The following is a 119,258-nucleotide window of genomic DNA, read 5'->3' on the forward strand; positions in this document are numbered from 1 at the left end:
GATAATCACAGTACAATCATCTAATAATAAATACACCCATTATGGTCCATGATTTAACAACATGACATAATTTCTGTTGTCACCTGAAAGTAATGGCTGGTAGTCCAGTTATATAACCAGTACAGAACAGCCATTTGGTAAGTAATGGAACAGTTTCCCATTTGTTAACATAATAATAATTAAATAATATACCAAATATTATAGTGCTGTATAATTAAGTTTTGAATTATGGATACAGATTATCATTTTTTAATTGAAATTGATGTGTTGCTCCCAATTTGAAATATGCCATTCTCTCTCATAGCGTGTGTATGTGCATGCATGCGAGAGCACACAAATATTTATTTTTTGGTCAGACCTTAACGTCTATAACAAATTAAAATATCAAGAGGAAACACCTTATTTCTTTTATCTTTGTTTAGCTTTCATCTTTAAAAGTTAATAAGAGCATTATAATTGTAATTAATCACATAATAAACTGTCAATTACTATGGCATTTACTTTTTAATGTTCAGTGGATATATTTACTTTTGTTTAGCTTTAATCTACAAAGAAAAGAAGACTATTACTGTAATTAATCAGATAATAATTGCTTTAACATTTATTTAATTTGTAATGTAGATACATGTATATATATTTCTTTACAACTATGGAGTTAAGTGGCGTACTCATTATGCGATTAGTCGTATAAACTTGTTGGCCCTACAAAAAATTGGACCGTCGTTCCAATGTAGATGTTCTTACAGTACAATTTAATCACATGTGACAAGTCGGTGTCACTAATCGCATAATGAGAACACCATTTCAACCATTTCTTTAATGCTTCTAGACATTTGGCTAGGATTTTGAATATAAATTGTACTATCACATGACTTCCAATGGTAAACAATACAGGTCATTCTAAAACTGATCACACGAGGGAGGTACTATATATATATATATATATCGTGTGATTATATATATACATGTATATATATAATGCGTGACAGGTCTGCCTCTCTTTTTTTATGGTTTAAATATTTATTATGTGGCTGGTGAATATATAAATAAATGTCTCCCTATTCCACACCATATGTTCAATTTTGGAAGGAAGGAAATGTTTTTATTTAACGATGCACTCAACACATTTTATTTACGGTTATATGGCGTCAGACATATGGTTAAGGACCACACAGATATTGAGGGAGGAAACCCGCTGTCGCCACTTCATGGGCTACTCTTTTCGATTAGCAGCAAGGGATCTTTTATATGCACCACCCCACAGACAGAATAGCACATACCACAGCCTTTGATATACCAGTTATGGTGCACTGGCTGGAACGAGAAATATGTTTATAACAGTGACATACTGAATACTGACAGAAGACTAAAGCTTTGTTCGATAGAGGCCTATTTACATACATCTACAAAGCTGCCTTTTGAAGATTAAAAGACAAGTTTTGAAACACACAAGCTGGAGAAGAATATTTTTCTCAACAAACACATTACATTAGTTAAGTAATTAAATATACACTGTCCACAATTCATATACCGGTAACTGTTATGAGCATACACACTGACTTTTCACTAAGTTATTATAATAATAAGTAATTAAAGTCCAACCCAAATTGTTAACAATAAATTACTCTCCCACCTTTAATTACCATTAGATTTCCCATAATTTTGTCCACACAAATCATGAAAAAACCATACGAGACTAACGATGTCACGGATATCGACTTTGTTGAGATCACATAGGGAAAAATGCATGTAGTTTTCTGCCATCTGCCATTTTGCTTGTTTATGGAATACTCTTCAAGAGGGGTGGAAGCCTCCAAAGTATGTGACATAATTAATCTGATGTCATGCTGAGTGCATTATACCTTAGTGCATGTCATGACGTTGTTAGATTACATCATATGGATCCACCCCTCTAAAATTCTTATAACTTTTATGAGCATACAAATTACTATTTTTTTAGATCACCTGGCAAGAAAATGTTTTTCATTGCTGTCTTGAACCATGGGCACAGTTTGGATGCTCATTAAAGTGAAAAGTAAAAAACAAACTCAATGGCACGACATATCTGAAGTCTAGACATGTGTAGTGATTTCACGAACGAACTTGCCTTTGATATTTCACTATTTCTGGGTGTCCTGCATTCATTCATTCATTCATTCACTCACTTTTCACTGTGGGTTCTGCATTCACTGCATTTATATACACCTGCATACACATGCACAATTACAAAGTTGCCTCACATTTATCAACAAAAACACTGAAAGGCCAGTATAACAAAATATATCTAAGTACGTTAAGACCAGTTTGTCATGGACTCTTAATTCTGAACTTTTCAAACAAAACATAGTACTGTATGACTAAGAACAGTACATAAACTAACACATATAAATAATTTTACAATTTAAGCACTTCGTTCTATCACATTTATTTCAACAATTGTTCCAGTTCCTATTTTCCAACTGGAAGCCAATTTTGCGAATATGTGTGTCAAAATGTAAATACCATGCTATATTAAGATAATGAAAGAAGAAACCTTCGTAAATAATATGGGGTACTTTTTTTCCCCTTTTTTAGATTAGGTTTTATTTTAACAATATAGGTTGTAGTTTTTTATAATTAAAAGATAACCCTGTTTTCTGATTTTCTTGACATACATCGATGGTTTTATTCATGCAAATATTGTTTCATTAGCATCATGTTAGCAGTGCCAATAAAGCATGGAATTTATACAGTAAAAACCACCAATACAGGGCTCATATTTTCTAAGCTATTTTAACACTATTGTTGTACACTATGGCGTGTGTAATGATGCATTAGTCTATGAGGGTATTTTAACACTATTGTTGTACACTATGGCGTGTGTAGTGATGCATTAGTCTATGAGGTTATTTTAACACTATTGTTGTACACTATGGCGTGTGTAGTGATGCATTAGTCTATGAGGGTATTTTAACACTATTGTTGTACACTATGGCGTGTGTAGTGATGCATTAGTCTATGAGGGTATTTTAACACTATTGTTGTACACTATGGCGTGTGTAGTGATGCATTAGTCTGAGGGTATTTTAACACTATTGTTGTACACTATGGCGTGTGTAGTGATGCATTAGTCTATGAGGGGTTTTCTAACACTATTGTTGTACACTATGGCGTGTGTAGTGATGCATTAGTCTATGAGGGTATTTTAACACTATTGTTGTACACTATGGCGTGTGTAGTGATGCATTAGTCTATGAGGGTTTTATCATATCATAGCACTAAGATGGCTTCAAATATAATTTAAATATACATGTGTATTCAGGCTTATTCTTACTATAAATTTGTTTTTTCTCTCGTTTTTTTGGGTTCAAATTATATAATTTTCAGTACGGTAACTAATAAATTAGATTACAAAAGCTAGATGGCCGAACCATTAGTGATCCAACATATATTTCATATTAATCTTTAATTTGTGTAGAAGGCCTAGCTCTTATCAATATGCTGCAGTAACTATGGCAGGAAATAGCACAAGACACGTGTTCACAACAGAAACAAAATAATACACCCTTTATTTACACACATTAACACTCCTCATTTACACAAACACCCCATATTTACATAAAACACACCACATTCAGACAAACCACCTTATATTTACATAGGATAAATCACACCACATTTACACAAATTGCCCCTTATTTACATAAATCACTCCACATTTACATAAAATACTCCACCCCACACGCACACACACACAAATCACCCCTTGTTTTCATAGGATAAACCCCCACATGTACACAAATCACCCAATATTTACATAAATCACACCACATTTAAGATATCCCACCATACACACATTTACACCAATCGTCCATCATACAATAGCTTAATGATAAAACTGATATCATCAGTTTTTCACACGCAAACAAGAGTACATTTTATTCATGACATTCAAAATTGTTAACCAAAACAAATCAAGTTGACTGGTTACCATGTAAATGAAACATGACACAGTAGTTCAAATGTACACAATAATAATAATATAAAACAAACAGAATAAATATCCGTAACAATCAACAACTGCACCAAATTTTAAACGGGGCTTTCACCCCACCGAGCAGACATTCTGTAAAAATCTCTCCTTGCATTAAATTGGGGTGGGGATATGAGGGCACATGAGACCTTTGAAGCCGAGGTCATTATGAGTAAACCTAACCATATTCTTATTTCTAAAACAAAATACTTTTCATTTTAATGATGAATTTTTATTTTCAAAAAAGAAGAAAAAAAAGAGTTGTATTAACTGGGTTTCAAATCAAGTGGATCAAATAAACTATTTAGATGTTTTGTGGATTCACTTTTGACAGAGTAAACCAATATGAATAGAAAATTAATCTTGTATTAAAAAAAACCCCAACCTAAATGAAAATACTTGATTTTCTTACAGAAAGTAAATTAATTTTAATGCAGTTTGTTAGTGCGATTAGAAAGACCTACTCACTTAAAAATTACTTAATGTAACCATAATAAAAACATGCATTAACTTTTTTTTTTAATGTATCATCCTTATTAGTTTAATTAGTAATCAAAGAGATGTTTTGTAAAGGGTAATAGAAAGGATTAAACAAAATTCACACATCTAAAAGACATTATAATTCTAACTTGACAAATAGAAGTTACATACCGCTAGCAAAACAAAAACATTCAGGGTTTTTTTTTAAAAAGGGGAAGAAGAAAAAAAAAGTCAAAATAAGTTCTTACATAAATTTGCTATTTATCACAATTTCATATTTGGCACTATAGTGAATTCTAGATAAAACTAAAACGTTATTGGTTATTTGTTAAAAATAATGGAGGAAGTACCAATCAGAATGCAGCAGACAATAAAAATTTACATACCAAATTGAGTGAACTGCTCTTCATTCAGCTAATATAAGGATTCCATGGAATTACAAAATGCATGCCCCGTTTGATAAACTTATATTGTTTTTTAAATCAATATAGTGTTTTCCCTAGCTTGTTTTAGCATGGTGCAGCACCATGCCTCAATAGTCTAGCACCATCTTGCCTTAATCAGCGCCATGCTGCCCTGAGATTAAACAAGCCTTTTTCAATAATTAATTCTAAAATTGCCTTGATGAAACACTACAATTTTTTTATTAATTAATTAATAAAAATATCTTGTTATATATTTTGCCATTCATTTATTAAAGCAAGAACATTAATTACATTTACGTTTATTTCAAATTTTTTCTTTCTCTTTAATGGAAAAAAAAGTGCCCTGAAAATGGTAAAAATGCCCCCAAAGTGTTGTCTACCATGCCTTGCCAAATTTCGAGGGAAAACACTACAATACTTACATTAATGAAAACTTTTGTTTCAGTAATTGTGAAATAACACTAGCACTATATGTTATCATATATATATATATATATATATATATATATATATATATATATATATATATATATATGTATATATATATATGTATATATATATGTATATATATATATGTATATATATATATATATTTATGACAGATATCAAGAAATGTCAATTAATTACAATTTATGCTGATTGCTAACGCATATATAGTGCATCCTGACAATCTTCTATCACAAGTACCACACTTGAACCATCTCACACACTAGTGATTTTCTTAATGACTGCCATCATTAATAACAAAGCCCTCCAGGACTCGCATAGGAAAATATTTATTTTCAATAATTATTCTGAAAACGATCAAAATTTACTAATATATGCCACTGCTAATTAACTAAATATTAAAAAATTTAAGCACTTTTCAGAACGTATAAGTTTGATGAAAATTACCATGAAGTGACTTATTCGTGCAAGTTATCCAATCAAATACTAATTAAAAGCCATTAGCTATTCTTAATAATCTTATTGAAAGATAAATGCTTGGTGTATTCGGACTTGGCGTTGGTATAAAGTGCTCCTACTGGCAGTATCCAGTGGGAATTTTCCTATTAGCTCAGTTGGCCCAGTGCTGGACACTCATATGGAGAGAGGGTCAGAGGTGTCAACCTCTCAATGTAGGTTGATTTATGTGACACCACTTTTCAGAAATTTGCTCAGTATTTTATGCTGCAAGTTTTTATGAGCCAAATAAATACTACTGTGTTTGGCTGATCTGTATCCATGGTCATTAGTTAAGTAGGTTACTGACAGGTTGGGTGAACCCCAGTGATCACAGAACGATATAAGTAAACTGACTACAAATGTGCTAGGAAGTGGTCAGCGCTACAGAGACTTGAACCGGCGGCGGAGCAGATGTTGTGATGACGCTGGGAAGAGTAACGACCACCATTGGCTTGACAACAGACGAACCGAGCACCTGACCTGGCTGTAGCAGCTGAGTCTGCAGCAGGGGCAGCTGTTTGATGATCTGTGAGCTGAACAAGTTGTTTATCTGCGTCTGCGACAGTCCTGACAGCACCGCCGGTGACATCACCGTCAGAGGCGCCATGTTGCCCAGCGTCATCATCTGCGGCATGCTGTTTGGAACAGTGATGTTCGTCGTGTTCACTAGAGGCGCGTTTGGCATGCTGTTCAGAGTAGACAGTATGTGTCCCACACCCGTTGTCCGTGGCAACGAAGCTGCCATGAGCGGATTTAACGTCAGCTGGCCGGCTGACAGCAGAGCTGGCGTGCCTATTAGCGGCTTCACCGTCTGCAGTCCTTGCATGGTCGATGAGCCAGGAGTCACGATGGCCGAAACGACCGGCGAATTCAAACAATTTTTCAGAGCTGTCAAATTTCCCACTGCGGAACTAGACGACGATGCTGATGTCGTCACTGCCGCAGTCGTGGTTGTAATTGTTGCCGCTAACGACACGGACAGCACGTGATTGGTGATGCCTGCCGTAAGGAAAATGGGTTGCGTCAGTGTTGTCTGCGTCAAACTCTGCGACACACTAGTCACATGGTTCACCATGTTGGCCGGAAGTTTATTGTTCGTCAAGCCGTGGACCATGCGACCCGATCCAGCCAGAGCCATTTCAGCCCCAAGATGCATCAGTGGCACGGGAGTCCGAACGGGCAGGAAGGACTTGAGTGGCTGTGTGCTCGACATCTGTATGGGCACGGGTAGGCTCACTGTCGCTTGGGCTGAGTGTATCTGCTTGGCCGGCATGGAGACCTGAAGTTGGACGCTGCCTACAGATAACTGAGTGGGAGGTCTTCCTGATCGTGTGGTGGTCGTAACAACTGAAGACAAAAAAAAAAAAAAAAAACATGCTTAAAGGTCAACTATAAAGCTACACCGTTCAAATGTATTTTAATGTATACTTTGTAATCCCAATAACGAGTAAAAGTGTTTCTACTTTTGTTTTCACTTAAGTTCCATAAAGCATCATAGAAATTACTTATGCTAAACATTCAATTTTTTTTTTTAAAACAAGGATGGCATCGTTATAGTCATACATGACGTCATTCACCATCATTTTCAGTATAGCACTTTATTACACATCTACAGTTGAAGAAAATCACTATTCAAAGAAGTTAACTCAGTGGTATTTTTTCCCTTTAGCCAAAAAGCAATTTGATGCACAATTATCTATAATTTTTTTATAAAATTAAAAGAACCTTTCAGGGCTAGCTGTTAAAGAACAAAACTACAATGACTAGCGGTATTTTACTTTATGAATATAAATGAAATATTGTTTTGAAAATGTTATGTAACTGTTGATAACCTACTGAACCCCTAGAAAATTAATCCTTCAATGTTTAGGTTACAATTTAATACTAATTTCAAAAGTATAAGTGAACATAATATTATATGCATTACAAAATTTAGTGGCAGTTACAATGGAATGGTTCTGGACTTTTACAGCCTCTTCCAAGCTACTGCAAATTCCATAATTACATATATCCTTGATCCACCCCCGAGATTTAGAATTAAACTTTTGTTCAAATCTCATTTGCTAAACTTGATACACCATAAAACCAAATACAATGGAAGAATATATCTACAACACCAGCAATTAACCACAGCAATCAGCAATGCTGTGAAAATTGCTATTGTGGTTTCAATTTTGTGCGGAATTTATTTTGCCATGTAATTTTTCTTAGTTAATTATTTATTTATTTGTCTTAGTTAATTATTTATTAAACTCCTCTCTTACACATTAACCCAAAACTGCTGTAAAAATGCCATGAAAGCTATTTTTCATCTCATATTTTTTGCTGATGCCATTTTCTTAATTGCAGAGTTAATATAACAAAAATAGAACTTTTTAAACATGTTCAACTCTGTATCAAATAGGAAAGCAGACCAAACACCCACCTGGCAACAATCAGTAACTATAATGACAGCAGTTTACACAAAGAAAAAATAACAAACAATGAAAACATAATCACCTGGATTCAAATTTCTGCCTGAGCAGAAGCGAAACGTTTGTTGTTGTCCAAGCTTTGGACAAACCGTTTCTACTCAGTTATTTTAAGATCCTGAGTGCAGATCCGGTGTGAGGTACATCCAGAACTTAAAAATCTGGCGTGTTCTCACACCTACCAATTCCAGAGTCAGCCATGCCCCAAAAACCGAAAAAATCCACAGCCAGATTTAACCATTAAGGTTCTGGGGCAAGTTGAGTTGAAAAAAAAAGAAAAAATGGCTTTCATCCCCTGGATCGGTAACAATATTCACCTTGTGTGAGAGCCTGTTGCTGCTGCAGACTCTGGCGCTTTTTCAGCGTCTGCTGCAGGAGCTGGGTCACGGGAGGTCGGGTCGTCGGAGGTCGAATCAGAGCAGCCTGGGGCATAGCTGCCTGTTGCAGAGCAGCAGACGGAACTGAATCATCTTTCATCACCTTCGTTAGTTTGACTGGAATGGAACCCAGCAGGGTCCTGGTGGTTGGGGCATTTACGGCGAGGTTACTCAGGATGGGCTTGTTGGTTGTGGGAATCCCCGTAACACCAAGCACTGTGGTTGCCGCCGCACTGGTGGTCAGCATGCCTTGGACGGGACGGCCACTGGGTGGCAGGTTCGTGGTGTAGGCAAATACTGGACCTGAGATCGTCCTTGAGTTTAAGATTGAGCTGAGCGTGCCCGATTTCAGCTGGTTCTCAATCGCTGGATTACTCGTCCGGCCACGAATCGGCACTGGATGTAACACGGAGGGTTGAATGGCAATCTGGTGGCCAGATGTTGACGATGCCAGAGTCTTGAGATGATTTGCTGAAAAAGCAAGCAGACGCATACTTTTTTAGTTGATAAAACCAGGGTCTCAGAAGCATCTGCAATTAAAAAAAACATCAGCTTGCAGTTTCTGGTATTGCAAAATTTGGCATTAAATTCCAAAAAATGTACTCAACAAACTCTACACTTGAATTCTGTCTAAAATTGCTAGGTGATGTTAGTGTGTGTGGGCGAATCAGGGCAAAATAATGTAGTCTTTTCCATCTAGCCAACAGGGATACTGCTAAATTACTGGTAAAAATGGCTCTTTTTGTTTCGAGGTAGCCCAACCCTAACCCCACTGACTTAATTTTCTGGTTGGCATGAATACAAACTGGAACAGTCCTCCGGGGAATGATACAATTTTTAAAACGTTTCCATAAGGCACTCACAATTGTGAAAATGTATTTATCACAAGAACCTGGATGTGCCTAAAACTAATACAATGAGGTTCTCCACAGGGATGTTCTGTAATGTAGAAGTGCTGTGTGCAAAATCATCGGAACACATATATACAACATTTTGTTTATTTTCAAGAATCATTGATGCCATATAACCGTATTAAAAATGTGTCGAGTGCATCATTAAATAAAATCATTCCTTCCATCCATTTTGAAGAATCAGGCCTTTGGATTTCAAAGAAATTATTGTTGGCAAATTTACAGAAATGAAAGTCTGTTACCCATCATCATGTAATATAATCCATCCTTACCACAATTCAATGAAAGCAGTTACTAATACACTCATGTCACCTTAGTCTGCGCGGCACAAAAGTCTGCGCATGTTAATGACGTTACATTACGTCTTGAAACAAGTGTCGGGGTATGTTTGTAAACAAACAAAAACGTTAATTTAATTCACAAAACAGTTGTTAAAACAACACATCTTGATTGTGAATATATGTATAAAACTAGTCGCTAGCACTTTTATTGAAAAAAACTCTGAATTAATGCACTAAAAGTATACTTTTGCCAGCCTCGATCAATGTGTTTTTCTATCATCTGTCAACACGTGTCTGTCAACGTTGTAATGATCAACTTTGCATATCAACTTACATAAATTTACATAGGAGCTTCAATACATACCATACCCTATTGTAATTTATGAATCCATAAATGAAATGATTGTTTTATTTTATCTGTTACCGTAAACATCCAAGCATACTTTGAATTTCCCTCTGAGTGACACAATGCAAAATGGCTGCACACAGACTTTGAAGATTGCACTTACAGCATTGCCTATTTTAGCTATAGTCTGTTTCACAATTATCATTGATTGTCCTATATGTCTAACACACACTATTTGTGCTCATTTACACAGTTAACAACAGACAATTTTTGTTGAATAATAATCAAATATTTTTACATTGGCTCTTTTTTATATTGTCATTTTGTGTTGTCCAAACTAAGGAGCATGGAACACCATTTATATTTATCTCATTTGCACAATCTAAATTTTCTGAAACAGACTATAACAGGAAGTGTTTGTTATTTAGAACTTATAAAAAGTCGGATCCATTGTTTGTTGCTGTTTTATGTAAACATCAGCGACAGAAGGGATCTTTTATATGCACCATCCCATAGACAGGGTAGTACATACCACGACCTTTGATATACCAGTCGTGGTGCACTGGCTGGAACGAAAAATAGCCTAAGGGTCCACCAATGAGGATCAATTCCAGACCAACGGCACATCGAGCAGGCGCTTTACCACTGGGCTACGAACCACCCTAGTTACCAATAGTTTCTGATATTCCCATGGCATGGAAAATCCTGAGGAATGCGTATACAGATGATGAAAAGAAGTGGATCTTCAAAACACACAAGTAATAAGACAGTGTTACTAACGTGACTCTCACCATCTTTCAACTGCATCTTTTTTGGAGATGGATTGAACTCATCATCAGTAAACTGCTCGTCGTCACTTAGAGCCTGACTACCACACTCTGAAATACACAACGCGTAATTAATCATTAGTAGTTTACACAACTCACCATCTAGAACTGTCATAACCACCAGTGATTTTGACCAATGGTGACACAAATCTGAATATTTATTAGCAGTTTCACATTAAATGAGTGAGTGAATCAATGAATCAATCAAGGAATCAATCAATGTTTAACGACATACATACCTATTCAATCTTACTATAGTGATAAAGACATTTTGAAACAGTGTGATAAAAAAAAATTTTTATCGTACATATGTGCGATCTGGACCGGAAATTTTAAATGGGGAATTCCCTTTTTATTTTTACTGCAGTTAACCTTTTAATTACTGATGTCATACATGATTTACAAATTATGTCACATTTGAAACATTACACAAGGCTGCCACAGAGTATGATTCCTAACGTTAAGTAAATCCATGAAAGGGGTTTTGATCATAGATTTAACAAAGTGTTGTTATGGCGTTAAATTAAAAAACATTTTTGTAAAACATAAAAGAAGGTATGTAATAAATACAGAACTTCACATACATTGTTTTCACTTCCTATTTATTGCACTCGTTTATTTTGCAAAAGAATATACCACGAGACCGCGTATCGGTCTCGTGGTATATATTCTTGCGCAAAATAAACGTGTGCAATAAATAGGAAGCGAAAACAACATATGTGAAGTTCTGTATATATGTAGAATAAAAAACAAACAACATTCTACCAGTATAACCACAGGTGTTTTGGGAGCTTTTTCACAATTTTATATCTTAATACTCTGGGGTTTTAAAAAAATAAATATATATGCATTTTCTAACAGACATGACAGCACATACCAAGACTTTTAATATATTAGTTGTGTAGCATGGATGGAATTGAAAATAGCCCAATGGGTCAAGTGAGTGGAATCTGTTAGAATGACATTTCAACACATCTAATGTGAACATGGTGAGCTACACTTTGTCAACTAAATTCAGACTTTCGAAAATAATTTTCCACTACCTTTAAAAAAAAAAAAAGAGAGGATTTTCAATGATATTGGGCCAATCATCCACATAATCTACTAATATTACAATTTTGTGTAAATTATCATTCTTTTATAATATTATGTTTTTATGTAAATTAGAATTCTCTTATTTTAAATGGGATTTTTTTTTTCATTGTCAAACAACTTTTCACAACTCAAATCTTCATGACATTTCAAGCCTAGGAAATGATCTCTACAAATTATACGACTGTCCAGGATTTTGACAATCCATATGAGCGCTGACCAATACAAACCTGGTATCAACACTTAGAACTGGCAGTGTTTATTTCCGAGTACAGGCGCAGATCCAGAATTTTGTGCAGGGGGATTCATATGCAACTAATTGAATGAAAATATTTAAGAGGGACACTCAATGCATTACAGGCATTACAAAATTGTTGTCCTGTTGTCCGGACCCCCTCGACCACCCTCTGGATCCTTGCCTGGAACATTTAGTCAAACGTAACCGGGCGCCTTACCTGAGGCGTTGGGACCGTGCGTCTAATTTGACCACCTGCTCCTCCTTGGTGTGGGAGGTCATCCATTGACATGACCGGGTTAAACGTAACCAGACGACTTACCCGAGGCAGTGGATGTTGAGTCTAATTTCACCTCCTTGATGTGGGAGGTCATCCACTGACTGGGTCATACTTAACCGGACGACTTACCTGAAGCAGTGGACGTTGAGTCGGACTTGACATCCTGCTCCTCCTCGATGTGGGAGGTCATCCACTGACCGATGTCCACGTCGAGATTCATCTTGGCCAGCTCCATCTTGAGCTGCTTGATGCGGTCGCGCAGTCGACTCTTCTCCTGGGCCAGGTGCTGCAGCTCGTGTTCATACTCCTTCTCCTTCCTCTTCAGGTTCTACACGGGTCATGGTAAAAGTTAACTTCATCATAAAGTTATCAACTATGACACGAGATGTAGTTTTAATATTAAAGGTTAACTTTATAACAGAACTATGAACTACGAGCTATACTTATACTCGCTTGATGCGCGGTTAGTCTAGGATCGATCCCTGTTGGCAGGCCCATTGGGCTATTTCTCGTTCCAGCCAGTGCACCACAACTGGTATATCAAAGGCCGTGGTATGTACTACCCTGTCTGTGGGATGGTGCATATAAAAGATCCCTTGCTGCTAACAGAAAAGAGTAGCCCATGAAGTGGCGACAGCGGGTTTCATCTCTCAATATCTGTGTGGTCCTTAACCAAAACCATATAACCGTAAATAAAATGTGTTGAGTACGTCGTTAAATAAAATATTTCTTTCTTTCTATACTTATAGGACATTAAACAAGCTCTAGTGGCATTCTTAAACAAAACAAACTTTAACTTGGCTTTCAAATATTTATACATGCTAAATGTTGGCACCTTAATATAGGAATTTGCCTGTTAGTCAATCCCAATACCACTGGACGACATAAATAAATACTGTTTAAACAAAGCTTCAAGTATACCTGGTAACAAATGCCATTTTAAATTACATTATGAACAAGACAATATGCCAATACACGAGGACATTGTGCTTAATAGTATGATGAAATTGTACCTGGGGGTCAGTGGGTGGAATATATAATTTACCATCTCTCTCCAGCCAGCTTCTGTTATCTAAAAGATAGCTGCCGGATGAATACATTATAAAAGTGAACTAGTTTATTAAGTCATATGCCTCATTGTAAGTCAAATTACTGCAGCCAAATTTAAAAATATAAAAAATAAACAAGTTAAAGCAATATGTGTCGCCTACCGGGCCCAACAAATTTTCATATTTTCTAAATTCAAGGGACATAACTGTGTGAAAAATTGGAAATTGCCATGAAAGTTAAACTTGATCTGTAACAATAGTAATACATGATAAAGCTAGACACAAAATTTCATCTCAGTATCTTAAGGCTTTCTAAAACCCCCAAAAACATCCAGAAAACTATATGTGGGACGGACAGACGGAAAGACGGAGATGAAACCTATAATCCCCTCCAGTTGAACTGGTAGGGAACTAATAAGTTTTTTTTTTTTGGTTAATGACACCGCTAGAACACATTGTTTGATTAATCATCGGCTATTGAATGTCAAACATTTCGTAATTCGCACACATACAGGTAGTCATCAGAAGAAACCTGCTACATTTTCTTATTGCAGCAAGGGATCTTTTATATGCACTTTCCTACAGACAGGAAAGCACATACCCATGGCCTTGGACCAGTTGTGGTGCACTGGTTGGAACGAGAAAAAAACCAATCAGCTGAATGGATCCACCAAGGTGGTTCGGTCCTGCGATGCAAGCACTCAAACGACTGAGCTAAATCCTGTCCCATAATACCAGATGCATTAGGCCCCTATATAGCAAGTCCAATACATATAACTTTGTAAGAAAAAAATTAAAATGCATAGGCTTGAAAGGGTTATTTCATAATTCATATTACATTGTAATATAAAAGATTATTAGTTTTGGCTCATTTTCATCATGAAAATGGTTTAAATATTTCACCAAATTATTCCAAATTTTGCAGCATCAGAACTCACAAGTTAATCATCAAAGTTGCTACCTTACTTTAATACTGCATGTGTTAAGTATTTTATTTCATTTTATATTCTTATTTATTTATTAAAAAGATCAGCTGAAAACCGTTCTTAAAAAATGAAAATGCTGAATGAATTTGTTTCATTTTATTGACATAAAAAAACACACATTAAACTACCAAAAAAAAAAAAAAAAAATAATAATAATAATAAAGACCACAAACACGATTTATTTTTCAAAATACCGTAACAGTACAGTCTATCATTTATATGTTTATAGCTACGTAATGTGTACGGTACTTTTCATTTTTATCTGATCACTGATGTGGAAAAGGGGTAAAAATTATCGTCACAATTTGTGCCAATAATATAGCTAGACAATTTTTTTTTACCAAACTCCAACGGCCTATTTAGGGGGCTGGGTTTGTTCACTCCCTCCCGCCAATAGTTATTAGTATACGGTCGTGATACTACATTGCCCCACAAAACAGTTCTGACCCGACATGACCCTAGTGCGTACATTCCTCTGACAACGGAATTATCGTAACCAATCAAAAATCACCATGTATCAGTTCACGCGGTCTTATGCTACTTAATATTCAGTAGCCTGACCTAAATTATATAGAAACGCCTTTGATTGCTTTAACCACGCCCACTACGTTTGGTATTGTGAGGAGAGTACTATTTTTAGAACATCTGCGTGAATGGTGTATGCGTGTTGACGTTTTATAGGGTTGAAATGGACACCAAGATTTGTTGCTAAAGCCTTTATATGGCTCTTACTACGATAAAATATGTAAAATGTTAACATTTTCAATAACAGAACTGTAAAATTTATTATCATAAATATGCCCCAATAAATACGACACGTCTATAGTCCATATATGGCAATGCATGTCAATTTCCGAGGTAGATGTTTCATATTAATTTTACTCCCGGTAGGCATATTATAAATCCACTATTACAACCATGTACTGCACGTGGGAAGCGTAGAACTTTTTATTGACATATCAATAATCAATGCATATTTTTAATACAAATTTGTAAAAAAAAAAAAAAAAAAAAATACAGTTAAGCTTAAATTTTTAATGGTTATTTGATTTATAGCTTTTTATATCGAAAAATACACTGTTAGTCTGATGGCTTGGGGTGTGGGGGTAATGTAAGAGACAAATGGCCTGGACTTGTTAGAGGCTACCGGGAACATATTTGCATGATTTTTTACAATTTATTTAATACAGCATAATTTCCAGCATTTGAGCACAATAACAAAGGAAAGTGTTCAGAAGGGGGCAGTACCCCACCCACGCAGCCCCCCTGTTCTGCAGGCTATGTGGTAGATGAAGGTTTCCTCTTTCACCATTTAGATCAACTGTCACAGAGACTGTATGCCAAAAAGAGCTCAGCTGTAGTTTAAAATGTACGAAACAAACATACCCTTTCTTTTGAATAGTAAAAATGTTTTTAAAACATTCATATTATGTATTTGATTTACACACACACACACACCAGCATTTTGCTTTATTTGACAATTTATGAAAGGGGTTTGTTTTGTTTATTTTAGATGCCTCTGACATCTAAAACATGGACAAAATTTAATGGCCCAATTTTAATTTTACAAAGCCTTTTCTTTCTTAAAAGCAGGCCTTTAAGCATTGTAAATATATGTAGTTACATATGTGTAAGACAAAAACAGGCTTTGTAAAATTTAGCTTACACACCAACGCTCATTACAAATGACACACCAACATTCATCATAAATGATTAATAGCATGCACAACTGTTTCGGGAAGTTACACCTGACTAATGTGGATAAACACCTTTGATAAATTCAACCTTTTTGTCTCCTAGAGCTGGGCGGTATACCGTATATACCGTTCGGTATCAGTATCATGTCAATACTGATTTACCCTACTGAGCAAATTTCAAAATACTGAAATTTCGGCATTGAAAATTTTTTCCCACCATTTAGTAAAGCACTAACAATATATCGGACGAATGCAAAATGTGTTGGGCATAAATCAAGACAAGAGCCTTTTGTTACTGTATGGAATGTAATTTTATTTAGATGAAATTAGCAGGCGAGCCTAACTCAGGCATGCATTTAAAGCCAAGTACATGTATACTGAAAATACAACTCGATATAGGTATTGATATTGTGTTAATACTGAATACCACACTGATACCGAGGTCAATCACCCTCAAAAATACCGATATCGATACTGAACATCAAATTTCACTATCACCCAGCTCTACTGTCCCCCACACCACCCTCCTCATGTTTAATGCAGTAGGATCAAATTACATTCTCTGGAGGCGGGACATAGTTTAGTGGTAAAACGTTTGCCGGATGTGCAGTCTGTCTAAGCTATTTCTCATTCCAGCCACCGGCATCGGTGGCAGGCCATCGGTCTACAGGCTGGTAGGTACTGGGTTCGGATCCCAGTCGAGGCATGGGATTTTTAATCCAGATACCGACTCCAAACCCTGAGTGAGTGCTCCGCAAGGCTCAATGGGTAGGTGTAAACCACTTGCACCGACCAGTGATCCATAACTGGTTCAACAAAGGCCATGGTTTGTGCTATCCTGCCTATGGGAAGCGCAAATAAAAGATCCCTTGCTGCTAATCGGAAGAGTAGCCCATGTAGTGGCGACAGCGGGTTTCCTCTCAAAATCTGTGTGGTCCGTAACCATATGTCTGACGACATATAACCGTAAATAAAATGTGTTGAGTGCGTCGTTAAAAATAAAACATTTCTTTCTTTCTTTCATTCATTCCAGCCAGTGCACCACAATTGGTATATCAAAGGTCATGGTATGTGCTATCCTTTCTGTGGGATGGTGCATATAAAAGATTTTTTGCATGTTGTAACAATTGTAACAACTTTTAATCATCATTATGGGAGGAATGTGAAAACTGCACGAACAATGATTTTTATTTTTGCCTGTTGCTCATGTAAGAAAATGGTTTTGTTTAGTTGTATCTTTTTTTGTGCCCATATCATTGGCTATTGGATGTCAAACATTTGGCAATTTTGACGTAGTCTCAGAAAGGAAACCTGCTACATTTTTCCCATTACGGTAGTAGCTAAGGATCTTTTATATGCACCATCCCACAGACAGGACAGCACATACTATGGCCTTTGATACACCAGTTGTGGTGCACTGGCTGGAATCGATCCTGTTCAAACACAATTTCTAATACCCATCAAAATATACTTATGACCTTCTAAGGTCATCAAATACACAATTATTTGACCTCCTAAGGTCACCCGATGATTACTATAGTGTTTACTCGATGATTACTATAGTGTTTACCTGAATGTATTTGAGCGATCCTCGGAGCACGCTTAAGTTTGACGTTTTCTTGTCTTCCATAAATGGTATCTGTTTCTTCAGAATATCAAAGCATTCCTTCAAGTGAGCTCTCCTGGGTAAAAAAAAATAATAATAATTAAAAAAATTGGAAGGGTTTGCACACAAAGTGGGTGTCCCAAAAAGGTTCAGTATTTATATATACCTATGCATGTATATGGGGGGAGGTGGGGAATATCACAGACACACTAGATATAAAATAGTTATTACAGTGTCCCTCCACCCTCGCCCCCCCCCCCAAAAAAGAAAAAGAAAAAGAAAAAAGGAAGATTAATTCTGGAACAATCCTAAGATGTCTTTTTCATTATCCAATCACAACTCTTTTTTTATATTTGCCTGTCACCTCATAACACAACTCCCAGTGTGGTTGCCCATCCCCCTCCCACCCCCCCAATATAAAATCCTGACCATGCCAATGGTCAACCTGCCTTTAAATCCACCTCTGTTCGTTAGAACCTCTGCCATCAAGTGGTCACAACATTAAGAATTCAGGTCGAAGACTGCAGATCAAACCATATAGGAGACAGACATCCACATCCATCCATTATTCTCAACATGTCGATATAAAAAAAACCTATTTTTAATTTTCTTCAGTCTCAGCCTATTCTCTGTGACATCCAACCTCATGTAGATCAAACCATATAGGAGATTGACATCCACATCCATCCATTGTTCTCAACATGTCGATATAAAAAAAACTATTTTCACCTTCCTTCAGTCTCAGCCTGTTCTCTGTGACATCCAACCTCATGTAGATCAAACCATATATGTGACCGACATCCACATTCATCTATTGTTCTCAACATATTGATATAAAAATTATTTAAAAAATATTTTCTTCAGTCTAAGCCTGTTCTCTGTGACATCCAACCTTCCTGAACATGTAAACTCCTTCACCAGATCACACACAACAGCTAAACGGTCTCAACTTCCTACTTCGGTGCAGTTAGTGCACAGTCTTGCTATCGCTAATGCCTGCACACCCCACAGCATTAACTAATGACTGCCAGCTTGTAGCATGGGATCCTAGTACAGACCCATTGACTAGGCTGGGGTCAGATAAACCTAAACACTGAACACAGAAGGCAAGACGGGCGGGACATAGCCCAGTGGTAAAGCGTTCGCTTGATGCACAGTCAGTGTGGGATCGATCCGGCAGGACCATGGAGTTTGCTGGAGTGTTTTCAAATTTTCAAATCATTTATTTTCTTCCAAGGAGCCATGGTATGTACTATCCTGTCTCTGGGATGATGAATATAAAAGATCCCTTGCTGCTAATGAAGTGGCGACAGCGGATTTTCTCTCTCAAAGTGTGTGTGGTCCTTAACCATAACCGTCAATAAAATGTGTTGAGTGCATCGTTAAAAAAAAACATTTCCTTCCTTCCTTCAGTTTAGAATCAATCCACAATACTCTATATCTGAGTTTATGAAAAATATTAAAATATAATAAAAAAGAAAAAGGAACCCATTAATTCATTAAAAAAAAGAAAAAGTTAATAGGTAGCATAAATATTTGTTTGATAATCTACACTATATATCAGTGTTACTTTAGTAGATCTAAAGTTAAAGTTTTTTGTTTAACACCACCACTAGAGCACACTGATATATCAATAATCAGCTATTGGATGTCAAACATTTGGCAATTCTGACAGTCTTAAAACAGAAAACCCCCGATACATTTTTCCAATAGTAGTAAATGATCTTTTATATGCACCACCTCAAATTAAGATGATACTTACAGCATTCCAGCATGAAAACCAACAATAGTTAAACCAATTTTGTTTTTTTATTAACCTATATATTATGTTCATGTTATGCAACAAGCCAGTTTGTTTATCGTACACAATCCAACAAAATCAACTAGTATAGATGATTTATCAAACTAATTTTGTTTACCTCCAGTTAAAAACATTTAGTTAGTGTCACCACTCACATGGAGTTATTAATAACCAGTCATTGGATGTCAAACATTTGGTAATTCTGACATACAAATCTTCAGAAAGAAATGTTTTATTTAACGACACACTCAATACAGTATTCAGAGAAAAACCTACATTTTTAATTAGCAGCAAGATATCTTTTACATGCATTTTCCTATAGACAGAACAGCACACACCACATCCTTTGATATACCAGGTTGAGATGAGGAAAATGTACAATGGCTCCACTGAGGTTTGATCCTATGACCCCAGGCAAGCGTTACACCGACAGCTAGATTCCATTCCTTACTCCAAACTGAATACACCAGTGCAGCTGCAATTACACTGCTTTTCCCAGCAGGATGTCCAAATACTCTTGTCCCACCAACAATCTGTGAAATGAGGTGGAAACCTTCCAGCCAACCATCTATGTCAAGATGACTTTGTTGCGACACTGTATACAATATATGTATGTAATGTGAAAAACCGACAGCTGAGCTAAATGCTAATTTAAAATTAAACTAATAAAGTTATTCAAGTAACAATGTACTGTTGTCAAGCACTATTTATAGGTCAGTTTTAACTGCTCAAAACAACAATAGTATTATATATATACTGTTATTAATATATTATCAATCTATTTTTAAAATACTCTTTTCAGTGGTTCATAAAAGTGTTGTTGTCATTTTTTTTCACCCTTTCTGTTTGGTCTATGCTTCTACTACACTGACATACTGAAAAGAAATGTAACGTCACTGTCATTTGTTTGTATTTATTATTTACATCCGTGTCAGTAGCACGTGACCGTCTGACTGGGCACGCCACTCAACAGCCACGCTGCAGCTGCCATGTTCTATTTTTATCTCACCGCATGTCTGTTTTGGAAAAAGAGTTGTTCAACATCAAATGCGCCGATACGTACCGGTTTTTCTCCAATTTGTTGTGAACTTCGCGTGTCCCGGCCCTGCAAAGACGAACAACACATCAGTTGATTGTTAACTTACGCAAAACGAAACTAAAACCAACCGATGTCTCGTTATTTAACGCGTCAGCAGCCATGTTCCAACACTACAATACAGGTCGCTCTCTACTTACCCGCCTGTTCGCCTTTTTTCTTTGCTGTCGTCACCATCTCTTTCTGGACTGTCCAAAGATGAGTCTCCGTTGTAATCGTCTGGGGCGGACTTGGCATAGCGATGGAAATCTCGAGACGAGTTGTCGCCTGGAATTTAATAATAATAATTTTAAAAAAAACAACTCTATTTTTACGTGTCAGTCTAGCCCAATTGAACCAGGAAATGCCCTCTTTTGTGTTATACTACATTACCCGTCACATGATTTTAGTATAAAATAATATATCTATATTTCGAATACATCGAAATAATTAGAATTTAAAAATATTTATAAGAAAATGTCATCCAAAACATGTGCATAACAACTTACCACGTGTTTTGGGTGGGGAACGCCACTTCGTTTCCTCGATGAACTGAGCAGCTTCTAGCAACGTCTCAAGACTCATCACTGCCCTAAGTCCGATTCTGTGCTTTTATTCACGTACTAGTATACATGTACGGCTGGTGTTCAAAGCATGTGACCAATAATCTCCAACAACAGCTCCTGGAGAAGATGGCGGGCGGCTTGATCAAAACACACAGCACTAGGGAAAATGACATTAGCACGTGGTTCGTGATTGACACTGTCAACAATTGACCAATCAGACAATTTCATTTTGACGTCATCTGTTCGCCATGCTGAAAATCACATGCTATGTTTTTGATAACTGGACGTTAAAACTAATAAAACACTTAATTCATTGAATAATTGTTTTAATGGAATTTTGCATTACACTAAAAATCACCCCATAACTTTAGCCATCAATGCAGAACCGAGTTTGATCTACTACGACGCGTTTGACATTAACAAGGGGGAGGGGATCAAAAGATACACAAAATCACGTGGTTGCGTATAATGCTGAAAACTATTTACTACATGCATATTCGAATTTTGACATGTAACGCCATATAGTTATACTCCAGTATGAAACAAATAAACAAAAACAAAAAACAACCCCCTACCCCCACCAAAAAACCCCAACAACCAATCAAACAAACACCCGCCATATAACAAACGAAATTAGTACAATGTAGTAGTACAGGCTCGTAGGAACGACTTTGGGGGTGGGTGGGGGGTGGGCACTGACGATCGGGCTGTAGTAGTAGTAGTAGTATTGCAGGGATTTTAGATTTTTAAAAACATACTATAGTAGTAGTAGGCCACTTCGAAGAAGTGAAGAAGCTAGAAAGATAAATACATGTACAAATAATTAGGTGTTGAATATTCAAATATTTATGTAACAAAGGTCTGTTTTAATGTAGCAACTGCCTGTTTAGATTATCCATTTCCGTAAATCCGAATTTATGTATTTCTAATCATACTAGTGTTCTAAAAATAATATGAACTACCTTTTATAAATGGTTAAATAATAATTCATAATTAAAAAGAAGAAGAAATTAAACGCTTCTTGCAGATTTTTAAAACAAGTTTACATGCTTTCCTCTAAACACCAGTATTGTTAAAATAATAATAATAAAAAGAAAGAAATACTTATAAGTATAAAGACTGAAAATCACTCATGTTTCATCCTTATGGTTTATATTAACTGTTTTAACATTTTTATTTTTAAAAATAATAACAATAATATTAACTAATTAGGTAATGTAGGTTGAATTTCCGTTGAAAATCGCATTGTTAATTTTCACGTGAATCATGCGAAAATTTATACAGGGACCCTTGTGACCGGGGCTCCCTATTTGTTGTTATTTTTACACCTTCAGTCATAGGTAGAACTTGAGACCATTAACAGAACATAAATTCATCCTAACAAATATCGTTTACACTCTCATATTTTTAATTAGTGTCAAAACAAGAAGATACTCTGGTTTGGATGGAAACCACGGGCAACGTATTTGTAAATTCTGTGATAGAGGAGATATTGTGCAGTTAAGTTTGCCCGCAATTCAGTAAATTTCGTTTTAAATACATTAAAAAAAATGTTACTATTGTAAACCATCGGTTTTCAAACTAATTCAGTTATTACGTAACCTACATATGAGAGTTATTACTGACATTTGTAAATTGTTATGTCGCTACAACAAAATGTCAGTCATTAGTATCCACCCTGAAAATAATGTATAGTTAGGCTATTGTTATTTAATGTTGTTTTGCAAATTGGTTTTATAATTTGTATATAGTTCACGATTTTGTTTAACATTTTATATAATATATTATGTTATTCATATGTGCCGTAACGCATACGGAAATATTTAGTAAATTGAATTGAACTGTGTATCAATTCATCGCGCGTGTGTAGGAATTTATGCAGATGAGTCTAGATTCGCGAGCGGAGTTTCATGGGGGATGGGGAGATTCGAAGCATGAACTTAAAATATATTTTACCAAACGCCCAGAAAATTAGCCAGAGCAGGGAAGGGGGTTTGATTATCATTGGACAAAGAGAAACAAAAGTTTTAAAATATGTAGCCTTGGTCTTTTTTCCATAGGTACACGCAGGGATTATTTGAGGGGCCCAAAACATGTTGGCATATAATTATTATACAGTATAGGTATGGTCAGTGAACATTTATGGGAGGGGTGGATTGATTGAGATCGAGGGCGCGAACCGTTTGATTTTTTAGGAAGTTAGTGGGTACAAAAAACCCCTAAAACCCCCCAAAACAACTATAATGTTCCAAAATGCATTAGTTTTAATGAATGAATGAATGAATGAATGTTTAACGACACCCCAGCACAAAAATACACATCGGCTACTGGGTGTCACAAATGTTAAGTATATGAAAATATTATTTATATATATAAAAACCACAGTGTAAGGAGCTGTGGGGGAAAAGTATAATACAATACATAAAATCAAGGTAAGTATATTTTAAAACTTTGTATAGAAGTCAAACAATCTGATTAAAATTAACTCTACTAGTGGAGCTAATTTTAATTAGACTGAGAAGTCAAAGTGTTTTAAAAACTGTACAATTAACTTTGGATGGAATTTAAAAGATTCCAAAACATTTCTGTTGCCAAATATATCATTTCTCGTCGGCTTGAGATGATCACACTCCACCAAAATGACACACTGACAATGTTCACATTGAGGAGGAGGGTCCTTCGTTAAAATAAATGAAAGCGTCAAATATGTATGGCCGATGCGGGCACGGCACAAGACTACTTCATCCTTCCTGCACTGCCTGTAGGACGATCGCCACTCTACCAGGACTGGCTTGACAGGATGAAGCTTGTTCGCAACCGCGCATTAATTTTAATTCTGCATTCTACAGAAAACATTAATCATTACAAATCCATCAAGGCAGATTATGGGGGGGGGGGTCCAGTTGCATGGACCCCCCCCGGCTAACCCCCCAACCCCACCACGTAGATCTAAATTGATGTCCACGTAAAAATTATACTTTTTAATTATAAACATTTACATATTGTTTCGGAACTCCCCCCCCCCCCTTACCTAAAGGATAATCCGCCCCTGTCCGTTCGTATGTAGGCCCTAAATGTGAATGCTGAATATATAGACACCACAGTCACGACCAAATTGTTGCATCAAATAAAATAATAACAATGAACGATCCAGTAAAATAATCGCAAATATGAATATTAATAACAAACAATAGAATTACTCATGTGTAAAATTTTACGAAAACTTGAACTAATTTTAAAAATGAACTAATTTTATAATTACTGTATTACATTTTTTAAATAAAGGAAGTCCTTAGTCTGGGGGGCCCTCTGGCGGGGGGGGGGGGGGGGCAACTGCCCCCTTATAAATCCGACACTGCCTATACTTTTCTAATATTCAAATGTCTAGGTCGCTGTGATTGAAACGAATGATAAATCGCAGACGTTTCGTGTAGATGTTTATTCTTAATCCCCGTTATAATGTAAACCCCCCAGAAATGTAGAAAAAGAAAGAAAGAAAGAAATGCTTTATTTTATGACACTTAACATCGAACATTTATGATTAACGCGTTATGACCACATATATAATTAGAAAGGAAACCCGTTGCTGACACTCAATGGGCTACTCGCAGACGTGGATCGATCCTAGAATGACAGCGCATCAGGCGAGCACTTTTCGACTGGGCTACATCCCGCAACCACCCTCATACCAGAAATTTATAGTTATGTTGTTACTGTACTCGATCACGATCGCGTCCGATCAGTTAGCCTAGGTGCGCTTGATGCGCGGTCGGTTTGGAATCGATCCCCGTCGGTGGGCCCATTGAGCTATTTCTCGTTCCAACCAGTGCACCACGACAGATATGTGCTATCCTGTCTGTAGGGTGGTGCATATATAAAAGCTTCCCTGCTACTAATGTAAAAATGTTGCGGGTTTCTTCTCTAAGACAATATGTAAAAATTACCAAACGTTTGACACCCAATAGCCGATGATTAACAAATCAATGTGTTCTAGTGCTGTCGTTAAATAAAACAAACAAACCGATCAGTTAAAGTCATACTGTCACCTTATTTCTCTAAAAATGGATACTAACTAAAAATTACATTAATTGTTGGAAACCAAATGTAGCTATTGCATTACCGTAACTGAACCATGATGGAGTGAAATCAATGTCAACCCTCTCGGCAATTTTAGTTTTTGAATTATAGACCATTGCCATAATTCAATTATTTTTTACAAAATATCATTAATAAATGGAGTATGGTGGTTATGAAGATGGTTGAATAAAGTACATTTAGGGACAAACCAAATTATTTTTGTTCAGGTAATTAAATAGGTCAGTGGTCTGTGACAATATGCCTTTAAGCTTATACGTTGTATTTTGTTTTTTTTAAATTATTACAGGCCCGTAGCCAGGATTTTTTTTTTTTTTTTTGGGGGGGGGGGTTCGTTTAGGCTTAGGGTGGGGGACCGGGGGCATATTGAAAAAAAAAAGCCACCGGTAGGGGGAGTTCGACCGACCCCCCCCCCCCCCCCCCCGACGGCTACGGGCCTGGGTTTTTTAAAAATTATTTTATTTTATTTTCGAAATTTTATGCTTTGTTTTAATTTCTTTCTTTTTTAGTTTATTATTTTATTTCTTATTTTATTTTAAAATTATTTTCATTTATTTATTTATTTATTTTCATTTTATTTGTGTGTGTGTGTGTGTGTGTGTGTGTGTGTGTGTGTACCGGCCTCGGTGGCGTCGTGGCAGGCCATCGGTCTACAGGCTGGTAGGTACTGGATTCGGATCCCAGTCGAGGCATGGAATTTTTAATCCAGATACCAACTCCAAACCCTGAGTGAGTGCTCCGCAAGGCTCAATGGGGTAGGTGTAAACCACTTGCACCGACCAGTGATCCATAACTGGTTCAACAAAGGCCATGATTTGTGTTATCCTGCCTGTGGGAAGCGCAAATAAAAAATCCCTTGCTGCCTGCCGTAAAAGGAGTAGCCTATGTGGCGACAGCGGGTTTCCTCTAAAAAAATCTGTGTGGTCCTTAACCATATGTCTGACGCCATATAACCGTAAATAAAATGTGTTGAGTGCGTCGTTAAATAAAACACTTCTTTCTTTCTTTCTTTGTGTGTGTGTGTGTGTCTGCGCGCGCGCGTATGTGACTGCAACCTCACCCCATTTATTTTGGGCTATGTTAAGTTACTCTCTGTTGTTGTTTTTTTATTTGATTAATATTACTATATTAATTGTTTATGTTATTTATTTAATCTATGATACTTCATGATTCTTGAATTTCTTCGGGGCGGGATGTAGCTCAGTGGTACAGCGCTCACCTGATGCGCGATCGATCTAGAATCAAGTTCCGTCAGTGGGCCCATTGGGCTATTTCACGTTCCAGTCAGTGCTCCACAACTGGTGTAACAAAGGACGTGGTATGTAGGCTACTATCCCTTGCTGCTAATCGAAAAGAGTATCCCATGAAGTGGCGACAGCGGGTTTCCTGTCTATATCTCTGTGGTCCTTAACCATGTCTGACGCCATATAATCGTAAATACAATGTGTTGTGTGCGTCGTTAAATAAAATATTTCCTTCCTTCATGATTCTTCATTCCACGCAACTGATAGCATTTTATCGTCTGTCAAATGAGCTCTACTTGTTATAATCATAACCAGTTGCAACCGTATAGCACATTAGAAATCTTGTAATGGCGTCTGCAATTTGCTGTCGTGTCGTGTTAATTTGTGATGGGTGATTAGCGATTGGGTTGTTGTCATTACCTTATCTGCTAAATAATAATGGTAAATAGGTGATTGAACAGCCAAGGTAGACAAAAAAACAGGTATAATTTTTTTTTTAATTTTGAACACTAGCCGCCAAACAGTCGAATTTGTGATACATTTTTAACATCTGCGGACTGGTGCATTGAAAACGAATGACACCTGTCATGTTAGAATGGTTCTAGTTAAGTTGGCTGAGTGTCCTCTATGCCCGTTGCACCAGGACAAGAGTTGGCATGAGTTCCTTATTTTCCCCATAACGATTTTAAAGAAATATTTGTTAGAATTAGTTTAAGGTTAGGGTTAGGGTTAGCGATAGTTATATAAAATATCTTTTAAAACAATTTGTTCTATAAAACCAACATAATCATGATAATGTTTATATTTCGTAATCCAGGCCTAACACTACGTCGTTTGTAGTAGTGGGGAAAATACGGAACTCTTTCCCTTTTTTTAATCAGTTTTGTTTTCCTAAAAATAAACATTAAATGTTTGCATTGGATAACAACTTAAGCTTTTCGTTATAAGTGTAATGAAGAATGTAGTTACCTATAAATGTATTAGACAACTATTGATATGTATTACAATAAATACTGATATTTGTGATGAAATTACATAGCTTAAAATATTCTTTCCTTTCATCAGTAAGATGGTAATGACTGTAATCTAAGTGCCAATATGAAACTTATCTCAAACCTACTGTTCATAATATTCTGGATCTTCATATGATGTTTTTATATTTGTTTTCAGATTTGAAAATCATGGCCTTTACAATACTGGATAACCTCAAGGGATTTGTGACAAGCCGTCCGCCTCTCATTATTTTTATGATATGTCTGGCATCATTTGCTGTTGTCCTTGTAATGTTTGCCTACATAGTCCAAGTAAATGACATACCAAAAAATGACATATCTGAGGTATGTTACTTTAAACTGTTATTGTTAAATTGTGCATTTTATCATTTATTAAAAAAAAAATTATTTTAAAAAAGATTGATATATTTGATGAAGTTTAAAAGTAGAGCTGGGCGATATTGAAATTTGAGGTTCGGTACCGATTTTGGTATTTTTTAGGTGATTTACCGATATCAAGTGGTTCTGAAAATACCGAATGGTATTTTCAGTATATTCGGCTTTAGATGTATACCTGAGTTGAGGCTCACCCGTTAATTTCATCTAAATAAAATTAAATTCCATACACAAGGCTCTAATCTGATTCAGGGTTTCATACAGAGGGGGGACTGGGGGATTTATCCCCCCCCCCCATGATTTTGACATGGGGGGATATCCACCCATCAATCTGCAGAGCAGTGGGGGGGTTTTAAGGTCATTTTTAGCTCTTAGCATAAAAAAAATGCTAGGTAGAGAGAATATGTTAATTAGCAAATGTTAATTATCTAGCTGTTTTGCATGTTTTTGGCTTGGGAACAGCAGCCAATAGGCGGATGAAAGTTTTTTAAAGGTCATTTTCTGCCAGAATGCGCCGCAGATTCATATAGAAGTATTTGTATAGAAGGTTAAAGGGACACACCCTAGTTACGGCTAGTTGTTAACCATTACGGCGTTGTTTTTCGCTATTAAACCCCTTTTTTTACAAATAAAATTGCACTTTACTTACCGTTTATTATTTAGAATATACATTTCCATTCACCTGAGGTGTTTTTTGGTAATCCTGGTTTTTGTAATACCACAAAATGCATTTTTCGTATTTCTTAAAAACTGACACACGTTTGAGAAAAAAACGTTGAGCAGACAAGGTCTAATCTATTTTTAGAGGGGATATTTCCATTTCAATGTCACAGACGTTGGTATACCACATGACCATTATCATTTTGGTTCGGTTTGTTTTCTCGTGCACGGTTCTCGAAATCAACATCCGATTTGTTGTTGTTCATTTGTGAGATTTTTCTTCACAGTTCGTGAACATTTTCAGTAACAATAAAGTTCAGACAAGTAAGTGTCTCAATACAAAACGTTACAAAGCCTTAAAACCAATAATTTTGCTAAGTCTTACGATATCTGGAGAGGGGATACAACCAGGACAGAACAGTTGGAACATGTCCAGGAGAGGTGAAAAGAACGCACCCCAAGTCTGTGCGCACTCTGTGAAATTTGTCGTGACGTAGGCATTGTTGTGCTTAGCGACATCTACCGGTGACATCAGAATACTAACTTTCAAAATTATTTCAAGCAGTTGGGACATGGGGATTCCCATGGTATTTATTGATATAAAACCTGCTTTTTCACTCCATTTGATAAAAACGTGTGTTACAGGTTTGTAGATTGACCAAATTATAATTTATTTTCGCTGGATGGAACTAGGGTGTGCGGCTTTATATTTGTGTACTAAATATTTATGAGATAAAAAGGAAACAAAAACATGATAATTGTATACAGCTGATTTTATTTCACAAGATAATGAACAGTAACGATAATTTGTGATTGTACGTGGAGAAACTGAAGGAGGCAGAGAAGTAAATCAACCAATGAGCATTAGGTTGTAAACGAATGTAGGACGCTGTTAATTCAGCTCATTTTGAAAAAAACCAAACCCAATGTGGTTTGCAATTGAGTAAGAAATTTGATTTTTGACAATAATTACACCTGCATATGTTGACAACAACTTTTTGCTTTTATGTTAATATAGTCGACAGTGTATTATTATTTACTTCTCTGCTACCTGAAATCATTGGCTATATATTATGGCTGCTGGTGCATGCGCAGTCAAATGATAAACAATGCCGATGAGAAGACATTTTTTAATGTATAAATTATCAGAATAAAAGTTATAAGATGGAATACATCATTTATTTTGTCCACATTTTTGACGATTTTCACGGTTAGTGCATTAGAATAGATCAGTTATGCCGACTGTTTTGGCTGCCTGATTGTGTTCCGATATGCCAGGAAATCGCATCTCTGGGCATCTAAAATCAAAAATTTTCTGGGGGAGGGCCAGACCCACCGCTTGCAACGCGCCTAAGCCACACAGTCAGGTCCCCCATCATTTTTTTTCTGGCGGAAACCCTGTGATTTATACCCAACTCAATTTGCGTTCGTCAGATATATTGTTATTGCTTTACTAATGGCAGGAAACAGTTTTCAATACCAAAATTTCAGTATTTAGAAATTTGCTCAGTACAGTAAATCGGTATTGATATGTTACCGATACTGAACAGTATAAATGGTATACCGCTGCCTAGTTCTAGTTTAAAGCACATTGTTAATTTTGAAATATAGTCAGGATAACACATACCACTGCCTTTGATATACCAGTTGTGGAGCACTGGCTGGAATGGGAACTAGCCCAATGGGCCCACCCAGACAAACCATGCATCAAGTGAGCGCTTTGCCACGGGGCTAGTCCCACTCCTATATGAAACAAAAATGTGACATATGTTCGTGTATAATGATGGTACATTTTTATCAGAACACTATACGAGTAGTTATTTATGCCCACAAGAAATAATGTTTGTATGATTAATGATATAAATTACAACACACACTGTTAGAAAATAGTTGTAGCATTTTTTTATTTTGGGAGCCATTCACAATTATCAACATTTTTAAACTCTGCAATGAATACTTTTTTTGACACTGTTCACTCACCTAAAATATACATTGCAAATTATAATTTTGCAAGGGATATTTTTTCAAATTTGTTTTAGAGCGTGGCGGTATACCATATATACCATTTGGTATCGGTGTCATGTTAATACCGATTTACCGTACCGAGCAAATCTCAAAATACAGTATACTGAAATTTCGGTATTGACAATATATCTAACAAAAACATTTTTAAACAGTGCAATGAGTACTTTTTTCGATACATTCCACTCACTTAAACTATACACTGCATTTGGCGAGCGTGCAAGTACTTTTTGCACCCCTGAATTAGCAGGTGAGACTTAGCTCTGGCATGCATTTAAAGCCGAGTATACCAAAAATACAGCTTGGTAATGGTATTGTATCAATACCGAATATCGTACTGATACCAATGTAAATCACCACCAAAATACCGATACCGAAATTGAAATTTCAATACCGCCCAGCTCTAATTTGTTTTTGTTTAAAAGAATATACTAACATTAACAGCCTCCCCTTAGTATATATGTTTTTATGCTTGTTAAAATATTAGTAATTGTTAATGACCCCCCCCCCCCCCCCCCCCCCCCCACACACACACACACACTACATTTGTTTGCTACTGCATTTGACCTGCATCAACAAGTGTACATGGTTCTTTTCATGCACACTCAGTATTGGAAATAATATACATCCTCTTTGCAATTTGTTAAAAACGTTTTCTCTCTTGTTTACAGAATTGGAATACTTTCCTAGATAGTTTTTCCAAAATTGACTTCTGTGTTAAGAGCAACTTGAGTGACTATGCGATTGAGTCTCCCACAACTCAGAGATTAGTGAAGGAAGCATTGTCACAGACTGTGACAACATCCACCCTGCAGCCTGATCCACTAGTGTACGTGTATGAATATTTTTAAAATACTGTTTTTAACCATGAACAACAGGCCTCTGAAAATTGAAATTTTGCCCAACCCATTTATGGGTTATGCTAAAATCAATTCAGGTAACCCATTTCCTTTGTGCGTAACCCATTACGTCCATAGAAATGATGTCCTAAATTTAAAGGACGAATGAAAAATAGGTTGGCAAAATTAGATTTGCAAGAACGGAGCAATTTTCAGAAACCTGAATATTTTGTGCACAAGTAATTAGTGCCATAAAGACTAAGAGATGTTCTTTCTCATTATTGAATACATACATTTGTGTCATGTCATGTCATAGGGTTTAACATGCACATTCAGAGCAAGCTGTTGTAGCGCACGCCTGTCGTGGGCGCAAGTGCTTGCGGAGCAAGCTCTTTCGTCCAAGACAGAAAGTGGGGGGGGGGGGGGGGGGGTGCAAGGGAGCACCAGCAGTCCGACCGGGATCGGTAGCAGTCGGGGGACATACATGTATACATATAGATTGCTATATTAAAATATTGCCATGTACATATATGGTTTTAAATATTTAAAATATATTACACTGTGCCGACCTCGACGTAAAAACAATTGAGGGCTGATTAATTGTTCCCCGAACTCAGATTATGGGGAGCCATTTTAGATAATACCATATTAATACCTTATAACTTCACATGCTGAGGAGCTAAAAATTATTCCCTTTGAACTAATCTCAGGAGTTACGGCAGGGGTGCACAAATGTGAAATTGTGATAGTTGCCCGGTGGGCAACCAGTACCTGAAGTTTGGTTGCCCAACATCATCTCTTGGTTGCCCACATATTTCATGAAACTGAAATTTAAAATGTTTTTATTATTATCATTACTTATCAGTTTAGTTTTATTTCTTTTTTAATATTATTTATCTACAGCTCATCTTCGCTTTTGTTTTGTTTAACGACACCACTGGAGCACGCTGATTAATTAATCATCGGCAACTGGATGTCAAACATTTAGTAACTCTGACTCGTAGTCATCAGAGGAAACCCGCTACATTTTTCCTAATGTAGCAAGGGATCTTTTATATGCACTTTCCCACAGACAGGAAGGCACATACCACAGCCTTTGTCCGGTTGTTCAGCTTGTAAAATACGTAGCCTAAGAATGCTGACTTCATGTTATGACAACTATCCATTTACGTCAAAAGGTTTTGATTAAAAAAAAATTACGGTCTTTTTAAAATGTAGATAACTTTTGAGATGTCACCTCACAGTCATCAAATTTATATAATATTTTATCTAACAAATATCATGATTATTTTAAACTAATTGTATTCAGTGTACGTTTAACTGCAATTTGTATAAATACTGCATGTTCCTTTCCCGCGCTCGCGAAATACATGAGTGCGAAATTAACAAAGACAACGGAAATAAACAAACGAAACAGCAGTTAAGTATTCATTAATGCGAACAACTATTTGGTGGTGGGGTTTTTTCTCACAAATTTACATCAAGATTTATTTGCGTGTAATTGTATTGTTTAATGTCTGCAACAATGTCTTTTGACACGTGCAAGTCTCGGCTGACTGTCAAGCGTGACCTATATGCACACTGAGAATAGCCAATAAATGTTTTCCAAACGTTCGCGAACTATGAGATTGGTTCCCAACGTGGAAATTGGGTTTAACGTGAAGTGCATAAACCAGTTTAGCGGACGTTTTTGTTTTGCTTGGTCTACCTGAACTCGGCCCTCGTCTACTTGTCTTTGGCCCTGAACTAGCATGTGTATTGAAACTGACACGCAATTTCGGTCCGTTTTTATTACTTTGGCTCAAAGACTTACAGAGTTAAAATAACACGCTACAGATTTTTCAGACTTTTCTTTCATACATGTTGCCGTTAAAATTAATAACTGTGATTATTAAAATAAGCAAACATTGTTATGCTGAATTCTTGATGACACCGCTTCTCGTTACCAGTCGCGAGATCCCTGTTAATATTTGGTATTATTATTATATGTTAGGTGTCGGATAGATTATGTAACCGATTGTTCACATCGGAAGATAGAAAATGGCTTAGCCAAATTTTTAGCTCAGAACTGGATGCTTGTTGGTGTAGTTTGTGGCCTTTCACATGTCTTGTGCCCTTTGCTAATAGCCACCATTCTGAAACGTATCTGTCTGCATTGAACTCGTCAAAATCATGCACGGTGGACGCTGAGTGGATGGCAGCGTTAGGGTGGATATTTATATTGCCTGTCAGTCAAGTTATCAGTTTCGATACTTTTGAATTGCCCGTGACTGTCTGAGTGTCAGGAAGTTTTGTTTTTCATTTTACTTGTTTTATGAGTTTCTTAGTTGCCCGTCGGGGCAACTGTTTGACAAAGAATGGTTGCCCGCAACATATTTTGGTTGTCCCGGGCGCGTGGACAACCAATTTGTGCACCCCTGTACGGGGGGAGAGAGTGATAGCTCCCCTTAAATGGTGACATCTGTACTCTTTAATTTTTTGAGAGGCTCTAGTGTGAATTTCAACAATAGAAATAAGCTGAATTCTTTCACCAGCCCATGAGACAATGTATCTAGAAATCTCCTTGACAGCCAATATTATCACTAGTCCAGATAATTAGTTTGTAATGTTCATGTGGAAGTGCCAATCTTTTGACTGCTCAAAATGAATCTGCTTTGTAATATTTTACTTTTACCATTGTGCTTCTCCTTTGAGTCCCAATCTTTCAGTTGCAAGAAAAACTATTTATTTGTATACTGTGATGTTTTGAAAACATTTGACATTAAATCTTAAATAATAAAAAAATTACATCTATAGGCTATAAATCAATATTATTAAAAAAAAAATTGGGAGTGCAGTTTTCCCCTCTTTGTCATTTTCAAGGGTACAAATATCCTACATGTGGGCAGTGTTTCTGTCAGAAAGAAATGTTTGGGTATGACACTATGGAATTGAATGCAACCACAGTCAACAAGTGGTATGGTGGGCCTCCCCCAGAATGAAAATGGGTTAGGGTTAAGAAAACCATACAATAATGATAAAGAGTCATTAATTTAACTTAAAATGTTTTTAATCTGCAAAAATATTTCAGTATGGCGATATACCCTTTTTTGCTGTCAGAAACCCTGGTGAGTCTAATATTAGGAAATTTTATGATTTTTGTTCATCTTGATTTTAAGGTTAATCTTTTTTATTTTTTTGCAGCAATGTGTCTGTGGCAATGATAGTTGTCCTGACTCCTACAGCTGAATTTCTCAATATTCCTCGTAACATCACACACATTTCCACCACCTTGACAGGAGAGCAGTTAGGCCTGGAAGGTTAGTATGATTGAAATCGAATGGGATATAGTGACAATGTTATTTCTTCCATGACTAATACAATTTCATTCCATTTCAATCAGTTTCCAGGGGTATTTTTTAATCACAACTTTATTTTTTCAATTAAGAAAATTGTATGGTTTTAAAAAACCCAAAACATTATTTCAGTACATATAAATTTGGTAGGAAAAACCAGACTAATCCAAATCAATTAGTAATCAAGGTTATTTGTCAATCCCATGTGGATTCAGATGAGTTGGATACCTATTTATAATAAAGATTGTTTGTCACAGGGTTCGCACGCATCCTGGAAAACCCTGGAAAGTGCTTAAATTCTATTTTCATCCTGGAAAGTGCTTAAAACCCCCTGGAAAGTCCTGGAATTTTACTATTTTTTATATATATTTTTTTCATTTAATAATAATTATTTGGAAAATATATTTATAAATGATCGCGTTTGACGTCTGGTTCCAAACTATATCCTTCATGCAACAGTAATTATAAGAGGTCGACTGCCATTGGTCAACTGTTAAAATGTATACACAGTAAGAAGGCGTGGACATAAATGAACACATGCAACTTGTGATTGGTTGAATCAATTATGTAACTGTAAGCAGTCTTGTTTCTGATGTTTGTGAGTTTGAAACTACTGTCAAAGATAAATAATTTAGTAGATAGCAGTAACCAGTGCCTTCCAACAAAACAAATACTCCTAAGGCTTATGTCTTAGATCTTGTTAGTATATTAATGATAACAGCTGGTAAAGATGTTGCTGAAATCCATTTCAATTTATATCGGTCAAATTAAGCTTAATATTTTAATAGTATTGAGGTAAAAATATATTTGAGGTTAGCATATAACATTGTCTATACTCAGTTTAGGCCTGCTTGTTTTGGGCATATATATTTTGAGCACAATTTTAGGCCTTTCGCCTTGACTTTGGTGCAATCAAAAAGTCTCATCTATATAAAGTTATATAATTCTGAATCATGACCAAAAATAAATTAATCTTGACCAAAAATAATTGAAACCCTCAAAAACATTTCCACAATGTGGTTAGATATGTATTATGGTTATGGAGTGTTTTGCTGTAAGATCCAGCATTGAGACACAGATGCATGCACACCCGCATACCCACAGTCAAAAAAAATCTGCACACTACAACATTTTTTTATTTATGTATTTTTACATCTTTAGCATCCATGTGATATATCTAGATTAGGTGTAGCTTATGATTGAGACATAACAACCACTGAATAAACAGTTTACTGGGGTGCCGTTAAAAAAATATTTTCCAGATAATATTATCAGACTCCTGGAAAAATGTAAAATGGTGCTTAAAAGTCCTGGAAAATGAAAATGTTTTTAAGTGTACGAACCCTGTAGTCAGTACTAAAACCTATTTGTCCCAAAACCATTAATATATACTGATTTTTGTTTTGTTTACAGGTGCTGCAGCTGAACTTGACCTCAATATGACCTTCATGCTATCTAACCACTGGAACACATCTCATTGCGACTTGAAAGGGTGGTGCAAGCCATTGAAAATAACAACTTGTATTAGTTTCCAGGCACCCTTATCAGTGTTTCCACGCACCAGGTACAACCATATTCTCCATTAGATGTTGTGGGCTTTTTTGTCACCCGTTGATTTTTGTACTGCTATTTGCTTGGAATGTTCGGGCAAAGTGCCATAGGTCATAGGTCAGGTTAAGCATCCATAAAAAGAGAAACTGATCCAAGTTTTCTTCAGTGTGATAAAACACAAGTAAACCTACTAGCTGTAAAATATGTGACCCACTCTGGCGAAATCATTCACATGTCGCAGTTGCCGAAAAAAATACACTACCTGGTGAAAATTGCGATTTTGACAGAAAACAGTACCTACATGTTTAAGTTATCATTTCAAACTACCCTTGTTAATTTAATAACATGTAAATACTTTTTATTACAATTTTATTCAGAGAGTCAAAACAATAGTCCAAATTAGGCTGTTCTTTGTTCATTTTCACCACTTTGAATCGCGGTAGCCGTTTGGTGAAAGCTTCATCTTTGGTATCAAACAGCACCAAAATAATTCCTCTACACCATCCTTTCAGTGACGTATTGGTATGACTTAGCTGTAAGCCAATAGGAATTAAAATTGACCATGCACAAACCAGTTTGTTACTAGGCAGACATCTTAAGTGATTGATATACAGCCTTTGATTGGAAGTGTGAATTTATGTAACATTCCAATCAGTTATTTTACTTTTTGATAATTTTAAAGTGAGTAAAAATGACGCTCTTCTTGCGAGAGCTTTCAGTGAGCTGAACAATCTAAATTTAAGTGGAGCCAATTCGGTTAATGAGTGGACGAATGTAATTTCCCATTATTCCTGGGATCACGATGACAGGGACGGAATTCGAAACCAAAATTTGTTCCTGAGTGACCCAGGATATAATTAGGAAATTGACGTTATTTATATCAAGTGAAAAAAAAAAAAGACCAAAAAAACAACACCACAACCTTCTATGAATTATCTCTGGAATCAGAATGTTAAAACCATCTAAAAGTTGTAATAATAATGGTTTCACTCTGTATATACTTCTTATTTTATTATATGTAGGTCACATATATAATAATGATGACTATATACATTTAGGCATTTGTACTTGGGGATTTATTTTTAGGATTCTGTCGAAATTGTAAATTGATGTAATACAGATATTTTGGGATTCCATCTCATAATCTTGCACTTTCAAACCAAAATCGGATATTATGGAAGCATTTTATTTGAAATTTCATGTGATTTATTTGCCTGGCATCATTTCAGGAGAGTGATCTTCAGCTCGCCTTGATCCTGATTATGGCGAAGACTGGAATTCTGTTTAAAGGGACACACCCTAGTTACATTTATTTGTTAACCATTACGGCGTTGTTTTTCGCTATTAAACCCCATTTTTCACAAATAAAATTGCACTTTACTTACATTTTATTATTTAGAATACACATTTCCATTCACCTGAAGTGCTTTTTGGTAATCCTGATGTTTGTAAAACAACGAAATGCATTTTATGCATTTTTTCACAAGACGTGTTGTCGAGAAAAAAACGTTAAGCAAGCGAGGTCCAATCTATTTTTAGAGGGGATATTTCCATTTCAATGTCACAGACGTTGGTATATCACGTGACCGTTATCATTTTGGTTCGGTTTGTTTTCTCGTGCACGGTTCGCGCAATCAACATCCGATTTGTTGTTGTTCATTTGTGAGATTTTTCTTCACAGTTCGTGAACATTTTCAGTAACAATAAAGTTCAGACAAGTAAGTATCTCAATACAAAACGTTACAAACCCTTAAAACCAATAATTTTGCTAACCTTACGATATCTGGAGAGGGGGTACAACCAGGACAGAACAGTTGGAACATGTCCAGGAGAGGTGAAACGAACGCACCCCAAGTCTGTGAAATTTGTCGTGACGTAGGCATTGTTGTGCTTCGAGCGACATCTACCGGTGACATCAGAATACTAACTTTCAAAATTATTTCAAGCAATTGGGACATGGGGATTCCCATGGTATTTATCGATAAAAAACCTGCTTTTTCACTCCATTTGATAAAAACGTGATCTAAGTGTGTTACAGGTTTGTAGATTAACCAAATTATAATTTATTTTCGCTGGATGGAACTAGGGTGTGCGGCTTTAATTCACAGCCTATATACATGATTTTTTTTTCTTCTTCATCTTAGGATGCCAACCACGTGCCAGGCAGTAAATGATTCAGGATCAGAGTATCATTTGAAGGTTGTTGGAAACACAGAACCGGGTTTTATGTGGTGTCATGACAAGCCTGTTTTTCATGTAGAACACTATAAGGATCCTGATCTGGCAGTCATGTTGTCAATGGTGAGGACTTGAATATTTCAGAATTCAGCAGTATTTACAGTTCTGATGAATTATATTTTAATTGCATATGGCTCTAGTTTCTGAAATGTGTACCTCTTTTGTTTTGCATATAATGCATTTGGAACTAACCAGAAATAGTTTGGATTTGTGAAATTTTATAATTTAAGCAATAAGTTGTATGACTGTTTTGCCAGTGATAACTTGAACAGACAACAATGATTACATGCTATTGATTAAACCAAAATGATAGTAAACAACAATAGTAAACAACAATAGCTAGTTCACTTGCACATAAACTGCAATTTTGTGTTAAATTTAAGTTGACTGTAGGCTACATAACATCAAAAGTATTATTTCAGCTGATCCTACAACTTACAACTTAAGCTTAATATTTTTTAGTGTCTGACATGACGACCTCACTGAAGTTTTGTGTCGCTAATGTATTAATGTTAATTAAGCACCACCTAGTTTAGACTCGAAGACCGCAAGTAATGATAGCCATATAATGGATATAAAACACTGACATTAATGTTCTGTGTATACAGAGGATATTGAAAACAATTTACAGCAAGTAGCACTGTCGTTACATCAATAATTAATTATAGGGAAAAAAGAAAAGAAACCCTAAATATCCATGAAAATATATGGCAATTAATTATGGATCTGAAATCACACTGATGTGCTTTCAGTAAGTGATGTATTCATGTAATCTCGGTAAATACCTAGTAGACACATAAAATATAAAAATTCTCAGTATCTCGTTTAAATAACATCAGCATCGAAAATTACTTGTAGGCATCGTTTTGGCTGCATATTCAATTCAGGCAGTGCTTAATTCATTTTCAGGTGTATAGGTCTCTTTGTTTGTATTTCTCTAAATTGGAAGATCGCTAATATGATTTACAGTAAGTTTAATGTTGATGGCCTGTTTGTTTTGCAGCATGACAAGTCTGTGATTAATCTGCATCTGCTCCATACCAGTTACTTCCTCTTCATGATGGTCATCACACTGTTCTGTTACGCCATCGTCAAGGGCAGGCCGACCAAATCAAAACTTACTCAGTACATTCCAGCAGAGAAGGTGAGTTTACATTTCGAAGAGTAAAAATGAGATATTGTTTATATATACTTTTGATAGACTGATAGAAATAGTTGGAACCATTAAGCTTAAGCCCCTTCAGATTTCAATCTAAGAAGTGCAAGGCAAAGGTATCCCAGTACACTAATATGGTTTTCAAAACAAAACTACATAAATGGTGTAAATTATTAAATTTCACAGGTGTAGGTGTGCAATATTTGTTTATTAATATATATTTTTTTAATGAAAAATAGTTGATGCACAAAGTTTTATATTGTATAGATTATGTGGTCATTAAATATTTATTTCCTTTTAACAGGTTCAAATGACTGCGTGAAGTCTACATGAATAAGATTCAAACTGTGGACTTACTTCAGTACTGGATCATGGTGCACTACTACATCTTGAAAGGCAAACATGTTGGAGAAAATAATGTAGTGCTTTGGTTCTGTGAGACAGTAAAATGACTTTAGCTATTCTAGAAACACATTTAGAACAATTTCATTGGTTTGATGTTTTAAGTTTTGGGATGCACCTTTGTTGAGCAGTGTGTCATATGTAAATAATTGAGGTGAAAATACTCCCACTTATTTATAAAATCAAATATTCCATCTATGTATTTGTAAACATTATTTCAGGTCATATTGCGCAGATGGGAAATTTTTTATGAATTTCATTCAGGTGTTCATACAAAATGAAATAAGTGCATACTGGTTTTTCCTCATTAAGATATGGGACAATCTGAAGGAGGCTTGTTTTCCCCCAGTGATATATATTTTATTTGGAGTTTTCAGTAATGCTGTGATGAAAATGCTGCCAGTATTCTTATAAGCAGCTGCTGCAGTGGTTGATGGAAATGAAATTGTGCTATTAAACATGCCAAGTAACAGGTTTAAACCATATAAAATAAAAATGGTAGTTTGCTGGTAGCAAAGTATGTAAAATTCCCTATTCTGCTTGGTCTGTCATTGTACTTATTAATAATTAGTTAACTGACAACATAAGACCCTCACTATCCATATGCCATTTACTGTTTTGTCAAAGCATTATTGGTTGGATATCTAAACACTGATCTCACTAGTTCCGTAGTGAAGTTTATCTAAACTTGTGCATGTAATTCCATTACATTTCACGATGGTGCTACTGGTTGAGATTTTTAATTATTACACACGTTGGCTAAAATACCCAGGGTTAAATTCGTTTTGATAATTGCACATTGCTTCCAATCATGAATCAGATATGACACGTTTTACCATCTACAGAGATTTACAGGAAAAGTTTAACGGCTTTAATAACAGAGCACAATAATTATTTTCTAATGCAATCAGTCGTATTATGTTCTGTTGTAAACATTTTGCTGTGAAAAGAACAGTCATGCCTTGACATCCTATTTTGTCATGTATTGCATACAGTTATGATGGCTTTTGGAATTGCTTTAGATAGTAGACTGATTTTTAAATTGGAAAACAGTTAAAAGTCACAATGGATGTTAAAGAGAATAACCCACTCACAATGACGAGTTATGTGTTATCTGTCCTTTGTGATTGGATATTGTAAAAGCATTATCAAAGGCTCAGGTTTACCACACTCACTCTGGATAGATAATCCATAATTCCTCATAGCTCATTAGTTATCCTCTAAATCTATCATATTATATATTCAATATTTTATCATATGTACTGGCTCGATGATTTATCAATCATTAAATGTACTGCCTCATTTATTTATGTCATTATTAGACGAAATGTTCCAATGTAAATATGTTATTGGTGTATACATGTACAGATATATATATATATATATATATATATATATATATATATATATATATATATATATACATACATACATGTTCATGTTCAAAGTAATTAATATGGGTATGAACTTTGTCTTTTTGAATGGGTTAATGTGATGGAATCCTGTAAACTCTGAAAGTATGGTTTTCGATAAAGATGTCCGGGTTAACAAATTTATGTGGTACCAAATTATACCTGAGGAGTTTTTTCCCTTGAATGGCAAACCAATTTTAAAAAAAAGAAGAAAAATGCAAATTTATAAAAAATGACAAAATATATTTGTATTGATGAAAAATAATGCTGCCATGTACATCTTAGGAAAACCTTTTTCAACATGTTGGCAGTCATTAATTTACTATTTCATAATCAGCTCAGCTTTCCCAAGTCATTTGAATTTGTAATTTATTTGTAGACATTTGCCCTGCATTTTAAAGGCTGTAGTTTTATATTTTCAATCTCGTGGGTTTAAAAAACCCAAGTTACGTTTTACGAGTGGTTGTTCCACTTAATTTTGTTAATTACATTATGAAGACAATGAAAATGTTAACAAAATGTCACCTATATAGATCTGTGAACCTAGTCACTCCGATGATGAAAGAAAACTGTAAAATATACCAATAAACTGTTCTCTGACATTTTAGCATATGTTAGTTGCCTTCAGATGTTGATTATTCATGGTTGAATGAACTCGGAGCAATTTATATTCATGTTTCAAATTAACTTATCTGTTATAAGAAATTACATCCAGTCAAATGAAGGAAACTGTCTTTATTTTTTTACTCTTTGTTTTGGATAATGACTATCTGGTTCCAGAAGTTGAATATCTGGATTATCTAACACATTTACAGAGATTTCTGGACAACTGTAGTCCCAGAGTATGTACGTCTCATTGTATATATTTTTTTAATTCATTTATTTCAAATAATCGACATAATTAATTTATACAACTGGGAATCATTCTAGTGTTTTAAAGCCGCACACCCTAGTTCCATCCAGCGAAAATAAATTATAATTTGGTTAATCTACAAACCTGTAACACACTTAGATCACGCTTTTATCAAATGGAGTGAAAAAGCAGGTTTTATATCAATAAATACCATGGGAATCCCCATGTCCCAATTGCTTGAAATAATTTTGAAAGTTAGTATTCTGATGTCACCGGTAGAAGCACAACAATGCCTACGTCACTACAAATTTCACAGACTTTGGGTGCGTTCGTTTCACCTCTCCTGGACATGTTCCAACTGTTCTGTCCTGGTTGTATCCCCTCTCCAGATATCGTAAGACTTAGCAAAATTATTGGTTTTAAGGCTTTGTAACGTTTTGTATTGAGACACTTACTTGTCTGAACTTTATTGTTACTGAAAATGTTCACGAACTGTGAAGAAAAATCTCACAAATGAACAACAACAAATATGATATTGATTGCGCGAACCGTGCACGAGAAAACAAACCGAACCAAAATGATAACGGTCACGTGATATACCAACGTCTGTGACATTAAAAATAGATTGGACCTCGCTTGCTCAACGGTTTTTCTCGACAACACGTTTTGTGAAAAAATGCATTTCGTGGTTTTACAAACATCAGGATTACCAAAAAGCACTTCAGGTGAATGGAAATGTGTATTCTAAATAATAAAATGTAAGTAAAGTGCAATTGTATTTGTGAAAAATGGGGTTTAATAGCGAAAAACAACGCCGTAATGGTTAACAAATAAACGTAACTAGGGTGTGTCCCTTTAACAATTAGTAATCTTTTAGTTTTTATGATTTTGTATTTTCTTTGGTAAAATTAAACATTAAAAAATTTAGTTGTGCAAGTTTCATCATTTGTGGTGAATCGGAGTGTGTAATCTTACAAGTCATTCTGTCATGGAGGTGGCCTGTCACTCGACCATTTAAAACATTTAGGAATAAATTTGACAGTAATGTGCTGTATAATATCAACTATAATCCTTCCCACAGGGAACGCCTTTTTTCATACTATGAAATTTACTACATGTTATTTGTTTCGGAGTCAATTGTTTTCTAAATTGCACCCAAAATTAGTATTTTTTGTTATTTCAGAAACACTTACTTTTTGTTTTATGTCAAACCAAACTGAAAATATTGACAAAAAATATGTTTGTAGGATGGGACGGACTATAGACACGAAATGGTGGTGTCTCATAGTAGATATTTTGAGACCTCTAGGTTGGAGTGGATATTAAGGTTTGATTTAAGACATACATGTATTGATAACAGTTTAAAGTGTCAAAATGTGTGTACATGCAAGTTTTTTTTGGTCATTGTTTTGAGAATGGAAACATCATATTAGGTCCTCTTTCAGTTCATAAAAAAGAATGACTAGGAATTTAGCAGATGTGCATAATTCTTTTTTAAACACAGATTATGCTTGTGAATGTTTACTTCAAGGCCTGATTTCTCACTTAATTCATAATTTAATATGGTTTGAGAGGTCTACTGAACTTTACATTGTGGTTTTAATCTTCTGTCAAAATAGGTTATGAACTGAATTTTATGTATGACATAGTTTCTGACATGATCGATGGTTCATTGTAGAGGTTACCATGGTGTAGCTCAAGGTGATTATATTTGAAATCATCAAATAGAAATCTGCTTAGAAACCAGCATCACAAAATATAAAAACATTGTGAAATGTTGAATTAATATTTGCTTAACGTACTCACACAGTTATGCAATGTGGTTATCTGCCACAGGCAAGCAGTTATATGTCATGAAAGTGGAATGTAATCAGTCTTGCAAATAGTGTGTGTGTGTGTGCGCGTGTGTGTGTGGCTGCATGCCATGTCATGCCAATGATTGCATTGGGGTTCTTTTTTTGTATATACTGTAGATACTTTAAAATTGTTGATATTTACCATGTACACTGGCTGTTTTTGCTAATGTTAATACATTTATGTATATTGGAAGGGTGCAGAATGAATTGCAGCAGTGTTTACTGGATGTACAATTCATTTACTTGGGTTGCAATGTATTTAGGTGAAACTAAGACATAAGTTGATGGCAAAATGTCTTGTATGGGGATTATTATGTCTCACAATATAACTTATATTCAGATTTCAGTAAGGTAGAACTCATATTAATTTTAATATAATGAGCACAACAAAATACTTTGTGAGTAATCTTGCAAACAAAAATATGCAAAATTGACTTTTCAAAACCTGCTAAAAAAGGAATAATTCAATAAACTAAAATATTTTGTACTATACAGGAGATTGTTGCCATCGGTACAGACTGTTGCCATCCTAATAAAAATGGCCATTGATAAGAGCAAAAATTGCTGTTTTATAAAGCATTAAATAACTTTTCTTTCCATCCTCAAGTTAATTATATTAACCCGACCTTGACCGTAGCAGTAGCCCAGGGTGTTTTGGCTACAGATTTCTCACTTGGGCTACCAGATGACTAACACGGTAGTCTGCCGGGCTACTAGATGTTTTTTGGCACATCCAGTTACTACTCCGTCAACAAGATGCTTAAACACCTAAAACAACATGTTTAAACAAAAATAAATTATTTTACTTTTTTCTCTTTTTAAAAATTTTTTTATTGAAATTATGGGGATAACAATTTTTACTGAGGGCTACCAGATTTCATAACCCCACCAGGTTAACACTGAAAAATATTACGGACAATGCTTGTTAACAGACAGTAGTTTCCTTGGGTTAAATGCTGTATTAGTTAAAGCTACCATCAATGTAGATCAACTAGGCATCCTACTTGTGGATCAGAAAATCAGGTTCAGAATTTTGTTGTAATATTTGTAAATGATGCACTGTTGACATTTCATACATACACATGTATTAAACTATTTGTTACCATTGATGGGAACTTTCACAAATAAAAGTTTAAAAAAAACCTAAAACTTTTTGTCATCTTTTAAATGCATGAAAAGACTACTAAAGAATGTGGACACTACAGATTCACAAATATTTTGTGTCAATATTCTCCTTAGAAACAAATCTTTTCAAGTAAGAATAGAACTAGAAAGGAATATTTATTTAATGACATGACTGTACATTACTTACTTAGATAACAAATCTTTTCAATCAAAATAGTCCTTCTGAAAGCAATTTGCTTCAGACTAGTCATTCTGAACAGCCAGTGGTGTATCGTGGGCTGCCAGACCCAGTGGCAAGGTAAGTATTGCACCCACTAACCAGTGGACCGTTGGCACACTCCACCAGTCCCTTCCACTAGTCCCGAAGTTTGTGCCCAACACAACCGTCCTCGTGGCCCTGCCCACTGAACAGCAACAAAGGTTCACTCACACCATAGTAACTTGTTTTCAATAAATTAGCGCTGAACAACTAATGGAATTTGTCCACCAAGATTAATCCTATGACATGGTAGTTGTGTGTGTGCGAGGGTCTGAAACTCCGACCAAGAGGCTAAAACAAAGTTTTAAATGCAATATTAGGCTATTCATATACCTAGGTGTACAATGTCCAGGGAAAATGTAGACAGAAGGGTCAGCTAGTCTTTCCCACATGGAATGTTTTTTTCATACTTTGGAATTTACTACAAGTTATTTCATTCCGACACTTTTCTAAATTGCACACAAAAATAGTAATTTTTTTTTATTTCTAAAACACTTACTATTCTTCTTACGTCAAACCAAACTGAAATTATTTACAAAAAAACAAAATTTTTGTAGATTAGGTTTAGGCCTATATTCCATATGTATGACCCACCACTAATGCTCAAACCAGAGCTGTGTACTATTGTTCCACAAAGTTATTGAGTTTGGAAAGAATATACTACATGTACATTGATAACTTTTTGAAATGCTGCAGTTAAGTCTATTTTGTAATTACCCAAGCAAACAAGAACTTTAGTTGATTATCTTGCTTTTATGCATCATTTTCCTGAAAGAGGGAGTACACAAGTTGAATACATGTGTTGTTTATCACTTTCTTGAGAAGTAAAGAAAAACACATCAGTCATTTTAAGTGTCATCATCACTGACTTGTTTAATACATTTTTTCTTTTTCTTTTTTTTCTTAGTTCTTTTATTAGCTATCACATCAGTATCATTATCATGGTTCTGTTGTCCAGGTTTGTTTAACAAGCCATTTGTTGTGCAAGTTTGCTTCGAATTGTCAATTTTGCTGTCTTGGAATATGAAGTCTTGAGTCACTGCGGATTCTGCCAACCTTTCATCTTCAGAACTGAAAACAACAACCCAGAATAAGAACTTTATAATTATTTAACTTTGCATTCATAAGCATGGGCGGAGGAAGGTGCCAAAAAGTGAGGAGACACACACACACATAAATATATTAAAAAACCCATCGCTGCTTCCACAAAGTGGGGGGCACATGCCCCCCCGTTTCCTACCACACTGATATGAATCATGGCTCAACGGTTGCTTTAAAGGCAAAAAAGACAACAAACCCCCCCCCCGCTAAATACATATATTGTAGTCATCCTTTTTTAAGCAACAATCTAATGGCTGTTTAACAAGTACATGTATCATGTACTATGAATTGAAGAATGAAAAAAGATGGTGTCATGATGACAAGTGGTCATTTCAATTAATTATCTACTGCAGTAAAACTATTTTGAGGCTTTTTAACTGTAGAAGTCATAAACCATATAGTAACACGATCTCTTGGTTTGTACAACTAGCAATTAGTATGTAGTTGGTCAAGTTTCTAGTTGATTTTGTTATACACTAGTTCACATGATATACAGTGAAACCTCTCAAGACCGGACTCTCTGTAAACAAGAATTCCCTCAAAACCAGACCTTTTATAGAGTCCCTCTTTAAAAACCAGTACAGAATGTAACCTCTCTAAACCAGATACCTCTTACTACTGGACATCTGTATTGGTCCCAAGATTGTTCGGTTTAGAGGGGTTTCACTGTAATTTGAAACCTGATGTAAAGACTTACATGTATAAGAAGAAGTTTGTTTTGTTTAACGACACCAATGGAGCACATTTATTAATTAATCACTGGCTATTGGATGTCATGTATAAATGCTTTTATCTACCCAACCATGTTAAAATAATCACTTCAACAAGCAATTATTGTATAATTAGCCAAATCTTTTGGATTTGTGAATAAAGGCATATCACTTAAAAAAACTGGTACAAAGAATTGTGTGCTTAGTTACCTATTGCTTGATGTGCTGTAAGTTCTCTTCTTTCGCACTGGTGTTGTGAAAGGCTGCTCACAATGTCTTAATGGGCAGGTGGAAGAGGAGAATAATTTTACACCTGAAGCATACAACAATAACACTATTATGCAATATTTATTCTATTAATAAATGAAGTGGATTGGCAAATAGGTTGTAAGCCTATATTTTAAAAAATCATAAATAAGATATAAATTAAAAAAAAAAAGCCCATAACTGATCATATTTCAAACTTCAGCTGAAAATTATGTCTATACTACAGAATGATTTCATCCAACCAAAATCCCAGAGGAATTAGAATAGAGGCACCAACTTAAGAATGTCGTGGGTAGACAGGGCTGGATTTAGACTTTGGGGGGGGGGGGGGGGGGGGGGGGGGGGGGGGGGGCACTTCAGGTTTGGAGGCCCCTCAACATAGAAATTAAATTACATGACAAATAAAAATAAAAAACCTAATTTTATAAGTATTAAATTTTTTTAAATAAAGAAGTCCTTAGTCTGGGGGGCCCCTCTGGTGGAGGGGGGGGGGGCAATTGCCCCCGTTTCCCCCTTATAAATCCAGCACTGTGGGTAGAACCCCAAACCATGTGTTACAGGACCTTTACAAAGGCCCACCTACAAACATCTGTGTAAAAGCCTGAATTGCTTATCAGCTTTAAAGACAACTTACCTTCTTCATTAGTATCACCATTCACTTGACATTGCGAAGTTTTTCTATCAGTAAGTTCCAGATGCCTGTATAAAAATGAACATCAGCCAGTTATTATGAAAAGCTAAGTCCAGAAAGTTTTGTTTTCAAACAAAACAATTATCTGAAGATCTCTGTGCCTCAGCTATTTGGAATATGTCTTTCTCTATGTAACACAAGTCAATTGTAGAAAACTGCAATGGTTTTATTTGTTTGTATATATTTTCTCTCAATACAATTAGGTATATCCGGTATCTACTTTGTATACTGACATTACAACACCAAAATAAAAGTACCGTACCTTAAACAGAACTAACAAAAAGTCCCATTTGGAAATCAGTGATTTACTATGGCAGAGAAACTGTTAAATAGCTAAGCAGTCATTAATGCCAAGGGTGTATAAAGAAGTGGTCTAAAGAAAAATTGGTTGCTTCAAGCGGATCTGTTACCCAGAAAAATGACTTGGAAGAACAGAAAAGCCACCTCTCACAACAGACGGTTGCCGAACCAAGAGGGTCACCAATACAGGTCTATGTACTATACTTAACACTAAGTGTAGTAGAAATAATAATTTTTAGTTTGAATGTGTATGTTGTATACATCGTAAAGAACACTGTTTACACAAACTTTCCTCTTTTTTTTTTACCCGACCAGTTTGAAATAAAATGAAACCTACTGATCCAGAATGTCTGTCAGTGTTTTAGCAACAAGTGATTGGAATTCATCAGTTTTTTCAAATTCATTATCACCACCAATATCTTCCTGCATGGGGTATCTGCAAATCAACAAAACTTGTATTAACACAATATTATGTATTTTTCTAAATTTTTAACAATTAGAAGCAAAGAGCTTCATCATAATCTTCAAAATACTACACTACAGAAAAGTGGCAAGCACCACAGTAAACTTTTGTGTCTGGTTCCTCAAGAGCCAATAATCCCATTCAAAAGATTTCTGTCCGAATACTGTATCCAACAGAGCAATGTTTAACCTCTTGGGCATACAAGGTTTGGGAGTAAGACATTGCTGCTGAAAAGGTACAGACAATCAGGCAAATATATTATCCATTTTTATAATAAAAAACGATAGCAAAATTAATCTACGAAGTCATTCGGAAAAAATAATATGAATATTAGAGTAAACTTGTTATGAATTTTTATTCATTCCCATACCAAAAAGTTCATATAAGCACCCGCCCACATTGCCCATCTCCCTGCAGGGAAATCAACTTGTTAGAATATGGTGCTGCTATTCTATCGGTTTATCTCTGGTTTTAAAATTAAAGTGTTTTTTTTCTTGGGGGAGGGGTGCAAGGGTCAAAGGAAATTAATAAAATAAACCAACCTTGATGATTGTTTTTTCATGCTCTTCTGCAGCGTCTCCATCAAGAAACTAATAAAACAAAAAGGAATGTTTAACAACTTTCTAACAGACAAGACTGTTGGATTACTTCCTGTTCTAACCACTGATACAGATGTATATCAAAGGCTGTGGTGTAGGCTTAATATGACAGCGATACACGAGTTCATGTCATTGCAACTGTACTTATTCCAATGAGCACTATCTGGTGCTAGTTTTCATTTAGTATAACTAGTATGGGAGTGGCAGTCCTCTTTATGGCAGTGTAAGGATAAAATCTCCAGTAAAGAATCTCCTTTGGAGTGATTGTCCTACAGCTGAGGCACTACATAGTTTCATGGAATCAACCAATATTTTGACTCCTCATTGTGCAGAGATAAGGCCATGATAATATATTATGGTTTTATCCTTTAGATTCATTACTGTTAGATGCATATGGATAGTAATGGTTATTGTGTTTGATAAATTCTTTATACTAATCAGAAGTTGCATATACAGAAACTAGACGGCTTCTTTTATTTTGTGGACAGGATTACATTCACATTTGGTTTTCTTTCTCGATTGTTTTCTCAATAAGTGTATAAATAAACATTTATCAAATAGCCATAGTTTAAAATGTGCTGAGGTGTCATTAAACGAATATGTATTTCCTTTCCTTTCCAAACTAAACAATTGTCAAACTTTAATTTTAAAAATGAAATTGCCAGTAATTGTTGGTGTTTTTTTTAACCCACAGTACATTATACAGATGGGACAAGTTTGATGTCTCAGTACTGGCTTCTATCTGTAAGAGTCCAATGTAAAGCTGCATCACCAACTTCTCTCACACTAATAACTGAACATTAATATCTGCTCTAGACAGCCAACCAAAGTCAGTGTGTTTGAAGTGACCTTAATACAAGCACAACAATATGTTAAAATGTTATTGAATTTACACCAACAGTGGAAAGTTGTACATCATGATCTGCCTGGGTAAATACACTTCATCAAACAAATTGCTAAATTTTTAAAGACATTTTTCACGACCTTTTTAAGGATTTCAGAGATTTGTTGTTATTTTTTTGTATCATCACATTACAATGTTACAGTGCAAACTGCCAATCTCTTCTTGTTACTCTAAATGGAGAAAAACAATTTCAACTCATTTTCACGTTGTACAACTAAACTAAAAGAACAGTATAAATAACATGAGTTTCACAACACATATAAAGCCTGATGTAAACACTCCATTTAAAGAAAAAAATGTTTTATTTAACGATGCACTCAACACATTTTATTTATGGTTATATGGCATCAGACATATGGTTAAGGACCACACAGATATTGAGAGGAAACCTGCTGTTGCAACTTCATGGGCTACTCTTTTCTATTAGCAGCAAGGGATCTTTTATATGCACCATCCAACAGACAGGGTGGTACATACCACAACCTTTGATATACCAGTCATGGTGCACTGGCTGGAACAAGAAATAGCCCAATGGTCCACCAACGGGGATAGATCCCACACAGACCGTGCATCGAGCGAGCGCTATACCACTGGGCTACGTCCCGCCCTACACTCCGTTTAAGTCAATAATTAGTGTGAGGTTATGGTCGAATTGTGATTCTAGTTTTATGGACAGTAAGGGTTCTCTTTCATCAGTTTTGGTAATGGTCCAAATGGGCAAAACTAATTAAACATACAGAATGTTTATGTTAGGTGAACCAAGGGTCACACTGGAAAGTAATTTGTTTTAGCCATTTTTCAGATATGCAGGGCATTTGTTTGAAAATTATAAAAAGTGGGAAATTTATATGTACTTGAGGCCCTCAACAAAATTTGGGCTCTAGGAAAAGGAAGGAAGGAAATGTTTTTATTTAATGATGCACTCAACACATTTTATGTATGGTTAGATGGCATCAGACATATGATTAAGGACCATACAAATAAAGAGGAAACCTGCTGTCGCCACTTCATGGGCTACTCTTTTCGATTAGCAGCAAAGGATCTTTTAAATGCACCATCCCACAAACAGGATAGTACATACCACAGCCTTTGTTACACCAGTTGTGGAGCACTGGCTGGAATGAGAAATAGCCCAATGGGGCCACCGACGAGAATCGATCCTAAACTGACAGTGCATCAAACTATGTAAAGCACTTTACCACTGGGCAATAAAAAAAATAAAAAATGTTCTGAATTAGTTTTTTCGAATGTTCTGCATGTATATCTTCTTCTTTACGTTCACTTGTTGACTACACGTCGAGGCCAGCAGTGACTATGAATGATACTGTTCTCTGTAGATCACTTCTTGTGCCATACAGCTTCTTCTGGAGAGTTGTTGTAGCTGTCCAGGTAGTCTCTTTCAGCTGCTGTAGGTTTATGCAGTCTTGGATGACATGTTTGGTCATCTGTTCTGCCGGGAACTTCTTATGCATATGCTGGTTCAGCCTGTCGTGTCCAGTCCTTAGTTGGAAAATGATGACCTGTTCCTGACGGGACAGCAGGTAATAATCATTGGTTTGTTTGGGAGTATAGCATCAGTCAGGAAGACGACATGGGGGTTGACCTCATTGCTCCAGTTATTATTCTGAGTGATTGGTTTTGAAACCTGTCTAGTTTTTGTTGATGTGACTTTGCTGCTGTTGTACTCAAGATGTGGTCTGATTGCTCCTGGGTAGACTCTTTTCAGTATGTTATAATCAGCACCCCACTTGGTGCTAGCTAGTTTTCTCATTATGGCAAGTTTTCTTCGAGCATTGGCCTCGGCTTTCTCCACTTGTGGTTTCCAGGTCTGTCTCTTTTCAAAAGTGATCCCCAGGTATGTCTGTTGGTCCTCATACTGGAGAGGCATATCATCATGTATATCTTATTAATGCAAATAAGAGAACTCATATTTTTGCCAATTAATATCTCCCCTGTCTCAAGACTGGCAGAAATAATTAACATTAGTGGGGTTGAATGACAATCTTCCACTTTTTCATTAATTACAGATTCAATAAAAAATTTAACAAACTGTGATGTCAGTTTTATGCATTTTTACTTTACTGTTTTGGGGTACAAAAGGTAATGGGCGAGAGGATACCACATGCATAGGAGATAAAACCTATAGCACCAAGTGTTCCTTAGGATGCGACAGCCCACTTTTAATGCTTAAAATTATACTCAACTGTGCTCAGTATTAGCTGCCTACTCATTGTATGCTTATTTCAAATGTCAAATCATTCTGGTACCAAACTGTTCTATCAGGGTTATGATGTCAAGGACTCTTTGGGAGCTTTCAAAATGCTTGATAGCCAACACTTAAGAGGCTGCATCACCAACCAAAATGATGGCTGATGCTATTTTATATTTTGAACCTGTACATACTTTTCCATCTTTTTGGAGAAACATTTACATATATTTCATCGTTTAGATTGAAGCAGTGAACATGACAACTGTGTGGGTAGTACGGAGTTTAACTCAATTGGCCTTGGTGGCCCTCCAACTTGCCACTGAATCCTATCATTTTTTTTTATTAAACTAATAGCAACACTTGTGGTGACTCTCAAAAATTAAAATATCAATATTAATAATAAACAATAATTTTGCCATGTATTATTTTCAAGTTAGACCCACTTTCCATCAACACAATTCTGCACATGTCCACGGGGAGAAATGTGCTTTACCATATCTGCATTTTCGCTAGTGGATTATGATACTAAATTTTAACCATTTGACATTGCAACGCAGAAAATTGCTCATCAATTGAATTTCTTTCAGTGCATGAAAGTCTGTGAAAACAAATCATGTATATGAAAAAGGTACAATGTAAATGCAACATACACTATAGGAAGGAAATGTTTTATTTATCAGACATATGGTTAAGGCCCACGTGAATATAGAGAAAACCTGCTGTCGACACTTTGTGGGCTACTCTTTTCGATTAGCAGCAAGGGATCTTTTATATGCACCATCCCACAGACAGGATTGTACATAACACAGCCTTTGTTACATCAGTTGTGGAGCATTAGCTAGAACCAGAAATAGCCCAATGAGGCCACCAACAGGGATCGATCCTAAACCGACTGCACATCATGCGAGCACTTTACCACCAGGCTACATCCTGCCCCGTACACTATAGATAATCTTGTGCGAAATCATAGAAAACAGGTCTTACTAGGTTGGACTAAAACATTTAGCTGAACTGCTTTGACTCCTTTGGTAGTGTTTATATCGCAATTCTAAAGATTTTTTTGTGTAAATTTTTAAAAACTTGATGTTCTAAAATGCAATATACTGCATTCCATAAGTCAAATTCATCATAGCAAATAAAATATTATATATTTTTTTACTTCATATATACATTTAGTAAAATATAATTAAAGCTAACATGTTTTGACAAACAAATATAAGTTTAAAAACATTTCAGGTCCAGCACATGGTCCTCTTTTAATAATTTTGTCAGCTGCTCTGATAAACGCATCTCCAGTGATCAACTATTCTTGCAATCTCTAGTATGTAAAAGACAGTAATGCGATCTGCACACTGAGCACCTGTGTCGATATACAAAATATTATACTGAGCAGTCTGGTCATACGTCACGTGACACTAATGAGTCAGAACTGAAAAAAGAAAAAGAAAAAGAAAGATGGTCTAAACTAAAGTTATAAAAATATACATTAGGATAGTCAAAATGTTTTGGAAAGACAAACATACTTATATTTACTAATGTTGACAATCTGCAACAGCCGCTTCGTTAAAGTGTGCGATATCTCCCTCCTCAATTAAACATAAGGACAAGGAAGTTTAATCGTCACAACACGAACTGCAGCCATTACATGATTGTTAGTTATTTTAAATTGCGAATTGTAATATATGTGAAATTTTTAAATAACTATATTCATAATACTTATTTGTATTTTGGCTATTAAAGAAAAAAACTAAAATATATATTATTTACATTAATTTAACATATTTACAAATAATCTATAGTTGAATCTGTAATGAGTTTTTGTTACAAATTAATTTTAATAGATGTTCCATATTCGGTGACGACCCAGTTTTTCGTTGACTAATGCGTTCTTAGATTTTAATTTTTTTTCATGTATTTTATTTTTATTTATTATTCATTTGTTTTAATAAAAAGCCTTTTTTTGCAATCAGATTCTAATAGTCATACTAATATTAAATGTACTAAATCTACTTTACATATTAAAAAAAAAAAAAGTACAAAGAAAAACTATTCTGCGCAGAACTGCAAACATTAGAGCGCGTTTGACATACAGGAAGTCGTGGTCAGGAACATTGAAAGCGAGGGAAAATTGCCGTGTATTTTTGTAAACATACCTTTTATAATGCATTTTTGTCGTTAATCAGTGTTGTTATTTTGATGAGAAGAGTACATGCGTGTGTTTAAGCAATGTTTATTGATTTGTATTATGATACACAGCAAACAAGCCTCGATGAAGACACCAGTGGCAGTGGCTGCGTCTAGCTGTTTACCATCTCGACGGCATCTTGATTGAGTGTCTAGCAAAAACAGTAGCAGATCACCAGTCTGAAAAATGGCATACAATACCCTGAGTCGAGCTCAACTGAGCTTTGAGTATCTTCACACTAATTCGTACGTATATTGATTTAGTTTTTAAAAAAAGGTAGTTACGTGAAACTTATTTTATTTATAAATATTGATGTCAATGTCATAAAAAACCACCCTGTTCAGTAGGCAGATACTGAGTATTATATGTTTTTGACAGCCATTATGCTAGCTAGTATTATGTTAGATTACTTGAATACAATCGTAATAGGTGATGCTCTGCAGATTGAATTTAATTTTAAGTAGTTTCAGTTCATCAACGTCAACTATAATGATAGGTGTTTCGACCCATTTGACATACATTTATTGAGTACTGACAAATGTTAAAATGCATTTTGTTCATTTTTAGTCAACACAATAAAACAAAAGGGGAAAAACATAGTAACTAAACTGTAGATGTTCACCTTGGTGAATGCAATGATAGATCTTTTTTGGGGGTTTTTGATTTGGTTTAAATAAAATTTTATTTTGTGTGCATTGAAAATGTAAATGAAATTAAGTTGCCTCAAGGGACCAGACCAGCCCTTTGTCAAAATCGGCATGATTAATATTATTAGTTTAATACATTAACGTGTATTAGCATATATATTGTGTGCACAAAAAATTAATACATTTATTTGCTAAGGAAGCACGTTTTGGGGATGTTTTATGCTTTTTTGATGAATCCGGGTCGCGTCGCCCCAAAACAAATTTGCATCCAAGTCATTTTGCCCTTATCCCCTTTTGCCATAGGTTGTTTCTCCAGCCTGTAGGGTAATTATGCTCTGTATCTGGGTTGTTTTGACCCTGATGTATTTGGATCTAATTTTATTAAACTTTTAAAGTGCCTTTATCCAAACATGGTCCAGACCGCTACTGTATTTGAATGGCAGTACAAATGTGTTAGATATGTACATGGTTTCTTTCCCTCTCGGATTAAAATTGCACCTTGCAATATATACTACTCAAAAGAATTTAAGGGTAAAAAATTTATAACCAAATAAGTTTCAGAGTATTAGATTGATGATGTAAACTACACCAAATTTTTTATTTATTGTTCCATATTTACAAATAAACGTCACTGTATACAAGAAAGTCACATGACATGCTGTCAAAGTTGAAGGTTGTCAAACATGGATTTTACACATTAGAACATTCGTTTAATAGTGTGTGAATCCACCCCTGGCGCGAATACACTCGACACATCGTTGCCTCATGCTGTTGATTGGGGAATGGCCTGCCACTCTGCCATAAGAAGTTGACCCAGATCATGAAGGTTGGCCGGAGGGGCATGGTTATCTAGAAATCTCCTGCCTAATTCGTCCCAGGCGTGCTCTATTGGGGCCAAGTCAGGCGAATATGCTAGCCAATCCATCCTGGCGATACCTTGTTGTCTGAGAAAGTCCGTTACCACCCTGGCGCGGTGGGGTCTGGCATTGTCATCCTGCAGAACTGCCCCGCCGCCAATCTGCTGAAGGCCTGGGAGAACCAACGGCCGGATAATCTCATTCAGATAGCGGATTCCATTCAGATTGCCATCTACCACATAGAGGGGGGTCCTGTGGTGGATAGAGATGCCACCACCGAACCGGTGATGTTGTCTAACGTTAACGTCAGCGAAGCGCTCCCCAGGACGTCTGTAGACACGAACCCGACCGTCGTTGAACTGGAGACTAAACCTGGACTCATCAGTGAACATCACTCGACCCCACTGAACACGTTGCCACCGCAGATGAAGCGTGCACCAGTGACGTCTGGCCGTTCTGTGACGTGGTAGGAGTGGTGGTCGAACAGCCTGGCGACGGCAGCGTAGATTATTGGCTCTCAGACGATTGCGTATGGTTTGATCAGACACTCGAGTTCCAGTCGCAGTCCGCAGTTTGTCATGTAATCGGCGTGCAGTGGTTGACGTAGAGCCATATTGGTGATGTAGCGGTCCTCTCTATTTGTAGTGTTTCGGGGTCTTCCCGAATGTGGACGATTTCGAACAGAATTCGTTGCTTGGTACCGTTGCCACAGTCGGCCAACGACACTCTGACTGACAACAAGTCTCAGAGCAACATTTCTTTGCGTATTGTCATCCTGAAGCCAAGCAATAGCCCTTCCTCGATCTTTGATAGTCAGTTGAAGTCGTACCATTGTCGAATTTGGAGTGTGCACCGTACACGAACGCAAGCTCCAATTGTATGGAAATTCAGCATTGGGAACATGGAATACACGTGCAAAGCGTGCAAATGAAGCGCTTTGTGAAAAAGCAAGTTATGGGCACTTAGCAGACCTTTCGCTTTCGCCCTAATTTACGTGCAAATGTAAGCATGTTTCCGCCATTAGAACTAGTCGACAGTGTCAATGACAGTGGATTTTAATTCATTTATGGGTTGCTTAGACCCACTTTCGTCAAAATGGAACAATACCATGCGTGACATTATGGTCTAGCTAATATAACTGACATTCAGAAAATAATGTCGAAAATATCGTCTGACCCTTAAATTCTTTTGAGTAGTATATATACAATGGTGGAAGGGGAGGGGGTGAAATGACCCATTTGGAGGATGGAACTACCTAGGACAAAAGGACCCAGACGAATGTGGATAAGGGCAAAATGACCTGATACCTTTTTTGATGGGCAATAATAAACAGAAAGCAAATCATAATTTCTTTGAGCAAGTGAGTTTTAAAATGTTTTTTTAACTCTTCATGGAAATCCTATTAGATCCCAATAAGATCAATATTTAAAAAATATGCCAGTGATTCATCCAGGTGTACTGTGGGTCCGAACATGGGCCCTTTCCTAAAAGCTGTAGTATGATCGTATAACAAAGGCTGTGGGAAAGTGCATGAATTAAAGATCCTTTGCTGCCAACTATAAAATGTAGCAGGTTTTCTCTATATACTGTTAGAATTAACAGATACTTGCCATCCGATACTGATTGATTAACCAATGTGTTCTGGTGATGTCCTTAAACAAGACAAACTTCTTAAAATTGTAGGAATCCATCGATTCTGGTAGAATTAAATTAAAAATGAGGCATGGTTAATATTATAACTCGTACATCATCTTGTAATATTGCCATGTTTTTTTTAGATAGTTGTCATATCCTAACTAATCAAACTTTACTGAACTATCAGACCTTGCTGTTTAAGGGAAGGTATCATTCTTGCTCCCCATAACTCCCCTGAGTTTGGTTCAAGAAGAGTAATTTTTAGCTCCCCTCGTCGTGTGAATTTATATGGTATCATTATGGGTAATATTTTAACTGGCTCCCCATAATCTAAGTTAGGAGAGCAATTAATTACTCCCCTAATTTTTTACCAAGTCAAGGTCTGAGGTATCCATTTTATTAAAGAAAGAAAGAAATGTTTTATTTAATGACGCACTCAACACATTATATTTAGTTATATGGCGTCAGACATATGGTTAAGGACCACACAGATTTTGAGAGGAAACCCGCTGTCGCCACTTCATGGGCTACTCTTTCCGATTAGCAGCAAGAGATCTTTTATTTGCACTTGCCACAGGCAGGATAGCACAAACCATGGCCTTTGTTGAACCAGTTATGGATCACTGGTCGGTGCATGTGGTTTACACCTACCCATTGAGCCTTGCGGAGCACTCATTCAGGGTTTGGAGTCGGCATCTGGATTAAAAATCCCGTGCCTCAACTGGGATCCGAACCCAGTACCTACCAGCCTGTTGACCGATGACCTAACTACGACGCCACCGAGGCCAGTTATATTATTAAATAAAGAGGTCAAATGGATAACAGATTAGCTAAAAGTTCTATATAACTTATCTTTTAAGTCATTTAAAATTCTGTTAGAGAACAAACATGTGCCAATTTAACTACCGTATATCTTCACCTATAAGTCAAATTTTTTTCACCCAAAAATTATTTATAACTTGGGGGTGTCAAATATTACCTTTTTGAGGATTATTTTACAAGTTTATTGTTGAAGTATGCCCTGTATTTATACTCAAATATGTTAATTTGACACATTTATTTTTTATAACCTTTTTGGGGGGACATTAGAACGGTTTTGGTTATGCAAAAAGGCGTGCGATCTCACTCACATGCCAAGAGAACAGTCCACTTAGTTAAAATAACATTCATCACTAATAGCAAAAATGTAAACAATACTAATTACCTGTTGCCTGAGTTTATTTTGAAATCTGGTCACTGGCATTAATGGTTGTTCAAACAATGTTTTGTCGGTGATTAACTTCATGAATATTACTGAGCTTTCCCTTAAAACAGCTTAGACTGATATCTGTAGTTCACTAGAGCACTAGGGACATACATAAAAACCAGTGTACTTTTCAGAGTTATCCTCCTTACATGTATTAATATGGCGGAAAAACATGATTAACTGATACTTTCAGTTTTATTGTAGTGATCTGTTGTCAGTGTTTATAAATAAAGTTGTTGTCTGTGCACAAAAACTCTAATAAGGAATCGGACAAAAGAATACCGGTTCGAGTACACAATTGCAATGCACCCGGGGGAAGCTGAACAAAAGAATATCGGCCTCCCCCACCCAAACCCCCAATACTTGCTGCTGGTAATAACTTGGTACTTGGTGATGCCTCGACCAGAAGCGGTCAGGCCCTTTATAAGGGCCCTATGGGCAACCTAGGGAGACACCACAGCATCGTAGAGGTCTAAAATTAACGAGCTACTCTCGATTCACTAATATCAAATATCTCCCCTCCCTCCACCTTTCCTGTCATGGACGGAGGAGCCGGCCAAGGCCGGCTCTTGTACACTCGACAGGCGTGCGCTACAACAGCTTGTTCTGAATGTGCACGTAAAACCCTATGACATGACATGACGTGTGCACAAAACCATGCTGTACAGTGCCATACGGTAACAGCCAAACAGGTTTCACTATCTACTAAGGGAATATTTCGTTTTGATGCTATGTTACTTGTTTGCGATGTACAAAACGTGAAAACTGGAGTTTGTAAAATAATTTTCTTTTGTTCAAATATTGTACATTATTGTTCTCATGTGCTGAAAATAAGAAATACTTCAATATTTATAAGTTGTTTTTCATGGGTCGACTTATAAATGGGTCAATAAAAAAATAAGTTTTCAGGGCTTGAAATTAGGGACTCGACTTATAGCCGAGATCGACTTACAGGCAAAGATATACAGTAATATATGTCAATGTTTCTTTTCAGGACAACTCATGAGTTTTTATTTGGTGCTCTTGCTGAATTGCTGGATAATGCAAGGTTAGTGTCAGTAGAAATCTATGACATAGTTTCAGGACTAGCTCTGATAAAGTCGCCAGATTCGCCAACTGCGAATTTTAAAAACAATTGGCAAATTTTAGTTTAAGTTAGCAAAATAATTTTACTACATTTTATTAGAAAATAACAGTTTTTCTGCTATTTTTTAAGTTTAATAGATAATTTGATGAAATTTTTTGTTCACCCAGAGCTAGCCCTGCTGTTTAGAAAATATACAGCTTAAGCTTTTTCATTGTAATATCAGTTATATTTTAGTGCGAAGTTCTCTTAGTTTGCTCTAATAGTAATGCACTACACATTTCTGGCAAACACAAAGACATCACATATTATGACATAAATGTGGTTACAGGCATTTATTACTAAACACTTTGAGACTTTGTATAAAACATGGACATATTTTGCTAAGAATACTGGTATATAAAGCCCATTCCCATTACACGGCCATTTTTCGTCTTTGTTAATATTGCCCACAAAACATTTTCTTTTTTTCTTAAAATTGTTATTCTCATCAGAAGTGGGTTATTACAACTGAATATTCAGTAGACCAATAAACAACGTACATTGTAGTTGCTCTACTATTCATGATGCCGGGCCACATCAAACATGCAAATATATATACAGTGAACAGTGTTTCCCCCATGATTTAAAATGTTGAATGTAAGTGTAAAAATGCTGGTGGGGGATGGGGGGTCAAAGCCATGCTCCCCGGTAATTTTTTTGTAAAATACAATTGCTTTTAGATGCATTCTGGAGTTCATATGGGTGTCATGTACACTTACAAAAAGTTATATTTAAAGACCTATTTGAATAATAATGTTTATTGTTTGCATAATGTCAAAGCTTTGATGAACAATAATTTGAAAAAGAAGTATAGAATTATTTGATTAAGCACATATTACATACTACTGAATAATTAATTGTCATTTATTGGCATGCTTTGTTAAGTACTTACAATAATATTTATTTACATGTGTAATGGGAAATCACTTCCCCTCCGTAATAATGGGGTGGTCTTAATAAGTTTAACAGATTATTTTTACTATAATAGAGTAAGGAGATATTTCGGTCTTTATATTGGGGTGGTCTTAGAACCAGAGTGTTTGTTAGGCGGGGTTTCACCGAGTATTTTATCTTTTTTGCACATTTACACTTAATTAAGTGTATCATTGATTGGTTTTAAGCTGAAGGTGATAGCTTGATCTCTATCTGATAAATACATTGGTGTAATACTTCTGTCGTATTAGACTGATACCCTAACTTTGTTTAGCATCTGTAAAATTGTATAGAGACATACAAGCTCATTAATTCATTCAACCAGACTTTAGCTGTTTCTGTTACCTTCTGTTACCTTCACAGACTTAGAAAAATGCATTGGATACCATGCTTTGATGTGCTTGTAACCATGCTTTGATGTGCTTGTAACCATAGTGGAGAACAGGACAACTGGAATACAGGTTATTGAGAATAAACTGACATCGTTGGTCTGGTTTGAATGCCTACTGTTTACAGGGTTGGAAAAAAAAACATCAACAAAAAAGTTGTATTCTACCTTTATCTTGGCATTGTTAACATCTTTGTATCCTAGCAGCAAGAGTTAAAAGTGAGAGAGTGTTAAGCACTGCTGGTGGTGAACACATTCCAATGCAGAGAGGTATGTTTTCTTTGAACATGTAGATGAGTCATGTCATGTGACCTCTTTGACATTTCACTAAAGAATTCTTCAAAATTCTTTTGATGATAGTTACACTGCACAATTTCAGCCATCAAATCCAAATAATTTTGTGGATATGGCTTGTTAAAACACACAGAAGGATTTCTCTCATAGTTTATCTTGTACTTGTATGATTTTAATAACATGTATTTATTATTTCTAGGGATGCTGCAGCAACAAAAATCAACATCTACACAGGTAACTAAGTTTTTCTTCAGTATCATGTCATGAAGAAAGTTAAGCTGATCTTAACACAGTAATAAATTACATGATCTATTTTGTTTATGATATATGTACCAGTAATGAAAGAAAGAAAGAAATGTTTGGTTTAACGACGCACTCCAGTAATGAAAATATTGTTATAAAGTTATGCAAAAAGTGAGACATACAAAAAGTATTTTGTTAAATAATAGTAAATACATACCAAAATAAAAGAAATGTTTACAATTAAGTTTAAGCAAAAAATAAAAATTGTATGTTAAAAAGATTAATAAAAAAAAGTAAAATCTGTAAAAGTCGAGAATTCCATTTGGGTTACTGAATTCTGTGAGTCTTGTAATTTTTCCATGATTGCAGAAAATTATCCCAAATAAAAGACTTTCGTAACACCGCCATTCAAAAGGTTAACACATGTAATCTCTTTCAGAACCAGATGAATCTCTCCGAGGGGGTTTTCTCATTGCTTTCCATGATGATGGTGAAGGAATGGACCCAAGTAAGTAAAGGGCTATTATTGAAGTTGAATATTTTTAGAATGGGGATTTATTTTTTTAAGATTACCAAAGTGATAGGTTGTTTGAAGTTTGATGTAATTTTTAGAACTGCAGGGTTTTTTTTTAAACCAAAATAATTGTTCAAAACAAAAATATAGCTGCAGGGCACATACGTTAACAATTTTTTTTTCTTCTGTTTACATGTTGGTTATGCACCTTTAAATATACCAGATCCACCAATCTGTTATGTAGTGAACTGTTACATTTTAAAAATTAAAGGGCTCATATTTTCGAAGTGATCTTACAGCTAAGAAATCGTAAAACCATCATAGGCTATGACATCACTATAGCACACGCCATAGTGACATCATAGCTTACAATATTGTTTCGAACATATGGGCCCTGGATCAGAAGAACTTTATTCAGTATATAATTACACAATTCATGGAACCGGATAATTAATCACCTTGTTGAAAATCACGTGAACTGAGTTCTAGTTAACTTAGATCTTGAAATTTAATTTTGTTTCATGTATCTGGTCTGGTTGGGATGGCAGCACGATGACAAGAAAACCAAAAAGTTGTTCGAAATATATTTATATTTATCTGTGTTTTATAGATGAAACTGCAGACATTGTTACATTTGGAAAGTCGGTGAAAAGAAGTAATGATTTGCATCAAATAGGAATGTATGGCAACGGACTGAAGTCGTAAGTATTAGGATGTTTTTTGTTGTTTTCAGCTTACTGTACCACAATGGAAATTTCAACTGAAACTGATTGTTGTCAGTATTGTACAGTTGTGGTTACTTGCAATTTAAGATAGATCGACTACAGTGACTTTTCATCCCTTGTTTTGGCTAAATATAACATATCTTAATGTAATTTCACTTCAAATCCATTTTTCATAAATAGTACCATTTTGTAATTACAATATGTTTTTTTTTCAAACACAGCCAGGTGTCTATTCTCAAACAAAAAAATTTCAATAGCAATTTTGCAGTGTTCTGAAAACGGAAATGTCATACCCAGTTTATTGTTAAGGTAAGGAAATGCAAAGTGACATCATTGGAATATAGTGACACCATTCAAATTCAAAAGTTACCTATATATTACAATGTTTAGCCACATCAAAATATAAACCAGTCTGCTTACCCTGACCCATGTCAACATTGTTCCAAATTCTATATTGAGCAGGCAATGCCGTTTACATGTATTATTTTTCATAATTTTAGACAACATATTAAAAGATGAAAGAAATAAGAATATATCATATAAAAATGACCATTGGATGTGCTATATTTATTGTAGCCAAAACAAAGGTGTGAAGAGTGACTGTCATTGACCATAGTAACTAACTTTCGTTGTTTGATTTTAACAGTTTGTGATATAAATAACAATATTTTATACCTAGTTTTAACACTGAAAGCTTGAAAGTAATTAGCTATTTTTATGTGTGTCTGTGCATATCATTGAGGTTAAATAAAGATGTCTCTAAATTTTGGGATGTTTTTGTAGGCTATGATTAACAAACTGTGTAGAGCATAGACTTTTCGGATTTGTCTCATTTATCTAATTTGTCACTTAGATGCAATTAACTGATAAGTAACAGATACTTATTATCAAGTTAATTTTAAAAAAATTCAATATTTTATCTAATTTGAATACACTTGTCTTGCAGTGGTTCCATGAGAATAGGAAATGATCTTATTCTCTTCACGAAGAAAGGAATGACAATGTCGTGCTTGTTCCTGTCCAGAACATTTCATGAAGAAGAAGGCATTGATGAGGTATAAGAAAGAGTAATTTTTTTCAGTTGTAGGTGTTTAGCATTCCATGTTACAATAACTTGGTGTCTTCAAGACATATCAAACAGTGTACAGACAACTTTATTTGGTTACATTTTAACTGATCACAAAAAGACCCAGACTTGTATTGAAAACCCAAAATTGCATTAATAACACACTTTGACAGTACTGAGGAAAGATAACTATGGATTTGGGAAAGTTCTATGATCAGGTGTAATTTACCATTTCTGTCTGGAAATGCACATAGTAATCTTATAAAGACAAACCCAGTCCATGAAGTCGGTAGCAAGTAGAACCACCACTTCAGCACACATGCCTGGATCCACCCTTCTCTACTGGTGCCACTCCTGGTGCATTGCGACCTCCAAGGCTGCCAGAACATCCTAGAGCCTTTCTAGAGATAAATCAAATAAAACTTGCATTTTTATCAGAGGGGAAGTATGTCCTTCATTATTTTTGGGGACGTTTAATTAATTTCTGTGTTTATATTAATTCAACCTTTTTTCCATTGGAGAACTAATCTCTGCTTAAAAATATGCATTGATGTCATCATATTGTAAATGATGCTTGTTATCTTTTAATAGTATTTATATAGCACAGGTTGCAATCTATGCTATAACAGGCCCTAATCTAGAATTGAAAAAGTCAGAGTGACCTCTGCCTTCCCAGGAGAAAGGGGACAAGTTTGATAAACATGGGCGAATTGAACATTTATCAGTAGTATCGGTACCTTTTGTAAAATTTTGTCAGGTTCCGTGTTCATTTGGAAACATTCCGAATTATACACTCAGTTCAAATCATAATATTTCGATATAAAATACTACTACTTATGTTAATAAAATTTAAGCAAAATTGTATGTTTAATAAAAAATGCAGTATTATTAAACAGTTAATAATTAATTTTTAATTATTGCTGTTTTTATGTAAAATAAAAGTAATAATTAGTATTGTCTGGCATTACTAAAATGAATGTGGCCGAGAAATAACAACGCTTGACTGGTCACTGCAAACGGCACGATATGCTGCGACAAACAAGGTGTTAAATGTGAGATGTGGCACTAAACAGGTCAGGGTCTGATGTCTGTTGTATAATATAGTTTTTGAAATCGGATTAGGTCCACAATAGTATGATGACTTCGACTTCTCACTACTGCTAATAACCTCCAGCTGGATTAGGGTGTGCTATAAGTTGTCTCTTCTAAAGCTTACTATTTGGTTTTTAGGTGATTGTTCCATTGCCATCTTTTGAAGCTTCTACCAGAAGATCACTGGCAAAAGGTGTTCGGGCTGAGGAGAAGGTGATTATTATGTTTTACATCTTTTGCAGAAAACACCCTCTGAAATGCATACTGAATCTCCAGGACTGAACTCGTAGTTTATTAATAAAAGCTGTGTCAATTATTTAAAAACATTAATTATTTTCCTTAAGAAACCTTTAAAATGTTATGTCAAATTATTTATTTATTAGTGGGGGTGTCAATTTCCCCCTCTCCAACACCCACCCAGCTTTAACAATTTAATTTGGACCATTGTCAAAATTTTGAGATGTGGATGGTTTTAAAGTTAAGAGTCCCATTTTACAAAGTTGTCATTCTCCCATTTTTCAAAACAAATAAATCTTTTAGATGTAATTTAAGGCCATTAAGTTGTTTGATGAAATTAACCTAATTCCAATATCAGAAAACAGACCTTTTGTTGTTTCTATTCATCTAATATTTTTAGCTGTATAATTTTAAAAGCTTGATTTTCATATTCCTCTGTATTGTTTATAGTCTAAAGTTTAAAAAACCCAACTTGTTGTTTTTCAGCATGAAGTGGAAATGGGACTGATCTATAAATATTCCCCATTCAGAACAGAAGAGGAATTCTTTGATCAGTTTGATAAGATAGAGGGTAACTCTGGCACCCTTGTGGTTGTATTTAATTTGAAACTGTTAGACTCAGGAGAACCAGAGTTGGATGTAAAGACAGATTCAAAGGATATTTTACTAGCAAATCCAGAGTCCGACTTTGATTCTGATGAAGAGTGCGTATTTTGTGTACTGTTAACAATATTCGTAGACTTGTGTGTGTGTTTGTTTATTGTTCTCATCATGGTAAAACAATCTTAAGTATATTTGAAACTAATAGAAATGATTTGTTCGCCAACCTTTATTATATAAATGCGTTGCCATTGTTGTGTGTTTAATTAATCCATATTTTTTCTTGATTACCTTATCTATTTTTGTTCAGCAATGCCAAATTTATTTACAAACTTATAATCTTATGTTGGATTCCATCATCAAATATTCAGATCAGAATGCAGCCATGATTACAAGAGGAATTTACATGGAAGGACATAACATAATAGCTAATAGAAACTGAAGCTTCCTTTTCTTTTTTTCCTTAGTAAATTTATTTTTGTAAAAGAGTTGTTTTAATAGCAGATGATTGTAGAATTTAAAATTTCTCCCTGTGGATTTTGTTTTGTTTCGTGAATTTGTGTCCAAAATGTTAATAACACAAACATTGATGTTAGTGTGTTAAATTGAATGTCTTTTTCGGAACTTGAATCACTGTATTCTATGGTTAACATAATTATCCATATAATTTTCAGTTTGCACATTGAACGGAAGTCATTCAGAGCCTACGCCTCTATATTATATGTGGACCCTAGAATGAGAATATATATTCAAGGACAAAAAGTGCGAACAAAGAGGCTGTCATGTTGTTTGTATAAACCAAAACTTTACAAATATTCATCAAATCGATTCAAAACGCGCTCAGAAAATGAAGCGAAGCGGGCACAAGACGAAGCATTACAAGCAGAAAACAAGGCGAAAGAAGCAGAGAGCAAAGCAAAGTATGTAAACTGTCAAATGTTTTTCTGTTATACTATAAGCAAGTACATATTTACGATTTCGTTTTGATATATACATATAAATAATGCAAAATAATATAGATGCAAGATGGGTACAAGTGAAGCTGTGTGGATATTTCAGTCTATCCAGCATATTTTTTTCTTTTCTACTTCACCTGACCTCAAACAAATACATATTCCCCTAAGGATAGTAGTCTGGTCCAAACATCCAGTAGGCAAATAACTCATTACTGTGCTCCACAACAGGTTGGTCTGTAGAGTTGTTGAACTTTAAAATCATGTCACTAAAAACACTGAACAAAGTACAGATACGGATTGTAATTTTTTTCTGAATATAGCTATTTTCTTCTCCATTTTAGGGTGTTTACTCCCACATTATCTAACAGTACCTTCAAACAGTTTTACAATCCAGTAAATATAGAGAAAACTTTGTCTTTTAATTCTTACTTTTTTTCCTTTAATAAATGGCACAGACATTTAAGGCAGAGACTAAGACATTTTTTATTTGGACATGACAAACGTATATGGATGATGATGAGATGAATGGTGTATCTACAGTATTTTCATTTTGATATGGGACTGATTGATTTGGACATTCCCCATTCTTGTTAGTTGGGCTATCTCAGAATCACCTGAGCCCCGATTTTTCAAAAACTGCTGTGTCTTATGGAAAAAACAGAGATTATTTGAGTTGGACCTAATTTAGAAAAGGATGTACCGTAAAAAAAAATTAAGTTTATTGAAAATGGTTCCTGTTTTAAGTTATTTTTGTAAAAAATATTTAAATGTTAAATTTATTTCAGGAATTTAGAAAACAAATATGGGTCGTCTATGTCAAAAGATCACAGAGTGAGTATGAACTGCATTTGATAAATGTTAAAACTTGTAAAATTGTCACCTGGCTTACCAGTATTTTGTTACATAACCTACTTTTATTTTATGGTTTTCATTTTTTAACTTTATTTTTCTGATAGATAACATATTCTTATAAACACACTGTTAGATGAGGTATTTTGATCCATAGCAATTCTTTTTATAACACAAATTAAATGTTGATTGTAATTTTATGGAACTAACATTGTCATGTCTTTTTGTTTTTAATTAAGGCCGTTATTTAAAAATTACCATGATTTTTATTATTTACAAACAATTGTTACATTAGATTGTAATTACACAATTTGATTAATTATTTTTTATTATTATCAGACTGAACTTAGAAAAACACAGAATTTTGCAGCGGAATGTCGAGGGGAAGCTCAAATTAAAAAGCAGATAGCTGACAGAAAAAATAAGTAGGTGTTTTATATTTTTTAAACAAACATGGAAAAACCTTCTTTAAATTGTAGGTTAAATTGTTTTAATATTGAAAAATAGGTGGATATTTTTCTTGGTTTAAAGCTGAATGAAATGGTCACGTGTCTTTAAAATACTAGTAATTTGTTGTAATATAAGTTGACATGGTTAAAATGATACTTGTGAAATATAGCTATTTTTGTTTTATTATTTTAGTGACTGGGATATAAATATAGATTATTGCACAAGCGGGAGTGCCATACAGAATTTATGAAATGAGTTTGGCAATTTTGTATTCCCCAAGCAAGAGCGAGGGGTATAAAACAATGTCCAAATGAGTTTCATAAATTTTTTATGGTACTCTCGCGAATGTTATAATTTATTTATTAACCACAGTGTGCCTTATAACAAACGTTAAATATGATTGTAATATTACTTCACAATCTAGGTTAATAACATTCAGCGATATTACTGATATAACGTCATTCTAGATACATTTTTTGTACATAACTACACAGCAGATGGCAATCACTCTTCAAGGGAGTTAACTTATGGTGCTTGTTTCCATTTATCCAATGTTAATGTAGGATTTTCAATAATTTTGATATCTTTAAAATAAGCATTTATTGGAAATGAAAACATACATGTCATTTCTTTATATTTGACTACAACTTGGTGAAATATTTTTTTGGTTTTAACTTTTCTTTGTTAAAAAAAGTTCACCTTTAGTGGCTGCCTAAAAATAAGTGAATGCATTATAAATAAAATATTTAATATTATGAACATAATTAAAAATTTCCATTACATTGACATTGTGGACAAATGAAAAGTTCTCTAGAAATAAAACATATTATTACCCCAGCAGGCACTCATAACGGGAAAAATAAAAATCATAGTTTCTCAATTATGCATTGGTCTAACGAACAATACTATTGGATGATTTGACGCTTACAAACCAATCACCTTGTAGGTACTAAATATTATGTCATCATGATTTAGCAAACGCACACAATGATGTCATGTAGTTTAAAGAATTTGTGTTTATGGCTGTCTGTTTGTGGTGTTAAATTTATAACAAAATGTCATTTTAATGCAGTTCATTATAGATATTGTACCAGAATAAAGAGAACTTTTGTTTTGAAAATTATCTATGAACGTGATTAAATTACAAAGTTATAGCAATACGCAGAACAGTGCGTAAAATGGTTTATATCGTTTCTATACATGTATGTGCATGTGTGTTAAAAATAGAGACTTTTAGAGAACAAATAGCTCGGGTAATAAATAGAATAACAAACTTGGTACAAGTTATTATCAAATTTATATCCCTCGTGAAATAATGTTCGTTTGTCACTCGCTAAAGCTTATGACAACTGAAAATTATTTCACACGGGTCATAAATTTGACAATAACTGGTAACTCGTTTATTATCCTCTATTGACGTGTTTAATGTATTTTTGTAAAATATTTGCTATGCAAAAAAATTGTGTTCTGTATTTGTAATTTTCAAAATGCATGTGGTTTTTAAAAGTGTGGTTTTATTTTCAGAGCTCTCAAAGACCCAAAGACGTTAAATCTGATATTTGGTATTAACCTGGAAGATCGCAGTCATGATGGAGTGTTTGTATACAACTGTAGTCGATTGATAAAGATGTATGAGAAGGTTGGACCACAAACAGAAGGCGGAGTGTATGTGTTTTTTTTTTCTTACTGTTAGTCATTCATGTACTATTTATTATTATTTGATTATTAAAATTTAATTGATCTTTTTTTTGGTGTGTGTAAAATGATGGAATTGAAATTTAGAAACTTGAGAACACAATGATGCATTTATAACCATTCATGACTTAACGATAGGAGATTTGTGTTGTTATCTTATTTCATTAAAGATAATGTTTATTTTTATGTATTTGAAAATAACATACACTGATATTGATGAAACTGTTTTATACTGAATCTATTTGTACATTAATGTTTTTCAGTTTATGCAGTAATTTGGCAATTTTTGTATTCAGTTTAAAAGCAAACTGTTACACCTTTTCCTTTATTCTCTCCCAATTGATCAGGAATAATTATAATTAAATCAATTGCTTTTCAAATATTAATTTTTATACAGTAGAATAACTACTCTGTACTGTTATATTATTCCATTATGAATATATATATATATATATATATATATATATATATATATATGTATGTATAATATTTTGCAATCTTTTATTTACAGAAACTGCAGTGGAGTTGTAGGTAAGTTTATTTAACCAGTATATATCTTGACATTCCAATGTTTAAAATCATCCAGTAGTCATTTTTCCTCTGTCTTTCTGTGTGTGTCTTTCTGTCTCCTTTTCTCTTCTCTTTGTCTTCTCTCTTTCTGTCCATTATTGTATTACCGTATGTTCTTTGTGATTGGTTAAAGCAAACAAAACAACAAGCATTACTTGACAATTTTGTGCAGGTCATGATTGGTCATGATTAATGAAATTGAATTTAGGTGTAGAATTTACAACATAATTTGTTGTTTATTAGACTTTGTAGTGATAGTGAATGGCTATTATGTCTGTATATCTTGTGTTAGAATTTTAATATTTAGTTTTAAAACATTTCTGTTGGACAGAATATTTGTTTTCTTTTCATTTATGTAATTATTGATGTTGTTTTTATAGGAATTGTGGATGTTCCATATTTAGTGCTAGAACCAACTCACAACAAACAGGACTTTGCCGATGCTAAAGAGTACCGGCACTTGCTGAAAGCAATGGGGGAACACATGGTGCAGTTTTGGAAGGATGTAGGCATAGGTTAGATAATTTTCTGTAATTTTGATAAAGAAAAAAAAGAAGTTTATTTTACACCATAAGAAAGGGCGAAAATTGAGAGGTTGTAGTTTTAAATTTATTATTATGGCTGTTTAATTTAATGACATTTTTAAAGTAAGATCTTATTAATTTGTGATTAGATGTAGAGATGTAATAAACAGGCTGTTTAAATTCTAAATTCTTAAAGATGGTAAGACCTTGAGAGAGGCTACATCTTGTCCCTTGTCAAGATTTTGAAGCTGAATAATCAAAAGATTAAAGCCATTTTGTGATTATATGTGTCAATAAACTGAGTCTGTTTCAAGTCATTGTATCATGTTTTGTTTTTAAAATGCCAATTGAGAATAAGAATTTTTAAGTGTTTGATCTTTTCTACCGTGTCTCCCATGTTTTGACTGTTAATTAATGTTATGTGTTATTTTTTCAGTTCAGCAAGGTGTCACAAAGTTTTGGTAAGTTTTATGTTATATAAGACTAAGAGTTCTTCAAATGCTCATCCCTCCCTCTCCCCCTCCCCCAAATCTCATTTATTACTGTAAAGTTATTTTCCAGGTCTATGAAATATGATAATTTTTAGGTATTTGAATATACTAATGAAATTTAATATTATTTTTTATGATGTAAGTACAAAACTAGTTTGGATCCAGAATTGTTTAAAGTCTAAATTCTCAAGATTGTAAGACATTGTGAGAGGTTACCTCTCGTTCCTTGTCCAGATATATGCATTTTTAAGCTGAATAATCAAAGGTCAAAGTAATTTGTCCGTGTATTTTTATTTGTGAGGAACATTTTTTCATTATCACGTCATAATTTTCTATGCAAGATTCAATGGTTATTACACAATTCTAAACTGTTGAGCAGTGATTTGTAAATCAGTTTCAAATGAATTGGCAACTGTCCATTATCAATATTTCAAAAAGAAAAATTTCCAGATTGCTTTTTTTATTTTTTTTTATTTTGAATTAACTACTTAAGTTCTAGTTTTATGGAATGTAAAATAGCGGGTTTGACACCAGCAAATTTCTTATTTATAAACTGGTTGTTTCAGGGAGAACTTTGGTTACATTTCTTCAAATTGGAAGGATCCTCCATCGATGGATGTGAAATATCTCCGCAAAAGAGCCATGCAGATGAATGTTACCTTACAATGTGGTGAGTAATACACTGCTCGTTGCTGCTTTATTATCTGTTTGGAAATACTAGTAAAATGTTGGAGGAATTAAAATTTATAAATAATTTTTTAATGTCTTGAAATAATAGTTATACATTTTTTTCTTCAAATTATTCTTCTGCCTTTGACATCATCATAATATTATTTTAATTAAATAACAAAGAGTTGAAATCAAGATGTATTGTGACATATAACAACAGAAAGTGTTAGTAAAGGGTTTATGCAGCATCACAACATGGATATTCTATTCTGATTAATAAAACATCCAATTTGTGATCACTGTTGGATAATGCATTGCTTAATCATTATTTCATCCCACGGAATTCACAATGGCAATTAACAGTGCCTCTGCAAAAAACTGTTGCAAAATTGATCTGCAACGACATTGTTATCATTATCCGATATTTATTTTGTTATCATTTGTACTAATATGCTGTTGCACGATGATCTAAATTTCGGTCCCTGTTATTTTGTGATTAACCCCAAAATCAGTTATACTTTTTGTTAATACTTTTCTTTTTCAACTTTAAGATATGTGTTTAAAATGGAGGACACTTCCTTTCTCATCCAACAATATTGGCAAAGACTTTCCTGATGACTGGTTTTGTGCCATGAACCCGGACCAACAGCACAACAAGTGAGTGCAGCTGGTGTAGTTCAGAGTTAAAATGTATTTATGACTTTTTATGAACCAAAAAGTTTGTTTTATTTAACGACGCCGCTAGAGCACATTGATTTTTTATCTTATCATCGGCTATTGGACGTCAAACATATGGTCATTTTGACACTGTTTTTAGAGGAAACCCGCTGTCGCCACATAGGCTACTCTTTTTACGACAGGCAGCAAGGGATCTTTTATTTGCGCTTCCCACAGGCAGGATAGCACAAACCATAGCCTTTGTTGAACCAGTTATGGATCACTGGTCGGTGCAAGTGGTTTACACCTACCCACTGAGCCTTGCGGAGCACTCACTCAGGGTTTGGAGTCGGTATCTCGATTAAAAATCCCATGCCTCGACTGGGATCCGAACCCAGTACCTACCAGCCTGTAGACCGATGGCCTGCCACGACGCCACCGAGGCCGGTTTTTATGAACTAAGTCCCATTCTCACTTCTCTTCAACATCCTGCTATCAGCACTGTATTTTAAAAAATAATTTTGCTTGTCATATTCATCTATTTTTCCTTTCAGTATCAGTGTTAACTGTGTTATTTACTATTCATATTGATGTAAAATAAGCTGCTTTGATTTTATAAATATGTTTTTATAAATTCTAATAATAACTAAAACTGATATTTAAAAAATTAACAGACTTCACTTTATTTAAATAATCTTTGCAAATACATTCATTTAAGTCCTAAAACAAATGGGTCTAATATCTAAACGTATCACTGATTAAATTAGTCTAATAATTAAAAATTAACCTTGTTAAAAACCATAGGCAGTGCACATTTATTCACAATATTCAAATTAAAAATAGTTGTGGGTTTTTTTTTCATGTATTTTTTATTCTTATTATGTTAAAGTAAGTTCCTTAGAAGCTTTATTTTATTTTCCTACAGGTGTTCATCAGTAGAACAGAAGTTAAATATACCTGAAGGTTTTTTAAAGAAAGAAACCAAATCTCAGGAACAAAAGAAAAAAGATCTCGAAGAGGTAACTTAATAAAACATTCAACTCAATACTTTTTGTACATTTTCCCTTGTTCTAAACTTGTGTCTCCAATGTCTATTTCCTGTATAATTTTTTTCATATTTACATTATTTTTTAAAAACTGTTCCAACATTGATATTTTTCTCCTTGGCTTATAAAATATTTCCGGAGATACATTAGTGCCTTCAGATTGTTATTACATTGTGGTTATTAAGCTCTATATATATAAGTTTTTGTTAGTAATAAAATGATATATAAGAAATGAAGCCTATTTGCAAATACCATCCGTTTAGAAATAATCACCATAAAGCCATAGTATACTATTGTAGCAGTTATATATAGAATAGTTAAATTCCCCTAATTTACTATATTTTGTTTCACACTGTTGAAGTTCTCTTCTTTCTTTTCCTCCAGGAAATTAGAAAAAAGCAGGATATGTTGGAGAAGATGCAGGTATGTTGGTAAATGGTTGTACTATTGGTTGTTATCTTAATTTCCATTCACCTTTCTCCTTTCCCAGGGATATTAAGGATTTTTGCAACATGTTTTGGGGCCTTACTGGTCAAAATGTTAGTTACTTCAATATTTAATCCAATCTGCAACCACTGTAGATTGAATTCTGATGTTCGGGGTATATTTTTTATTAACAGATCTATTACTAGTATATAAATACACACATGCACACATGAAAACGAATGTGCACACACATACACACACACTTGAACCAAAACGGCCAGCTTTTTTGTTTGAAAATATTTCTACTTTAAAAAGATAAGGCAAAAATAAGGCGCTTGATGATGGATTTAATTTATGTGTGTTTATTCGTAGAGATCAAAGGCTGTCAAATCCAACCGAGAAGCTCTTGCACTTGAGCAGGAACGGATCAAACGTGAAGAGGAACGCAAGGAGATTGAACAAATGGAAAGAGAAAGAAAAGAAGAACAACGCAAAGAACAAGAAAGAAAAGAAAAAGAAAGGAAAGAGCGTGAAAGACGGGACAAGGAAAAGAGGGAAAGAAATAGAGAACGTGAAGAAGAAAAGCGAGATAGAGAAAGACAAAGAAAAGAGGAGAAAAGAAGAACAGAACTGGCCCGTGCCAAGAGAGAGAGAGAGAAAATGTCCAAGCAGAAGGTAGATTTTAGTTCTAAATTTAGATTTGTTTATGTTAATGTTTTAATTAATTCATCTGTCGTTTGAGTCCGAGAGTTTTTTCAGCCATGCTTAAAATCAAAATTATTATCTATTATTCATTATCATTACACTTATCTATTCAAGGCAGAATTGCTATTTTTATTCTTATTCTAGTCTTTGTTTATAATACTTTTTTGTCTCTTCAGCAAATTCAGAAAGCCAAAAAACTAGAGCAGTCACTGAGAACAAAGCTGCAACTGGAACCTAAGCAAAAGCCGGCTCTTGTTCGTTCATCTCCAAAGCCAACGCACCAAGCCAGAACAGTGGCCTCTGTCAAAGCTGCTAAGGTTTGTTTTTATATTGAGCCATTTTCTGGTGCAAGTTCAGCCAGCTGTTTGTCTCTGCTTTTTATACTATAATTAAACTCTGCTTTTTATACTATAATTAAACCCAATTACCACTCAAAAACGGCTCGCTAAACATAGGCCAGAGTTGAGGTTGCGAAAATGTTTGACTTGTTCTCCCACCGAGGGTGTACTTTTTCTATCCCACATGACTGTATGCGATGGAGTCTTTTTCTCTTATCTGTTCAGTAAATAAACTATTGTTTTACACGAACAGACAGAGATAGCTGGAAAAGTAACTTTTTTATTTGACCATTTTATTATAAATAAACTACATTATCGTATCTGCTGTGTTTTCTTAACACTATAAATTAACACGGAAAATACGATGAGCCTTGTCCCAGGTCGAAATTTCTACCACCTCTGGTGTACTTTTTCATCCCACCTGACAGCATGTGATGGAGTCTTGTCTTCTTACATAGCTTTCTTTCATGGGATAGATTTTTCCTGTATACCTGAGGATGAGTAAATAATTTCTCTTGATGGAGAAGTAGTTTATTCATATTCAGTTAACTGATAATGTTGTTGATATATTTTAAAGTTTAGCCATTAATAAAACTGCCCTTTCTATATAAAGTCAAACTTCGATAACTCCACCTTTGATCTCTCGAAAACTTCGATCTCTCGATCTGAAACGACGGTCCCGGCCAACTTGCTATACAAACTAGTAATAACGACCTTTGAAAACTCAAACTTCGAAAACTCAATAACCTCGATCTCTCGACCTAATTATTTGGTCCCGCCATAAAGATTTAATAGAGTATGCACCTCTAAAACTTGATGCGTGTGGATTGATCAAATAGTATTTTCAAGACGAATGAATTGTCAGTCATGTCATTCAGGCGAAGCGCGCCTGTCTAGGATGGTCTTGGCTGTCGAGGATGAAGGTGGCAATTTCAGAATAATAGATCGCCGACTAAGCGGAACGAAATGAACCTGTGTTTGGTTGGCCTCAGTGTGTAATAAGTAATTACAGACATAGTCTGGTTAACTTCAAAGAGCATTTGTACTGTTTATTTTTGCTTTCAAAAGCATGAATCATGTCAAACTTTAGCTTGGCTATTTATATATCAGTTAATGTTTATCAATTACCAGTCATTTAGTTATGTTAAAAACTGATACATCATAGATTGAGCAATCTTGGGAAGGACCTGGTAAAGAGGGGATAGCCAGATCGGTTTTAAATAGTTCTGCTTTCTTGTCATCCAAGCACTCTCGCCTAGTGCCTAGAAATGGGGGGTGGGGTGGGTAGCCAGATTGGAGAAAGAAAGTAGAGGTGCAAAGCGTTAATAATTTTGTGAAAAACAAATGCACTTAGTGTTATTCGGCATTATGTGTTTTATTACGTTGTTTTATTACTTAGTTACGTTCCGCCATGTTTTGACATCCGTAAAATTTGAAATATATGCCCAAGCATATATTTCAAATTCATCTGGGTTATCTTTTTTGTTTTGTTATTTACTTACTTTTATAATATATGCACAATGAATATACCACAGACGTTAAGATGGCAACAACTGGGGTGCGCTGGGGTGGCGTGGGGTTGTGGTGACAGTTATATATTAAGTTGCCTTTCAACTGGGGATGCATAGTTTTCAGAGTTTTGGGAAGGCAATGAAGTGCACACTTATTAGAATATTAAGCGAAACCATCCAGCTGCAATGGAGTTTCAAATTTGAACTCTTATATATTACTTTTGAAAACTTGAACTCCCTGAAATTCAAACTATTTCCTCGTCCCCTTCAAGATTGAGTTATCAAAGTTTGACTGTATATATATGTATATACAAGAATGTTTTGATAACTTTTTTAGTCTATCTGTATTCACAAATAAAGGTAATGCGAAAAAAACACATTTTTTTCACAGCTGGCAGAAGCAAAGAAAGGATCTTCATCATCAAAAGCAGAAGCTGTTAAACGAAAGGCATCATCTGTGTCTTCACCGGCTGACTCGGATGTCGAAGAGGCACCTGTTAACAAGGACAAGAACAAAGCCTCCAGCCCAGAACCAGAACAAGAACTAGAACTAGAACCAGAACCAGAACCAGAACCAGACGAAGTTGTTCCAGCCAAAAAACAGAAGACCCAGTCCACTGACTCTGACACCGATTCGCCCAAGAAACAACCGAAGCCTGGAATATTTTCTCCATCGAACCCTGAGGTATTTTCACTCATACTAATCTCTACCACACCTTTTTAGTTGGGACGGACCCATGTGTGTCTTCCCATTACAAACAGTGCTCCATGACTGGTATGTCAAAGGTCTTGATATGCACTATGTTCTGTGAGAAAGTGCATATAAAACCCAATAATAGGAGAAGCCATATATAGCATCAACTATTATGCCCACCCCCCTCCCCCCCAGTGATGTTCCAATAATCGATTATAATTGAAAATGTGAAGATCGACTACAAAAATCCACAATAGATTGTGTGGAAAAACTTAAATTTATTTCACATCTGGCATTGATGTAAATATGTTTGTGTGGGTGATTGTTTCCAAGTGTACATTAAATAGTTTTTAAAAGGTGAAATGAGTAATTTGTAGGGTGAACATGGCAACAGGTGCATGTATTTGAAATTCTTTCTTATGTTCATATAACTCTAACCAGTTATGTAATCGAAAGTTGAAGGACTGGTGCAAACCGATTATAACTGATGATTGATGATGAAATTCCAGCCAATTCTCAAAACTAGTCAAATCCACACACACACGCACCCAGTAGCTGAGACCAAGTGTTGAAATTGCCATATTTTACATACTTAATGACCTCTATTTAATTAGGTGCAGGGGTATTGTCAGACTATTGAAAAAAAATTCTATGAATTTTATGCATTGTTATTTGATGTAGCAAGAAGACAACTGTTCTGTGGTTTGATAATGATTTTAATATGGGCTTCTTCTTTCTTTGATTTCAGTCTGCTTCTGTACATGATGAGAATGAAGCAGACGGGAAACGGCTTACTGATGGCGTTGCCATGGATACCGAAGAAGAACCTGAAAAAGTCTGCATTAAAGATGCTGATAGCAATGGTAATCAGACTAATATTTCCAAACTATACTACTTAGAGATGGAAGCATCACCGATGTGAATATTAACCTTTAGACCATTGATTACATTGTTACATTTCATAATTGTACTCACATATTTTCATTTAAAAAGTTCATAAATACTTAAAATACGGTTCATGCATGGGTAGGTGGGTGTTTTGTTTTTGTGTGATATTTTAGAGAGTCCTGTTTCGTAAAAACAATTATGCAAAAAATCTTTGCAGTCTGACTTCCTTTCATGCATTTGTGAACAGATGTCCTCTATTTATTATTAGTACAGTGAAACCTGTCTAAACCAGATTACGTCAGAGACCTAATATTTATCCAGTTTAGACAGAATTCAGTCTTTAGAGGGTTGCATTTTTTGGACCATAAAACCTGGCTGGTTTTGACAGAATTTAGGTTTGTTCAGGGTCCAGTTTAGGTTTAGGTTTCACTGTACTCAGGCCTTCTAGATAATGATAGCCCCACTCCCATGGCTAGTGAATTTGAGTGTTGGGCTAGTAAATACCTTCTATTGCCATGCCCGATGGCTAGTGAAAAAAAAGAAGTCAAATGCTGCAATTAAGTCTGTCTTGTAAATATGATTATCTTTCCCCCATTACCACCCAATGTTAAATGTTTTTAAGCTCGTATCTCCCTCTTTAGGTGACAAATTAGTAAAATTTTATTAACTTGAAGTAAAGTATAGGGCTAGTGAATTTTTAATTGTGGCTAGTAACTTTTTAAAATCACGGATCCCATGGCTAGTGGATTTTACGAAAATTCTAGAATCCCTGACTGTACTATTAAATTAACTGTCACGATAATTAGCTGTCATTTCCTCAATATAATGGAGACATTTCGCAAAAATACACATTGAAGAATCACATTTTTAACTCACAATTTACAACTATTCTGATGGAAAAGTAAGTCGGCCATGTTTATGGAGGATGTGACTTCCTGTCATTCTGTTAGTACTTCTTTCGACCACTTCAGTCCACAAAATGGTGGGAGATATGACTTGATGGCAGTGCATATGGTATACAACATATGGACATGTCAATATCGGTGAGAAATCTTGCCTGTAGGTTAAAATATGTCCTGGCCTGGTACTTCAGGGGTTCAAAAATCCCATCGCCGGACGCCCGTGCCAAGTGGAATTTCCATGCCGGGCAAGTAATTATGTTAACTGCATATGCCCGATGACAAGTGACTAATGTAACACCTAAAACATTTTTTTTTTTTTTTTTACAAATCTTGGTAAAAACTTTGGAAAGAGTTCCGACCGTACGAGCATTTATATAGCTCTGAAGAGAACTAACCCTAAATGCTGGAACGATCGGAACTCTTGCCAATGTTTTGACACACCAAAACGGAAAACAATGTGTTGAAAAGTTCAATAACAACTTTAGAGTTATTCCCCTTTTACTATTGACTAAGATCGGTAATTTCAGCAACTGAACGTTCGACTGAATTCATACAAATAATCGGTTTGATGATCTTCAGAGAAATAGCGTTCAATACGCTTTACAGCTTATATAAAAATAAAAGTATACATGCCGTGTGTGTGCAATCATAATGTTTAATCTTTGCAAACATGGTAAATGAGGTGGGATATAGTTTAAAACTGTTATATTCAAATTAAATTAGACGTTAACGTGGTTCCGGAATCTGCTCTTTGCAAATGAACGGGGACGTAAAGCAAATTTATAATTTCCAAGTTCACTTGAACTGAGCATACATATTATGAACTGTATTCTTATAAAAGTTGCAAGACATTTTAGTTTAGATATAATAAACCTTGTAGCAGAACATACTTATGGGTTTTTTCAGTACTTTATAAATTTAAATCTACGTTCGTGTAGGTGAAGTTATTTTTCATTAGCCCTACGTAATAATCGTGACAAGTCAGATTTCATTAATCCTACGTCATAATCGTGATGGTGCGATGCCCTCTAAGCGTACATGAATATATTCATTGTTTCTGCTTTATTAATAGTTTTTAACAAATAAATTATGCTCAATAAGTTAAAAATACAAGGCTGCGATCAATGTACACCCCATCCCCGGCTGTTGTTTACCAAGCCTGCACTATTTAAAAACATTTCCAAAGAAAGAGCTCATGTATAGTTTGAGCCCAACTACGACTGTTTGAGAGACTTTTCTCAGCTATGAACAGGGTAAAAACACCTCGGAGAAGTGTTTTGGGGGAAAAAAATTAAATAATATATACACAATGACACATGGGCCAAAATCCCTAAACATTTTTGAACCAATGCCAGCCATAAAAGAATGGCTCACGAGTGGAAAGGGATCTCAAACATCCACGGCCATACAAATGGTCACCAAGGCATACATCAACACAATAATTATATTTAGATGAACAAGTGGACACTACCAAACAAATAACAAACTTTAATTTTTAAATCAACAATTGGACACTATTTAAAAAAGAAGAAGTTTAAATCAACAAATAAAGAAGACAGTTGATACTACTGGACAGACATATACATTTAGTACTTCCTGGGTAAGTGTTGTAATCTATTGGCAAAATTCTTTATTTGTGCAATTGAACACCAATTACTTTCAAGATTATTACACTATTAAGCACTGTATTAAATTAAATAGGAGTAACACAATTGGTTACCTTAAGAAGTATGGGCAAGTGGAAAAATATATAGGGCAAGTGAATATCTGATTGGCACTTGCCCTATGGCAAGTAATTTTTTTGAACATTTTTGAACCCCTGTAGTTACAAAACTCAGAGCTATGCCATACAAATTACATGCGTGACATCATTTGAGATTGAGTCTATGTTTTATAAGCATGGACCCTGTTGTAACAACGTTTAGATTTTGTTTCTGTCATTTCACTATCTTTTCTTTTTCAGGTGAAATTGGAACAAGGGTTGAAGCTCATGTGAATAATAAATGGTAAGCACTTTTTATACTTTTTGTCATACAGTATTAAATTGTTAGCATTATATTTGTTTCGGATTTTAGTTGGTAATAACCTTCACTTTTACTGATTTTGCACTGTTTTATGTTTGAAATGAATATACATGTTTGTAATTCAGAGGAATTCTGTTTTTTTATCTACTATATATATACCATTTGATTAGATCAGGTTGTTGATTAATTCCACACACAATTCAACCTTTTTATCAATTCATTTTCTTTAGGGTCTATAGTGATAAGAATATATCATCTATAGGAGCAAGTAATTCAAGTACATAGTCCATAGTTTTAAATATACAGTTGGTTAAAATTAGAACAGAATAACATTGTCACTGACCTAATGGTTAATTTTTTTTCATTGAAAATGTTTTTGTAAATTTTTCGCAGCTGTATAGCTTTACCGTTTACTATTACAGAACATTTTTGACAGAATAATGGCTCTTTAACTTAGGAGATACAAAAATGTGTTATCCAGACTTTTTTTTAGCAATGCCTCAAGATAATGAGCTGAAATTGTGTGTATATAGAGATTATTATACGAGCTTGTGTGTAATGCTGATTTTACAAAACAAGTGTCAGGATTTTTGTATTGCCCAAGTGAGAGCAAGGGTAGTACATGAATCCTGACACGAGTTTCGTAAAATCCGTACGACTCACACGCGAGTGTAATAATTTCTTTATTATCCATATTATTATTGTTGTTTTCTTTATGAATAACAAGACCCAACTCAAAATGTTTCAGCCACAACTAGAAGGAGACGACAAATGCTAGGACTGGAGAAGCAATGTCATGTTATGATGTTGCTTCCCAAAATTACGTCATTACACTTGTTATTACACATGTGCTTCGTATCATTATTATTAACTCGGTTATGTTGAACCACATGGATAATAAAGCTGTATCATATTCTGTTACAAATCAATTTTGGCTTTCAAGCCAATTTATAAATTTTTCACAGAGTTATAGGCCTTGAAATTTAAAAAAATTGTTTTCTGACTTTTCTTTTTCAATTGCCTGAAGATGTTGAGATGAAATGTTGTGTATAGCTTTATCATGTATTGTTATAGATCAAGTTTAACTTTCTTTAACTATTTTTTACAGAGTTATGGCCCTTGAACTTGACATTCATTGCTTCAGCAGTACTCTCAGAATGATGGTTGTTTTTTCTTACAGGCTATCCGGTGTTGTTGTGAAGGTTAACCCTACAGATGCCAAGTGGAAAATAAAGTTGGACAATAATTCCAAAGACAAGCATGATAAATGGTGAGTTTTTATTCAGATTTTTTGTTATCTTTGCTTAATTTGTCATAAATTATCTTGATAAATGAAAACATGTTTTGGTTTTGATTTTTTTTTAGCAGCAACAGTAATGGTATAGTTTTAAATTTATTTTACTGTGGAAGGTAAATGCTATAAAATGCGAAGTTTTCATTATCTCTTGAAATATTTTTTGTTCCAGACATGTTTTGAAAATGATGTTTGTGTATTTATTTGAATGATTACATTGGCACTAGTTATCCCATGTGCGTGAAAAAGCATTTCTGTTTTGTTGCAACTGGTACTGCAGTAATATGCATTTTGTTAATTAGCTGCTTGTAATGACAAATAGTCCAGTCAACTTCCAGCTTTATAGTCAAATGAAACAACATTTTATGACAGTAAGTCTTGTCACATATCTTAATGGAATGAATGTGTGTGCTTGTTTAATGTGACATATAAAATTATGTGAACTTTGACCCGGTGTATTTGGTATACTGCTGCCTGTATCTTCAGCTGTTAAAACTTACTTGGGTTGGAGCTAGCGTAGGGATTTTAACTCGATATAAAAAAATAAGAAGTTTATTTTGTTTAATGACATCACTAGAGCACATTGATTTATTAATCATTGGCTATTCGATGTCAAACATTTGGTTATTTTTACCATTAGTATCAGGTGGTCTTTTATATGCACCATCCCACAGACAGGACATACCACGTCCTTTGATATACCAGTCATGGTGCACTAGTTGGAACGAGAAATATCCCAATGGGCCACCAACGGGGATCGATCCCAGACCGACTGCACATCTGGTGAGCGCTTTACCACTGGGCTACGTGCCACCCGTTGAATTCAGTACTTACCCGCCATATAGCTGAAGACTACTACTCTACACCAAGTTTGGTGGTATTGTCATTTTGAAAGATTGTTTTTATTCTTTCACCTGCAAAACATATTTTAGGGTTTATTTTGAAAGGTACACTTGGGTTTTAAAAAGGTTAAGTTTTATTGAAATTTGGCACTCGTTTAAATGTCTTGTCTCCTAGAGAACACAACTGGCTTTATGTTACAACACATTGGCTTATGTACACAGTCATTGAATCCCTGACTCACACCTGTACACACTTCCTACATAATGCCCCACCCCCACCCCCTTCTGGGTGAACACTTTATGGATGACCCTAGATACTGGTTCACTTAGAAATAGTGAAATTATAATACCTTATGAATGTAAGGGAGGTAACTGTTAAATCTTATTTATTTGTATTAATGGTATATTGAAATCATATTAGTCATGATAAACCAACACTGATCTAAATCATGCATACAGCTAGTTTTTGTCATGATAAAAAATAAAAATAAACTATAGTAAATGTGGGGGGTTTTCAATATTGAATGTTAAAAAAACCCAACTTCCATTATGAGAATAGAGTTGACTTTTATTATGAAAAAAGGGATTGACTTTTAAGGTATCTTAGGCTTCCTGAAAACTCTACTGCAGTTTTTCGTCATGGTTTATTAAGTTCTGATTACTGGTTTTAGTTTAACTTAACATGTTGCAACCTTGAATTTGATGTTCACCTATTTTTGAAGTTGTCCCCCTTTAAATCTTAGCTATTCCATTTCAGCTGTATACAAAACTAATAGCTTAATAGTTTTTGACTATAACTAACATTTTCAGTTTGTGTATTTAACCATTTCTTTAATCATGTTAAATTTTAGTTAACCTGCATGTTAATTTTTTTTCTTCTGATTTAAACAATTTCATTTCATATATTTAAATTAATCTTAAATGTTACATCACATATTATTTCTTTAGTCACTGAATCAATTTATGGTGCAAAACATTTAATTCCCTTGTGTTCATGACCAACGTTAATATTTGTCATATCCATTGTGCAAATATAACTTCTTTACATATGTAGACTATATAGATAATACTAAACAGTTTCCCTTGAGAAACTTTATATTACAATGAGAATGTTTTAATGGTACCATAGGACATATATTCAAGGCTAAACAAAAGTATTCAAACATATTTTGTTAAATTATGTGACTAATCTTGACCGCAAGTATGAATTGAAAGAATGTGCACACTTTTTGTATGACTCTCTGTGGAGTCCTAGAGCGTGACATCATCAGTCAGCTAATCCAAGGTCATGACCTCTTGTCTTGGTGTAATAAAATGAATATCACTTCTTGAGACAATCATGTTTAGAGGTGTAATTCCTCACATATTATTTCACCTTCAACATTTTTGACAAATGAAATTTTACATTCATCTATTTTCAAACAGAAAATGTTTTATTATTATATTTTTGACAGTTCACACTTCTTCCCTCCTCCCCCCCCCCCCCCCCCCCCCCCCACCCCTTTTTGGTAACAATTAAAGGAACTTAATTTATTGCAAAACTTACTAGATGACCAGATTGCAGATTCTGATTAAATATTTGAGAGTTGAGTGATTCGTTGGGTTTTTCATTTTATTGTTTATTTGATTATGCATAAAGCAGTTGATACTATAATCACATAAAGTTCAAATGACAGCAGTATAACCATTATTTTGTTGGTAGTTATGATCTTTATACTCATGTATTTAATATAGTAATTTTGTAGATTTATAGAAAAATGTTTCAATCTGTGAAATATTTCATATTCTTTTGTACAATGTAACCCGCCCAAATTCATGTTGGAATGCATCTCCTGCATTTAGCAGATGAGATATAAATATTGCTTTTCCGACAGTTAGTTTAGTTCAGTTCACTTTATTTTCAAGTTTAAGAAGAAAACATCGTATAATACAACATGTTAAACAAAATTGTGAACTATATATATATATGTGAAGTTAACTAAATATTACATCACAAAAAATAATCTCTCAGTACATTGATATATAGTATTCTGAAAGAGACTGGATATTCTACTAAACAGTGTATTTCAATATTAAAACATTCTACCAGGAGAGTAGAGTGTTGGAGGGACTGTAATATTTACCCAAAAAGTGATGTCCAAATTGGTCATGTCCTGGCACATTTTAATTTTTTAACTTTCTCAGTTACATTTTTCACAAAAAACCAAAAATAGACCTGACATGTTTATAGTATCACAAGTATTGAGTCTGTTAATAATAAAACTGCATTTCCATTTAAAAAAGGATTTTTTTTGTGATAGTCATAGAGTCAGAACGTCATGTCCTGGCTTAAATCATAACCATGGAATGGGTCATACATAATATATAAAACCAATATGTCAATACAACATTACGTAACAATAAATATAAATTATTAAACGGATACATAACTATAATCATATGGTTGATGATGATATGGCTATTTTAATGATTGGCATTTTGCTGTAGCAACATAGAGAAATTTACAGATATTAGTAATAACTATCATATTTGGGTTACATAATAACTGAAAACAAGATTTACAATAGTAATATTTTTAATGTATTTTTAACTCAGAATTCACTGGATTGTGGACATACAAGAATAAAATGAAACTCATCTTCAATATCTTCCTGTTTCAACATATAAACATCAATATTTTGTTAGGATGCACCTATCTTTTGCTAATAATGGTTTTCGTAAATAAAGTTCAAGTTTCTTTTGTTAACGACACCACTAAAGCACATTGATTAATTAATTGGATATAAAAAAGTTGGTAATTCTGACCCATCAGAGGAAACCCACTACATTTTTCCTAATGCAGCAAGGTATCTTATATGCACTTCCCACAGACAGGAAAACACATACCACGACCTTTGACCAATTGTGCACTGGTTGGAACGAGAAAAATCATATCAGTTGAATGAATCCACTGAGGTGGTTCGATCCTGTAACGTGAGCACTCAACCTACTGAGCTAGATTCCGCCTTGGATTTTGTAAATATGACTGAAGATGAAAAATATTAACTTGTTTGTGTTTTGGAGGATTGTTAAGTACAGCAAGAGTTTTTTGTATGAAGTTGTCTTAAATGACAGAGAATGTTTTTTTTTCATCTGATTGACATTCCCATATATAAGCAAAAGCATTTTTACATAATAATTTCCTGACATGATAAATCCATTTTAATTTACAATGCGGTTACATTGTAACAGATCTAGTTATCAGATTTCATCTAAAGCAACCAATATATTATGATACTTGAAGAACATGTTATAATCTGAAAAAAAATCATCAAAGGTCATAATAAATCATATCACTTGCAGATTGAATATAAATTTAAATTGTGTCTATATTTGATGCATCAATAAAACCTCAAACCTAACAGTATAGTGTGATCTGTGTTTAACTCCACGATGAGCTTTTGGTGTAAGCTCCATATCTCTGAAACTACAAAATTGAGACCAATAAAACCTGCTTTATAATTACACCTACGAATGTTCCATCACCATTCTTCTTTAAAAAAAACCCAACAAAAAACCTTTTAAAAAACTAAAAAAAACTGGGTTAATGATGAATTGTACATCATAAATTATTATTTTTTAATTTAATAAAAACATTTTAAATGTACATTGAGATGAAGGTGAAACTATAAGAGACATCGAATCAGTTCATGGTAGCCAAGAAATTTGATTCCACTTTGTTAATTAATCACTTAAAGATGAACAAGTATACTTTTCATTTGCTAACTTATTAATTAATTATGTTCAATAATGCTAAGTGTTTTTGATTAGAACCTTTGAAACATTGTATTATTTTTTTTGCATTTTTTGCATTTTTAACTAGTTCTAACTATGCATCTGAGAATTTAAAATGTGCGTATTGTTACACAAATATAAATCCAGGTAACCCATTTTCTTTTTGCATGTAATCCCGTTATGTCCATGTAAATGATGCCCTAAGTTTTGCATGAACAAAAAATAGGCTACGCCATATTGGATTTGTCTAAGCAACACACAAACAAAACCGTCATTTTCCCAATTTTGTGAGGACTGTTTTAACTGCTCAATGGGGAATTATAAGACTGCTATATTGACTTTTCTGTCAGTAACAACTAACCATTAATCCCTGTCCAAGACAGACAGCCCAGAAACCTGAGATGTGTGTCCAGGACAGCATGCTTGAACCGTAATTGGATAGAAGCACAAAAATTTAGTTAAAATGAAATGTATTTTAATGAAACATATGTACATTTAACTTCAATTATCCCATGGTAATCATACTAATGGTAACGAGACAACTGTAAGCAAAACTAAACGATTTGCTTTTGTTTAAATCGTACGTAAAATGGCATGACAAATGGAAGCACGTGGAAAACCATTGCATGTACATTTTATGGCTACTTTGTTTTTGTTACATCTTAATGAATTTAATATTTTAAAACTATTAATAATTTTAATTTTAGGTTAAATGTTATTACAGTAGCAAAAGAAAGGACCATTTGAAATGTGTTTAACTATAAATTACCCTACTGGACATACGGATACAAAAATTACCCCAAGAAGCATTTTAAAAAAACAATAATAAAATAATAATTGTTGGATTTAAATACATGTATGTTGAAATTAAATTTTTTATATTACAAGTAATTAACACCAAAACAAAAAAATTTGGTTTTGTAAACATTTTATTTTAACAATTAACTACATGTAATTTGGGTTCATTTGTAAAGTGGCATTGTATTCATTTGTTTATCTTTACATTATTTGTTTTCCCTTTTAAAAAGTGTTGCAATAATTTTGTAGCATATGACTGCTTTGTTCCCCCATGGCTTCATAGGGGTAGACAACTCTGGATTAATTACATAGTCAATCACCCATAGCTAATTGCAACCTTTGTTCATTGTAATTTAAATATGCTTAAATTATTCCCCAACTCCCAGATTGTTGACAGAAGACTGGAATCCTTCTACAGGAGATATTTTTGATATCTCCCCAAGGGTGTCTAAAGTGGCCGAGTTGCTTGCCGTTAATGCATTCAATCATTTGAATCCAATTGCCAGCAATTGTTCTTGATAGACTGGCAAAGAGCTTCTAATTGGTAGAGTTTAGCAAAGGGACTATCGGCTCAGCGTGTTAGACAAGCATTTCCGTTTATGCCAGCAAATTACAGGCCCATGTGACATTAATGAAAAATTAATAATCGGAGCTGACTGGACCAGCCATACTGCTTGATCGCCTTTCAGCCTAACATAGCTTATGTCTGCTGCCTTGACAGCACAGATCTGGGCTAAACGTGAACTGAAGACTGAAAGGGCTTAAAAGGATGTAGATGGGATGAACATATACTTTAAACAATGTTTTGTTTTATTGGGATATACTGATATAGCTTTAAGAAAAACGAACAATTATTTAAAACAAACCCAACAACAACAAAAACCCTGAAGTTTGAGGCTGGTAGGTACTGGGTTCAGATCCCAGTCGAGGCATGGGATTTTTAATCCAGATACCGACTCCAAACCCTGACTGAGTGCTCCGCAAGGCTCAATGGGTAGGTGTAAACCGCTTGCACCGACCAGTGATCCATAACTGGTTCAACAAAGGCCATGGTTTGTGCTATCCTGCCTGTGGGAAGCGCAAATAAAAGATCCCTTGCTGTCTGTCGTAAAAGAGTAGCCTATGTGGCGACAGTGGGTTTCCTCTAAAAAAAACCCCAGAATGACCATATGTTTGACGTCCAATAGCCGATGATAAGATAAAAAATCAATGTGCTCTATTGGCGTCGTTAAATAAAACAAACTTTTACTTTACTGAAGTTTGAGTATCTGAGCTAGTCAAAAATATTATAATTAACTATTTGGCAAATTATTTTTGCAAATATTGTGTAGCCAAATTTGAATTGTAGAACTTTTTTTTTTGGGGGGGGGAGGGGGGGGGGAGGGAATAATACTCATTAAATAATTAGTTCTCATATTAGCTCTTTGGAAAATGTTTTATATACAATTTTGTCTGCCAGTTTGAATTTCAGTTTGTGACAAACACCAAATGCAATGTTGTATTGGGCATACTGGTTTTGGGATGATGTGCCAATTTATTGGCTTGCCTCATTCTCTTTGAAGTATTTTTATTTTTTATTTGAAAGGTGAACTAAGTGTATCATTGTTTATTTTGAGTGTTATGACCCTCAGTCTCCAGGATTGGTGGGTCACAGTAAACTAATTGTATCATTGTTTATTTTGAGTGTTATGACACTCAGTCTCCAGGATCGGTGGGTCACAGTAAACTAATTGTATCATTGTTTATTTTGAGTGTTATGACCCTCAGTCTCCAGGATCGGTGAGTCACAGTAAAGTATGGAATTGTGGTTTTGTCATTGATTTAAAACAAAAAAGTTTATTTATTGTGAAGTTGATCTAGACGTTAAATACATTCTTTAAAAATGTTTTGTGTTTTAATTATTAATATTCTCTGTAATTATGAAAGTGTACTAGACATTGTTTTTTTTTTGTTCTTACCAGTTAACAAGTTACTCCAATATGATTTATGGCTGTTATTTATCTACTGTACATTGTGTTTGTAACAACAAACATCACAGTGATTTCTTTTCCCTTATTTTGTTTGGCCAAACTCACTTAAGTCTTCTCCTTTGTTTGGTGTACGGTTGTTTTCTCACCTGAGGGACCTTCTGGTCTGACCAATTAGCCGTAATTACCCTTATTACCTAAAGGGACGTGGCACATCTTGGGCCTGTGTTTTGTCCAAGGGCATATGTGATGTTTGTACGGGAGCAATAGTACTATCAATCCTTGAGGGAGAGGTGTTGAGCCCATGGAGTCATTTATGTTGGGAACACGAGGGAGGTGTCTAGACCCCCGGGGTGAGGCTTGTGCCCAACTTTGGCGAAAGGCGTCATCAGAATAGTGAATGTGGAGCTATTTTAAAGCCATTAGGATTCCTCTAGGTGTTTGTTCAGACAGTGTGATTTGAGTTGTTCCTCGTGGTCACAGTGTTGCATCTGTCACAGAAAGAATTTGGTGGTTTTGGTTTATCATTAGTAGTACAGTGTGTTTAAAGGAATAAGAAGTAACGACAAATGACTTTTTGTTTAATGACTCCCCATCCCATTGTTCAGTTAATGGCTGTCAGGCGTATAATGTGTTGTTGTTGTGACACTTGGAATAAGAAAAGAAACCTTGTTAGAGAAAAAAACCTTGATGGCGGTCAATAAGTTGTTTCATTTCTTCTACAAATGTTAAAATAGACATTATTAATTTTGCATGCTTTACACATTATCAATTGGTTTTTTAAGTTTTAACATATTTAGGTTCAGTTATATGAGATATGTTTATGAATTCACAAGTATTAAAATTATTCATAGGGATGTTCAGACAATTTCAGTGTCGGACAGAAAACTTTGGAGTGAGTTATTCTGTTAGGCTAATTAAAAAAAAAGTGCTTTTATTATTAATCTGCTCCTACTATAATGCTGATGGAAATTGTTTATTATGGCATAAAAATATGCCACAGATGATTGTCAATAAATATGGGTGCTTGGCAAAATGCTTAAATTGCTGTGACCTTGGATCATTTGAAAAAACCCTTGCCTGTTTTAATAATATTATGTGATATACTGTAAAACAGGTATTATTCGCGGCAGTAAATTTTCGCGATATCAAAAATGAAGGCAGTTCGCGGTTTTTAATTTTTGCGGTGTCATGGTTTTTGTTTTTTGTTTTTTGTTTGTTTTTTAAATTACTAACACGTACAAAACTATACTTTGGTACATAACATTAAATCAACACTAGAGTGGTCAACAGAGGTATTCGTAATATTATCCCTTTCTGAGCGACTCCGCTAAGTGCTGCAGCCGCATGTCAAGCGGCGACCACACTGTGTACAATTAATGAAATTAATCCAGGATGTGGTTCAATCAACTCTCCAGAAAGTGTGAAATAAAGACAAACACTTGTACTAGTAATCTTGTTTTAATGTTTAAACACCGGTTGTTAAAAACGCCTCACCTCTTTTGTTTTTGTCACTTGTCGATGACGTTTTTTCGGAAGTTTACGAAACCATTTGTGTCCCTTATTTTGATTGGCCAATTAAAAATGGCTCATTATACTAATTTCTAAATGTTTATTCACAGCTTAAAAATACCAGTAAGAATGTCTGTTCCAAAAATCAACAGCATGCCAAAATTGCTAAACTGTTTGTTGTTGTTTTTTGTTTTTTTTGTTCTAATGGATTTTATTATTTGTGTATGTGTAATTTTCGCGGTTAAATTAAAAATGTGAAAAACGCGAAAATTACACATTCGCGAATAATACCCGTTTTACAGTACCTGTTTATTTAATGTTATATTGGTCGAAATTGCTACTGTAAATGAAACTTGTGGCAGTTGATGTTTTTATTTCTAATGTTTTACTTGTTTATCTAATTACAGGTTTGATAAAAATGGAAGTGATATAAGAATTTTGAAGGTGAGTTACATGTTAATTAAAGTAAACTGTAGATTGTAAAACAGATTAATTTGATCTTGATAAAATATTATTACTATATTTAAAGTAATATATACTATAATACACCTAATGAATTAGTTACTGACACTACCTAATTTTTTATGGTTTAAACTAAGCTTTATTAACAGAATTTAGGGCTATAATAACATGTCTTTTTTTTTCATATTTTCAGTTATTAAAATTAAACATGAAGAAAATGTCTACCCAGTCATTGAAATATTACTATAATAATAATTACTTTTTATCATGTAATAGTTTCTGTGCATTTTGATCTCGTTCCTTAGTTATCTGTCATAATCTGACTGAAAATTAATTACAGACATCATGATAGTAAAAATCAGTAATGATTAGCTGCTCTCATTGGATAATTGTCACCTTGGGTTTTTGTTTTTGGTCCCTATTTGTTTTAATGTAATCATGCACACATTCCAAATTATGAATGCTTGTTTTACAGTCTGGTAAAACTGTGATAGGGAGGACCACCATTGGTCATACCAATGTCCATAGCTCTATAAATGTTTGTTTTACAGTCTGGTCAAACTATGTTTCGTACCTCCAATGGTCATATCATCTCTATAAATGTTTGTTTTACAGTCTCGTTAAACTCTGATTGGTATGACCAGTGGTGGTCCTACCTACTTCAGTATTATCTATAAATGTTTGTTTTACAGTCTAGTCGAACTATGATTGGTACAACCAATGGTGGTCCTCCCTATATATATATATATATATACTACCTCCATATCATCTCTATAAATGTTTGTTTTATAGTCTGGTCAAACTACGATTGGTACAACCAATGGTGGTCCTCCATATATATATATATATATATATATATATATATATATATATATATATATATATATATATATATATATTTATATATATAATATATATTTACCTCCATATCATCTCTATAAATGTTTGTTTTATAGTCTGGTCAAACTACGATTGGTACGACCAATGGTGGTCCTCCCTCTCCTGCCTCCATATCATCTCATGACACAGCTACAGAGACACCAACGTCTTCAACAGCAACACCTGCTGCTATTACATCACAAATAACAGATGAAATAGGAAACGGTTACAGGTAACTTGTAGTTGGAGGTTCCCTCAGAATGGGAAGATAAAAGATGGATTTTGAAAGGAACAAGAGAGTGTTGTAAGATGGCGATGACTTTAATTGTAGTTACTACAGCTATTTCATTGCAAGCCATCTACTGTATTTCATGAGATATTTTATCTTTTTTTTTATAAGCTGAAAACTATGGTAATCTCAAGGAATATTTTGTTAAGTATTTAGTAGCAATTCGTTATGCTCGTTGCAATGGAATTCTAAAACATTTTATAGTAACAACTGTTGCTAATTGAAATTTTTATGAACAAAAAAATTTCCCCCTAAATTCCTTATTTTATATGATGAAGAAATGTTACCTATAAGTAGATATAGCATAAAATATTTTTATATATGCTCCCAAAATCTGCACATTATATCTTTGAAAGATAAATAATAATTTATTTTGGAAAGTATTTTTTTTTTTTTTTTTTTAAATGGATGGGTTGTTTTAAAATTTTATTCAAATGCTATTTTTAGGTAGTAATTTCTTAAATAATGACGGTGAGAATTACTCATTAATGAAAATGAGCTTATTTGCTTTCCAATGGCTCTCTGCATGTGTTTATCTTGTTTTCATTCAGAACATGTCTACGATACTTCTTGCCACCTCAGTGGATCATGGACAAAGACACCATATCAGCCATGTCATTGCAAGAGCTTGCCGCTTTCCCACTGGATGATTTCTTTGATCATTACGAAAAAGGATTAAGACGCGTATGTAGAATGTTGTTTTTATGTTTTGTACTTTTTGTTCCAGTTATGTCGGAAAATGTTATGCTCTCATCTTAAAATTCTTTTTGATCTTATTGTATTACTGATAATATATGTTAATACTGACATAATTTAAACATTTAATGTTTGGGTTTTTCACCCATTTTCCTATGCATCCATCCATCTATCCACCCTCCATCTGTCTGCCCCATCTGTCTTCACAGTCAGTCAGCCAGTTTGCTGTCCAAATGTAACAGAGAAATCAGCCTCCACTGAGGGGATTCGAACCACAAACTCTCAGTTCAGGAGTCCAGTGCTCTACCAACTGATATAATAGAGAAATGTTCACTAGCTACTGCCAATAGGAGCACTTTATACCAACATTACTTGTACTACACAAACAATTTTTTTTATAATTTTTTTTTTTTTTTTTAATCTAGCTCGTCAGCAATTTCCAAACGGAGGCATCAGTTCGTAAGCAGGAATCTGAAGATGCTCAGGGTAAACTGTCTTCAGTGAGAAAACTGATTGCAAAACTATTGAAATCCATTAATGAGGTACGTGTTACTGTGTGTGCTTGTCTTTCTTATGGAGTTGTAAATGTGATGAACTTAACCTTCCGATCTGACTACTGCACACTGTATACAGTTCCTTCCCCAGGCTGCTTTAGTTTTTCGTTTTTCAATTGAAAATACCTGGGAATTTTGATTTCAGAAAGTGGTTTTTGGCAAGTATTTTCGCTAGACAACAATGGCAGAATGACACAGTCATTTTGAGGAATCTATAGCTGATTGTGACAGCTAATTTTTTATAATAAATTTGATTGTTTTACCAACAATGAAAATCACCAAATATTGGGATATGAATTGTAGTTTGTTTTTAATTTCTTTTTCAGAAAACCAGTTATTGGGAATAATGGACATAAATACTGTACAGCTGGCCACAAATACTCATAATTAAATGCAACTTTTTATATTTTTTGCCTAATTTTGCCTTACTGATCTCAAATATAAAAATTAGAAAAACCCATGAAAATAATACTTACCGATTCAAATATGAACTTTATTTTATGTATTTATAAAACATTAAAGTAACTTGTACCCACTCAACATGGTTTTTGTCAAAATTTAATCCAGTAGTCTGAAGGTTAAGTCTATCTATGCTTAAAGGTAGGGTCAAAACAAACAAGAGCCTTATTTGTTGGAAAGATGCATACCTGGACCACCAACACATACTGACACTTTAGCAAATGAAAAACGCATAATTGAAGAGTTAATTAAAAAACCATGATTATTCCTGCTAACTGGGGGCAGCCACTTTGTTTCGTTTTTGTGACGTCCGGTGGGATAGCTTGGGGCGAAGTGACGTCAGCTCCTGACCATCTCCTGTATGTACAGTGTAAACAAAAGCAATAATTTTCGACAAGGCACTTCTCTTTGATCAACCTGACTAATTAATTGGCTGTCTGGTTACCAATCAAATACACACCTGCCAATCAAGAATCACAGGTAGAAGCAACTAACAGCATAGACCAATTAACTAAGAAAACACTCCGTGTATCATTTCAGTACAGTACGTAGGTTAATGCATGGACAAAACATTGTTAATTATTTCAACTTGTTGTGTAGCCACTTTGACAATGGTATTTTATTTTGTATTGAAAAATAATATATATAGTGCTGGATATACTTACTGCTGGCTTACTGGGATGTGTATTATTACAGAACATTGCAATGTATGACTATTTATCATCCCGCAAAAACCAGGTAGATTGTGTTTCTCTAGTTCTAAGGCTCATTCCTGACGTTATGCGTTAAGCATTACGTAACCACCGGCTCGCCAGAGGGCGTACTCACTGAGATGGTACAAAATGGCTGCACCTGTTATATATACTACTCAAAAGAATTTAAGGGTCAAAAATTTATAACCAAATAAATTTCAGAGTGTATTAGATTGATGATGTAAACTACACCAAATTTTTTATTTATTGTTCCATATTTACAAAAAACCACAAATAAACGTCACTGTGTACAAGAAAGTCACATGACATGCTGTCAAAGTTGAAGGTTGTCAAACATGGATTTTACACATTAGAACATTTGTTTAATAGTGTGTTAATCCACCCCTGGCGCGAATACACTCGACACATCGTTGCCTCATGCTGTTGATCAGACGTCTGAAGAACTCTTGGGGAATGGCCTGCCACTCTGCCATAAGAAGTTGACCCAGATCATGAAGGTTGTCCGGAGGGGCATGGTTATCCCGAACTCTCCTGCCTAATTCGTCCCAGGCGTGCTCTATTGGGGCCAAGTCAGGCGAATATGCTGGCCAATCCATCCTGGCGATACCTTGTTGTCTGAGAAAGTCCGTTACCACCCTGGCGCGGTGGGGTCTGGCATTGTCATCCTGCAGAACTGCCCCGCCGCCAATCTGCTGAAGGCCTGGGAGAACCAACGGCCGGATAATCTCATTCAGATAGCGGATTCCATTCAGATTGCCATCCACCACATAGAGGGGGGTCCTGTGGTGGATAGAGATGCCGCCCCATACCATGACGCTGCCACCACCGAACCGGTGACGTTGTCTAACGTTAACGTCAGCGAAGCGCTCCCCAGGACGTCTGTAGACACGAACCCGACCGTCGTTGAACTGGAGACTAAACCTGGACTCATCAGTGAACATCACTCGACCCCACTGAACACGTTGCCACTGCAGATGAAGCGTGCACCAGTGACGTCTGGCCGTTCTGTGACGTGGTAGGAGTGGTGGTCGAACAGCCTGGCGACGGTAGCGTAGATTATTGACTCTCAGACGATTGCGTATGGTTTGATCAGACACTCGAGTTCCAGTTGCAGTCCGCAGATTGTCACGTAATCGGCGTGCAGTGGTTGTGCGTTGACGTAGAGCCATATTGGTGATGTAGCGGACCTCTCTATTTGTAGTGCTTCGGGGTCTTCCCGAACGTGGACGATTTCGAACAGAATTCGTTGCTTGGTACCGTTGCCACAGTCGGCCAACTACACTCTGACTGACACCAAGTCTCAGAGCAACATGTCTTTGCGTATTGCCATCCTGAAGTCAAGCAATAGCCCTTCCTCGATCTTCGATAGTCAGCTGAAGTCGTACCATTGTCGAATTTGGAGTGTGCACCGTACACGAACGCAAGCTCCAATTATACGGAAATTCAGCATTGGGAACATGGAATACACGTGCAAAGCGTGCAAATTAAGCGCTTTGTGAAAAAGCAAGTTATGGGCACTTAGCAGACCTTTCGCTTTCGCCCCAATTTACGTGCAAATGTAAGCATGTTTTCGCCATTAGAACTAGTCGACAGTGTCAATGACAGTGAATTTTAATTCATTTATGGGTTGCTTAGACCCACTTTCGTCAAAATGGAACAATACCATGCGTGACATTATGGTCTAGCTAATATAATTGACATTCAGAAAATAATGTCGAAAATATCGTCTGACCCTTAAATTCTTTTGAGTAGTATATAATAGCCGTCACATTTAACCATTTTATTAATTAACTATACGATTATACTTATTGATATTAAGTAATAATGTGCATGATATATCGTTGAATATGCATACCAGTCCAAATGACTTAATTGTCCCCTCCTTTAAAACATTCTACTGTAGACTCCAGATTTAAATGCTGTCATTAACCTTTAGATTACTGGATTAATTTTTAACAAAAACCACGTTGAGTGGGTACAAATTTATAATTTGTACTCACATATATTCACTTAAATGTTTTATAAATACATGAAATAAAATTCATATATGAATCGGTAAGTATTATTTTCATGTCTTTTTTGTAATTTTTATTATTTTTAGATCGGCTGATGGTGATTAAAATTAGGCAAAAAATCGAAAAAGTTACGTTTACTTACGGGCATTTGTGGCCAGCTGTCCAGTATTTATGTCCATTATTCCCGATAACAGTGGTTTTCTGATCAGAATTTTTTTTAAACCCGAACTACGAGTCATATTGCAATATTTGGTAATTTTCGTTCTTGGTAAAACGATCAAATTTATTATCAAATTAGCTGTCACAATCAGCTATCGATCCCTAAAAATGACCGTGACGTGCCGCCATTGTTGTCAAGCGAAAATACTTGCTGAAAACCACTTCTTGAACTCAAAATTTCAAGGTATTTTCAATTGAAAAAATCTAAACAAAAGCCACCATTTTGAAAAAAAATCTTTTTCCTTTTATTATATTTCCGTTTCCGGTGAGTGTTGTGTGCAAAACGGCGGGAACTATGAATTGGGGAATGCACTGTATACAGTGTACAGTATGTCGACTGACGTGACGTCGGGCGAGATATCTCGCCTGCAGTAGTCAGAAGGTTAATCAGGGCTCACACTGCAACTAATTTTTGCATGGCCGATTTTGAGAAATGTAAAATATTTCCTTGAAATTTATTAAGATGTGGTTAATTTGAGGAACATTTTATTAGCCAAAGACTAAATTTTGTAGCCATTTTGTATAAAAAAAAAATAGCAATTGGCTAATTTAGCTATGTACACAGTGATCCCTGATTAATAAATTTTGAATCTTGAGTGTAGACTGAAGCATGAGCCCTGGCTGAATTGTGATGTAATTGTCTGTTCTAATGTGAGTTTAGTCCAGTTTGACACTATTAGAGTGATTAAAGGCGCAGAATCTAGTTTCAGCCCTTGAAAATTGACACTAAGTTTAGTTAATATGAAAACCTACAACACACATTTGGATACAGTTATAACAGAGATAAACTAAAATGCCATTTACAAAACAACTAAAGCTTGTCTTGATAACCATTACGGACATGCATTTTTAGAATTACGAAAAATTCATTTTGCGGTATTGCGGATGACTAGAACCACTTCAGGGGTATGAAAATTAATATTCTAAACAATAAAATGTTAAGTTCTTCCAATTTAAATGATCAAAAGTGGCTTTTATAGTAAACAAATATATCGTAGTGTTTAAAAACTAGGGTCTGTCACTTTAACTCTGAGAGCTTCCTTGTTTGTGGTTATTATTCGAAAAATGGATACCTGTACTAAGCAAAAAAAGCATGTTCCGTCAATTCCAGTGAGGGCCATCAGTTTGAAATGTCAACGGGAATGAGGGTATTTGTTTTCTGCAGTAATACTGTCTTCTTGTTCAGCCCCAAGTAGAAAAGTCACAGCACATTTGGTTTGGTGAACATTAAAACAGAGATCGCTTTTCCACTGGAAATTGCTGTGCTTACTTAATAACGCTCGTATTGCATGAGAGTTTGACTGCTCAACACGGAAGCTGAGCATTATGGGTAATCACTTGTGTGTGCTCCTGGTGGTGGGTATGATTAAAATCATTAGCTTGGGTTTTTTTCCAATCATCCACAAAGTGGTTAATTGCTGGTGCAGTGGTAATGAATATTCATCTGGGGACTAGCTGTCAGCCACGAATGTTGATTAGTATTGATGTATTGAAGGCAGAGTTGTTGGTTTTAAACCATCTGTTTCAGGCATTCTGCCATAAGATAATTTTAGGGTAAGTAATGTAAAACAAAACAGATCATAAGTGTCCCTCCTAAAGTTGAAGTTAAAGTTTGTTTAGTTTAACGACACCACTAGAGCACGTTGTTTAATTAATCATCGGCTAATTGGATGTCAAACATTTGGTAATTCTGACACGTAGTCATAGAGGAAACCTGCTACATTTTTTCTAATGCAGCAAGGGATCTTTATATGTACTTTCCTTCAGACAGGAAGCACATACAACAGCCGTTGACCAGTTGTGGTGCAATGAATGAATGAATGTTTAACGACACCCCAGCACGAAAAATAAATCGGCTATGGTAATGGAAACAAATAAGGTGATGATCAACTTCAATAGAAAAATTCAAGATATAAATAAAAACAGTGTAAAGAACTGTGCAAAAATACAAATACAAATATCACAGATAGATACTGACTTTTACTCTAAACTTCAATTTGTGCTGTATTGGCCATTCTCAAAGAGAATGTTACATCCCTGCACCACGGTGAGGTTACAGCACACGCAGGGAGTTGTGGTGCACTGGTTGGAATGTGAAAAAAACAACCCTATCAGCTGAATGAATCCACCGAGGCCATTTGATCCTGTGATGCAAGCACCTTAAACAGCCGTTCTCTTACTATAAAGAGACGGACGTGGCCCAGTGGTAAGGGCGCTCTCTTGATGCGCGGTCGGTTTGGGATCGATCCCTGTTGGTGGACCCATTGAGCTATTTCTCGCTCCAGCCAGTGTACCACGACTGGTACATCAAAGGCCATGGTATGTGCTATTCTGTCTATAGGATGGTGCATATAAAAGATCCCTTGCTGCTAGTCGAAAAGAGTAGCCCATGAAGTGGCGACAGCGGGTTTCATCCCTTAATATCTGTGTGGTCCTTAACCATATGTCCGACGCCATATAACCGTAAATAAAATGTGTTGAGTGTGTCGTTAAATAAAACATTTCCTTCTTATTATAATCTATCTAAAAAAAAAAATTATCCATTAATTTCCAAGATTTTAGGGAACATAATTTTACCCTTTGTACCTTTTGGCAGAAACCCTGAATTTTGTTTTACTGTAGTATTTTAGTGTTGTGACCACATTAGCATGTCAATACTTACATTTATTTAACCATGTGACTAGAACATCTTTAACTCTTTTCAGTTGGAAGGTAGCTTGGTAGTCCAGAATAGTTTGCATACATTAAAAGCAGGCTTATACTTACGGCTAAATCTAATACACATAAAACTAATATATACTGTAATGGTACATTTGGTCTGTTTTATTGTCTTCTCAGTTTCAATTAAGATATACCTGTTACTATTCTGGTGACACCATCATATACTGATGGGAATAAATCACACAGATAGCAACAAGAAATAATGACTGCATCAAAAATCAATTCATATTGTCAGAAGTTGACAGGGAACATACACATACACATTCAACACTACAGATATTCAATCTCACATTACAACTTGATATGAAATACAGACATTACTACACTTGTTGTGAATTAAATTTGGTCTACAATTTGATGTGTTCCCTTATTTCTTTCCATCAGTATATTTTGAGTTTAGCTCTTTGTCAAGTTTTTACCTTTAGCTCTGTAGCTCCTGTGAATGGTTATCTCCATGCACGTTTATATAATTATATAAACTTTTATTTTATTTTATTTAGTTCTTTTACAAATATATATATTTTTTAATTATTATGTTAGACACAATAATGTTGTGCCCAGTTAAACCAATACAATAATAAAATTAAAAAAACAATACAGGGAAAATTGAGATTTGCTATGCAAGTTTCAGAGATCGCTACACAATTTTAAACAGTAGTTGCTAATAAATTTTCTATTAACTAGAAATATCACTAATCAAAATTTTGAAAAGAAAACCTTCCCTGCAATATATCTTTACTTTAATTTTAAAACAATGTGCCTGTTTGTATTTTGTAGGAATTTGACATTGACCCTGAATCTGATGGAGACCAAGTTGACGAGCTGCTAGCTGCATGTGTTCGTCAAGCGATGCAGTCGCAGTCTTAACGACAGACAGCGTGTGCTAACCCACACTGTGGCAGTGCTTGTGTAGTGGACTGACATTCTGCACACACCAGACTAAATCAGTTTCACTAAACTGGTGACCTTGAGATTTAACCCACACAGTTTCTGTCATTACACATCGTACAAGTTTTATTTCTGGATATTTCAGAAGTCCTGTACTAAGTCTTTTCACATTGCATCAGACTTGGGAAATTGGACTTCTATGGATTTTCACCAATCTGCAAAACAAAGTCTTTGACAATGATTTGTTTTGTTTGGAACTTTGTGGTTATCATTGGAAACAACGGTCGGAGATGAAAATGTTCCAGATTTTTCTGAACTTTTGGATCTTAATGCTTCTGAAAAACTGTTACTGATTGTGTTCTTTGATAGAAAGCTCACAGCAATCCCCTTCTTTTCAAGACCCTGAAATGTTTTCAAGATATTTTGTCAAATGACATCTTCATCCCTGAACAATGGTTTTGAGTGGAGTAGTTATCACATCTTAGTGTGGACTTGTCTATTAAATTATTTCAGACAGCGCTGGCTTTTTAGTATGAAATTTGTGAGGAGCTCAGATATCAAAACTGTATGTTTATTGTTAGGGTTCCAATATGATTTCTTATATTAGAATTGTAGTATCAAATTCTGACATTACAGTTTATTGTTATAACTCATTCCATCATCATATCTTGCAAGCTGGACTTCAAAAACATCAAAGCAGAGTCTCAAAATAACCGTTTGTTATTTGTGTTGAGTTCTGATTTATGCTGGACAATGGTATTACATGTACATCATTGACTTGAGGTAGATGTAGAATGGTCAACAAAATACACTGTTTTAAAAATGTAAAATATTAAGTACACCACTCTAAATGTTTTAGGCCAGTGTCTTAAGCCATCATAGGTTAACATCACAATATTGCTGTTTGTGATAAAGCTTTGCTACACCGCATTGGAAAAGATACACGGGATATTTTCCGTAAACCACAATGAGAGTTACTCCCATTAGAGTGGTCACTGGACTAGCTCTTGCCACTTGCCAAATTGTATGCTAAACTTAAAAAATGGCAAAACCCCAGTTGTTTTGTAATGAAATATCCATTATTACATGTTTTTATTTCGCCAAACTATGAAATAAAATTCACCATTTTAATTTTAAAATTGACAACTGGCGAATTTAGAGAGTGCCAGAGCTAGCCCTGGGTCATGCATGACCTCAGAACAGCTAATGGAAGGTGTCATTCTGCGAGACTCCGCTTATTGTTTCATGCAGAAAGTGAGCATATTAATCTTTCAATTCATAGCTGTGTAAACCACACAAAAAATTGTGCTCAAATTTTATAATTAAAGTTGGGTCACTAATTTAACAATATATATCATTGTATACCGTACTTTGTTAAACCTTGAATACATTTTTAGTGTTTGTGGAAACTTCATTGAGAAATGTGTGGTGTAGGCATGCAAAGTTGCATTGATAAATCAGCTGACCACAAGATGACATCATCATCTTCCCTGGTCTTAGCTCTGTGCATCCCCATGTTTTACTTATTTATGTTGAAAATAATTGTCTGATTTTTGTGCAGTGATATACATTGTAATAAATAGAATATATAGAATATATACTCTGTATACAGCACCTCTATAGCTGGTCTATAACATTTAGAGTGATGTTTTCGATTGTACGTGACTCACTTTCACATGTGATGTACAATTGAAAACACACTTGTAATACATTTATAAACTTTTACAGAAAATGTTGCTGATGAAGGGGGAGGCAGTGTAATTTTAAAACCCAAAAATATATTTGAATGATAATACATTGTTGGAACCTGTTTTAATAGGAATATTCTGTCACCGCCCTCGTCTCCACAAAACAAAAATAATAATCATGTATTATATTAGTCAGTCCCACCATGTATATAAAACATTTCAGCATATTTCTGGAATGGCTCTAAAACATGTAAGACTAATGCTGTGTGGTGCAAGACCACCACTCGTACCTGTACATTAAAAAATTCAGCATGTCGGGCAAAAACTTACCCCACCCCCCACCCCCCCCCCCACACACACACACCAAACCTCCATTCCCACCATGCATATAAAATATTTCTTGAATGGCTCATCCAAAAAAAAAAATTAAAAAAAAATAATAATAGTAATATTGATATGATTGATATTGTTGTGTGTAGTAATTAATTTGTGATCATCATTCATGATTAAAATAATTAACAATTACTTTGATATGTACCAGAATAGTTGGATGTAACTTCATGTAAGTATTCATGTGAATTTTACCGGTTAACAGGAACATTGGTAAACTATTCAGTCATTACATGCATGTGAATGGGCAGGTGTGGTTCTCCTTTAGGTTCTTCCAGTAGAGAATTGTAAAATGACAGTGAACGTCACTGATAGTATTGGCAAGAACAAATCTGCATTTTAAGATGTTTTTTGAAAAGAGAAAAGTAGCATTATAGTGATTACAGATATATATGTTCTGACATGTTTGTTTCTCCAGTTATTTGTAGAAAGAAAACTAAATCCAATTATGTGACAAAATAGCAACATTAACACCTGTAATTAAAGTAGTTAATGTGAATACAGAATTAATTCTCAGAACAAAATTGTGACTGGTCATATGATCACGTCAAAATGAGGTCTGTTAAGCTGGGATAAGTTTTCATCATCATTATTATGATTTTAATAATAGAATAATTTGTTTTACCATATATAATTTATTTTTTTAATGCATTTATATACTTAATTGACACATCATCAAACAAGCAGATGTCAGCTTTGATAATGTTGCTTTGTGCATACATCACAGAAATGTTTGAAACTGATGCAGATGGCATTTTAAAATTGTACCATGTGTATTGTGTACGTCTGTTGTAGTCATATGTACTATGTGTGTGTGTCTGTGTGTGCGTGCATGCGTGTGTGCGTGTGTGTTTTGAGATAGTTGTTTGCAACAAGGGAGTATGAACAGAACCAGTTGTAGTAGTTCAGAATAATGCCGTTTAATCCATGACTTCATTGTAGTCTCGTAATATGTGTGTTCATCATTGTTACTGTTGGAAAGATGTTTGGCACCTCTCTCCAAACTTGTTAATGGCAGACAGGCAGCAAACACATTTTAACAAAGTTCGTCTTCTTTTTCTTTTCTTTTTTCTTGAGCAGCAGGGAAAAAAAAACACTGCACCAAGTTTTATAAGAGAAAAAAACCCTGCACCCTGTATGGTATTAACAGAGAATAGATGGTTTAAATGGTTGCATAGTTCAGCGATTTGTTGGTTTGGGTTAGCCATAATTGTTTTAGAAACACACCTTCATCAACAATTTTGAACTAGGGACAAAAGAATTTTTTTTTAACAATTTTAGCTTTTTTTTTATCCATGTTCATTATTTAGCAAGGATACATCTTGTAATAAAAAGGGATGGTTTGTGTACAATTTATTTTATTAATTTTAGTGTCCATCTACTAGTAGTTTATATTTTACAATTTTAAAATAATTTACTTACCATGAATGTTTTGGTTGAGAAAATAAGATTTCAGCTATATTGCTTATGCCTGTCTTGGAACTTATATTTTTCTCACCATTGCTGGCATAGCAGAAAAGGAACTTCACTTCTGTGTCATGAAAGCTTTTATTTGTACTTTTTTCGTAAATTTTGCAAGAACTGAAACTACAGTAATCCAGTAGCATAGTACTTCATTCAGGAACCAATCATTACTTGGAATATCCTCTAACCTATCGGGTAAAATGTGCAGAAACCTGGTCCCTCAGTTCCTGGTATTTTCGGTATGAGTCACATGTATTACTATGACAGACAACATACAGATATTCTGCACAAAATTCAGGACTAATAGACTTTGTCTATACTCTAGTGAAAAAAACAACTATTTTATTATTTATAATAATTATTATTACTTATTTTTTCTTCTTCTTTAAAAAAAAGAGAAAGAATTGAACCAGAAACAGCAGCAGTCGAAGCAATTATTCCAGCATGGCATAATGGCATGTATAGATTGTTTTTATGTTGTCAGATGTAAATAAAAAGTGTTTTACATGTAATTAGTACATTTTATTAGATGGCTGTAAAGAAAACTTTATGTCTCACAGTGTCTATCTTATCTTGAGCTATTATTAAGTATTTAAGTTTTTATTTGTCTGTAGACATCCTGCCCACCCACAACACCCCAACCCCCACCATTAAAACAAGGAAAAAATATTGTAATTATTATATTGCAGCCCTTTTTACGAGTTTTTAGTTGATGTAGGACATAGAAGAGTACGACTTTCAGCATGATGTTGGTTATTCATCAGCCAGTATATAGGAGATACATTTGTCTAAAAGTGAAAATAAAGTATGTTCTTGTGCATTTTTAGCACTTTGGATCCCATAAACACAAGTACATGCACACCAAAAATAAATAATAAATAAAAACTGTAGCCATTTAATAGGAATCTGTTGCATTCTCCTGACTAAATGTAGCTTTGTAAAGAAGGAAGATTATAGGAGACACTTTTACATATTCTTATTGTTGCGGTTGTCATTGATTTGTAATGTTAATGCAGTGAAAGTTTTCCCTTTTGTGGCTTAATGGTTGTGATAAAAAATAGAAAGAAAGAAAAAAAACAAAAAGTCAGTTCAGTTTTTTCAACTCGTATATAATTTATGTAAATGCTACAACAAAAATTAAAATAAGTAAAAACTATTACAGACTGAAAACTGAGTTATGACGATTGACTAGTAAAGTTATATGTTAATCTAAGTCCTTTTGAGTAGCTACTTTGCTTATTGTACATTTGTGAGGACATCATTGTAGATGGTTGTGTGTTTTTATAATTTTTTTGTGCTGAGAATAACTTGAAGGGTTATGTAACCGCACAGAACCACCCAAGACACACCAATCACTGGATTCGCTTATAATTTTGCTAGGACAAAAATTCCAGAGTTCTAAGAAAAACAAGTACATTGTATACTTATTGTTGTGTGCTAAAATATATGCTTCCTATGTATTGTTAAATCTTCCCATTGTCATGTGATATTTAAAGTTATAAATAAATAAATAAATAACAGATATTGATTTAAAGATGATAATATTGTCAATATGTTAAAGCCTTTAGTCGGAATAGACACCTAAAATCACTCTTGATTAATAGTGATTGTAGTTGTGGTATTGTACCGGCCTCGGTGTCGCAGTGGTTAAGCCATCAGACTACAGGCTGGTAGGTACAGGATTTGCAGCCTGGTACCGGCTCCAACCCAGAGTGAGTTCTTAAGGGCTCAGTGGGTAGGTGTAAGGCCACTACACCCTCTTCTCTCCCACTAACCAACTAACAACTAACCCACTATCTTGGACAGACAGCCCAGATAGCTGAGGTATGTGCCCAGGACAGCATGCTTGAACCTTAATTGGATACAAGCACAAAAATAAGTTGAATGAATGTGGTCTTCTGTAGTCATGGTTGGCCATATGTGACTATAAACTGAGAAGTTGAAACTGCAGTATAGCATGTAATGACAATATCAGTGTAGCACACCAAATCTATGTTTAAGCCCTAAGAACTTACAAATTGTGTGACCAATGGGTTTTTTAAACATTAAATATCTTTACAATAATTGTGTCCTGCTTTTGGTAACTTTATATAGAATCGTGTATTGTAGAATCTGTATTGAAAAATGGCTGTAAATTTTGGTGTTTTGTTTTTGTTTTAAGCTTTCATCAACGTGTCCCAAGCCATGTTCATATATTTTCATTTCCATACTGTTGAGTGTATCATCTATTCAGACATTAATGTATGTATTTTCAATGTTATCATCGATTATGTTACAACTTATACCATTCATGATTCTGTACAATTCATGTCACAAATGATGTTATTCATATTATATGTGTAGTTTTTGTGTGTAACAAAATGAGATATTTTGTTACATTTACATTTTAATAATGTTGGGGTGGGTTGAATTTGTTTTAACACTATGAATTATGTTTAAACTTAAATCATTGTCAGATTAAAAATAGCAATGTGGATGTTCAACTTCAAATTCATTATTTAGAATTTTATGCTTGAATGTAGTAAATAATCACTTAAGGATGTGGTTCTGATATTATTTTCTCAAAGCTAGAATACTTGTATTTAATCATGACGACCAGACAACCTCACAGTCTAGGACATGATGACACAAAATGTTTTCCTCCATTGTTTTAAAATTTAAAATTTTCCTAATTATTTAAAAATTTGTACCATTCATTGACTTCTTGATGAAATTGGTGATGATTTTAATGTTAAAATTATCACTAATACTTTTTACAGACAGACATAGTTAATATACAGTAAGAATGTGTGCACATTGTCAGTTATCAATGCCAGTAATGATAAATTAAAACTAATATGTTTAATGGTAGTACTGATAAAAATGTGAAGGACTGGAGAAACTGATTGAGGAGTCTTAAACTAAAACGATATATACAGGAGTGACCATTTCATTATTCTTAAAAAAATGTCATCCCCCTCTCCCCCCCACCCCCCCCCCCCACCCTGCAAAAATTAAAAAAAAATTAAAACCCAATATTATGACAAACCTTATTTATTTTCCATTCGAATTCTGTTTAAGATTTTTACCCATCTACCTCTCATTGGTTCAGATTATTACAAACTACAAAGAATAGCATGTAAGGTTTATGTATGTGTAAAACTGAGAAATGTATAGGATATTAAACAAGCGTCTGTTTTGTATCATGTTTATGTCCCAAGTTAAATAATTTTTAATTGTCACAAGTGACAATTAAAATTAGTTCACGAAGGACATACACATTTCGAAATGGTAGCGAGTTTAATATCCTATTTAATGAATGAATGAATGAATTAATGTTTAACGAAATATACTATTTATTATTCATAATCGATCTTAATTTATATCACTGCTCGTTTAGTTGACATTCCGGTGACGACGTCGTAGTGTGCAGATTGATGGCGTCATCGTGTGACGTCGAAGTGTTACGTCCCAACTAACGTTCTATAGTGGGACGTATCACTTCGATATGTACTAAGATATTTTTAACCATATAGGTAATAACTTGATACTTTCACACTAATGCAGATGTAATAAAGCTATGGACTGTGAGGTAGTCTTGTGGTTATGACACTCCCCCCTCCCATCATCCACACGGACCCCATGTCCATTTGTCTACGTTGCAAATTCTTCTGCATATCAGTTAGGATTTGGAGAGGTTGATGGAATTTAAACACATGGTAATTAGTCGTTAAAACACGCTAACAATAACAAAACCATCTATTAGGGTACATTCCTGTGTTTTTCGTACCCCCTCCCCCCCCCCCTCCCTCCCACCAGGACCACCTTTATAATAAATAATTTTCTTTTTTGTAAGCATTTCAGAATTGTATCATGTAACCTAGTTTTGTAACTTGTAAATAAATCGTGTTAAACATTCAGACTGTAACGCCACTTTTACAAAGTATTACAAGTAAAGAAAATACAAAAACAAAACTATTTTATAGAATCCATTAGTTGTTTTTGGCAGTATAAACCTAGGATTCCATATGTACGATGTGTTAAGCATTTTGTAAGATTCCATTTGAGCAGTAATCCATGTGTTTTTGCCACATTTATTCCAAGTTCTAACATTACTGAATAGGGATATGCTTCACTATTCACTTTTAGAACAGGATATGTTCACATTACTGTGAAATGTTTTTATTTGTTACATAGCATTTTTCTATATGTTATTATGTTCACTACCCCAAGGGATGTCGACATTGGATGTAAATTGAATGGAATGGAATATAAATCATTACAACTAACTAAAAAAAAAGTAATAAAACAGGAATTTTGACTTTTGAAAACAATATTTTCAATCATTTCACTTTTTGAAAGGGTTGGAGGAGATACTGTATGATAATGTTGTTTTGATCTCGCTCATTGTAATTCCTATTCGTGTGCATTAACAGCACTGTGTAAACATCTGGATATTTATATTTTTTAAAATGACTTTCTTCTTGATATCTCTTGCTGCATGTTGCAACAGTTCATATGGAATCCTAGCTTTAATTTTTAAAGCAATTAAGCCAGTAGATTTTAAATATTCTTTTTGTTTTATGGATGTATTTTCCAGTACACGTATAGAGTTAAGAGTTGTACAAAATAGTCATCAGTTTATTCGTGCATCTGGAGTTTAAAATAAGAGGCAACTTAAAATAACTCGAACTGTGGTTTTTGTTGTATAGAAATCATCATATGTATTTTGTAAAATTAGAAATTGAAATTTGCCATAGTTAATAAATCGAGGACAATGGATGTTGTGTTGTGTTGTAGGGCTTGAATAGAAATTGTTATAAAGAAACAGATGAGGAATTCAAATAAGCCAAAATATTTAATTCCTGTCCGATACTGAAGCTTCTTTATCTTCCGTTTGATCGTTTTAGATCACTGATAGATTGCATATACAGTATTAGTTTAGTGTTTTAAGGAATCAAAAATACATATATTAATCTACTTTAGTGGGCTGGCATAGATCAAACTCCCACCTACCCCGGCCAATAAATGTGTAACTTATAGTAAAAATTCAAATTTTGGCAGCAGATGTATATATAGACTAATGTATAAAGATCATTTTCAGATAATTATTTGGTCATCTGTAATTATACAACACCCAAAATCCTTAAAAATTAGTGGTCAAATATTTCGCCCCTTTCTTGTTAGTTGTTCCATTTCCAGCCTGTCCTTTGCTCTAATCAGCATGATTCTTTAAAGCCCAAATAGTGACGGTCCGTCACCAACATTCAGTATCGGCCGCAGTTACTGGAATTCAGCACTGATGGTCACTGACAGATTGAATATGCAGGTCTGACTCTTAGTCCATGAGCTGGTTTGTGCTATCCTGCCTGTGGGAAGTGCAAATAAAAGATACCTTGCTGCTAATCGGAAAGAGTAGCCCATGTAGTGGCGACAGCGGGTTTCCCCTCAAAATCTGTGTGGTCCTTAATCATATGTCTGATGCCATATAACAGTAAATAAAATGTGTTGAGTGCGTCGTTAAATAAAACATTTCTTTCTTTCTTAGTCCATGAGCAGACCCCAAAATTTCACGTATTGGTACCACCTGGGTGGGCAAAGTCTACCAATTTTTTTTTCTGAAAGCCCTATGCCTATAGATAATGAAATCACTGTATAGACCTCCAGAACTCAGTTTAGTGGTAGTATTCACACTTTGAAGTAAGGCACTTGCGTGAGTTTGGATCAGTCCAGCAGATGGATGAACGCAAAAAAGCAAAATCAACAGTTTTGCGTTAGTATCATGGTCTCGGCGTATACTGTAGACTATGCTCTTGTGCACAGATTAAGAGTGCCAATTGTATGGTATTGAATGTGCATTGTGTTTCCAATTGTGAGGTGATTGTTCACAATTGTAATATCGTTTTGACATTTACATTTCAAGAGCTAAATATTTCAGTTAATTTACATTTCATGAATTCAACATCTCATTTTTGTAGATGATCAGTTCTTTGTGATAATGGGCCAAAATATTGAGATTACTTTATTACCGTACTACACATTTGCCTAACGTTATGTGACATTAAAGAACAATTAGTTTTAATTGTAGTATAACCACTGAACAAGAAAATGGTCGAGCAATATACCATTAAGAACTGCAAAACGTAGCTACAGATTTTCTGAACCGTTTCTGATGGTATCCAGTATATTTAAGGAAGAATCCTCTAAGACAATATCTTCCTCTTGGAGAAGATCCACTGGACTCGTACTAAGGCTTTTGATGCTTAAATTTTAACAATCATAAAGCATAAAGAGAAACTATGTGGTCTTTGTTCCTCAAACGATAAATAGTATTTCCAATGAGTAAGGAATGATGTACCTGAGGGGGGAAAAAAAGTGCGATTCAAAGGTTTAAGAAATATGGCCTGCATAGGTTATTATTCTATGGACAACTGATACGATTCTGATCTAAGCTGGAGTGGGGAAGATGTACAGAACAACCTGTGCTTCGGGGTGAAAATACAGTCGTTTAGTCGTGGACATGCACGCCTGTTGTATTATAATTGTGTCGCCTGACACGTAGAGTAGCTTGCTCAGAATGGTCATCACCTGAGTCTTAAAGGTGAATTTTTTTTCGCCATCATGTTAAATGTTCTGCACTGGTTTTAGGGTGGGATCAGAAATTCAAATAAATAACTTTCAACACTAATGGTATTTTTATATGAATATACTTTTCATCGTTACGCTGAAAACGACGGGACTTGACAACTGTAGGCTGTGCTCATGATAGTTGACGCCGACTGAAACTTCTGCGTTCAACCTATAGTTGATCATGCTTTTGATTTGGAGTCCGGGTGAGGTGATGAGAAACGCTGTCTCTGTCGGTCTTCTTCGGAACCCCAAAGCTTGACAGCCAGTGTTGCTCCGTTCAACCAGTGCTTCATACTGCGAAACGATACGAGGATTTGTTCACCTTTTTGCAAACAACATAGTGAGTCATGCGTGTATGCTATCACGACTGGTGGAGTTCTGTCATGAGCAGATTGAAATTATTGTTGAACCAGTCTTGAGAGTGGCAGTCCTCCTACAGACAGATCGTAGAGGATGTATCGACCTGACAGACTTATTTTGAACAAAGCACATGGCATTGCTTCGTGGAATTCGCAGCATTGTTAAAACATATTTTGACAACTTGTGCAGAGATATGAATATTTATTATGATAAAGGTTTTGTTTTGTCCATAATAGGGGCACTTTTATTATTATTATTCTCTTTCACAAACTATTCCAGTAATCCAGTCTGTAGGATGAAATGAGCTATATTTTCTAGTTCTCCTCTGTCACCAGAGAGTTTAATGTTTAAGGGAGTTTCGAAGTTGAAGTGGGTACACATCATCTCTCTCTCTCTCTCTCTCTCTCTCTCTCTCTCTCTCTCTCTCTCTCTCTCTCTCTCTCTCTCTCTCTCTCTCTCTCTCTCTTATCGACCACTTATAACACGTCATTACTTACAACTTTGGGAAATTACTCCCTTCACATAATCTTGATTGCCTTCCTTGAATTTGTTTAAAAGCAATTTTAACGAGACCCTTACTGTGAAATCCAAACCACAGCTCCATTGTTCGGTGAAGGAATACAACAGAACCAACAGACAATATCGGCTATTATTCAATTTTAATGCTCTTTTTATGATGTCAGCTAGGTGAAGTGGCCAAAATACTGATAGGCAAGCGGATGACAGTACAAAATGCTTTACGATGTATCTCCCACCCAGAAATTGCAGGTGTCTAGTCGTATTTGTTTCTCAGAATAAACGCTGCATGACAACCATATTCCGGGTAATAAGGGGTGGGGATGTTGGTGTCTGCGATGTGTCAACAGTCATTTATCTTTTCTGGTGCTCTTTTAAAATCACGGAAATGATTTAAGAGTAATTGACCGATAACTTTTAAGCTGATCTAGTACGCACAACGGACGCAATCATATGTTTTTAAAACTAATTTGTTTTTACAACCAACACACTCACATTTATCACCAATCACAGAACTTGTGGTGTTAACTTCTGTATAAAAACGTTGGGGTGCACCTCTAACTTTGACCCTGCCGGAAGTTAATTGTTTTAGTACTACCTTAAGCACCACCAGAATTAGATACAGGCTTTGTGAACAGGTTGTGATTGTATCCAGTATATTTAAAGAAGAGACTCCAGGATGATATCTTCCTACTGATGAAGATCAGTTGGACCAATACTGATGATTTTGAGGCTTAAAATGTTTTACAATCATAAAACACAAAGAGAAAATCTTTATGCTTTTTATTCCTATAACGATAAATGGAATTTCCAAATCAAAATAGGATAGCATCAATCAAATGGGTCTCTCTACTGAACTTATTTATCATTTTTTACCTGTTAACTTTTAGTCTAAATTTTAATATACTTGTACTTACCTGTGATATTTATATACTCGAACTTTTAAGATACATGTAATGTTTATACTTTGCACAGCTTTTTACACAGTGTTTTAATTTTATATTGATGTTCAGGAGCATCGGAAGCAATTAAAAGTTCGTGTGGCCATGAAATCAATAGATCTATACTATGCGAGCGCCATAGGAACCCAAAACGTGGTACGACCATGGCCGTATCGACCGTACCGCTTTCGACTCCCCTACGTTAAGGAACAATTCCAGGGCCGTACCCTGATTAAAATCCTAGGTGTGTGTGTGTGTGTGTGGGGGGGGGGGGTCACTATTTTTTTTATAAACAAATGAAGCACTATACAAATTAAACCCTGAGATGTGTATGCCATTTTCTGGAGTAAAACAAAAAGAGAGAAAAAACGTGAGATTCTCAGAGGGGCAACTGCCCACCTTACCCCCCCCCCCCCCCCACACACACACACACCGGAGGGTACGGCTCTGAATTCATTAATATATTTACCATTGTTTGACACCCAATAGCCGATGTATTTTTGCGCTGGGGTGTCATTAAACATTCATTCATTCATTCATTCATTTATTCCACCGATGACGCCACGACTTGAATTATTTTAAAATCCTACAACTTCAACAGAAAGTCGTGGTGGTCCTGTTAATGTTTTTTCTCTCTCAAATTTCCTCCAGTATCTTAGAGTGTTAATGGCAAAGCTGATCAGATTTTATTGAGGCATTTTCCTCTCCGAGAAAGTGCCATAAACTTCAAAAGCCCAGTCGACTACCCGGCACAGCAGTATCACCTCCGTCAAAGCTAGAGTAATTCTAGAATTAATTTTTCGTCACCAAGTTCGGCGCACGACATAGATAGCTAACAGATATCCCACTCAAGTTGACAGGCTGCTTTTGTCTAGTTTTACTACCGCGGTCTTGCGGACCACCCTGTTACCGAGTTGAGTGCAACGTTAGCCACGTTATATCAACAGTCTTATTAGTGACAAATAGCAAAATCACATTTTGGCATGGGGTGAAAAAAAACCCCGGTCTTCTAAGGGCACTACGCCACCATTTGTGGTCATAGGCACACGGGTTCCTATTTTTGTGTGGGCAGGCTTATTTTTGCCCGAATTAAACGAAAATGCCCGAATCTGGATAACAACAATTTTTCAATGCCAAACAGCTATATAGGGTTGTAAACAAATCAGTACGCATTTTAAAATAGATTTTGATGGTAGAATGATGGAACAGCATGGTAAAAACGCCTCAGGTTAACACATTTTGCGCGAATATCTTTATCGTTTTTGCCCGAATTTGAGGATGTGCTCTAGCACTAGGGGGAAAGGGGGTTGCCTTTTGAAATCTTTCTTTGATTGTTACAAGTAGGTTGACCTCTGTAGCATTGAAATGACTCATTGGTTTGAAGTTGTTGTATTTAATACTAACTGATAATCATTGTGCAAGTGATATACTGCCATTTGTATGACAGCAACTCGGGGCAGTGCTCTGGCATGACGTTTACAAAACAATAGAAATTCCAGCAATTTTTAAAAGTAAATTCAAGCAATGTATTATATTTCTGTAGACACTAACAACAAAAGTCTTACTTCATAACACAATCTCTGCATACTATATAGCTCTTCCAATCTATATAATTATCTTACAACATAATTGTGACATTTGTTTTGTCGTTCAGACCGGCCTCGATGGCGTCGTAGTTAGGCCATCGGTCTACAGGCTGGTAGGTACTGAGTTCGGATCCCAGTCGAGGCATGGGATTTTTAATCCAGATACCGACTCCAAACCCTGAGTTAGTGCTCCGCAAGGCTCAATGGGTAGGTGTAAACCACTTGCACCAACCAGTGATCCATAACTGGTTCAACAAAGGCCATGGTTTGTGCTATCCTGCCTGTGGGAAGCGCAAATAAAATATCCCTTGCTGCTAATCGGAAAGAGTAGCCCATGTAGTGGCAATCTAATTAAAATTAGCTCCACAATTACATGTGGATCTAACACCAGCCAGTTGGAGCTCATGTCTACCAATAAAAACCTTATTTGCATAATCCTGCCAGTGATTTAAAACTAACAACACTGCGTAGTCCCCAATGTCCAGGTAACATTTCGTCTGTAAATAATAATTTAAATATTGACCAATCACACTTCGCCTTTTATAACGTTATTTGGGAGCATACAAATTTTAAAAATATCGGGCGAGTCTATTTTAGTGGCCGCAGTACAGCGAACCATACCAATACGTACGGGGTGGGTTATCAGTCTTCAATTTTACATTACAAATTATTTATTTTATAAAATAAAACATGTTTTAAGGCATTCGTAATTCACACGAAACATGTCGTATACCTCAGGATAATTCGGAATGTTTTCAAATTATTTTTAAATCACTGGCAGGATTCTGCAAGTAAGGTTTTGATTGGTGGACATGAGCTCCAACTGGCTGGTGTTAGATCCACATGTAATTGTAGAGCTAATTTTAATTAGATTGATGTAGTGGCGACAGCGGGTTTCCTCTCAAAATCTGTGTGGTCCTTAACCATATGTCTGACGCCATATAACCGTAAATAAAATGAGTTGAGTGCGTCGTAAAATAAAACATTTCTTTCATTTCTTTCGTTCAGATCACAATAATAAATATTATTCGAGAATCCTTTAACCCTGGCTTAAAAACAACCTCAAATGTAAGAAAAAACCCGAATTTATTTATTTATCCATCAATGGCTACTGGATGTCAAACATTTGGTAATTTTGATTCGTAATCTTCAGAAGAAATCCGCTACATTTTCCAATTAGCAGCAAATGATGTTTTATATGCACTTCCCCCGCAGACAGGACAACACATACCACAGCCTTTGATAGCAGAAAACACGTCAGGATATGTCAAAGAGGGGTGTATACATAATTTTTTTTTTTTTAGAGAAGACCCCCATAACCTCCGTCACAGGCTTCGCGCCTTCGACACTCGCTTTTATTTCACTCATCTTACCACCCCAAAAACACTTATTAGAATGTAGGGGTGGGGCGTAGCCCAATAATAAAGCGCTCGCCTGGTACGTGGTCTGTCTAGGATCGATGGGCCCATTGGGATATTTCTCGTTCTAACTGGTGATAGTGACTGGCATATCAAAGGCGGTGGTATGTGCTATCCTGTATGTGCGATGGTGCATAAAAAGATCTCTTGCTACTAATGGAAAAAATTGAGCGGGTTTCCGCTCTAAGACTTACTAAATGATTGACATCCGAGAGTTGATGATTAATAAAATAAATTTTCTCTAGTGGTGTCGTTAAACAAAACAAACTTTAACTTTATTACAATGCATGTGACGTCATTTGAGATTGAAAGGAAATGTTTTATTTAACGATGCACTCAACACATTTTATTTACGGTTATATGGGCTACTCTTTTGGATTAGCCGCAAGCGATCTTTTATATGCACCATCCCACAGACAAGATAACATATACCACATACCAGTCGTGGTGCACTAACTGGAAGGAGAAATAGCCCAATGGGCCCACCGACGGGGATCGATCCCAGACCGACCGCGCATCCAGCGAACGCTTTACCACTGGACTACATCCCGCCCCTCAGACTCTAAAAGGTTTATAAGCACCAGGGCCCCGTTCCACAAAGCGATTTTAGCCCTAAGATCACCTTAAGAGTATAGCTACCATAATGTTTTATGCTTCATGGAACGGGGGCCAGGCCTGGTGCTTTTGCAGTCTTGTTTCCTCATGTCGTAATATGGTAGTTTTCATATTTTTGTCGTAACCAACTTTAAATATATGTATACTTATGTATATAGTTGTTGAATTGTTTTGTGTAAAACAGAGGGACTAAAATACACAAATAAAAGTACTGACAGAACAGCAAAACCCATACACTAGATGTTAGACTCTTGTCACTAAATTAAACTTGCGCTGTTAAAGGGCCACACACGATGCTGACACATAAACTGCGATAGCGTACACCTCCCACTAACCTAACACGCAGTGTCCAAGCCTCTTAAACCGGAATTCCTTTAACCCCTTAAAAATCAGCTTACAACACATCGTGAAACCGAAGGCGGACCGCCTCCTATAAACTGTTAACAAACACCCGAGTTGTGAACTTTACCGATATTGTGACAAAGCCGTTAGCCCGATATCGAATAAGGCTTTAGACGTTTTAAGACATATGGCTACTTTTGGTCTCTAATTGATTTTTTCCTACGACAGTAATTTTAATGCAATAATCGAAAGATCAAAGGGACTGGTTGCCGAACAAAAGGTACGATCGCAGGAGGCCCGAAGTTAATGGCAGCTTCGTGAAAAGACGGCCGCAATGTGTTGATGTTACACGTGGGAAATTGTGTTCCACGTCACCAGTTTTGTATAGGCGAGGAAGACGTAACGAGTCGAGATTGATAAATGCAGTGCCATATTATGCCATATAGCAGCAGTGGGACACGATAAACGCAAGCGGGTTTCTTAAAAAATATATAATTATTACAACACAGAGGTAATAATTGACTTCGCAGACGAAAATACTGTTATAAATATGTTGAAAGATGCGGTTGACGTATTGTAATGAATCCAAAAAGAAATTGATTTTTGAAAAATATTTAAAAGTTTAATTAAGTCAGTTTTGACGAAGTCATTACACTTGTTTGTATAAGGTATCACATCTGTTGTAATTTTCCTCGTGTAGTTTATCTTGATTATTTTACGCAGCCAAAGATTTCTAAGGGGTGCAGACGAGAATTCCAGATCTGCCGCGGGTCAGGGGAAGTCTATTTCATCATAATGCTATAAAGGAAGTTTATTTTGTTTAACGACACCAGTAGAGCACATTAATTTATTAATAATCGGCTATTCAGATGTGAAATAATAGAGGCGACATTGGGGTTTTAAACACTTAAAGTTTGTTTTGT

At 35.0% G+C, this 119,258-nt stretch overlaps 4 protein-coding genes across 5 annotated transcripts; 2 read left to right on the forward strand and 2 right to left on the reverse strand.

Moving 5' to 3' along the window:
- Positions 1-5,677: 5,677 nt before the first annotated feature.
- On the reverse strand, positions 5,678-21,761 carry LOC121368351. Its single transcript, XM_041493043.1, has 8 exons — positions 21,406-21,761; positions 21,058-21,184; positions 20,885-20,926; positions 17,985-18,096; positions 12,812-13,010; positions 11,040-11,126; positions 8,651-9,181; positions 5,678-7,209 (listed from the first exon to the last, which is right to left on the reverse strand). Exons 1-8 carry the CDS (start codon positions 21,479-21,481, stop codon positions 6,227-6,229), a joined length of 2,157 nt encoding a protein of 718 aa, XP_041348977.1. The 5' UTR covers positions 21,482-21,761; the 3' UTR covers positions 5,678-6,226.
- A 5,387-nt stretch (positions 21,762-27,148) lies between these two features.
- LOC121368352 (transmembrane protein 248-like) lies at positions 27,149-42,411 on the forward strand. The gene is made up of 8 exons (XM_041493045.1): positions 27,149-27,283; positions 27,972-28,138; positions 31,543-31,700; positions 34,894-35,009; positions 36,459-36,609; positions 38,741-38,897; positions 39,838-39,978; positions 40,295-42,411. The coding sequence occupies exons 2-8, from the start codon at positions 27,983-27,985 to the stop codon at positions 40,310-40,312; spliced, it is 897 nt and encodes a 298-aa protein (XP_041348979.1). The 5' UTR covers positions 27,149-27,283; positions 27,972-27,982; the 3' UTR covers positions 40,313-42,411.
- Positions 42,412-46,740: 4,329 nt separating this feature from the next.
- Positions 46,741-54,805, reverse strand: LOC121368353 (protein CUSTOS-like). Its single transcript, XM_041493046.1, has 6 exons — positions 54,665-54,805; positions 49,972-50,019; positions 49,304-49,402; positions 48,610-48,674; positions 47,919-48,021; positions 46,741-46,968 (listed from the first exon to the last, which is right to left on the reverse strand). The coding sequence occupies exons 2-6, from the start codon at positions 50,010-50,012 to the stop codon at positions 46,746-46,748; spliced, it is 531 nt and encodes a 176-aa protein (XP_041348980.1). The 5' UTR covers positions 50,013-50,019; positions 54,665-54,805; the 3' UTR covers positions 46,741-46,745.
- A 441-nt stretch (positions 54,806-55,246) lies between these two features.
- LOC121368354 (ATPase MORC2-like) lies at positions 55,247-106,455 on the forward strand. Of its 2 annotated transcripts, XM_041493048.1 has the most exons (31): positions 55,247-55,284; positions 55,398-55,571; positions 60,706-60,759; positions 62,652-62,686; positions 63,135-63,203; positions 63,820-63,910; positions 64,881-64,989; positions 66,231-66,305; positions 66,816-67,033; positions 67,604-67,849; positions 68,671-68,716; positions 69,074-69,159; positions 70,709-70,849; positions 71,391-71,410; positions 71,830-71,964; positions 72,410-72,434; positions 73,031-73,134; positions 73,685-73,790; positions 74,716-74,809; positions 75,221-75,259; positions 75,635-75,937; positions 76,144-76,284; positions 78,208-78,501; positions 79,259-79,373; positions 82,264-82,306; positions 83,505-83,594; positions 92,919-92,955; positions 93,930-94,084; positions 94,693-94,825; positions 95,263-95,379; positions 102,296-106,455. In XM_041493048.1, the coding sequence occupies exons 2-31, from the start codon at positions 55,513-55,515 to the stop codon at positions 102,383-102,385; spliced, it is 3,270 nt and encodes a 1,089-aa protein (XP_041348982.1). In that variant the 5' UTR covers positions 55,247-55,284; positions 55,398-55,512; the 3' UTR covers positions 102,386-106,455. The 2 variants fall into 2 exon arrangements, with proteins under 2 accessions (XP_041348982.1, XP_041348981.1); XM_041493047.1 differs by having other exon boundaries at positions 55,253-55,571.
- Positions 106,456-119,258: the final 12,803 nt, after the last annotated feature.

The sequence above is a fragment of the Gigantopelta aegis genome, chromosome 3 (genome assembly GCF_016097555.1).
Source record: "Gigantopelta aegis isolate Gae_Host chromosome 3, Gae_host_genome, whole genome shotgun sequence".
NCBI lineage: Eukaryota > Metazoa > Mollusca > Gastropoda > Neomphalida > Peltospiridae > Gigantopelta > Gigantopelta aegis.

Coding starts and splice junctions, on each gene's coding strand:
- LOC121368353 (XM_041493046.1), bottom strand. CDS start 50,012: ATGGAGACGCTGCAGAAGAGCATGAAAAAACAATCATCAAG. Junction 48,675..49,303: donor CTGACAGACATTCTGGATCA/GTAGGTTTCATT, acceptor ATTTTTATACAG/GCATCTGGAACTTACTGATA. Junction 46,969..47,918: donor TACAGCACATCAAGCAATAG/GTAACTAAGCAC, acceptor TGTTGTTTTCAG/TTCTGAAGATGAAAGGTTGG.
- LOC121368354 (XM_041493048.1), top strand. CDS start 55,513: ATGGCATACAATACCCTGAGTCGAGCTCAACTGAGCTTTGAGTATCTT. Junction 67,850..68,670: donor GAAGCAGAGAGCAAAGCAAA/GTATGTAAACTG, acceptor AATTTATTTCAG/GAATTTAGAAAACAAATATG. Junction 70,850..71,390: donor CCACAAACAGAAGGCGGAGT/GTATGTGTTTTT, acceptor TTTTATTTACAG/AAACTGCAGTGGAGTTGTAG.
- LOC121368352 (XM_041493045.1), top strand. CDS start 27,983: ATGGCCTTTACAATACTGGATAACCTCAAGGGATTTGTGACAAGCCGT. Junction 35,010..36,458: donor AGAGCAGTTAGGCCTGGAAG/GTTAGTATGATT, acceptor TTTTGTTTACAG/GTGCTGCAGCTGAACTTGAC. Junction 38,898..39,837: donor TGGCAGTCATGTTGTCAATG/GTGAGGACTTGA, acceptor TTTGTTTTGCAG/CATGACAAGTCTGTGATTAA.
- LOC121368351 (XM_041493043.1), bottom strand. CDS start 21,481: ATGAGTCTTGAGACGTTGCTAGAAGCTGCTCAGTTCATCGAGGAAACG. Junction 18,097..20,884: donor AACAAATTGGAGAAAAACCG/GTACGTATCGGC, acceptor TTTTTTACCCAG/GAGAGCTCACTTGAAGGAAT. Junction 7,210..8,650: donor GCAACAGGCTCTCACACAAG/GTGAATATTGTT, acceptor TTTTGTCTTCAG/TTGTTACGACCACCACACGA.